General features: G+C 43.1%; 8 protein-coding genes across 8 annotated transcripts; 5 read left to right on the forward strand and 3 right to left on the reverse strand.

The window, feature by feature from the left end:
* The first annotated feature begins 19762 nt into the window (after positions 1-19762).
* On the forward strand, positions 19763-22840 carry LOC144583416 (vomeronasal type-2 receptor 26-like). Its single transcript, XM_078377137.1, has one exon. The coding sequence runs from the start codon at positions 20189-20191 to the stop codon at positions 21269-21271; it is 1083 nt and encodes a 360-aa protein (XP_078233263.1). The 5' UTR covers positions 19763-20188; the 3' UTR covers positions 21272-22840.
* A 1299-nt stretch (positions 22841-24139) lies between these two features.
* On the forward strand, positions 24140-31849 carry LOC144583420 (vomeronasal type-2 receptor 26-like). Its single transcript, XM_078377144.1, has one exon. It carries the CDS (start codon positions 30762-30764, stop codon positions 31713-31715), a length of 954 nt encoding a protein of 317 aa, XP_078233270.1. The 5' UTR covers positions 24140-30761; the 3' UTR covers positions 31716-31849.
* Positions 31850-32730: 881 nt separating this feature from the next.
* LOC140708302 (vomeronasal type-2 receptor 26-like) lies at positions 32731-50832 on the forward strand. The gene is made up of 6 exons (XM_078378244.1): positions 32731-32786; positions 38663-38954; positions 39238-39369; positions 41248-41343; positions 45819-45945; positions 46039-50832. Exons 1-6 carry the CDS (start codon positions 32731-32733, stop codon positions 47061-47063), a joined length of 1728 nt encoding a protein of 575 aa, XP_078234370.1. The 3' UTR covers positions 47064-50832.
* Positions 50661-57021, forward strand: LOC144583039 (vomeronasal type-2 receptor 26-like). Its single transcript, XM_078378245.1, has 4 exons — positions 50661-50981; positions 53542-53742; positions 54536-54662; positions 55758-57021. Exons 1-4 carry the CDS (start codon positions 50661-50663, stop codon positions 56690-56692), a joined length of 1584 nt encoding a protein of 527 aa, XP_078234371.1. The 3' UTR covers positions 56693-57021.
* A 10466-nt stretch (positions 57022-67487) lies between these two features.
* LOC110070081 (vomeronasal type-2 receptor 26-like) lies at positions 67488-68690 on the forward strand. Its single transcript, XM_078378246.1, has 2 exons — positions 67488-67563; positions 67780-68690. The coding sequence occupies exons 1-2, from the start codon at positions 67488-67490 to the stop codon at positions 68688-68690; spliced, it is 987 nt and encodes a 328-aa protein (XP_078234372.1).
* Positions 68691-71891: 3201 nt separating this feature from the next.
* Positions 71892-83104, reverse strand: LOC110070082 (vomeronasal type-2 receptor 26-like). The gene is made up of 3 exons (XM_078378247.1): positions 82817-83104; positions 77957-78017; positions 71892-75002 (listed from the first exon to the last, which is right to left on the reverse strand). Exons 1-3 carry the CDS (start codon positions 83102-83104, stop codon positions 74104-74106), a joined length of 1248 nt encoding a protein of 415 aa, XP_078234373.1. The 3' UTR covers positions 71892-74103.
* Positions 83105-85897: 2793 nt separating this feature from the next.
* Positions 85898-100527, reverse strand: SLC39A2 (solute carrier family 39 member 2). The gene is made up of 4 exons (XM_020777694.3): positions 97460-100527; positions 93664-93794; positions 92579-92632; positions 85898-90078 (listed from the first exon to the last, which is right to left on the reverse strand). Exons 1-4 carry the CDS (start codon positions 97572-97574, stop codon positions 89482-89484), a joined length of 897 nt encoding a protein of 298 aa, XP_020633353.2. The 5' UTR covers positions 97575-100527; the 3' UTR covers positions 85898-89481.
* Positions 100528-103896: 3369 nt separating this feature from the next.
* METTL17 (methyltransferase like 17) lies at positions 103897-128493 on the reverse strand. The gene is made up of 14 exons (XM_020777701.3): positions 128335-128493; positions 126030-126189; positions 125541-125693; positions 123883-123979; positions 123232-123313; positions 122229-122302; positions 121833-121927; positions 112296-112366; positions 110989-111096; positions 110275-110343; positions 109675-109725; positions 109004-109096; positions 107490-107674; positions 103897-107239 (listed from the first exon to the last, which is right to left on the reverse strand). The coding sequence occupies exons 1-14, from the start codon at positions 128401-128403 to the stop codon at positions 107104-107106; spliced, it is 1443 nt and encodes a 480-aa protein (XP_020633360.3). The 5' UTR covers positions 128404-128493; the 3' UTR covers positions 103897-107103.
* Positions 128494-139118: the final 10625 nt, after the last annotated feature.

Raw genomic sequence — 139118 nt, forward strand, 5'->3', positions numbered from 1 at the left:
TTTTAATGGATACTTTTCAGTTGGTGCAGCCTGATGATGTGGACAGGATCCTTGGAGGAGGTAAGTGCCACCACATGTGTGCTGGACCCTTGGCCTTCTTCGCTCATAAAAGCTGCCAGAGGAGGAATGGCTGATTGGGTACGGGGAGTGGTCAATACCTTCTTGCAGCAGGGTAGGATCCCTGCTTGCTTAAAGGAGGCAGTAATAAGACCACTACTGAAGAAGCCCTCGTTGGATCCCAGTGAATTGGAGAAATACTGGCAGGTCTCAAACATCTCAGGGACAAGGTACTGAACTGTGTGGTGGTTTCTATGCTCCAGGGATTCCCGGAGGAAGAAGATTATTTAGACCCATTTCAATCTAGGTTCAGGCCTGGCTATGGGACACAGACAGATTTGGTCACATTGGTGGATGACCTACACAGGGAACTGGACAGGGGGAGTGTGTCCCTCTTGGTTCTGCTGGACCTCTCAGCGGCTATCAGTACCATCAACCATGGTGTCCTTCTGGGCCATCACTCTGTGATGGGAACTGGAAGCACAATTTTACAGTGGCTCCAGTCCTTCCTTGAGGGGAGATCTCAGAAGGTTGTGCTGGGTGACTCCTGCTCAACGCCCTGGCCATTGGCCTGCAGTGTTCCTCAGGGTTCTGTTTTGTCACCCACGCTTTTTAACATCTACATGAAACCGCTGGGAGAGGTTGTCTGGAGTTTTGCAGTTGGGTGTCTCCTGTATGCGGATGACACCCAACTCTATATTTCCTTTCCACCTAACTCCAGGGAAGCTGTCTTGAGTCTCGACTCTTTACTCTTGGCATCAGTAATGGGCTGGATGAGGGCAAACAAACTGGAACTTAATCCAGACAAGACAGAGGTGCTACTGGTTAGTCGGAAGGCAGATGAAGCAGTACTGATACTATCTGTGCTGAATAGGGTTACACCAACCCCCAATGAAAACACAGGTCTGCAGGTTGGGTGTACTCCTTGGATTCGTCCCTAACCTTCGATGCCCAGGTCTCGGCGATGATCATGAGTGCAACTGCACAGCTAAATCTTTTGCGCTAGTGTGGGAAACGTCCGCCTAAAGGTCCTAGATGCATTCTGTTCCAGTGATGTGCACACATTCCTGGGAGGAACTGGCAGCTGCCAGCGGGCTGGGCAACTCCTCATTCTAACATTTCGGTTAGAGGAACAGCATTAGATCAAAGAGTTTCTTCAACCAATCCTGGTTACGATTAAGTATCCTATCTGAATTCTCACAAAATACTATTTAACTCACTCTTAGTCAATAAAGGGAGCTTTCAGGGCGTTGCCTTTAGGATCCGCTGGCTCGGACATTTGCTTCCCGACTCCTTTGAACTTTCTCTAAACAATTAGCCTTCCTCTGTTCTGTGATCACCCACACACCAGCTGTGCCTGTTCCTTGAGATGTCGGATCTGGCTACAGTGACACATGCCTTAGTTACATCCCATTTGGATTACTGTAACACGCACTATGTGGGGGTTCCTTTGAAGACAGTTCAGCTGGTGCAAAAGTCTGCAGGCAGTCTACTGACTGCGGCCAGCAACAGGGAGCATATAATACACCTGTTACAAGAACTGCACTGGATACCAGTCCATTTCCGGGCCTAATTCAAAGTGCTGGTCATTATACACTGATACAACTTGGGTCTGGGCTCCCTGAAGGACTGTATCTCCTGATATGCGCCTTCTCAGTGATTAACATCAGCAGAGGGTACCCTCCTCTCAGTTCCCTTGCCAGCGCAAGCACAGCTGATGGGGACACGGGAGAGGGCCTTCTCTGTGGCAGCTCCCAGGCTATGGAACGTTCTCCCCTTCCCTTTTATCCTTTCGACAAAAGCTAAAGACCCATCTCTTCAGACAGGCTTTTAACAATAATAACTGAATTCCTGAACCTGTTTCAGCAGAAATTTTACTCTCTTTTATGTTTTAATGTTTTGATGATTCAATTGTATTTTAAATCATATATTGTTTTATTTAACTTTAATGTTGTGAGCCACACACATAGCTATGCATGTATATATGTATATATATGTCTTTCTCTTCATTAGGGGTCTGCAAACTGCAGCCCACAGGCCACATCCTGCCTACTTTACCATTTTTCCAAGACTGTTCCTTTAAGCCCATGGCCTCCAGCTCATATGGGAGAGGGCTGGCGGGCTCCGGGGGTCTGTGCTTGTGTGTGCATGTGTGTGGGGGGACCTCCATACGGGTGGACGGACGTCTGTGCTCACTGTGTTGCATGTGGTTGCATCTATGAGCATGATACTTTAGCCTTCAAAAATGTGGAAAATATACGATACCAAGATCCAGTTCTATAGAGCCTGTGTCCTGAGCACACTCCTGTACTGCAGTGAGTCCTAGACACTTTGTGCCCGGCAGGAGAGGAAGTTGAACACCTTCCATATGCATTGCCTCCGACGGATTTTTGGTATCAACTGGCAGGACAGAGTTCCAAATAGAGTAGTCCTAGAACGAGCTGGAATTTTCAGCATGCATACATTACTGAAACAGCGACGTCTACGCTGGCTTGGGCACGTTGTGAGAATGGCTGATGGTCGGATTCCAAAGGATCTCCTATATAGAGAATTAGTGCAGGGAAATTGCCCCAGAGGGAGACCACAGCTGCGATACAAGGATATCTGCAAGTGGGATCTGAAGGCCTTAGGAATAGACCTCAACAGATGGGAAACTCTGACATCTGATTGTTCAGCCTGGAGGCAGGCGGTACATCACGGCCTCTCCCAATTTGAAGAGACCCTTGTCCAGCAGGCCGAGGCAAAGAGGAAGTCACAAAGGAAGCAAAACCAGGGAGCTGGACAGGTGACAGATTGGATTTGTCTTCAGTGTGGAAGAGATTGTAACTCTAGAATTGGCCTCCTCAGCCACACTAGACGCTGTTCCAAGTCCTCCATACAGAGCACGCTACCATAGTCTTTCGAGACTGAAGGATGCCTACGATGTCCCATGTTCAAAAGTTTGGAGACTCCTGTTCCTCATGATCATTTAACTTTTAAATAACCTTCCTTCTAATTATCATTTAACTTCTTCCTCACTTTCCTTCTGATGATCATTAGAATACACCCAAGTCCACCTGTGTGGAGAGCTGCCACCCTGGAGAGAGCATGTCTGTCCAACTGGGGAAGCAGGCGTGCTGCTATGATTGTGTTACGTGCCCTTACGGGAGGATTTCGATCCAGATGGGTAAGTGACAGAATTGAAAAGCACCTCTGTATATATACAGTACAGTGGTGCCTCGCACAACGATGTTAATTGGTTCCAAAAAATTCATCATTGTGTGAATCATCGTTCTGCGAAACACCATTTCCCATAGGAATGCATTGAAAACCGGTTAATCCATTCCAATTGGAACGGATTGCCGTCCTTAAGCGAAAATCCCCATAGGAAACATCGTTGTGTGAAACAATGTTTCCTCCATTCAAATGCATTGCAGCCTTTCCAATGCATTTTAATGGTTTAGCGAAGTCAATTTTTGCAAATTTAAGTGTGTCATAAAAGGGTCAAAAATGGTTTTAAATGCTTGGATTAGCTTCTGCACCCTCTAAAACGGATGCAAAAGTTAATTTGGCTTTGATCTGACTTTTTGTTAATTAATGGTGAATTATCCCCCCCCCCACCTTTTGACAGCTGTCAAAATCTGAGAGCTCCATTGTTTCCTATGGGGGAAGAAAAAATTCACAAAAAATTAACGAAAAGTCAGATCAACGCCAAATTAAGTATGCACCCATTTTAGAAGGTGCACTAATGATTCCAAGCATTTAAAACTGTTAACAGCTACCTTTCCTGCTCTTTTTTGCAAACATCGTTCAGTGAAACAGGGGACCCAAAACGCAATCGTTGTGTGAAGCATGGTCCCCAAATCGTTCTGTGAAAATTCCCCATAGGAAACATTGTTGTGTGAGGCAGCAAATTTTTCAGAAAAAGCCATCGTTGTGTGAATTCATTGTTGTGTGAGGCATTCGTTGTGCGAGGCACCACTGTACTTTTAATTGCCTCTCTAGTGGTGTTCCTGCCTCATTTTGTTAATTTGAAGAAAAAGAAAGAGTATCAACTTTGAATAATAATGCCAGACTCATTCTAAGGATTATGTTCTCTAATGGATAAAAGTTGTGTGACTGCAAAACTAAGACCAGGTTGTTTTCTTTCAGATGCAAGAGAATGCCAGGAATGCCCCAAGGACAAGTAACCAAACAAGAATCAAGACAGTTGTATTCCCAAAGCTCTAAGCTACCTGTCTTATGAGGAACCCTTGGGCTCACTTCTGACTTGCTTGGCCCTCTTCCTTTCCATGATCACTGTGGTGGTGATGGGGACTTTCATTCAGTATCGCCACACTCCCATGGTCAAAGCCAACAATTGGAGCATCACCTGCGCCCTACTCTCTTCTCTTCTCCTCTGCTTCCTCTGTTCCTTCTTCTTCATAGGACAGCCTGAAACTCTCACCTGTCTTCTGAGACAAATGGTGTTTGGCATCGTCTTCTGCGTATCTGTTGCTTGTGTCTTAGCCAAAACCCTCACTGTCATTGTGGCCTTCATGGCTACAAGGCCTGGACTTGGGATGAGGAGATGGGTTGGGAAGCGGCTGGCAGGGTCAGTCATCATGGTGTCTTCTCTTATTCAGGCTGGTATCTGTGTGGTCTGGTTGATTACCTCTCCCCCGTTCCCAGAGTTTGACATGCATTCTGAGACTGACAAAATCTTAATTCAATGTAATGAAGGTTCAGACCTCATGTTCTATCTTGTCCTGGGCTACATGGGGCTGTTAGCCATCATAAGTTTCACAGTGGCTTTCTTTGCCCGCAAGTTGCCAGATACGTTTAATGAAGCGAAATTAATCACTTTCAGTATGTTGATGTTTTGCAGTGTCTGGGTGTCTTTTCTGCCAGCCTACTTGAGTACTAAAGGGAAATACATGGTAGCCGTGGAGGTCTTCTCCATCTTGGCTTCCAGCGGTGGGTTGCTGGGTTGTATCTTCCTTCCCAAATGTTATATTGTTATTCTCAGGCCTGACCTGAACAACAAGAAGCAAATAGTAGGGAAAAAGATGAGATACAGATGAGAGAGAAATCATATCATCTTCAGTGAATTCCTCTGGGGAAAGTCTACACAATCAAAGAAATAAGCTATCTTAGAGGCCTTGATAATGATCCTGGTTCTGAATTGTTTTCATGTTATGTGAGGTAGAAAAAAGATCTGTTTCCTTTCTGAGGTCATACCTATAGAATTAAATTCAAACTGTGCGGTGCATTTTTCTTAAATTATATTTCAGGACTTGTTGACTAGCCAAAGTGTATGCAGATTGGGTGGTACGTTTTTAGAATTATTTCTCATCAAGAAATATGATCAACCCTCTGAATTGCAAAGTGTGTCAGTTTACTATGATCATTGCACCCCAACCCCAGAATGAAAATATGTGACAAATAATATGGGTTAAAAAATGGGCCACACTTTATTGACTGAAAATTCAAATTAGCCATCCTTTGGCAAAGGGGAGCCTGCTGTACAGCGGAAACAGGTAAATCTCAGAGGTATACAAATACCCCTTAATCAACAAATAGGGGCGGAGCCCCGGGCCCCAGGTTCTCACAATCATGAAGACAGGAGGAACCTGACCGGCCACTAATAAACACCCCCCAGACCTCAAGCCATCTTTAGTTGATGACTGTTGGTCTGGAACTGGCCCAGCGCATCGTTCCCCCAATCACTGTAATCGCATAGTCCGCAGTGCTGGGAGGTCTCATGTGCTGTTAGTTTACCTGATCTTACAATGAGACTCACCGGAAAATACCTGTTTTTTTTCACACTACCTGCCACAGCATAGGGACTAGCATAGTTAATCCCATGGCCGCCAATGAGCCGCTCAAACTCCACAAGGAAGCCCCCCTTGATGTCTTCCAAGAAGACATCCAAACCCAAATCAGAAAGATGTAGTCCATCTTTCTAAAAAATTCAGGGCTATCCATTTGGATCCTCTGGTGACCATCACTGATCCATGGCCTCTGCAGCCCTTGCTGTTTACACCCCTGTGTGCCATGTTAACTTTAAGAAACACAAAGGTCTATCCAGCTGGATTCTCTGGTGACCAATAACCGATTGAAGGCCGCTATAGACTGCACTGCAGCCATTGTGTGCTGTATTAACATTGAGGAACAAACCTACACTCTCTCCACGACAAATGAGGTACGATTGTGGACCACAGGATACGCACGGCCGTGTTCGTGGCCTTCAACCATTTCAGGTCATGTATGATGTTCAGGATCGGCACCTGGCCAAATCAATGCCGCCAAGGTGTACCCAACATATCTGTTGGAAACTGGCCAAAGGCCTCCACCCTGCAAAGCTGGCTCTAAAGTATGCCAAGCAGCCTTTCCAATGCGATGTGTGCTCTGGCCCCGAGACCCAGGTTGCTCCCCCATGGGGATGCAGCTGCATAACGCGCAGCCCAGTATACCTAGCTGTGGCCGATACTCACAATATGCCTCCATCTCTCCAACCCAATGAGACCTGTGGAGATTTAATCAGACTAAGCTCCTGCCTACACATTAGGTAGTGTTCCTCTAGATCTCTTCTTGGTTTAAGACCCAGGGTTGCAACAGTGCAGCCTGCACCTATTCTGAATGAATGTGCGCCAAAACCATGACTTCGATATCCACTCTGTCTAATGCTAAGATGGTTAATTTCCAGCACTGATATTTCATGAAAGGTGACTTATCAGTATGTTGACATAAAAATCGGGGACCTGTTTTCTAACCTTTAGCTATGGCTGTGATACTTTCACCGGGCAGATGCTGCTTATGCTTCAATGCCCCAAGGTGATTTGTGGTCCCTTGCCTAGCTGATCAGCCTTGGAGTGCCAAAGAAGAATTTGCACCTTTTCTACTTTAGCCTTAACATCCTGCCATTGCAGGGCTAGACTAGACTTATCTTTTTTCCCCATGTAATCACTTTTGCTAATTCTAAGTGACCCAGCGAACGTCATTAATGATGTCATCTAGAATAGGAACCCTTTCGTATTCATCCCTGCATAAGAGCGCCCAGTGTTTACAGATGCACCATATCGGAGGCGATATGGAGCTTTAATATCTTGTATTCTACCCCTCTCTTTGGACTGTCCCATTATCATTTTCCTTATGCAGTAATCCCCTGAGTGAACTCTAAGCCCATTAATTTTCTTCCAAAAAAGGCCAGTGCTGACCACCTTCCCCAAATAGTTCACGTGCCAGTCCCTTTCCATTTCAATGTACCATAAATCATTATAAATGTTCAACAGGTGTCGGCCAAACTGGCTCCAGGTTGACCATTTTCCTATATTCCTGTAACTATCCTCTCGTCCGAATAACCCTTCCTCATCCTCGGTGTCAGGTCCAAACCTATTGCTCCTGATGCATCTTCTCACCACTTCACCAAACCTCCAGAGGCAGAAGGTCCGGAAACTCCCAGGCTCTGGTATCCGGCTCCATGAACAGCTCAATCTCTTGGTGTGACAATGCATTGATGATCTAACTTTCTGGACCTGGTACATGTCATGCATGCTACAGTATGTTAACTTGCAGCGCATAAATATAAATGCCCTAACCAATGTCATGATCCATTCTAAATGAGACGTAAATTTGTTTATGATGTAAACAGCCACTTGATTGTCAGGCCAAATCATACTACTGAGTTTCAGTGATGCAACCCTCCCCTCCTCCCCTCTAGTCAGTTGCCAATGTGATGCCACAATCCCCTTCTTTTTCTTTCGTCTGCCAAGCTCTGCCCTTGCCGCTGCCTGAAAAGGTAGAGGGCGGCTTAAGGGGGAATGCCCTTAAATAATCTGGTGTTCCTCCCCAGGTCTTAGTTCTGTTGGGAGACTTGAAGGTCTCACCGTTATCCAGGGTGGGAGGTAAGAGCCAGCCACGCTGCCCAAAGTCATTTGATTCATCAGTGGCTGCAGCAATTGATGAAGTCAATTGAAATGGCAGGAGAAATATCCTCTTCATCTCAGTTTACAAGGTCTTTTAATGGAGCAGCATCTTTTAGAAGATTCAGGGCCTTGTGATGGAGTGCAATAAGTCTCCTGCCTGTAAGGGAACAGATCAGATGCTGATGTAAACAATTTGTCTGTACTCTTCAAACAATGCCAGCAAAACAAGGGAGGTGGCTCATTATAATTTTTCATTTGTAATTTCCTCTTTTCCAAGAAGATACAGATGCAAACCCCTTCAAGCTTGGGACACAACCCTGACATGTGGGAATGGGAGCCATGACCCTGATATCCCATCATCTTGGTCATTCTTAGTGTGTGATTTTCACTCAGGTCCTGAAGAAAGAAATATGAACTTATTGATATCACCCGTGACACTGCTCTCATTCTAGTGCCTTTTCGTAGAGAGTGACAAATCTTTAATCTCCTTGGGAAAAAGTCAGTTAGGAGATGCAAGAGCCTCATTCATTAACTTACTACAATTTGACAGCACAGAACAAGAAAAAATTGACTCATGTTATTAGAAACTTTGGAAAAAGTCCAGATCCGTGGACAGTTCTGTTTACATTTTTATTCCTTTAGAATAGAGAAGGGCATCAAACAACACAAATCCAACCAGCCTTGATTACCTTCCCTATAATTATTGGAATTACTACTTTTAGCATTTCTGTCTCCTCAATCCCTCTGAGAAATGTGGGGCTTTTGTCTCAAAATCAGGAGGAAAAACAGCCCTTGTCAGTTAGGATTTCTGCACTTAGTGTATAAAGTCTCCTGTCCAAGGAAATGAACAACATCTCAGTTTGAGAGAGGAAGTGGACAGCTCTGCCAGTCCAAGCTCCTCTATGTATTTATCCTAGAGTGACTGTATTGGTGGTGCCTTTGGCTCAGCATGAAGAGGTCTGAAGCGGAACATTCCCAACATTTACCAGGCTTCTGTATGGCTTTCTTCATGCTCCTGGTGCTTCATTCTTCCAGCTGGAATATGATCCCTTCCATCTGCAACTGGAGGACAAGAGTTCAAACTTCTTTCCATGAAGCTTCAGATGAGATGATTCTTGGGGACTTTGTATCCATTACTCTTGTTGGCTTTCCTCTGAAAACCTTTGTCACCCACCCAGATTCTATTGCAGTAAATGCTGTGTAAGTAGATATTTGTCAATGCATTGTAGATGAAAATCCAGATTGAAACCAATGAGGGTTTCTTATCTTCACAAGATAAAGCACTTATTGAAAGTAGGCAGTTGCCTTTTTATGATGTCAACATGGAGGAGACTATGCATTCAGATGTATATGTCCGTTGACCTCCGTGTGCAGCTTTGTTTTTTTAAAACATTTTAACCTTTTTGACAGGTGGACCATTGAATATTAGATGTTTCATTCGGTTTTCTGCATTTCCTCTTGACAGATATTCCACTCCTGCTTCTATATTTCTGAGATCAAAAACAGTATGTGGTTGACTTCTAAGACAGATATATTTTGGAATAGGTCTCCTGTTAATTAACACTTACTAACCTTATTCTGGGTTATTTGATGGAGGGTTGCTGGCTCTACTTCAACAGAATACAGTGTTTTTCCTTGTGCTGTATCAAGAAAGAAAGAACTTCTCAGATTGCACAGGAAAGGGAGACCGGTAGACTGCTGGGAGGCAAGCATGTTTGAGAGGCATTGTAACGGTGGCCGTACCGAACTTGCTCTGAGGACCAAAATAAGTGCCCAATTAATCATACATAATTGATCCTCAGAAACACCCCAGATACTGATTAATTTTGTGGGATTTCATTGCAGTCTGATTCCAAAAAACTACCAGCACATCCTGGCCTTTGCTTTTGCCATCCGCCAGATCAACCAGAATGCTCAACTGTTACCCAATATCACTTTGGGTTACAAGATTTATGAGAATTCTTTTAATCCCTGGCGAGCCTGCTGGACCACCCTGGATCTTCTCTTCATGAGCCAAGGGCATCCCCCCAATTACAACTGTGGCAAGAAGGAGAAAGTGATGTCTGCCATTGGTGGGCTCACTTCTGAAAACTCTATGCAGATGGCCAAAATATTGAGTATCTACAATATACCTCAGGTACGTCCATAGAGTTAAATAAATTTAACTTCATTGAGAGATCTTTCTTGCATCCCTTGTATCTAACTTGCATACAGTACTTTGACTTCCACCTGTAGAATTCATAATACCAATTGAATGTACAAGAAAGTATTCCTATGGAGATTAAGAATCAAATATTTTGCTCCCTGATTTTGATCTTTAGTATACGTTTAGAGTGAGTTTATATTTGGGAACAAAGGGGAGTATTTTCCATTTTTTTCATTGTGAAAGATGTGATGCTTTCTCTCATAGCTCAGCTACGGCTCCTTCAATCCTATAATAAGTGACAAAAGTCAATTCCTTCCTTTCTACCGGATAGTGCCCAGTGAAGATGCTCAGTATGATGGGATTGTTCGGCTATTCATGTCAGTTGGATGGAACTGGATTGGTGTCATTGTTTCCAAGGATGACAGTGGGGAAACCTTCCTTCGAACCTTGAGACCAAGGCTTGAGCAGAATCATATTTGCATTGCTTGGACAGAAGAAATCCCAATCGTGACCGTGTTTTCACCAAAAGAAGTGGTTGGGGTAATCCTGGGGCCAATCTATTGGACTCTTTCTCTGAGTGAAATTAATGTGATTCTTGTGTATGGAGACAGGCAGTCTCTGGAGGGGCTACGATTAGTGTTAGACACCTTCGAATTTCACAAAATGCAGCCTCAAAGGAGGGTGTGGGTGACCACGGCTCAGTGGGATTTCACAGCTTTGCCTGCTGGGCTGAAATTGGCCACAAAATCTTTCCATGGATCCTTGTCCTTCAAACTCCACACAAACGTGGTGCCAGGATTTGAGAACTTTCTGGAGAATATGAACCCATATCAGGATAAGATTTATTTTATCCATCAGTTTTGGTGTGCTGCATTTATCTGTTCATTCCCACTTAATGACCTCAATGTCCCAAATCGTGAGGTTTGTAGTGGGGGGGAGAAGCTGAGAAGCCTTCCTGGAAGTGTGTTTGAAATGGGCATGTCTGGCCAGAGCTACAGTACCTACAATGCTGTTTATGCTGTAGCTCAGGCGCTCCATGCAGCATTTTCATCAAGAGGTACACAGAAGAGAAAGGGGCCTGGAGAAAAATGGAACCTCCAGCACATTCAGCCATGGCAGGTAATCGAAATTAGAAAAGGAAATAAATTGTGCAATGTGAGGAACAGGGCATTATTAGGGCTTATTTCTTGTTCAGTGAATCAATCTCATTCATAAATAAATAAATAAATAAATAAATAAATAAAACTAAACTAAGCCAATAGCAACACGAAGCAGAGTAGAGCAAAGTGTGTTTGTAGCCCGAACTTCAAAATCATATCAGAAAACAGACATTTCACTTTTCTTCTGGAAGAGTGACAGAGAAGGAGCTTTCAATGAATGTGTCTTTCACAAGTGCATTGAATACCTTTCCAGAGTTCCCCAATTTTCTTTTAAATTACTGGTTTTTTTTAAATCCATGGTTTTTGAAGAAAATTAGTTGCCTCTTAAATGAGATAAATTTTTGACCTAATATCACATTACTCTTCTGACAACATCTGTTACTTGGAAAAAATCTAAAATTATGTTTGTGTCGCAGAGAGAGAGAGAGATAGGAGAGAGTGACTGAGATTGCTGGGTGGGGAGTTTCCCTTTGGTAGCTTCAGAAAATTGGAATCTGTAAAATGCCCAAAGTGGCGTTAGTAGCCAGATGGACATTATAAGTATCCAATTTATAAATAAGAAATAAAGTAAATAAACATGGGATATAGTCTTTAATGTCTGGAAATAGCTGCCACTGATGCCCACCAACTTGAGGTTCCCCCCCCCACAAACATTCCAGAATGAAAGAGATCCATAGAGAATATGAAAGTTTGACAGAAAGGGTGAGAATTGGAAGCTTTTCAGTTCCAATAAAGGGCCAGAGCCTAATCCATCATTTACCTTGTGCACAACAGGCTGCAATAATATTGCTGAGTCAGAGGAGATTTGCATGGATCAAGAAACACATAACTTGATACTAGTGGTGGGGAAAAATGCTTCATCGGTTCGTTGGAAAGTCCTGGAAACATCCCACCAGTTGTTATTTTAACTCTTCCATTGTATTTTGCATGGACAATTTTTAGATGCTGGAAAACACAGAGTATTTATCCATTTCTTCAACTCTGCCTAAAGAAATTATTTTTTCTCCTCCAATTTAGCTTCACTTGTTTTTAAGAAACATTCGGTTTAACAACAGTGCTGGGGAAGAAATATTTTTCAACAAGAATGGAGACTTAGAAGCAGGATATGATATCATCAATTTTGTCAGGTTCCCCAACAAATCCTTCCAGACAATCCGGGTTGGAAGTGTGAACCCTGCAGCTCCTGTGGGCCAGAGATTCATGTTGAATGGAAGTGCCATCAAGTGGAATGAGAAGTTTGATCAGGTAGATATGCTTTTCCTTCATCATCCATCTCATTTGTGAGTGTACTTTTGGTATTGCTATGTGTTTGTGCTGATATTTTTCCAGAAGAGGCTAAGAACACAACATAGAGAAATGTGCAGAGCGCTTTTCAAGCCTGAGACACTTAAAGAACCTTGCAAGAGTCCAAATGGAAGGTAATTAGAGGATAAATAATACTTGGTATCATAGCAGGTATATTGTCACAGAAGGATATAAAGGTCTTTTGAATTACATATTCTAGCTTTGCTTTCCATTAATTAATTAATTAATTAATTTTACTAAGTTTCAAATACCATAAAGTCATACTGAGCAAAAGAAAGAGGAACAAACAGTAATACAAAAATTTTTGAAAAGCGGGGATCCAGGGTGGGGAACGGATCTCCGCATGCATTTCTCAATTTTTCTCAGAATCACTTCTTTCCCAATTACTAATATTTATCATTGAGTTTGTTACACAACTAATAAAGCATAAAGAAAACAGAAACCTAAACTATACATATTGTGAACTGAAATTCTATGATTCAAAATTACATATTCCTAGTTTAGTGGGGTTTTTTTATCCAACAGAAAGTCCCATACGGCTTTCGCTGTAATTTTAAATTCTGCTGAAATTTTGCCTTTTACAAACTCTGAGAATTTACCCCTTTAAGCCATTTCAAGGGCTTTGTGTAGCCGTTATACCCACTCTACCATGCAGTCTCTAACTTGTTCATCCTCTGTATCATATTTCAGCAGTACTTTATATATTCTGAAAACCCGACAATCCTATTTGTCAGATAATTCTTCTACAAAGATAGACTTCTCTTCTTCATATTCCATATTTTTCTTATCTTCTTTAAATTTTTCTGTTTACTGTACATATGCAAACCACAGAAATTCATAACCATCTTCCATTAATTCTTCTCTTGCCTTCATCTTAAATTCTCTCCCTTCCATTTTATAATACAGTGGTGCCTTCCATAGCGATTGCTCCATTTAACGAAGAAATCGCTTTGCGACGATGTTTTTGCGATTGCAAAAGAGTTCGCTTTGCGATGTTCCCTATGGGGAAAATTCGCTTTGCGATGATCTCAGGGAAGCTATCATCGCAAAGCCCCCATTTTCGGCCAGCTGATCAGCGTTTCCAAAATGGCCACCCACTGTGTTGCCTCACTTTAGAGGCACCGAAAATGGCGGCCCCTATGGAGGATTTTCGCTTAAGGTTTGTTTTTAAGCCCATAGGAATGCATTAATGGCGTTTTAATGCATTTCTATGGGCTTTTTAATATCGCTTAGCGATGAAATCGCTTAGCAGCAACTTTTGCTGAACGGATTAACATCGCTAAGCGAGGCGCCACTGTATTTTCATACGTTCCCATTTCCCTTTATACATAATCTCTCCCTTTTGAACTATGCCTCCTGTGAGGATACCCGTAATGGCTCTTTAGGTAAAAGTCTTAACTTATAGTAATCCCAAATCTTCAGTATACCTTGGCATATATGGTGGTTATTAAACTGGATTCCCCTTTATTTTGCCAAAAGTAATCGTGTCCTCCATATCAGGAAGGAGAGATAGAGTTGGGTGTCATCTACATACTGGGGAGATTGATCACCAAAACCTTGAGAAACTCTCCCAGCAGTTCCATGGAGATGATGTTAAATTTAATTGCTTCAAGCAAATAAAAAGTAATTTTCAATTTTCAAAATTACTTTCACTCAAGCAAATGAAAGTAATTTTGCTTCAAGCTTCAGATTGGTTCTCAAACAGAAAGGAAGCTTGTAGAGACCGGGAGGATCCTTAAATCCTCCTTTGAGTCATTTGGTTATAATTATTTATTTATTTATTTATTTATTCAATTTATATGCCGCCCACACTACCCAGAGGTCTCTGGGCGTCATATAATTATGCATGGATCCACCATCAAGTAACTGATCCAATTTGTCTACACTAGATGAGAACAGTAGTTAGACTCAGCCCAGAGTCTCTTTTGTAACCGGTGATGACACCATGTCTATTGTCTCCAAAGAAGCACAGCAAATTATGCATAATTTATTGAAACTCATCAGTATTCCTGCAAAAAAAAAAAACCTTGCATTGTATTTTAAAAGAAATTTAACTTCTAAAGAACAAAGTTTTCCAGCCGAGGTGTTTTGAGTGGTACATGCTTAGTATATGTCCCACTAAAAGAACAAAATATCGACTACTCCACAACCTGCTGTGAGGAATTTGCACAAAATTTTGCAGATAAAGTTGCTCACTATCACTCTGACCTGGATGCTGTCATTGATACAGACCCAATGGATGTATCTTTGGCTCCGGTTTGTCCTCTTTTAATGGATACTTTTCAGTTGGTGCAGCCTGTTGATGTGGACAGGATTCTTGGAGAGGTGAATGCCACCACATGTGTGCTGGACCCTTGCACTTCCTGGCTCATAAAATCTGCCAGAGGAGGAATGGCCAATTCGGTACGGGGAGTGGTCAATGCCTCCTTGCAGCAGGGTAAGATACTGCTTAGAGGAGACAGTAATAAGACCACTACTGAAGAAGCACTCCCTGGATCCCAGTGGTTTGGATAACTCTGGCCGGTCTCAAACGTCTCATTCCGGGCCAGGTACTGAATTGTGTGGTGGTTTTTCGGATCCAGGGATTCCCAGAGGAAGCAGATTATCTAGACCCATTTCAATCTGGTTTTAGGCCTGGCTATGGGACACAGACAGATTTGGTCACATTGGTGGATGACCTACACCGGGACCTGGACAGGGGGAGTGTGTCCCTATTGGTTCTGCTGGACCTCTCAGCGGCTTTCAATACCATCGACCATATTATCCTTCTTGGCCGTCTCTCTCTGGGATGGGACTTGGAGGCACTATTTTACAATATATATGCATGCTTCATCAGGGGTCTCAAAACTGCGGCCATTTTCTCCAGACTGTTCCCTTCAACCCATGGCCTTCAGCTCATATGGGAGAGGGGTGGCTGGCTTCCGGGGGTCTGTGCTTTTGTGTGCAAGTGTGGGGGGCTCCATACAGGTGGGCGGACATCTGTGGTCACTGGGGTGCATGTGTGCATGCGGCTGCGTGTACGAGCACCTTCCTTTAGCCTTCGAGAATGTGGAAAATATACGATGCGGCCCTCATCTTCAAAAGTTTAGAGACCCCTGTTCCTCATGATCATTTAACTTCTAAATAACCTTCCTTCTAATTATCATGGTGGCGATCGACCTTGTTGCCCCTGTTTATTGGGCCCTCACAAAGGATCACACCCTTTCTCTCTTCTAGCTGCCACCAGGTATTCTCCTAATACCAATTACGTTGTACACATGTGCTGCCAAAACTACGGGTTATTGAACTTAGGAATCAGAGGTTTAATTAACAAATATTCATTTATTGTCAAGTAAACCATAAAGGCAAATCACGTATGAACTGTATCAGGTATTAACAAGGATTGAATCATGTATACAATCACTTTTAGTCCAAACTACTATATACTTATAATCAATATCTTTCTTATACTGTGGGGTCTTGACTTGTGAACTTAATCCGTATTGGAAGGCATCATAGGCATCCTTCAGTCTCAAGAGACTATGGTAACATGCTCTGAATCAAGGAGTGTCCTCTCCAGAACATGAAGCCCGGGTAAGGTAATGTGGAGGATAGGCTGTTACCCAAGCAGCAGATCCCCCCTCTCCACATTGCTGAAATAATCCAATGGAAAGGCAAGAGCCAATACAACTGGTTCCAGCAACGTCGCAGGAGTTGGCAGAACGACACATGGTGCCTTCGGGAGTCCAACTCGGGATTTTGCCTCGAGGTTAACTCCTGAAGCCTTTTCCATGAGTGGATATAGCCACAAGGCAGTGGAGGTTTGAAATTGGAGTTTTCCTTCTCCTAGACGGGCTGCCTTCCATGGCTAACGAGCCCCACCTACCCAGCCTGCTCTTTAATAGTGCAAAAGTACGATCTGATCCTTAAAACTTTCCAGACTTCCAGGCTTATGCAAATCTAATTGGCTTTCCTATTTACCATATTAAGGCCAGATACAAAATTTGAGAACGGCGCACGGTCCTGGGACACGCTCTTTGAAAGCAGGAAGTCCCACCCCTAGGCCCCACCCCCACGCCATGTGGTCAGGAGACAAAAAAAGCCCAGGGAAAAAAAACTCAGCAAGGCATCCATGCAAACAGACCTGGACTTCGCCCTCAGCCCAGCTTCCTAGGGAAAAGGGTCCTGGGTCCTGGGACACGCTCTTTGAAAGCAGGAAGTCCCACCCCTAGGCCCCACCCTCAGGCCATGTGGTCAGGAGACAAAAAGAAAGCCCAGGGAAAAAACTCAGCAAGGCATCCATGCAAACAGACCTGGCCTTCGCCCTCAGCCCAGCTTCCTAGGGAAAAGGTTCCTGGGTCCTGGGACACGCTTTTGAAAGCAGGAAGTCCCACCCTTAGGCCCCACCCCCAGGCCATGTGGTCAGGAGACAAAAAGAAAGCCCAGGGAAAAAAACTCAGCGAGGCATCCATGCAAAAAGACCTGGCCTTCGCCCTCAGCCCAGCTTCCTAGGGAAAAGGGTCCTGGGTCCTGGGACACGCTATTTGAAAGCAGGAAGTCCCACCCCTAGGCCATGTGGTCAGGAGACAAAAAGAAAGCCCCGGGAAAAAAAACTCAGCGAGGCATCCATGCAAACAGACCTGGCCTTCGCCCTCAGCCCAGCTTCCTAGGGAAAAGGGTCCTGGGTCCTGGGACACGCTCTTTGAAAGCAGGAAGTCCCACCCCTAGGCCCCACCCCCACGCCATGTGGTCAGGAGACAAAAAAAAGCCCAGGGAAAAAAACTCAGCAAGGCATCCATGCAAACAGACCTGGACTTCGCCCTCAGCCCAGCTTCCTAGGGAAAAGGGTCCTGGGTCCTGGGACACGCTCTTTGAAAGCAGGAAGTCCCACCCCTAGGCCCCACCCTCAGGCCATGTGGTCAGGAGACAAAAAGAAAGCCCAGGGAAAAAAACTCAGCAAGGCATCCATGCAAACAGACCTGGCCTTCGCCCTCAGCCCAGCTTCCTAGGGAAAAGGTTCCTGGGTCCTGGGACACGCTCTTTAAAAGCAGGAAGTCCCACCCCTAGGCCCCACCCCCAGGCCATGTGGTCAGGAGACAAAAAGAAACCCCGGGGAAAAAAACTCAGCGAGGCATCCATGCAAACAGACCTGGCATTCGCCCTCAGCCCAGCTTCCTAGGGAAAAGGGTCCTGGGTCCTGGGACATGCTCTTTGAAAGCAGGAAGTCCCACCCCTAGGCCCCACCCCCAGGCCATGTGGTCAGGAGACAAAAAGAAAGCCCAGGGGAAAAAAACTCAGCAAGGCATCCATGCAAACAAACCTGGCCTTCGCCCTCAGCCCAGCTTCCTAGGGAAAAGGGTCCTGGGTCCTGGGACATGCTCTTTGAAAGCAGGAAGTCCCATCCTTAGGCCCCACCCCCAGGCCATGTGGTCAGGAGACAAAAAGAAAGCCCAGGGGGAAAAAAACTCAGCAAGGCATCCATGCAAACAGACCTGGCCTTCGCCCTCAGCCCAGCTTCCTAGGGAAAAGGGTCCTGGGTCCTGGGACACGCTCTTTGAAAGCTTGAAGGCTGTTCTCAAGTCAAAAAGTTCTCAGGTCAAATCTGCATTTCCCATAGGAATGCATTGAAAACCATTTGATCTCCTCTTTTCCATCCATAGAAACTAATGGGAAGCTGATATTCCGCCTTCGGCCACTATTTTGTTTCTTTTTTTCTTAGGTCAAGAAAGGTTCAGGGAAGGCAGGGAAAATACAGTCCAGGCAGTACCAGGCATTCCGAAGTCTGTCTCCCAATCCACTCTCTAAACGCTGGGAGGAGTGACGAAGCAGACAGGCACCCTTTTCACTGGCCAACAGTTAGCTGAAAGTTCACATTTTGCACTTTCCCTGCCTCCCACGTGGGTTTTTTTGAGTTCGTAACTCAAATCTAAGTACTTAAGTCAAGTCAATTTTTTCCTATGAGAGCAGTTCTTAAGTCAAAATGTTCTTAACTCGGGCCGTTCTTAAGTCAAGACCCCACTGTACTGCTTATAGTTTCATTCCTGCTTGTTAAGTATTGTTTAACCTTCTCAATTCCCTCTCATAACACTCTCAGCTCAATTCTCTAACCCTCTTCTTCTCTCTTCTCAACCCTAACTGCCATTTCACATTTCCAACTGTCTCTCTAACTCCGCCCCTCCTGCCCTATCCTTGGCTCCTCCCTCTTGAGCTTCTGTGATGGACAGGCAGGAATGACATCACCCGTTGGCATTTCGCTACATACCTTCCCCCTTAGAAAGTTTGTTCCATGGAGTAAAATCTACAGTGGTTTGCTCCATGAACAACGTAGAAACAGTTTAGTAATATTTCACACAACCTATAATAATAACACTACGCCTTTTAAATCACATTAATACTCTTCACTATAATACTTTATCATTGCTTATCATTAATTCATCTAAAGGAAAGTTACATTTGTAATTACATTTTTTATTTATACACAACTGGAAAATATTATTACATTTTACATTGACTTTCAGTAGTATATTTATTCCTTATTCCTATTTATTCTCCCTCCTCCTGGGTTATATAATTTATTTTGTTCAGTTTGGAAATTGTTCTGTACAGATCTGCCCAATATACCATATTTGCTGGCGCACAAGGCGACTGGCCGTATAAGACGACCCCCCCCAACAGGAGGAGGAGGAAAAAGGAAAGGGGCGGGTGGCGGGCGGGCGAGCGCACAGCTGGCTCAGCAATGCGGGGCGGTGGGCAGCCTGGCCGCAGGCTCTAGCTACTCAGGCATGGTAGGCTGTGCTTCCCTCCCAACATCCAGACCGACTGCCTGCCTGCCTGCCTGCCTGCCTGCCCACCTGCCTTCCTCACTGGCCAGCGTGGCCCCGTGTCATTCAGTGCACCCGGTGTACACGATGACCCCCCCCCCCCACTTGGAGGCATGTTTTTTGGGCCCAAAAAGCCATTTTGTACGCCAGCAAATACGATAAGTGCAACTTATTCCCTTTGATGGGTCTTAGCATCAGATCCTCATCTCCAGGGTTGAATGTTCTCTCTCTGGCTTTTCTGTCATACCCTAATTTTTGTTTCTGATTCTGGCCCTGTACATTTTCTGCTGCAATCTCCAGAGATGTCTGCAAAGTGTTAAGTTATCTACGTATTGAATTACTGTTTCAGGATCTTGCTCGCCCAACTTTGTCAGAGTAAATCTAGGGGTCCCCACACCTTCCGCCCAAACAACAGTTCAAAATGGTTGAACCTGGTGCTTTCAAGGGGTACAGATCTATAAGCATACAGTAATTGCTATAATTTGTGTTCCCAATCATTGGGATTCTCTGCAGTGTGTGCCCTAATCATATGCATGAGTGTTCCATTACATTTCACATTTCCAACTGTCTCTCTAACGCTGCCCCTCCTGCCCTATCCTTGGCTCCTCCCTCTTCAGCTTCTGTTGGCATTTTGTTACAATCATTTAAGTTCTTCATGACTTTCCTTCTGATTATCATTAGAATACACCGAAGTCCACCTGTGTGGAGAGCTGCCACCCTGGAGAGAGCATGTCTGTCCAACCGGGGAAGCAGGTGTGCTGCTATGACTGTGTTGCATGCCCCAACAGGAGGATTTCGATCCAGACGGGTAAGTGAAGGAATCCAAAAGCACCTATGGAGAAATACAGGATTTTTTATTGTCTCTCTAGTGGTGTTCCTGCCTCAAAACTAAGAAAAAAGGATGTCCCAAGAATCAACTTTGGGGGAAAAAAGCAGGACTCAGTTGGAGTATTATTTTCTATAATGGATAAAAGTTGTGTGACTCCAGAACTAAGACCAGGTTGTTTTCTTTCAGATGCAAAACAATGCCAGGAATGCCCCGAGGACCAATATCCAAACAAGAATCAAGACAGTTGTATTCCCAAAGCCCTAAGCTACCTCTCTTATGAGGAACCCTTGGGCTCAGTACTGACTGGCTTGGCCCTCTTCCTTTCCACGATCACTGCGGTGGTGATGGGGACTTTCATTCAGTACCGACACACTCCCATGGTCAAAGCCAACAACTGGAGCATCACCTGTGCCCTTCTTTCCTTTCTCCTCCTCTGCTTCCTCTGTTCCTTCTTCTTCATTGGACAGCCCGGAACTCTCACCTGCCTTCTGAGACAAATGGTGTTTGGCATCGTCTTCTGTGTGTCTGTTGCTTGTGTCTTAGCCAAAACCATCACTGTGATTGTTGCCTTCATGGCCACAAAACCTGGACTTGGGATGAGGAGATGGATTGGGAAGTGGCTGGCAGGGTCAGTCATCACGGTGTCTTCTCTTATCCAGGCTGGTATCTGTGCAGTCTGGTTGATTACCTCTCCCCCCTTCCCAGAGTTTGACATGCATTCTGAGACTGACAAAATCTTAGTTCAATGTAACGAAGGTTCAGACCTCATGTTCTATCTTGTCCTGGGCTACATGGGGCTGTTAGCCATCATAAGTTTCACAGTGGCTTTCTTTGCCCGCAAGTTGCCAGATACTTTTAATGAAGCCAAATTAATCACTTTCAGCATGTTGATGTTTTGCAGTGTTTGGGTGTCTTTTCTGCCAACATACCTGAGTACTAAAGGGAAATACATGGTAGCCGTGGAGGTCTTCTCCATCTTGGCTTCCAGTGGTGGCTTGCTAGGTTGTATCTTCCTTCCCAAATGTTATCTTCTTATTCTCAGGCCTGACTTGAACAACAAGAAGCAAATAGTAGGGAAAAAGGTTTGATACAGTTGATAGAGAAATCACATCATCTTTAGTGAATTCCTGTGGGGAAAGTCTACACAATCTAATGAAATAAGCTGTCTTAGAGGCCTTGATAATGGTCCTGGTTTTGCAATTTTTTTTAATATTTTATGTGAGGTAGAAAAAAGGTCTGTTGCGTTTTTGAGATCATACCTACAGAATTAAATTTGTAGTGGGTCGTGTCTTTTTCTTAAATTATATTTGTGGGCATGTTGACTAGTCAAAGTGTATTCAATTGGGTAGTACGTTTTTAGAATTATTTCTCATCAAGGATTATGATAAACCCTCTGGATTGCAAAGTGTGTCTGTTTCCTATGATCAACTAAGTAGTGCCTGTCAACACTCACGGCTCCCTAGAGAATGCGTGAATGTTCGGACAGAGAGTAATCAGTAGATTGTACACCCTAAAATGTGCTGAGAGAGTCCCATAGCTCAGCTAGGCGTGTCAATCCTCCCTTTAACAAGTCTGCCCTAATAAGAACACCCTTGTCCCTTTGAATATTACTGATAGAAAATCATGTGGGCTTTGTAGTCCTTAGACTTCTTAAGCACCACAGGCAGGACTCATTAAGTATGCAAGGTGGAAGCATGTACCATCAGATGACCTAAGACAAGTTTACTGTTCAAGAAACCAATTGATTATTATAATCATTATTTTATTAAAGAAAAAGTAAGTTCCTTAAAGTGAAAATCAAGTTATGCAAAAGCAAGCAAATAAACATTATGCTGATTAATCACAAAACTGTAGTGAAGTAAACAAACCATGAAAAATACACAAGTGTCCAAAAACAGTAAAAGAATTCAAAAAGCCAAGAAAATGAATAACAACAGTTACAATCAGGTAATCCAACAGGAAAAACAAAATAGTCCAATTAGGTAAAAAAAAGTCCAAAGTCCCTCAATATCCTGTAAAAAGAAAAATCCTGTACAAAAGGAAAAATCCTGTAAAAGAAAATATCCCATTCAGGTAATCCATAAATGTCCTAAGAATAATCCACGAGTGTTCAAAGGATAATCCACAAGAGTTCTCAATATAGTCCATGAGGGTGTCATGAGTATTTCCTGAATGTGTGTGAGAGAAATCCATGCATGTCTATGAGATAGTCCATGCGTGTCATAAGAGTAGGCCATAAAAGACCTAAGAGTAGGTCCTGAAAGACTTAAAGGTAGGTCATGAAAGACATTGTCCATAGGCAAAAGTTCCTTTTTCAAGAGTAACTGGCAAATCCTTATCTGCTCCTTCCCACGATGTCATCCAATCCCAGTCCGTCGTTAGCCAAACAATCCTGCTGTACCACCTGACCTTCCTTCTCACGGCTAACTGATGTTCTTTGGGTTTCTGTGGTTTTGCACCGAATCACAACAAAACCTATCTATCTTATCACAGTATTTCTTCTCATGCTCTCAGAAAAGCATTTTCCCAGTGCTCACTAGCAAACACCCTGTCAGCATAGCAAAGATAATGTATGCAGAGAAACAAGATGGAAACTCTCTTGCATTTTTCATTACCACATAAACCATATTCAACACAAGATTTTTAACCACATATCCTATCTCATCACAGTGCCTCCAGGAACTACTTAATTTATTTTTCTTCCCATCTTGAACTATTGTTATCATTGTATAATGCTGTAAAACTGTTATTATATATTAACTGTTTTTATCTTGTCTGCTGTCAGCCACCCAGAGTAGACTATGTCTAGATGGGCGGTATATATGTGCAATACATAATAATATAAATTGATGAACTCATACTATGATATGGGAGGAGAAGTGTCTTCTTCATTTGAGATTACAAAGTCTATAAATGAGCAGCATATTTTATAACATTCAGGACCTTGTGATGGAGTGCAATAAGTCGCCTGCCTGTAAGGGAAAAGATCAGATGCTGATGTAATCAATATGTCTGTACTCTTCAAACAATACCAGCAAAACAAGGGTGGTGGCTCATTGGAATTTTTCATTTGTAATTCCCCCATTTCTAAGAAGATTCAATTGTAAAGCCCTTCAAAGTTGGGACACAACCCTGACAGGTCGGAATGAGAGCCATGAACATGATATCCCCTCATCTTGGTTATTCTTAGTGTGTGATTTTCACTCAAGTCCTGAAGAAAGAAATGTGAACTTATTGATATCACCCGGGACAATGCTCCCATTCTAGTATGTGGTTGTCTCTTTGGCCCTCCAGCTGTTTTAGACTTCTCCTCCCATCATCTTACTCCTGACAAGGTTAGTTAGGTCTTCTTGGAGTTTCCCTCCAAAACGTCTCCATAGCCAAGTGCTGGCAATGACAACATCATCCCTCTACAATGACAATATGGAACACAGACTTCAGTTGGCTCCAGAATTTTCAGGAGTGACAGTGTCAGTCCTTAAGTGTCCTCCCTTGCCCATTGATTTCTTTTTTGTGAGGGGACTAGGATTTCTATATTTTTCAGGACCAATGTGGAAGTATTGAAAGTAGTCCTCTAGAGATCTGGACTGCAAGGAGAACAAACCTATCAGTTCTAAAGGAAATCAACCCTGAATGCTCACTTGAAGGACAGATCCTGAAGCTGAGGCTCCAGTACTTTGGCCATCTCATGAGAAGAAAAGAGTCCTTGGAAAAAACCTTGATGTTAGGAAGGTGTGATGGCAAGAGGAGAAGGGGACGACCGAGGATGAGATGGCTGGACAGTGTCTGCGAAGCAACCAACATGAACCTGACACAACTCCGGGAGGCAGTAGAAGACAGGAGGGCCTGGCGTGCTCTGGTCCATGGGGTCACGAAGAGTCGGACACGACTAAACGACTAAACACAACACAGAGATCTCGCCTAAAATGGCATTAACCTGCTTAGAAGTCAAAGGTGGACCCTCAATCTTCCCTCAGTTAGAAGCACACAAAGGCCACAAAACGCCTAGAGAATTTTTTTAAAAAAATTTAATCAATTAACTTCTTATTTGGATTAGGTAGCCTCAGCTGGGTAACCTTTCAGTTGAGCCCTGGACACCATTTGGCCTGTGCCTTACGGAACAGTCAATTTTAAAAAAAATATTTCCAGGGAGAAGAAGATGAGGTTGCAAGAGGAAACATCAGAGCCTTTTTGTAGAGAGTGATAGATGGAGGTCACCGTCCTTGAGAAAAAGTTAGTAAGGAGGTGCTTCATTCATTACTTTGCTACAATTTGGCAGAATGAGGACAAATTGACTCAAGATATTAGAAACTTTGGAAAAAGTCCAGATCTGTGGACAATTCTGTTTACATTTTTATTCCTTTAGCACAGACCAGGGCTTCAAAAATAACAAATCCAATCAGTCTTGATTACCTTTCCTATGATTATCGGAATTACAGCTTTTAGCATTCCTGTTTCTTGAATCCCTCCGAGAAATGTGGGTCTTTTGTGTCAAAATCAGGAGGAAAAACAGCCCATTTGGATCTGCATCTCTGCACTTAGTGTATAAAGTCTCCTGTCCAAGGAAATGACAACATCTCAGTTTGAGAGAGGAAGTGGACGGCTCTGCCAGTCCATGCTCCTCTGTCTCTTCAGCAAAGAGTGACTGTATTGGTGGTACCTTTGGCTCAGCATGAAGAGGTCTGAAGTGGACCAGTCCCAAAGTTTGCCAACCTTCTGCCTGGCTTTGTTGATGCTCCCGGTGCTTCATTCTTCCAGCTGGAATATGAGCCCTTCCATCTGTGACCGGATGACAAGAGTTCAAACTTCTTTCCATGAAGCTTCAGATGAGATTATTCTTGGGGACTTTGTATCCATTACTCTTGTTGGCTTCACTCTGGAAACCTTTCTCATACACCCTGATTCTACTGCACTAAATGCTGTGTAAGTAGTTCTTTCTCAATGCTTTGTAAATGAAAATTCAGATTGAAACCAATTAAGGTTTCTTATCTTCACAAAATAAAGTATTATTGAAAGTAGGCAGTTGCCTTTTCATGCTCTCAACATGGAGGAGACTATAGATTCATATGTATATGTCCATTGACCTCCATGACAGCTTCGTTTTTTAAAACGTTTTAACCTTTTTGGCAGGTGGACCATTGAATATCAGATTTTTCATTTGGTTTTATGCATTTCCTCTTGACAGGTTTTCCACTCCTGCTTTTATATTTCTGAGATCATAAACAGTATGTGGTTCACTTCTATGAAATATATTTTTGGCATAGGTCTCCTGTTAGTTAACACTTACTCTCCCCATCTGGGTTATTTTGATGGAGGGTTGCAGGCTCTACTTCAAGAGAATCCAGTGTTTTTCCTTGTGCTGTATCAAGAAAGCAAGGACTTGACAGGGTGCACCGGAAGGGGAGACAGGCAGACTGCTGGGTGGGAAGCAGGTTTGAGAGGCATTGGTAGTGGTGGCCATATCCAAATTGCTCTGAGGACCAAATTAAGTGCCCAATTAATCATATCATAATTGATTCTGAAAAAAAATGATAATGATTAATTTTGTGGTATTTCATTGCAGTGTGATTCCGAAGAACTACCAGCACATCCTGGCCTTTGCTTTTGCCATCCGCCAGATCAACCAGAATGCTCAGCTGTTACCCAATATCACATTGGGTTACAAGATTTATGACAATTGTTTTAATCCCTGGCGAGCCTGCAGGAACACCCTGGATCTTCTCTTCATGAGGGAAGGGCATCCCCCCAATTACAACTGTGGCAAGAAGGAGAAAGTGGTGGCTGCCATTGGTGGGCTCACTTCCGAAAACTCCATGCAGATGGCCAACATTTTCAGTATCTACAATATACCACAGGTATGTCCATAGGTTTAAATAAATGTAACTTCATTGAGGGCTCTTACTTGCATCCCTCTTAAACTGGGCCCCATCTCTTGGCTCACATTGACTCCCACATGTAGAATTTATAATATCAAGTGAATGTACAAGAAAGTATTCCTCTGGAGATTAAGAATCAAACATTTTGCTCCCTGACTTTCATCCTTAGTATACATTTAGAATGAGTTTATTTTGGGGACAAAGGCGAGTATTTTCCATTTTTTAATGTATAAGATGTGATGCTTTTTCTCTTAGCTCAGCTATGGCTCCTTCAGTCTTATATTAAGAGACAAAAGTCAGTTCCCTTCCTTCTACCGGATGGTGCCCAGCGAAAATGTTCAGTATGATGGAATTGTTCAGCTGTTCAAGTCATTTGGATGGAACTGGATTGGTGTCATTGTTTCCAAGGATGACAGTGGGGAAACCTTCCTTCGAACCTTGAGACCAAGGCTTGAGCAGAGTCAGATCTGCATTGCTTGGACAGAGGAAATCCCAATCGTGACCGAGTTTTCACCAAAAGAAATGATTGGGATATTCCTGGGGCCAATCTATTGGACTCTTTCTCTGAGTGAAATCAATGTTATTCTTGTGTATGGGGACAGGCAGTCTCTGGAGGGGCTACGATTAGTTTTAGATATCTTTGAATTTCACAAAATGCAGCCTCAAAGGAGGGTGTGGGTGACCACGGCTCAGTGGGATTTCACAGCTTTACCTACTGGGATAAAACTGGCCACAAATTCTTTCCATGGAACTTTGTCCTTCAAACTCCACACAAACGTGGTGCCAGGATTTGAAAACTTTCTGGAGAATATGAACCCATATCAGGATCAGATTTACTTCATCCATCAGTTTTGGTATACTGCATTTCTCTGTTCATTCCCACTTTATAACCTAAGTGGTCCAAATTGGAAGACTTGTAGTGGGGGGGAGAAGCTGAGGAGCCTTCCTGGAAGTGTGTTTGAAATGGGCATGTCTGGCCAGAGCTACAGTACCTACAATGCTGTTTATGCTGTAGCTCATGCGCTCCATGCAGCCTTTTCATCAAGAGCTACGCAGAAGCGGAAGGGGCCTGGAGAGAAATGGAGCCTCCAGCACATTCAGCCATGGCAGGTAATCAGAAGCACAAAATAAAGGAAAATCAAAATACAACATGAAATAAGATAAATAATTATCTAATTTCTATCTGAAGTCGCCAAAACAAATGAACATGAAACTGCAACATGTGTTGCATGAAACATGAGTGCTTCTTTGCTCCCACTCCTGTTTCATCCAATCTATATGTTGCTAAAATGAGCAGCGAGCTAATGAGATAGAGTGATGGATAGAGTGTGATGGATAGAGGAGACTTGGATGGCAATTCTCACGATGAAAAGTCTGACGGTAGGAGTGGTCCTGGTACAACCACTGATCAAATTTCTTATCTAATTATAATAGCATGGTGAGTTGTACGGAACACAGGATCTCACAAAAAAAATGTGATAAATTTTTGAAGAATTACTTTTTGATTTTTTAGAAGTTTTTGGTGCCAACATGTAAGAGAGTTATTAGTTTTAATGACTGAAATTTCATTTAGTATCATTACAGGAACTAATGCTGGTTAATGTTAGACTCTTATTGAAAGAGGGGATGTTGTTTAATAATATTCCATACAGTTATTCAACCTTTGAAAATGAAGTTTTCATAGCTGATGAGTTGCAGATGCTTTTAGCAGCCCTGTCATGTGGTGTTTTGTTAAAAAAAAAAGAAAAAGAAAAATAGGGATTCCAGTAAGCCAGAAAGATGTTGATATTGTTATTTGCCATTTAAAATATTTATCAATTTTTGCCCATGCAGATGTTATTATTTTACAACTCACTTTCATTTATTGGATAGAATTTAAAGTACTAACATTTAATTTGCCATCATTCTTTTCAAGTCCTAGTTGATGGTAGATTTATATGTGTATGTTACTGGCTTTCAGCTGCAATTTTTTTAAAATATTAGATTTCAAGTCATAATTTCTTCCAGAAAACCCCCTCTCTGTGCTTTAGCATCACAGAATGATGCAAAATTAGTGACACCTACAGGCCTCTTTTGGTCATTACTGGTCATTTGCAGATCATGAAATGCAAATGTTCAAGAGATTTGGATGGATAGCAAAAGTGGCAACAAAAAAACAAGGTTGGCATACACTCGGTAGTATAGTGTTCTGCCATGAGGGAGCTCTGTACTTCCCTAGTTCCTGGATTATCCAGTTAAAAGAGCAGAGTTCAGGAAGCAAGGCAGGATACATGCTCTCCTTCAGCATCCTAGTGACTTCCTGTTTCTTGACAGAGAAATACAAGAATAGACAAATATGTCGCCTGATTCAGTGTAGGGAACAAATTCTATGGGTTCGGTGAGATGTCCTGGTTATGCAGAGGAATACCAATTCCCCTTGACATCTTCCATCTCATTATGGAAGGAACATTTCTGAATGCTTGGCATATGAGGAGCAGGATCTCATTTCCTGCTCTCTGCCTGGAATTGTACATTTCTGCAATCTAGCTTCACTCCTTTTTGAGGAATATCCAGTTCAACAACAGTGCTGGGGAAGAAATCATCTTTGATGAGAATGGGCAACTGGCTGCAGGATATGATATCATGAATTTTGTCACATTTCCCAACGAATCTTCCAGTGAAATCCAAGTTGGAAGGATGGATCCTTGGGCTTCTTTAGGCAAAAGGTTCACCATTGATAGAAGCGCCGTTGTGTGGAATCACAAGTTTAATCAGGTGGGGATGATTATTCTTAATTTTATCATAATGTGTTACCACCACTATTTCCTAGAGTTAATGGAGCCATTTTTTTTAAAGGTGGGGGATTCATTGCCATTAAAAACTGCCATATTTCCATCATCACCCTGGTTTTGCTCAGGAGTGCATTCCATCAATGGGGCATCCCCAAGAAGATTATCTACCCTATAGCTCCTTCCTCATTTCTTAAGTCAAGGACACCTGGAGGAGGGCTGCTGGGTTTAGTCATGGAGTCCATGTAAGTTTTAGATAGACAGGGAGCGTGGTAGTAGTAGATAATCAGATTTGGGCTGAGAAAGCCTTTCTACTTGGTTTGAGAAGCTTACTGCAGATGGCTTATTTTGAAATCTATTTCCTTAAACAACAATTTTATATCATCAATGCCTGAGGTAAAGTTCTGGAGAAAATCTGAAAAGCTCAGCATATTTGCAACTTATTAGTGATCCAATAAAAATATTGGTCAATTGAGAACTTTGAGACAAAACACGTTTGGTATATTTCATATCATTAAGTGTTCGATTAAGGGCTGGGGTACCTACTAGACTGGGAAAATGGTAATGAAAGAGGTGAAGTGGAGAGAGACAACTTCTTGTTACAACACGGTGCTAGTTGGGATTGGTGTCCGTTGGGGTTTAGGCTTCCAAGGCATGGTGGACAGAAAAAGAAGCCTGTTTGCTATTGTTTGTGGGCATAGCATTTGGGTCTGAAAGTGAAAGGAGATCTTTCATCATAAAGATGTCCATTCTAAACACACTTCCTTGTGTTGGCAAACAGAAGCCTCCCAGCTCCATTTGTGTCGAGAGCTGCCACCCAGGACAGAGCATGTTCATCCAGGAGGGTAAAGAGGTGTGCTGCTATGATTGTGTGAAGTGTCCCAAGGGGAGGATTTCTATCCACATAGGTATGTGAAGGATTTCCAAGTTTACTAGAGGAATATTCCAAAGTTCAGATTTTAGGCTTCAAGAAATGTCTTTCCCTTTTCTCTTAAAATAAAAGTATGCATGGATTTTGTAGAACCAATGATATTCGGACATAGGGCAGTGAATTGTAGGGCCTAAGGAAACATCTGCCACCATGTTCCTCCACTTTCCTTGCAGAACTTTGGCCTCAACCCCCCCCCCTTGTCGGCTCTTCAGCTGTTTTACCAGCGTGCGCTGCTCCTTCCCTCCCTGTTGCATGATCTTCCCTTCCGGCAGGAGTAAGGGCTTCCCTTCTCCGCCTCCTCCAGCAGCTGCCCACTCACAGGCTGTGCTGCAGGAATCCCTGCTCTGCCTCCTTGTCTGAGAAAGCAGCTACTGAAGGAGGTGGAGAAGTCCATGCACCAGCCAGAAGGGAAGCTCAAATGATGGGGAGGGAAGGTGCAGTGCACACCAGCAGGTGAGTAGGAGGAGCCAGCCAGGAGGGTGGGGAAAGTGAATGTGCAGAGCCTGTGGTTAGATTATTAGATAAATTCTAAGCTTGAGTACATGTAATTGAGAATGGGTTTGTACCACCCACCCTGCAGCATAACCGCCTCCCTGTCTGAGATCTGCTGTGAATGTGGTGCATCATTTGCCTCGGCTTATTGTGCTGGGGGACTTCAACATCCATGCCGAGTCCAGTTTGTCAGGAACAGCCAGGACTTCTTGATTACTATGATTACCTTGAGACTTTCCAAAGTGGTATCTGGCCTCAAGTATATTGCCAGGCACAGTTTTGACCTAGTTTTTCTGTACCAGATGATGTGAGTTTTAAAGGAATTCTCAGTAGTTCTATTGTGAAGGACAAATCACTTATTGGAACTCTGAGCCTCTAATTGCCAGCACCGGGATCATCACATACTCCCCCATATTCCTCAACCAGAATTTCATGTGCCTAGTCCTCTTGTCGAAGGTTGTAATTTGTTTGGTGCCATTTTATCAATTGATAAAACCTGAATTTGGAAAATATGTGGTTTCTAGAAATATCAAGACTTTGTTCTTCTTTTTCAGATGCAGACTTGTGTGAACCATGTCCTGAAGAATGGTATCCAAACAAGAATCAAGACAGTTGCATTCCCAAAGCCCTAAGCTACCTCTCTTATGAGGAACCCTTGGGCTCAGTACTGACTAGCTTGGCCCTCTTCCTTTCTATCACCACCGTAGTGGTGATGAGGACTTTCATTCAGTACCGCCACACTCCCATGGTCAAAGCCAACAACTGGAGCATCACCTGTGCCCTCCTTTCCTCTCTCCTCCTCTGCTTCCTCTGTTCCTTCTTCTTCATTGGACAGCCTGGAACTCTCACCTGCCTTCTGAGACAAATGGTGTTTGGCATCGTCTTCTGTGTATCTGTTGCTTGTGTCTTAGCCAAAACCCTCACTGTGATTGTGGCCTTCATGGCTACAAGGCCTGGACTTGGGATGAGGAGATGGGTTGGGAAGCGGTTGGCATGGTCAGTCATCATGGTGTCTTCTCTTATTCAGGCTGGCATCTGTGTGGTCTGGTTGATTACCTCTCCCCCCTTCCCAGAGTTTGACATGCATTCTGACACTGACAAAATCTTAGTTCAATGTAACGAAGGTTCAGACCTCATGTTCTATCTTGTCCTGGGCTACATGGGGCTGTTAGCCATCATAAGTTTCACAGTGGCTTTCTTTGCCCGCAAGTTGCCAGATACTTTTAATGAAGCCAAATTAATCACTTTCAGCATGTTGATGTTTTGCAGTGTTTGGGTGTCTTTTCTGCCAGCCTACCTGAGTACTAAAGGGAAATACATGGTAGCCGTGGAGGTCTTCTCCATCTTGGCTTCCAGTGGTGGCTTGCTGGGTTGTATCTTTCTTCCCAAATGTTATGTTGTTATTCTCAGGCCTGACCTGAACAACAAAAAGCAAATAGTAGGGGAAAAGATGAGATACAGGTGAGAGAGAAATCACATCATCTTCAATGACTTCTTCTTTGGAAAATCTCAAGAAATATGATATACCCTCTGAATTGCAAAGTGTGTCAGTTTACTATGATCATTGCCCCCCAATCCTAGAATAAAGTCATGAGATAAATAACATGCGTTAAAAATGGGCCACACTTTATTGATTGAAAGTTCAAATTAGCTATCGTTTGGCAAATGGGAGCCTGCTGTACTGCGGAAACAGGTAAATCTCAGATGCATACAAATACCCCTTAATCAACAGATGGGTGAGTCGGTCCCAGGTTCTCACAATCTTGAAGAAAGCAGGAACCTGGCCAGCCGCTAATAAACACCCCCAGACCTCAAGCCCTCATTAGGTGATGACTGTTGGTCTGGAACTGGCCCAGCGCATCTTTCCCTCAGTCACTGTGATCGCACAGCCCGCAGTGCTGGGAGGTCTGATGTGCTGCTAGCTTACCTGATTTTACAGTGGGACTCACCAGAAAATACCTGTTTTTTCCACACTGTCCGCCACAGCATAGAGGCTAGCATAGCTAAGTCTCATGCCTGCCAATGAGTCGCTCGAACTCCACAAAGGAGGCCCCCCTTGATGTCTTCCAAGAAGACCTCCAAACCCAATAAGAAAGATGTAGTCCATCTTTCTGAAAAATTCAGGCCTATCCAATCAGATCCTCTGGTGATCAATCACCGATTCAAGGCCTCTGCAGATCGCACTGCACCCATTGCGGTTAACAGCCCTGTGTGGTGTGTTAACATCGACGAACATTCGGCCTATCCAGTGATCCTTTGGTGACCAATCACTGATCCAAGGCCGCTGCTGACTGCACTGTGTTTACACCCCTGTGTGCCATGTTTACTTTGAGAAACACAAAGGTCTATCCAGTTGGATCCTCTGGTGACCAATCACCGATTGAAGGCCGCTATAGACCGCACTGCAGCCCTCACAGTTAACACCCCTGAATGCCGTGTTAACATTGAGGAAAAAACCTACACTCCACGGCAAACAAGGTATGACTGTGGACCATAGGATATGCACGGCCGTGTTTGTGGCCTTCAACCATTTCAGGTCAGGTATGAAGTTCAGGATCAGCACCTGGTCAAATCAATGCCGCCAAGGTGTACCCAACACTTCTTTTGGAAACTGACCAGGCCTCCACCCTGCAAAGCTGGCTCTACAGTATGCCAAGCAGCCTTTTCCACATGATGTGTGCTCTGGCCCCAAGACCCAGGTTGCTCCCCCATGGGGATGCAGCTGCATAACGCTCTGCCCAGTATACCTACCATTGTGGCTGATACTCACAATATGCCTCCGTCTCTCCGACTCAATGAGACCTGTGGAGACTTAACCAGACTAAGCCCCTGTCTACACATTAGGTAGTGTTTTTATACATATGCAATAATTGGCTGATGGACACCAGCCTAGACACTTGATCTCTTCTTGGTTTAAGACCCAGAGTTGCAACAGTGGAGCCTGCACCCATTATGAATGAATGTGCGCCGAAACTCCTGACTTGGATATCCACTGTGTCTAATGCTAAGTCGGTTAATTTCCAGCACTGATATTTCATGAATATCCTGTCATTGCAGGGCTAGACTAGACTTATCATTTTCCCCCTTGTAATCACTTTTGCTAATTCTAAGAGCCCCAGCAAATGTCATTAATGACGCCGTCTAGAATAGGAACCCTTTTGTATTCATCCCTGCTTAAGAGCGCCCAGTGTTTACAGATGCACTCTAATAATGGAGGTGATATGGAGCCCTAGTATCTTTTACTCTACCCCTCTCTTTGGATCGTCCCATTATCGTTTTCCTTATGCGGTAATCCCCTGAGTGATCTCTAAGGCCATTAATTTTTTTCCAAAAAAGGCCAGTGCTGACCACCTTCCCTAAATAGTTCAGGTACCAGTCCCTTTCCATTTTAATGTACCACAAATCATTATAAATGTTCAACCGGTGTCGGCCAAACTGGCTCCAGGTCGACCATTTTCCTAAATTCCTGTAACTCTATCCTCGCAGCTGAATAACCCTTCTGCATCCTTGGTGTCGCTCCTGATGCATCTTCACGCCAATTCACCAAACGTCCAGAGACAGAAGTTCCGGGAACTCCCAGGTCCTGGTTTCTGGCTCCATGAACAGCTCGATCTCTTGGCGTGACAATGCATTGATGGTCTAACTTTCTGGACCTGGTACATGTCATGCATGCTCTAGTATGTTTAGTCCAGTGCATAAATGTAAATGCCCTAACCAATGTCATAATGCATTCTAAATGTGACGTAAGTTTGTTCATGATGTAAACAGCTGCTTGACTGTCATGCCAAATCGTACTACTGAGTTTCACCGATGCTGCCCTCCCCTCCTCAACAGTCAGCTGCCGATGTGACGCCATAATTCCCTTCTTTTTCTTTCAACTGCTGAGCTCTCTCCTTGCCGCTGCCTGAAAAAGAAGAGGGCGGCTCAAGGGGGAATGCCCCTTAAATAATCTGGTGTTCCTTTCCGGGTCTTTGTATTCTCAGGAGACCTGAAGGTGTTGCCGTTATCCAGAGTGGGAGGCAAGAGCCAGCCACGCTGCCCAAAGTCATTTGTATGGCCGAAAGAAACACCTGCTGCCATGTTCCTCCACTTTCCTTGCAGAACTTTGGCCTCAACCCCCCCCCTTGTTTGCTCCTCAGCTGACTTACAAGAGTGTGCTGCTCCTTCCCTCCCTGTTGCATGATCTTCCCTTCCGGCAAGAGTAAGGACTTCCCTTCTCCGCCTCCTCGAGCAGCTGCCCACTCACAGGCTGTGCTGCAGGAATTCCTGCCCTGCCTCCTTGTCTGAGAAAGCAGCTACTGGAGGAGATGGAGAAGTCCATGCTCCTCCCAGAAGGGAAACTCAGATGATGGGGAGGGAAGGTGCAGTGCACACCAGCAGGTGAGTAGGAGGAGCCAGCTAGGAGGGTGGGGAATGTGAATGTGCAGAACCTGTGCTTAGGTGATTGGATGAATTCTGAGCTTGAGTACAGGTACATGTAATTGAGAATGGGTTTGTACCACCCACCCTGCTGCATAACCGTCTCCCTGTCTGAGATCTGCTGTGAATGTGGTGCATCATTTGCCTCGGCTTATTGTGCTGGGGGACTTCAACATCCATGCCGAGTCCAGTTTTTCAGGAACAGCCAGGACTTCATGTTTACTATGATTACCGTGAGACTTTCCAAAGTGGTATCTGGCCTCACTTATATTGCCAGGCACAGTTTTGAACTAGTTTTTCTGTACCAGATGATGTGAGTTTTCAAGGAACTCTCAGTAGTTCTATTGTGAAGGACAAATCACTTATTGGAAGTCTGAGCCACTGATTGCCATCATCTGGATCATCACATAATCCCCCCTTATTCCTCAACCAGAATTTCATGTGCCTAGTCCTCTTGTAGAAGGTTGTAATTTTTTGGTGCCATTTTATCAACGGATAAGACTTGAATTTCAAAAATATGTGGATTCTAGAAATATCAAGACTTTGTTCTTTTTTTTCAGATGCAGACTTGTGTGAACCATGTCCTGAAGAATGGTATCCAAACAAGAATCAAGATAGTTGCATTCCCAAAGCCCTAAGCTACCTCTCTTATGAGGAACCCTTGGGCTCAGTACTAACTAGTTTGGCCCTCTTCCTTTCTATCACCACCGTAGTGGTGATGAGGACTTTCATTCAGTACCGACACACTCCCATGGTCAAAGCCAACAATTGGAGCATCACCTGTGCCTTCCTCTCCTCTCTCCTCCTCTGCTTCCTCTGTTCCTTCTTCTTCATTGGACAGCCTGGAACTCTCACCTGCCTTCTGAGACAAATGGTGTTTGGCATCGTCTTCTGTGTATCTGTTGCTTGTGTCTTAGCCAAAACCCTCACTGTGATTGTGGCCTTCATGGCTACAAGGCCTGGACTTGGGATGAGGAGATGGGTTGGGACGCGGCTGGCAGGGTCAGTCATCATGGTGTCTTCTCTTATCCAGGCTGGTATCTGTGTGATCTGGTTGATTACCTCTCCCCCCCTTCCCAGAGTTTGACATGCATTCTAAGACTGACAAAATCTTAGTTCAGTGTAACGAAGGTTCAGACCTCATGTTCTATCTTGTCCTGGGCAACATGGGGATGTTAGCCATCATAAGTTTCACAGTGGCTTTCTTTGCCCGCAAGTTGCCAGATACGTTTAATGAAGCCAAATTAATCACTTTCAGCATGTTGATGTTTTGCAGTGTTTGGGTGTCTTTTCTGCCAGCCTACCTGAGTACTAAAGGGAAATACATGGTAGCCGTGGAGGTCTTCTCCATCTTGGCTTCCAGTGGTGGCTTGCTGGGTTGTATCTTTCTTCCCAAATGTTATGTTCTTATTCTCAGGCCTGACATGAACAACAAGAAACAAATGGTAGGGAAAAATTTGAGATACAGATGAGAGAGAAATCACATCATCTTCAATGACTTCTTTAGAAAATCTACACAGACAGAAGAAAGAAGTTAAAAGTTAGACTTGATAAATTGCCTAGTTTTGTGTTGTTTTCAGGATATGTTAGGTAGAAAAAAATGTCTGTTGCATTTATGAGATCATACCTACACAATTAAAATCAAAGTGGATGGTGTATTTTTCTTTCATTTTAACAGAGGATATATTGACCAGTCAAAGTGTATTCAGAATGGTTGGCATGTTTCAAGAATTATTTCTCATCAAGAATCACTGTCATTTTCTCCAGTTCTCGAATAATTAAGACACTGCATGCCTTGCTGATAGGAGCTGAACCCCAATCCCTAAATATGATTCAGCTTGAGGTTCCCAATGTGCTTGAAGAAAAGCTCAAAAATGGACGTCAGCAGTGTATTTCAGTTGCAATTGTGGTTATCCAGATGCATTCTGAGCTAGTTTTTAGCTTGAGTTTGGGATAGAATCTGTCTTGGTTACTATTTTTAAAATCCTTTTTTAATTTTTATCAAAATACTTATACAAAATGTCTGTGACATTCAAGTCATAAAATAACAAACCCTCTGCATTGCAAAGAGTGTCTATTTACTATAATCAGTAGATAAACTCATATGACATGGCAGGAGAAGTGTCCAACTGAGTTTACAAAGTCTATTAACAAGTGCTAACAATGACAACATCATCCCTCTATGATGAGAACATGAAACACAGACTTCTGTTGGCTCCAGAAATTTCAGGGGTAACAGATATTTATTCCCTCCTTTGCCCATTGATATTTTTTTTGCGAGGGGGACCAGTGTTTCTATATTTTTGTGGACCAATGTGGATCCATTGCAAACAGTACTCTAGAGGTGTGGCCTAAAACGGTATTAACCTGCTTAGGAGTCAAAGGTGGACCCTCAGTCTTCCCTCAATTAGAAGCTCACATAGGACTCAAAACTCCTACAGAATTTTAAAGAAAGATTAATCAATTAACTGCTTATTTGGAATAGGTAGCCTCAGCTGGGTAACCTTGCTCTTGACCCCTGGACACCATTTGGCCTGTTCCTTACAGAACAGTCCATTTCTAAAAAGATTTCCAGGGAGAACAAAATGAGGTTGGAAGTGGAAACATCAGAGCCTTTTCGTAGAGAGTGATAGAAGGGAGTCACCCTCCTTGGGAAAATGGCAGTAAGGAGATGCATGAACCTCATTCATTACCTTGCTACAATTTGACAGCACAGAACAAGAACAAATTTACTCAAGATATTAGAAACTTTTTAAAAAGTCCAGATCTGTAGACAGTTCTGTTTATATATTTTTTTCTTTAGAATAGAGCAGGGCTTCAAACATAACAAATCCAGTCAGCCTTGATTACCTTTCCTATAATTATCGGAATTACTGCTTTTAGCATTTCTGTTTTCCCAATCCCTCTGAGAAATGTGGGGCTATTGTGTCAAAATCAGGAGGAAAAACAGCCCATTTCAATTAGCATCTCTGCACTCAGTTTATAAAGTCTCCTGTCCAAGCAAATAACAACATCTCAGTTTGAGAGAGGGACAGCTCTGTCAGTCCATGCTCATCTATGTCTTCAGCCAAGAGTGATTGTATTGGTGGTGCCTTTTGCTCAGCATGAAGAGGTCTGAAGCGGACCAGTCCCAACATTTGCCAGCCTTCTGTCTGGCTTTGTTGATGCTCCTGGTGCTTCATTCTTCCAGCTGGAATATGAGCCCTTCCATCTGCAACTGGAGGACAAGAGTTCAAACTTCTTTCCATGAAGGTTCAGATGAATTGATTCTTGGGGACTTTGTATCCATTACTCTTGTTGGCTTCACTCTGAAAACCTTTGTGACGCATCCTTATAATACTCCAGTAAGGGGTGTGTAAGTAGTTCTTTGTCAATGCTTTGTAGATGAAAATCAAGATTGAAACCAATGAATGTTTCTTATCCTTACAAAATAAAGTACTTATTGAAAGTAGGCAGTTGCATTTTCATGCTGTCAACATGGAGGAGACTATAGATTCAGATATATATGTCCATTGACCTCCATGACAGCTTTGTTTTTTAAAACGTTATAACCATTTTGACAGGTGGACTGTTGAATATCAGGTTTTTCATTCGGATTCATCCATTTCGTCTTGACAGATCTTCCACTCCTGCTTCTATATTTCTGAGATCAGAAAAAGTATGTGGTTGACGTCTATGAAATATATTTTTGGCATAGGTCTCCTGGTAGTTAACACTTACAATCCCCATCTGGGTTATTTTGATGGAGGGTTGCAGGCTCTACTTCAACAGAATCCAGTGTTTTTCCTTGTACTGTATCAAGAAAGCAAGGACTTGTCAGAGTGCACCGGAAGGGGAGACAGGCAGACTGCTGGGTGGTAAGATTGTTTGACAGGCATTGTAACGGTGGCCATATCCAAATTTCTCTGATGACCAAATTAAGTGCCCAATCATAGCATAATTGAATCTCAAACCCCCCCCCTTAATGATTAATTTTGAGGGATTTCATTGCAGTTTGATTCCAAAGAACTACCAGCACATCCTGGCCTTTGCTTTTGCCATCCGCCAGATCAGCCAGAATGCTCAACTGTTTCCCAATATCACATTGGGTTACAAGATTTATGACAATTCTTTTAATCCCCGGAAAACCTGCCAGACCACCCTGGATCTTCTCTTCATGAGCAAAGGGCATCCCCCGAATTACAACTGTGGCAAGAAGGAGAAAGTGGTGGCTGCCATTGGTGGGCTCACTTCCGAAAACTCAATACAGATGGCCAACATTTTCAGTATCTACAATATACCTCAGGTACGTCCATAGGGTTAAATAAATGTAACCTCATTGAGGGATTTTACTTGCGCCCCTCTTAAACTGGGCCCTATCTCTTGGCTAGCATTGACTACCACTTGTAGAATTCATAATATGAAGTGAATGTACAAGAAAGCATTCCTCTGGAGATTAAGAATTAAACATTTTGCTCTCTGACTTTCATCCTTAGTATACATTTAGATTGAGTTTATATTTGGGGACAAAGGAGAGTATTTTCCTTTTTTTTTTTCCAATGTAAAAATTGTGATGCTTTCTCTCTTAGCTCAGCTATGGCTCCTTCAATCCTATATTAAGTGACAAAAGTCAGTTCCCTTCCTTCTACCGGATGGTGCCCAGCGAAGATGCTCAGTACGATGGGATTGTTCAGGTGTTCAAGTCTTTTGGATGGAACTGGGTTGGTGTCATTGTTTCCAAGGATGATAGTGGGGAAAGCTTCCTTCGAACCCTGAGACCAAGGCTTCTGCAGAGTCAGATCTGCATTGCTTGGACAGAGATCATCCCATCAGCGACCATGTTTTCACCAAAAGAAGTAACTGCCGCATTCCTGGTGCCAATCTATAGGACTCTTACTATAAGTGAAATTAATGTGATTCTTGTGTATGGAGACAGGCAGTCTCTGGAGGGGCTACAAATAATTTTAGGCGTCTTTGAATTTCACAAAATGCAGCCTCAAAGGAGGGTGTGGGTGACCACAGCTCAGTGGGATTTCACAGCTTTACCTGCTGGGATAAAACTGACGGCAAAATCTTTCCATGGAACCTTGTCCTTCAAACTCCACACAAACGTGGTGCCAGGATTTGGGAACTTTCTGGAGAATATGAACCCATATCAGGATCAGATTTATTTCCTCCATGAGTTTTGGTGTACTGCATTTCTCTGTTCCTTCCCACTTTGCAACCTCTATGTTCCAAGTCAAGGGGCTTGTAGTGGGGGGGAGAAGCTGAGGAGCCTTCCTGGAAGTGTGTTTGAAATGGGCATGTCTGGCCAGAGCTACAGTACCTACAATGCCGTTCATGCTGTAGCTCAGGCGCTCCATGCAGCCTTTTCATCAACAGCTACGCAGAAGCGGAAGGGGCCTGGAGAAAAACAGAGCCTCCAGGACATTCAGCCATGGCAGGTAATCAGAACTAGGAAATGAATGAGATTCTGTATTGTATGAAACAGGACCTTATTAGGGCTTATTTCTCCTGTTGAGTGAATCAATCTCAATTAAAAAGAGAGATAAATGAAACTAAACTAATCCAAAACCAACACCAAGTAGAATAGAGGAAAGTGTCTCACAGCAGGAAAAGAAGCTTCACTTTTCTCCTGGAGGAGTGACAGAGAAGGAGGTCCAGATGAGCGTGTCTTGCACAAGTGCATTGAATACCTTTCCAAAGTTTTGTTTTAAATGGTTTGTTTTTTAAATTCCATGTATTTTGAAAAAAATTAATTGCCTCTTAAATGAGAGAAATGTTTGATCTAATATCACATTACTCTTTTCACAATATCTGTGACTTGGGAAAAATCTAAAAATTTTTTTGTGTGGCAGAGAAAGAAAGAGAGGGAGAAACTGAGATTGATGGGGTTGGGAGGGGATCCCTTTGGGAGCCTCAGAAAATTGGAATCTGTAAACTCCCCAAACTGGTGTTAGTAGCCAGATGGACGATACAAGTATACAATTTATAATTAAAAAATTAAGTAAATAAGGATGGGATATAGTCTTTTATGTCTGGAAATAGCTGCCACTTTTGCCCACCAACCTGAGGTTCCCTCAAAACGTTCCAGAATGAAAGAGATCCATAGAGAACTTGGAAGTTTGAGAGAAAGGTTGAGAACTGGAAGCTTTTGATTTGCAATAAGAGACAACAGCCTATGCCATCATCAACCTTGTACACAACATGCTGCAACCAGAGGATTTCTGCTTATGATTTAATGTAACTGAGTCAGAGGAGATTTGCATGGATCAAGAAACACATCACTTCATACTACTGGTGGAAAAAAAAAGCTTCATCGGTTCATTGAGAAGTCCTGGAAATATCCCACGAGTTATTTTAACCCTTCCATTGTGTTTTACATTGACAATTTTTAGGTGCTGGAAAGCATAGAGTATTTCCTAAAATCTGACAAAAAAGTTATTTATTTTTCTCCTACAATTCAGCTTCATTCATTTCTAAGAAACATTCAGTTTAACAACAGTGCTGGTGAAGAAATATTTTTCAACGAGAAAGGAGACTTAGAAGCAGGATATGATATCGTCAATTTTGTCAGGTTCCCCAACGAATCTTTCCAGACAATCCGGGTTGGAAGTGTGAACCCTGTGGCTCCTGTGGGCCAGAGATTCGTGTTGAATTCAAGTGCCATCACCTGGAATGAGAAGTTTAATCAGGTAGATATGCTTTTTCTTCATCATCGATCTCAGTTGTGAGTGTGCTTTTGATATTGCTATTTGGTTGTGCTGATATTTTTCCAGAAGAGGCTAATAACACAACATAGAGAAATGTGCAGATTGCTTTTCTAGCCTGAGACACTTAAAGTACCTTGCAAGAGTCCAAATTGAAGGTAATCAGAGGATGAATAACATTTGCTATCATAGCTGGTATATTGTCACAGAAGAATAAATAGGTATTGACCACTCCACAACCTGTTGTGAGGAATTTGCACTACATTTTGCAGATAAAGTTGCACAGATCCACTCTGACGTGGATGCTGTCATTGATACAGACCCAATGGATGTAACTTTGGCTCCAGTTTGATCTCTTTTAATGGATACTTTTCAGTTGGTACAGCCTGTTGATGTGGACAGGATTCTTGGAGAGGTGAATGCCACCACATGTGTGCTGGACCCTTGGCCTTCCTGGCTCATAAAAGCTGCCAGATTAGGAATGGCCGATTGGTTATGGGGAGTGGTCAATACCTCCTTGCAGCAGGGTAAGATCCCTGCTTGCTTAAAAGGGGCACTAATAAGACCACTACTGAAGAAGCCCTTGCTGAACCCCAGTGTATTGGATAACTACTGGCCGGTCTCAAACATCCCATTATAGGGCAAGTTTCTGAATTGTGTGGTGGTTTCTCAGTTCCAGAGATTCCCGAAGGAAGCAGATTATCTAGATCCATTTCAATCTGGTTTCAGGAATGGCTATAGGACACAGACAGCTTTGGTTGCATTGGTGGATGACCTACGCCGGGAACTGGACAGGGGGAGTCTGGCCGTGTTGGTTCTGCTGGGCCTCTCAGCGGCTTTCAATACCATTGACCATGTTATCCTTCTAGGCCATCTCTCTGGGATGGGAATTGGAGGCACTATTTTACAGAGGCTCAATTCCTTCCTGGAGGGGAGAACTCAGAAGGTGATGTTGAGTGACTCCTGCTCAACGCCCTGGCCATTGACCTGTGGTGTTCCTCAGGGTTCTGCTTTGCCACCCATGCTTTCTAACATCTACATGAAATGGCTGTGAGAGGTTGTCTGGAGTTTTGGGGTTGGGTGTCTCCAGTATGCGGATGACACCCAACTTTATCTCTCCTTTTGTCACGTTCCCAGGGGTTACAACAGCCAAAGTCCGATAAACCAGGAATACCAAGAATGTAAAGCCGATATCCATTTACCAAATCAACTCATAGAACGTAGTCCAAGGTCAGAGTCCAGAGTCAAATACACAACCTAGTCCAGGGTCAGACTCCAGAGTCAGGAACACAGTTCAAGGTTGTAGGAGTGTGGATGCAAGCCAGAGGTTTTGACTTGTTGTCTCCACAGAAATTCTAGCTGACTAGGAGCTGCTTTTATAGTAAAACAGCCCCTTGAGCTGCTGGAAAACTTTCCATCCTGTCAGTACTCAGGGCTAGTTGAACGGATGTTTCTGTGGACAGCCTTCAAGTGATCCTCTGACCTTTTTGCCATAAGTCTTCCCCGAAGCCTGGCCCGAAGATTGTCTGCTGGGGAAGGAGAATCTGGAGGCGATTCAGGTGTTTCTGTTTGCTCAGCATTCTCCTCACCCTCAGTTAACCCTTTTGGTTCCAGGTCTTCAGCTGCACTCATGGCACCTTTCCACCTAATTACTGGGAAGTTTTCTTGAGTCTTGTCTCTAAACCAGTGCTTGGCATCAGGAATGGGCTGGGTGAGGGCAAACAAACTGGAACTTAATCCAGAAAAGACAGAGGTGCTACTGGTTCGTCGGGAGGCAGATGAGGGGGTAGTGATGCTATCTGTGCTGAATCAGGTTACACGCCCCCCACATGAAAACTCAGGTCTGCAGCTTGATTCATCCCTAACGTTTGATGCTCAGTCTTGGCATTGGCCAGGAGTGCATTTGCACAGCTAAAGCTGGTGCACCAGTGTGGGAAACGTCTGCCTAATTGTAGAGTGCTCGTTCTGAGCAGATAGGCGGGGTAAAAATTAATTAATGAAATAATTAAATAAATAAAATTGTAGCTGCATTCTGTTCCAGTGATGTGCACACACTCCTGGGAGGAACTGGCAGTTGCCAGCAGGGTGGGTAACTCCTCATTCTACCATTTCAGTTAGAGGTACAGCATAGGGTCAAAGAGTTTCTTCAACCAATCCTGGTTATGATTAAGTAACTAGTATCCCATCTGAGGGAAGTCGTGGCGCTGTGGGCTAAACCGCAGAAGCCTGTGCCGCAGGGTCAGAAGACCAAGCAGTCGTAAGATTGAATCCATGCGACGGAGTGAGCGCCCGTCGCTTGTCCCAGCTCCCACCAACCTAGCGGTTCAAAAGCATGCAAATGCAAGTAGATAAATAGGGACCACCTCGGTGGGAAGGTAACAGCGTTCCGTGTCTAAGTCGCACTGGCCATGTGACCACGGAAGATTGTCTTCGGACAAACGCTGGCTCTATGGCTTGGAAACGGGGATGAGCACCGCCCCCTAAAGTTGAACACGACTGGAAAAAATTGTCAAGGGGAACCTTTACCTTTACCTTATTCCATCTGAATTATCACAAAATACTATTTAACTCACTCTTAGTCAATAAAGTGAGCTCTCAGGGCGTTGCCTTTAGGCTCCGCTGTTTTGGACATTTGCTTCCCGACTCCTTTGTATTTTCTCTAAGGCAATTAGCCTTCCTTTGTTCCGTGATCACCCATACACCAGCTGAGCCTGTTCCTTGAGAAGTTGGATCTGGCTACAGTAGCACATGCCTCAGTTACATCCCATCTGGATTACTGTAACACACTCTAAGTGGGGCTGCCTTTGAAGACAGTTTGGACAGGTCAGCTGGTGCAAACTTCTGAAGCCAGACTACTGGCTGGGGCCAACTACATGGAGCATGTAATACACCTGTTACAAGAACTGCACTGGATACCAGTCCATTTCTAGGCCCAGTTCAAAGTGCTGGTCATTATACACCAATACAACTTGGTTCTGGGTTACCTGAAGGACCGTATCTCTTGAAATGCACCTTCTCAATGATTAAGATCAGCAGAGGGGAACTTCCTCTCGGTCCCACTGCCAGCACAAGCACAGCTGATGGGGACACGGGAGAGGGCCTTCTCTCTGGCAGCTCCCAGGCTAAGGAACATTCTCCCTCAGGAGAACAGGATGGCCCCTTCCCTTTTATCCTTTCTAAAAAAGCTAAAGACCCATCTCTTCAGACAGGCTTTTAACAATTATAAGTGAAATCCTGAACCTGTTTCAGAAGAGATTCTACTCTCTTTTATTTTTTAATGTTTTGATATTTCTATTGTATTTTAAATCATATATTGTTTAATTTATCTTTTAATCTTTAACTTACTGTGTTTTTAAATTATGTGAATTTTAATGTTGTGAGCTGTCTACATATATATATATATGTCCGGAGGGAACAGTCTGGAGAAAATGGCAAGATAGGCAGGATGTGGCCTGCGGGCCGCAGTTTGGAGACCCATGATGAAGCATATATATATATATGCTTCATCAGGGGGCTCCAAACTGCGGCCTGCAGGCCACATCCTGCCTATCTTGCCATTTTCTCCGGACTGTTTTCTTCAGCCTATGGCTGTGCTTTTGTGTGCAAGTATGTGTGCAGGGCTACATACAGGTGGGCAAATGTCTGTGCTCACTGGGGTGCATGCATGCATGCGGCTGTGTCTATGAGCACGTTCCTTTAGCCTTCAACAATGTGGAAAATATACGATGTGGACCACATTTTCAAAGGTTTAGAGACCCCTGTTCCTCATGATCACTTAACTTCTAAATAACCTTCCTTCTAATTATCATTGTGGCGATCAACCTTGTTGCCCCTGTTCATTGGAGCACAAAGGATCACACCCTTGTCCCCTTCTAGCTGCTACCAGGTATTCTCCTAATACCAATTATGTTATACACATCTGCTGCCAAAACTACGGGTTATTGAACTTGGGAATCACAGGTTTAATTAATAAATATTCTTCTATTATGAAGTAAATTATAAAGGTAAATCACATATGAATTGTATCAGGTATTTATTTATGTATTTATTTATGTATTTATTTATTTATTTATTAAATTTATACCCCGCCCCTCTAGACCATGTCTACTCGGGGCGGCTTATCAAGGATTGAATCATGTATGCAATCACTTTTAGTCCAAACTACTATATACTTATAATCAATATCTCTCTTATAGTGGTTATAGTTTCATTCCTGCTTCTTCAATATTGTTTAACCTTCTCAATTCCCTCTCCTAACACTCTCAGCTCAATTCTTCTCTCTTCTCAAACCTAACTGCCATTCCATAGTTCCAACAGTCTCTCTAGCTCCGCTCCTCCTGCCCTATCCTAGGCTCCTCCCTCTTGAGCTTCTCTGATGGACAGGCAAGAATGACGCCACCTATTGGCATTTCGCTACAATCATTTAACTTCTTCATGACTTTCCTTCTGATGATCATTAGAATACACCCAAGTCCACCTGTGTGGAGAGCTGCCACCCTGGAGAGAGCATGTCTGTCCAACCGGGGAAGCAGGTGTGCTGCTATGACTGCGTTGCATGTCCCAACGGGAGGATTTCGATCCAGATGGGTAAGTGAAGAAATCCAAAAGAACCTATGGAGAAATGCAGGAATTTTTATTGCCTCTCTAGTGGTGTTCTTGCCTCATTTTGTTAAATTGAAGAAAAAGGATGTCCCAAGAGTATCAAGTTTGGGGAAAAAATGCAGGACACATTTGAAGGATTATTTTCTCTAATGGATAAAAGTTGTGTGACTCCAAAACTAAGACCAGGTTGCTTTCTTTCAGATGCAAAAGAATGCCAGGAATGCCCCGAGGACCAATATCCAAACAAGAATCAAGACAGATGTCTTACCAAAGCCTTAAGCTACCTCTCTTATGAGGAACCCTTGGGCTCAGTATTGACTAGCTTGGCCCTCTTCCTTTCTATCACCACCATCATGGTGATGGGGACTTTCATTCATTACCGCCACACTCCCATGGTCAAAGCCAACAACTGGAGCATCACCTGCGCCCTACTCTCTTCTCTGCTCCTCTGCTTCCTCTGTTCCTTCCTCTTCATTGGACAGCCTGGAACTCTCACCTGCCTTCTGAGACAAATGGTGTTTGGCATCGTCTTCTGTGTATCTGTTGCTTGTGTCTTAGCCAAAACCATCACTGTGATTGTGGCCTTCATGGCTACAAGGCCTGGACTTGGGATGAGGAGATGGGTTGGGACGCGGCTGGCAGGGTCAGTCATCATGGTGTCTTCTCTTACCCAGGCTGGTATCTGTGTGGTCTGGTTGATTACCTCTCCCCCCTTCCCAGAGTTTGACATGCATTCTGAGACTGAGATAATCTTAGTTCAATGTAACGAAGGTTCAGACCTCATGTTCTATCTTGTCCTGGGCTACATGGGGCTGTTAGCCATCATAAGTTTCACAGTGGCTTTCTTTGCCCGCAAGTTGCCAGATACTTTTAATGAAGCCAAATTAATCACTTTCAGCATGTTGATGTTTTGCAGTGTTTGGGTGTCTTTTCTGCCAACTTACCTGAGTACTAAAGGGAAATACATGGTAGCCGTGGAGGTCTTCTCCATCTTGGCTTCCAGTGGTGGCTTGCTGGGTTGTATTTTCCTTCCCAAATGTTATGTTCTTATTCTCAGGCCTGACCTGAACAACAAGAAGCAAATAGTAGGGAGAAAGGTTTGATATAGTTGATAGAGAAATTACATCATCTTTAGTGAATTCTTGTGGGGAAAGTCTACACAAACTAATGAAAGAAGCAATCTTAGAGGCCTTGATAATGGTCCTGGTTTTGCATTGTTTTTATGTTAAGTGAGGTAGAAAAAAGATCTGTTGCCTTTTTGAGGTCATACCTACAGAATTAAATTCAAAGTGGGCGGTGTATTTTTCTTAAATTATATTTGTGGGCATGTTGACTAGTCAAAATATGTTCAAATTTTTAGAATTGATTCTCATCAAGCAAAATGATACCCCCTCTGGATTGCAAAGCATGTCAGTTTCCTTTGAGCCACTAAGTAGTGCGTCCAGGCACTACTTAATTTATTTTTCTTCTTTATCTATCTTTGAGCTATTATTATCATTGTATATTGCTGTAAAACTGTTATTATATATTAACTGTTTTTATCTTGTCTGCTGTCAGCCGCCCTGAGTAGACTATGTATAGATGGGTGGCATATATGTGCAATAAATAATAAAATAAATTGATGAATTCATACTATGATATGGGAGGAGAAGTGTCCTCTTCATCTGACTTTACAAAGTCTATTAATGAGCAGCATATTTTATAACATTCAGGACCTTGCGATGGAGTGCAATAAGTCCCCTGCCTGTGAGGGGAAAATCAGATGATGATGCAATAAATATGTCTCTACTCTTGAAACAATGTCAGCAAAACAAGGGTGGTGGCTCATTGGAATTTTTCTTTTGTAATTTCCCCTTTTCCAAGAAGATACAGTTGCAAACCCCTTCAACCTTGGGACACAACCCTGACATGTGGGAATGGGAGCCATGACCCTGATATCCCCTCATCTTGGTCATTCTTAGTATGCGATTTTCACTCAGGTCCTGAAGAAAGAAATATGAGCTTATTGATATCACCCGAGACAATGCTCTCATTCTAGTGCCTTTTCGTAGAGAGTGATAGATGGTTAACCTCCTTGAGAAAAAGTCAGTTAGGAGATGCATAAGCCTCATTCATTAACTTACTACAATTTGACAGCACAGAACAAGAAGAAATTGACTCAAGATATTAGAAACTTTGGAAAAAGTCCAGATTCATGGACAGTTCTGTTTACATTTTTATTCCTTTAGAATAGAGCAGGGCTTCAAACATAACAAATTCAACCAGCCCTTCCTATAATTATCGTAATTACTGCTTTTAGCATTTCTGTCTCCTCAATCCCTCTGAGAAATGTCTGGCTTTTGTGTCAAAATCAAGAGGAAAAACAGCCCATTTCAATTAGCATCTCTGCACTTAGTGTATAAAATCTCCTGTCCAAGGAAATGACAACATCTCAGTTTGAGAGAGGAAGTGGACAGCTCTGCCAGTCCGTGCTCCTCTGTGTCTTCAGCCAAGAGTGATTGTATTGGTGGTGCCTTTGACTCAGCATGAAGAGGTCTGAAGGGGACCCATCCCAACTTTTGCAAGGCTTCTGTCTAGCTTTGTTGAGGCTCCTGGTGCTTCATTCTTCCAGCTGGAATATGAGCCCTTCCATCGGTGACTGGAGGACAAGTGTTGAAACTTCTTTCCATGAGGCTTCAGATGAGATGATTCTTGGGGACTTTGTATCCATTACTCTTGGTGGCTTCACTCTGAAAACCTTTGTGATGCACCCTGATTCTTTTGCAGTAAATGCTGTGTAAGTAGCTCTTTGTCAATGTTTTGTATATGAAAATCCAGATTGAAACCAATGAATGTTTCTTATCATCACAAAATAAAGTACTTATTGAAAGTAGGCAGTTGCCTTTTTATGTTGTCAACATGGAGGAGACTATGGATTCAGATGTATATGTCCATTGACCTCCATGTCAAGCTTTGTTTTTTTAAACTTTTTTACCTTTTTGACAGGTGGACTGTTGAATATCAGATTTTTCATTCGGATTCATCCATTTCCTCTTGACAGATATTCCACTCCTGCTTCTATATTTCTGATATCAAAAGCAGTATGTGGTTAACTTCTACGAAATATATTACTGGCATAGGTCTCCTGTTAGTTAACACTTACAATCCCCATCGGGGTTTTCTTGATAGAGGGTTGCAGGCTCTACTTCAACAGAATCCAATATTTTTCCTTGTGCTGTATCAAGAAAGCAATGTCTTGTCAGGGTGCACCGGAAGGGGAGACAGGCAGACTGCTGGGTGGTAAGCATGTTTGAGAGGCATTGTAATGGTGGAAAACATCCCTGCTGGTCCTCCTCGACATCTCAGCTGTCTTTGATACCATTGACCATGGTATCCTCCGGAGGAGGCTCTCTGAGTTGGGAATTGGTGGCCTAGCATTTGCCTGGCTCCGATCCTTCTTGGAGGATCATCCTCAGTGAGTTCATCTTGGCAAGGAGGACTCGGCCCCATGGAGCCTCAATTGTGGAGTTCCACAGGACTCGACCCTCTCCCCATTGCTGTTTAATATCTATATGAGGCTGCTGGGTGGGGTTTTCATGGGGTGTGGGGCATTGTTCCATCAGTATGCTGATGATACTCAGCTCTCCATCTCCTTTTCTCCAACCACAGTGGATGCTGTTCTGTCCCTTCAGCGCTGCTTGGAGACTGTACTGCAATGGATGCAGGAAAATGGGCTGAGAATGAACCTGGACAAGATGGAGGTCCTGAGGGTGGGTGCCTGCACCATCGGCAGTTTGGGAAACTCCATCTCTTTTCAGGGGTGACTCTTACTGCAAAGAGTGAGGTTCGCAGCTTGGGGATACATCTGGACCCGGCTCTCACCATAGAAACTCAGGTGGCATCAATGGTCCATTTCACATATTTCCATCTTTGGCAGATTGCCCAGCTGCATCCCTATATTGATGTTGGGGCATTTACCACTCTGGTCCACGCACTTATAATCTTCAGATTAGACCACTGTAATGAACTCTATGTGGGGCTACCTTTGAGATTGATACAGAAGCTCCAAATGGTGCAGAATGCGGCAGCCAGATTTCTCAGTGGAATGAGGAAACACCAACATATCACTCCCAATCTGGCCACCTTGCATTGGTTGCCCGTACACTTCCACATTGATTTCAAAGTTTTAATGTTTACATACAAAGTCCTAAATGGTTTAGGAGCTCAATACTTGGTGGAACGCCTCCTCCCACCTACATCTACCCATACCATTCAATCCAGTCAGGAAGGGTGACTGAGGAGCCTAATGCCGATGGAGGTCCGGAAAGAAAAAACAAGACACTAGGCCTTCTCGGCAGTGGCTCCTTCTCTTTGGAACAAACTCCCCTCCAAGATCCGTTTGGCCCCTTCACTGGGCATTTTTAAAAACCAACTTAAGACCTGGTTATTCAGACAGGCCTTCCATCCAGGTACTACTTTCCTCCCGTCTTGAATTATTGTTCTCATTGTATATAGCTGTAAAATTGTTATTATATATTAACTGTTTTTTATTTTGTCTGTTGTGAGCCGCGCAGAGTAGACAATGTATAGATGGGCAGCATATAAGTGCAATAATAAACAAACAAACAAACAAAATGAATAAATAAATACTTAACATGCTCTGAGGACCAAATTAAGTTCCCAATTAATCATACCATAACTGATTCTCAAAAACCCCGATAATGAGTGATTTTGTGGGATTTCATTGCAGTGTGATTCCGAAGAACTACCAGCACATCCTGGCCTTTGCTTTTGCCATCCGCCAGATCAACCAGAATGCTCAACTGTTACCCAATATCACTTTGGGTTACAAAATTTATGACAATTCTTTTACTCCATGGAGAACCTGCGGGAACACCCTGGATCTTCTCTTCATGAGCGAAGAGCATCCCCCCAATTACAACTGTGGCAAGAAGGAGAAAGTGGTGGCTGCCATTGGTGGGCTCACTTCCGAAAACTCCATGCAGATGGCCAACATTTTCAGTATCTACAATATACCACAGGTACGTCCATAGGGTTAAATAAATGTAACCTCATTGAGGGATCTTACTTGCGTCCATCTTAAACTGGGCCCCATCTCTTGGGTCACATTGACTCCCACATGTAGAATTTATAATACCAAGTGAATGTACAAGAAAATATTCCTCTGGAGATTAAGAATCAAACATTTTGCTCCCTGATTTTCATCCTTAGTATACATTTAGATTGAGTTTATATTTGGGGACAAAGGGGAGTATTTTCCATTTTTTTCATTGTGAAAGATGTGATGCTTTCTCTCTTAGCTCAGCTATGGCTCCTTCAATCCTATATTAAGTGACAAAAGTCAGTTCCCTTCCTTCTACCGGATGGTGCCCAGCGAAGATGCTCAGTATGATGGGATTGTTCGGCTATTCAAGTCATTTGGATGGAACTGGATTGGTGTCATTGTTTCCAAGGATGACAGTGGGGAAACCTTCCTTCGAGCCTTGAGACCAAGGCTTGTGCAGAATCATATTTGCATTGCTTGGACAGAGGTCATCCCAGGAGTGACCATGTTTTCACCAAATGAAGTGATTGCCGTATTCCTGGCACCAATCTATTGGACTCTTTCTCTGAGTGAAATTAATGTGATTCTTGTGTATGGGGACAGGCAGTCTCTGGAGGGGCTACGATTAGTTTTAGACAACTTTGAATTTCACGAAATGCAGCCTCAAAGGAGGGTGTGGGTGACCACGGCTCAGTGGGATTTCACAGCTTTACCTGCTGGGCTGAAACTGGCCACAAAATCTTTCCATGGAACCTTGTCCTTCAAACTCCACACAAACGTGGTGCCAGGATTTGAGAACTTTCTGGAGAATATGAACCCATATCAGGATCAGATTTATTTCCTCCATGAGTTTTGGTGTACTGCATTTCTCTGTTCATTCCCACTTTACAGCCTCAATGATCCAAATCAGAAGATTTGTAGTGGGGGGGAGAAGCTGAGGAGCCTTCCTGGAAGTGTGTTTGATATGGGCATGTCTGGCCAGAGCTACAGTACCTACAATGCTGTTTATGCTGTAGCTCATGCGCTCCGTGCAGCCTTTTCATCAAGAGCTACGCAGAAGCGGAAGGAGCCTGGAGAGAAATGGAGCCTCCAGCACATTCAGCCATGGCAGGTAATCAGAAGTACAAAATAAAGGAAAATCAAAATACAACATGAAATAAGATAAATAATTTATCTAATTTCTATCTGAAGTCGCCAAAACAAATGAACTTGAAACTGCAACATGTGTTGCATGAAACATGAGTGCATCTTTGCTCCCACTCCTGTTTCATCCAATCCATATGTTACTAAAATGAGCAGCGAGCTAATGAGATAGAGTGATGGATAGAGTGTGGTGGATAGAGGAGACTTGGATGGCAATTCTCACGATGAAAAGTCTGACGGTAGGAGTGGTCCTAGTACAACCACTGATCAAATTTCTTATATAATTATAATAGCATGGTGAGTTGTACGGAACACAGGGTCTCCCAAAAAATGCGATAAATTTTTGAAGAATTACTTTTTGAATGTTTAGAAGTTTTTGGTGCCAACATGTAAGAGTTATTAGTTTTAATGACTGAAATTTCATTTAGTATCACTACGGGAACTAATGCTGGTTAATGTTAGACTCTTATTGAAAGAGGTGATGTTAATAATTTTCCAAAGAGTTATTCAACCTTTGAAAATGAGGTTTTCATAGCTGATGAGTTACAGATGCTTTTAGCAGCCCTGTCCTGTGATGTTTTGTTAAAAACAAAAAAGAAAAATAGGGATTCCAGTAAGCCAGTAAGATGTTGATATTGCCATTTAAAAGATTTATCAATTTTTGCCCATGCAGATGTTATTATTTTACAACTCACTTTCTTTTATAGGACAGAACTTGAAGTACTAACATTTAATTTGCCATCATTCTTTTTAAGTCCTAGTTGATGGTAGATTTATATGTGTATGTTATTGGCTTTCAGCTGCAATTTTTTTTAATATTACATCTCAAGTCATAATTTCTTCCATAAAAAAACCCTCTCTCTGCTTTAGCATTACAGAATGATGCAAAATTAGTGCCACCTATAGGCCTCTTTTGGTCATTACTGGTCATTTGCAGAGCAAGAAATGCAAATGTTCAGGAGATTTGGATGGATAACAAAAATGGCGCACTAAAAAACAAGGTTGGCATATACTCAGTAGTATAGTGTTCTGCCATGAGGGAGCTCTGTACTTCCCTAGTTCCTGGATTATCCAGTTAAAAGAGCAGAGGTCAGAAAGCAAGGCAGGATACAAGCTCTGCTTCAACATCCTAGTGACTCACTGTTTCTTGAAATAGATATACTAGAATAGAGAATTATGTAGCCTGATTCAGTGTCGGGAACAAATTCTATGGGTTCAGTGAGATGTCCTGGCTATGCAGAGGAATACCAATTCCCCTTGACATCTTTCATCTCATTATGGAAGGAACATTTCTGAACGCTTGGCATATGAGGAGCAGGATCTCATTTCCTGCTCTCTGCCTGGAATTGTACATTTCTGCACCCTAGCTTCATTCTTTTTTGAGGAATATCCAGTTCAACAACAGTGCTGGGGAAGAAATCATCTTTGATGAGAATGGACAACTGGCTGCAGGATACGATATCATGAATTTTGTCACATTTCCCAACGAAACTTCCAGCGAAATCCAAGTTGGAAGGATGGATCCTTGGGCTTCTTTAGGCAAAAGGTTCACCATTGATAAAAGCGCCGTTGTGTGGAATCACAAGTTTAATCAGGTGGGGATGATTATTGTTAATTTTCTCGTAATGTGTTACCACCACTATTTCCTAGAGTTAATGGAGCCATTTTTTTTAAAGGTGGGGGATTCATTGCCATTAAAAACTGCCATATTTCAATCATCACCCTGGCTTTGATCAGGAGTGCATTCCATCAATGGGGTATCCCCAAAAAGATTCTCTTTCCTATAGCTCCTTCCTCATTTTTTAGACAAGGACACCTGGAGGAGGGCTGCTGGTTTTAGTCATGGAGTCCATGTAAGTTTTAGATAGAAAGGGAGCGTGATAGTAGTAGATAATCAGATTTGGATTGAGAAAGCCTTTCTACTTGGTTTGAGAAACTTACTGCAGATGGCTTATTTTGAAAACTATTTCCTTAAACAACAACGTTATATCATCATTGCCCAGGTTAAAGTTCTGGAGAAAACCTGAAATCTCAGCATATTTGCAACTTCTTAGTGATCCAATAAAAATATTGGTCAACTGAGAACTTTGCGACAAAACACATTTGGTATACTTCATATCATTAGCTCTTCGATTAAGGGCAGGGGTACCTACTAGACTGGGAAAATGGCAGTGAAAGAGGTGAAGTGGAGAGAGACAACTTCTTGTTACAACACGGTGCTAGTTGGGATTGGTGTCCGGTGCGGATTAGGCTTCTAAGGCAAGGTGGACAGAAAACAAAGCCTGTTTGCTATTGTTTGTGGGCATAGCATTTGGGTCTGAAAGTGAAAGGAGATCTTTCATCATAAAGATGTCCATTCTAAACAAACTTCCTTGTGTTGGCAAACAGAAGCGTCCCAGCTCCATTTGTGTCGAGAGCTGCCACCCAGGACAGAGCATGTTCATCCAGGAGGGTAAAGAGGTGTGCTGCTATGATTGTGTGAAGTGTCCCAAGGGGAGGATTTCTATCCACATAGGTATGTGAAGGATTTCCAAGTTTACTAGAGGAATATTCCAAAGTTCAGATTTTAGGCTTCAAGAAATGTCTTTCCCTTTTCTCTTAAAATAAAAGTATGCATGGATTTTGTAGAACCAATGATATTCGGACATAGGGCAGTGAATTGTAGGGCCTAAGGAAACATCTGCCACCATGTTCCTCCACTTTCCTTGTAGAACTTTGGCCTCAACCCCCCCCCCTTGTCGGCTCTTCAGCTGTTTTACCAGCGTGCGCTGCTCCTTCCCTCCCTGTTGCATGATCTTCCCTTCCGGCAGGAGTAAGGGCTTCCCTTCTCCGCCTCCTCCAGCAGCTGCCCACTCACAGGCTGTGCTGCAGGAATCCCTGCTCTGCCTCCTTGTCTGAGAAAGCAGCTACTGAAGGAGGTGGAGAAGTCCATGCACCAGCCAGAAGGGAAGCTCAAATGATGGGGAGGGAAGGTGCAGTGCACACCAGCAGGTCAGGAGGAGGAGCCAGCCAGGAGGGTGGGGAAAGTGAATGTGCAGCACCTGTGGTTAGATGATCAGATGATTTCTAAGTTGAGTACATGTACTTAAGAGTGGGTTTGTACCACCCACCCTGCTGCATAACCGTCTCCCTGTCTCAGATCTTCTGTCAACGTGGTGCATCACATTGCTGCACAACCGTCTCCCTGGCTGAGTTGCTCCAGCTTTTTGTGCTGGGGTACTTCAACATCCATGCAGAGACCAGTTTGTCAGGAACAGCCAGGACTTCATGTTTACTATGATTACCTTGAGACTCTCCAAAGTGGTATCTGGCCTCACTTATGTTGCCAGGCAGTTTTAACCAAGTTTTTCTGTACCAGATGATGTGAGTTTTGAAGGAACTCTCAGTAGTTCTATTGTGAAGGACAAATCACTTATTGGAACTCTGAGCCTCTAATTGCCAGCATCTGGATCATCACATAATCCCCCATATTCCTCAACCAGAATTTCATGTGCCTAGTCCTCTTGTAGAAGGTTGTGATTTGTTTGGTGCCATTTTATCCATTGATGAAACCTGAATTTGGAAAATATGTGGTTTCTAGAAATATCAAGACTTTGTTCTTCTTTTTCAGATGCAGACTTGTGTGAACCATGTCCTGAAGAATGGTATCCAAACAAGAATCAAGACAGTTGCATTCCCAAAGCCCTAAGCTACCTCTCTTATGAGGAACCCTTGGGCTCAGTACTGACTAGCTTGGCCCTCTTCCTTTCTATCACCACCGTAGTGGTGATGAGGACTTTCGTTCAGTACCGCCACACTCCCATGGTCAAAGCCAACAACTGGAGCATCACCTGCACCCTCCTCTCCTCTCTCCTCCTCTGCTTCCTCTGTTCCTTCTTCTTCATTGGACAGCCTGGAACTCTCACCTGCCTCCTGAGACAAATGGTGTTTGGCATCGTCTTCTGTGTATCTGTTGCTTGTGTCTTAGCCAAAACCCTCACTGTCATTGTGGCCTTCATGGCTACAAGGCCTGGACTTGGGATGAGGAAATGGGTTGGGAAGCGACTGGCAGGGTCAGTCATCATGGTGTCTTCTCTTATCCAAGCTGGCATCTGTGCGGTCTGGTTGATTATCTCTCCCCCCTTCCCTGAGTTCGACAAGCACTCCCAGCCTGACACAATCTTAGTTCAATGTAACGAAGGTTCAGATCTCATGTTCTACTTTCTCCTGGGCTACCTGGGGTTGTTGGCCATCCTTAGTTTCTTGGTAGCTTTCTTTGCCCGGAATTTGCCTGATGCTTTTAATGAAGCCAAATTGATCACCTTTAGCATGCTGGTCTTTTGCAGTGTTTGGGTGTCCTTTATGCCAACCTACCTGAGCACCAAAGGGAAATATATGGTAGTTGTGGAGATCTTTTCCATCTTGGCCTCCAGTAGTGGGTTACTGGGTTGTATCTTCCTTCCTAAATGCTACATTATAGTGCTTAGGCCTAAACTAAACACCAGGGAGCACTTAGTAAGGAAAAAGAATAGCTACCATCTGAGAGGCAACCCCCTCAATAAATAAACCCCTTCAAATTGAGGCATGGAAGGCAGGCTGCAAAGTGCAAACAACTTTCTACCAGAAAGCAATTAAAACGATAGGGACAATGTCTATTCATAAACATTTACTGCTTCCTTGCACAAAGATAAACCACAAAGTAGAAATTCAAGCTGCGAATTGCAATATGGGAGGTCTGCAATGCTTCAGATTTGTAATTCCTTCCTTATCCTGTTTCCCAGTCAACCAGAATATTGGTACTATTCAGTGAGTTTACTAGGAACTGCGAGTTGGAATTGTTAGATAAATATACAGAGTTTGTTAATTGCAGAGTGCAGCAAAAACTACTGCTGTAAGAAGAGTTGCAATAAAAATCCAAATACAAAAGAATTGTATGTGTGTTCTTCATAAGAAAGCGGTTTATTCCACTGAACCTGCTCTTCTTAAGTTCCATTTCTTAGGTGTTTGTTAACCTATTTCCTGGTCACCATGTATTCCAAGAAGAAGTACAATAATTAGAGATGGGTATGAACTGCTAAAATGGTGAACCACGAACCACAATTTCATCCCCGGTTAGCTGACGAACCATGGATCATTGCAGGGGGTGGCACAGAAAGATAGGTGAGCCACCAGGCTGGCCGAAGAAAATTCCCCCACCCCTTTGCAAAGACAGCCAGGGTGATTTCCTTTGGGCAGGCTTGCCCCATCTTCCTATGCCCCACAGATCAGCTGATTCATGGGGGCACAGGCAGAGACTGGGAAGCTGACAAATGGATATATATAAAAGGGGTATATTCATCTGTTCATATTTGTTGGGGTCTCCAGAACTCACAAATACAAAAGGATTACTATCCAACTAATCAGTGATATTCAATGAATATCACAATTCGTTTTTATGTTCATCCCTGTGTCTAACAGAAATAGATGAAATCCTTCTTTAAAAAGAAGTTTAGAATATGTTATGGTTTGTCCTTTGGTCCCACTTTTCTTTCAAATAAATCATGATATTTGTGTAACTTTGAAACGGGTGAAATGTATTGCAGTATTTAACAGGTAACCGGTATCAACGAAATTGTCCCATAACTTCTTTCCTGTTGACAACGGGTCAGGCAGGGGTTTCCAAACTTCAACAAAAAAGGGTTCCCTTCTGTCACGTTCCATGGGGCCGGCTAGTCTGTCGATGTGCCTAGTTTCACTATCTGCCCATCTTCTCCCTCCAATAAGGGTATGGTGTTTGTTCCACCTGACACGTCCAGTCGATATAGGGGTCACCCAGGGTCCTCCCTGTATTCTTTCCTCCTCATCTCATTCACCCTGCACTCTAATCTCTCCCTCCTCTCTCTTTCCACTCTCTCCTTTTCTTCTCTTAACTTCCTCCGCCATTCTCGGGCTTCTGCTTCCTCCTAATAAGAGGGTCTTGGGGGAATCTCTCTTCTCCTTCTGTAGTTAGCCTCCTCCTTAGGTACTCTTAGTCTCTCCCAAGTTCCTGTCCATGAATCCTCCATCAAGACCCATTCCCAACCTGTAGGCAACTGTCCTTCTTTCCTTCTTATCTCTGCTGTCCCCACCTCTCTCTCCACCTTCTATCTCCGCTCGGTTCCTGCCAACCTTTCTTGAGTTACCTTGACTGTTAGCCCTTGAATCTCTCTTTCCAAATCCTGAGTGTCTGTCCACCATTGTTCTGTTTTCTTAGGAAGTGAAGTGGGTAGCGTCTGCATCTCTTTCTCAACAGTGTGCGGGAGGGATGGCACTCCAGCCAGAGGGTTACTACTCTCATCCCCTGTCTCACAGAATAATTCTCAAACCAGTTTCCTCTGAAAGATCATCAGGGACAGAGGGAGGAAGTGCTACATCGTAGGTGTTACTAAAGAGAAAGCCCTTTCTCATGCACTTAACAGCCTAGGCCTGTGGGTTGATGAGTCTTTCAACAAGGCTTTTTTTGAAGATCACAGATTCAGAGTAGGTGCATATGGCAAGAGGTGATTTTTCAGATATGTTGACCCTAAGACTTTCAGGACTTTAATGGAGCTCTAGAAGAGTTGGGAAGGAAATGTATTTGAGTCTTAACTGGCAGCAAAGTGCATGCTAGACAGCAGTCTTACTCCCACATTTGGTGCTTCATTTACCTTTCCAACACTGTTTAGGAGTGATCTTGGGTAGGGCACGCTGCATTAGTCTGATGGACAAGTAATTCAAACAGGGGCAAAGTGGCCAAATCTCCCTGGCCTTCTGTTTGCAAGACCTGAACAAGATTGTTAATGAAAGGACCATTTGAGGCTCACTACTAGTCTGTAAAGTAAGTAAGTGGTGCCCCACATAGCGATGTTAATCCGTTCCGGATTAATCGTCACTATCCGGAAACATCGCAATGCGGGGGGGGGGGAACCCCATAGAAATGCATTAAACTTTGTTTAATGCGTTCCTATGGGGTGAAAACTCACTGTTATGCGAAGATCCTCCATAGTGCCGCCATTTTCGCTGCTTCGGTAAGCGAGGGCAGTGTGCAAAAATGCTTGCGGTGGCCATTTTGGGCACCCGGCGGCCATTTTGGAACCGCCGATCAGCTGTTCCGCAAACATCGCAATGCGAAGATCGGTAAGCGAAACATTTACCGATCATCGCAATGCGATGTTTTGCCTATTAAAACATCGCAATGCGATCGCATTAGCGATCTCAAAAAATAGATTGCTATGCAGATTCGTCGTTAAACGGTGCACTCGTTATGTGAGGCACCACTGTATAGGCTGGAACTGACATGATGGCAATGTCACAAGAACCAGCTAATAAGCTCCATTAAGTTCAATGAACCTTCTTGAAATTTGATCCTGTCTCCATCTATCGCTTTGTATGGAAATAATTCACTATATTTTTTTCAACCTTTGAGTTTTTCAAACAACAGCAACAATTATCTACCCTGTAGTTAGCATCATCCTTATCACCAAGCACCTGCAGCCCCAGGAGACAGAACATCACAAAGACAGATGAACCCTCCTCAGAAGCCAGTGCTGTACTCCATCTATAAAGACTTCTTTTAAAAAATTGCTTGTTAAACACGATTTCTGTTTCGATGGAAGATCAATGGAAGACAATCCAGGCATTAGACAACACCTTAAAGACTGGCCAAACTGCACTTACTGAATCGGGAACATTTCTCTTCTCTATGCTAGTCAGTTTACCTTTTCCTCAAGGAGGTCAAGAGCTGATTTGAAGAAAAAGGAACTTGACTGTCTTGCAACTCTGGGTTTCTGCCAAACAGAATGTGTCCATGTGTGGCTTGGAAACATGATGGGGCAGGAGTCCCACAGACATCATTGCTTCTGTTCCTTTTCATGTTTCAGCTCTCTCATATATCCAGAAATGACTCGAACAAGGGAGGCGTTGGGCAAAAAAAGGTTCAGAGGGAATTTCACCGTTTACAAGAGGATGTTCTGATTGGTGCCTCTCTCTCTTTTCATCTGCCTTTCTTGAATCAGCTTTCTTTTAATCAACGTCCTTATGACACATTACGTGGATAGTAAGTACATCTTTCCACATGTACGTATACATACATGTATAGCAAACCAGCAGGACTAAGGGAGAATTCTTATTGGAGGTGCTCATGAAATTATGAGACGTTGCTTTCTCCACTGAGATCCTTTGAATCCTTGATCTATGGAAGCAGAAGGTGGTGGTTGCCTGATAGAGTGATTCATTGACTGATTCTTTTAATGGTCCTCCTTTTCCCTCTGGCTGACTCAAGGCTGATTATGATGTAAATTTAGAAAACAGAGGCTGCTAAAAATTACAATAACTTACCGTGTTTTTCCATGTATAAGACACCCCCATGTATAAGACACCCCCCACTTTTCTCACCCAAAATTAAAAAATCTAAGTGGGGCTTAACAAGTGGAGGGGAAAGCAGGGATCAAATCCCTGCAGGATCACTGTGATCCTTGCTTTCCCCTCCACTTGTCTTTGTTCTCTCCTCATCTTACTTCCATGTATAAGACAACCCTCAACTTTTAGTCTAAGGATTTTAGACAAAAGTATAGTCTTATACACAGAAAAATATGGTACATTATCCAAAGTCTATCAAATAGATTACTAAGACAAAACATATTTTAAATTGATGTTTGTTTAAAACTCATTTGAAAACAAAAAATAACACAACCATGAAGACTCTCTACACCATCAGTTGGTTAATTATTACAGGCAGGCCGTTGTATGACAAAGAAGGGATAGGAAGGAGGGGGGCCAGTCTGGCTTTCCTTGGAAGAAGTTCCATATCCTGGAAGGAGCCAGAGAGAGCACTCCCTCTCTCTTGTGTGTGCCTGTGAACAGATGGCCACCTATGACTGTCCAGATATTGCAGCTCATCTCATGTGCCCGTCATCCAAAAAACATAACCAATGGCCAGGAATAATGGAAGCTGTAGTCCAGAAAATGAAGTAGTGAAAAAGTTTCCTGCTGGCTAGATAGCTCAATGAGTTCAGTATGATTTTGGGAGTATGTTTCCCCACAAAGAGCCAGCCTGTGTAACTTTGGGCTACACAGTCTCAAGTCACTACCAGAAGAAGGGAATGGTAAACCACATTTGAGTTCTATACAGATAGAAAATTCTGGAAAGGGTCTCTATAAGTTACAATTGACTTGACAACATGTAATTTTAAAAATTGCAGCCTTTCCCACCCCTTCCCAAGTCACTGAACTATGGTGAAGTAAAGATTCATCTCCCAGTTTTTGCCTGAGGGAGAAGTCAGGAGGACCAATATTAATCCCATGTGGTCCATAAGCCAAAGCCGTGACAATTTAATCTGTCTCAAAATGGAGACATGGTGTTCTTGGTTCATACTATAATTCTGTTGGGAGGTAGTGATTCACGTAGCAGAACCTTACACAAGTAATAATAAAAAATATCAATATTTCCTGATAGGTAACAAGCCTTTAAGAGAGAAACTCTGACCCTCCTTTACTGTTTGAGAAATTACAGAGGAAAGGTTTTTAGTGTATGGCGTATTATTTCCTGTTTGTTGTACCTTAGCCCAGTTATGGGTTTGTTGCCTCTGTTATCATAAGAGCAACTAAGGAAGTGGATTTGAAATGACATCCCGTATTTTTCTGTGTATAAGACTATACTTTTGTCTAAAATCTTTAGACTAAAAATTGAGGGTTGTCTTATACATGGAAATATGCTGAGGAGAGAACAACAACAAACGGAGGCATCAAAGGGATCCTGCAGCGCTTTGATCCCTTTTCCCATACACTTGCTAAGCCCCACTTTGATTTCTTAATTTTGGATTGGAAAAGCGGGGGGGTGTCTTATACATGGGGGCGTCATACACGGAAAAATACGGTAACTGCTTAGGACTCATAGAAGCAATGGAACATGAGCTAGCCCTAAATTTGATTTTAGTTGTTCAGCTCTAAGGATATACAACATTAAATCTATTTAAAAATCAGTCAGGCACACATTAATTGAAGTGATGTGGTGACAGTGATGAGTCAGTCCCATGACTTTGTGAAAATTTCATTGCAGCCTACTGCTAAAATATTACCACCAGATCCTTACTGTTGCCTTCGCAGTGGAAGAGATCAACAACAATGGCTGCCTCTTACCCAATCACACGCTGAAATATATCCCCACTGACACTGCTTTCAACGAAATGGGGAGATGTTCGGGGACTATGGATCTTCTTTTCGCAACACATGGAAATCCTCTGAACTACATCTGTGGCAGTAGCAATATGTTACTGGGCATCATCGGTGGGCTTTCTTCTCAAAACTCCAAGCAGATGCCTATCATCTTGAATGTCTATAAGATTCCACAGGTATGCTTTGTTCTCTGAAAAAAAAAATAAGGGGTTCATCAAGAAGATGTAATTTGTTCTTGCTACCTATTTGGTGCCTTCAAGTTGGTGAGGCTCAGGTGCTCCTCTGTGACATTTCATTCAACACAAATCCTAATTCAATTCTTCAAAAAAGCCCTCTGTTTATGAATGTGGGACCTTTCCCTTCTGTATCCACAATGCAAAATGTCATCAGGAGGAAAAGGGATAATCAGGAGCAGCAGCAACACTAGTAACAACAGTTTAGCAGAGATAAGAAGCTTTAGATTCTAGGGAAAAATTGTACTAGTGAAAGGGTTAAAGTTAGTACAAATTTACAACAGTGGTCGCTCAAGACCAACACATAGGGAGAAATTTGACTGTGAGTTGCCCTCCCACCTCAATCCACACATCACCCATACTTCATGCCTTACTAACTCTGTGGTCCAAATTTCCTTCTCTCAAAAAAATATGGAGCTGCCTCCTATGGGTTCCTGCTTCTAGAGGGTAGTTAATGTCTTCTTTAACTTGACCAGACAGCATCACCACCAGGAGACCAAGATCCTTGAGAATATTTTGTAGGGAACAAAACCAATTGGTTAAGGTTTCTGTCTTGCCCAGAACTTGGACGGACATCATAAAAAAAATTCAGAAAATGTTAGACCTTAGTAGGAATCCTAAAACTACTTTTGTTCTTCTCTTCAGCTTGTTTATGACTCGTTTGACTCAGCTTTGCAAGATAAAGTTCAGTTCCCTAATGTTTATCGAATGATTCCTAATGAGCATCTCCAATATGCAGGGATCATCCAGCTTCTGAAGCATTTTGGATGGAGTTGGCTTGGCCTGTTTGTTTCTGATGATGAGAGTGGAGAAGCGTTACTGAGGATCCTCCTTCCTTTGCTACTGGAAAGCGGTATTTGTCTTGCTTTTAGGGAAGTCATCCCACAACTGAAGGAGCACTGGGAAGGATACAGAGAAGGAACATTACAGCTTAAGGGTAAATTGGAAAGACTTAACACTCTTCTCTCAACAGCAGAAACCAGGGTGATTCTTGCTCATGGAGACTTACGGTCTATGGAGGCGTTGCGGATGGTTCTGTATGTCAGGGAGTTTGACGAAAAGAAGCCCATAGAGTGTGTTTGGATCATAACAGCTCGGTGGGATTTTACCACAGTATTTTACAGCCAAGTATTTACCCCAAAGTCCTTCAATGGCACCTTGTCCTTTACGCTTCACACAAGTGATGTGGCAGGATATGCGCAGTTCCTGAAAACACTAACTCCAGATCAATCTAAGCTGTATCACATCCATACTTTTTGGGCCACTGCTTTTCTCTGCTCCCTGCCCCAGTTTAATGTCTATCCAGACAACTGTACCGGTGAAGAGGCATTAAGTGACCTCCCTGAACATATGTTTGGAACCAGAATGCCTGGCCAGAGTTACAGTGTCTATAATGCTGTTTATGCCATAGCGTATGCTGTCCATGCAATGCTTTCATCCAGATCCAGGCAGAAGGCTTTGGGAGGTGAAGGCAAGTGGAAGCTTCAGAATGTCAACCCATGGCAGGTAGGAGAGAGAACTCCATGCTCAGTCCCTGCTATAAAGACCTACAGAGGTGTGTATAGGCAAACACAGGAAGAATGCTCTTTCTTAACCCATCTGCCACATGTTCATGGAAGAAGGGTAGCTGTAAATCAGTGGCGTAGGGGTAAATTTGTGAGTGCACATGATGATCTGTGCTATTCAAAAAAAAAACTGGGTCTACACGCTGTGGGGCCTGGCTCTTCCAGAGCTCTGCTTCAAATGAAAGTGTGGCAGAAAAAAAGGGTAAGTCTTTCTCTCTCTCTTGGCTTCATTCCTGTTTTCGCCCTTCTTGCCATATTTACAGTTAGGTGTGCAAATGGGTGGATATGGAATAAACTGAAGAGTTCTCCTCCAGATGCAGTTGGATGTATAAACCAAGATCGCCAACAATGTGCATATCCTCAAATCCCTTTTCTTTGCATTCACTTGGTTGATGGGTCAATGAACAGGGTAAAATTCTCAATATCTGAAGCAATCCCTCATGGTGGATAACAGTGGCCAAAAATCCTTTGCCCAGCAGTAACTCAAAGTTGTGTAAAGGATGATCATTCTGGCTGGATTTGACATGTCAAGGTAAACCGAAGTCATGAATTTGGCTATGAACTCTGTTGTGTGCCCAGAGGCATGACATACACAATGAGAATCCTCTCCTATGGTTCACAATTTGTGGTTGTTTCAAAGCACAGTAGTGCCTCGCTTTATGCTTACCCCGCATTACGACGGATCCGCTTAACGTTGAAGGTTTTGCGATCACAAAAGCGATTGCAAAATGATGGTTTGAATGGGGGATTTTTGCTGTGTGATGATCGGTTCCCTGTTTTGGGAACCGATTTTCTCTTCCCGATGATCAAAACAGCTGATCATCAGGTTTTCATAATGGCTGCCGGATGCTCAAAATGGCTCCCCACTGTGTTTAGGAGCCATTTTTCGCTGCACAGGCACCCGAAAATGGCCGCGCCTATGGAGGATCTTTGCTGGACTGTGAGTTTTTAGCCGATTGGAACGCATTAACCGGGTTTTAATGCGTTTCAATGGCTTTTTTATTTTTGCATTACGACGTTTGTAATTAACGTCGTAATGCGAGGCACCACTGTACTAAAAATTCAAAATTACGAGCTGAAATCATAGCAGCTGTAGTTCATCTTTCTCTTGTTTCCTTAAGATGGTAAGTACTTTGTCCCATATGAAGTTATGCCCATTTGTCAATGATAATGCACACTTAATGCACAGAATTATCCTTCTCTCGCTCCCTTCAACCTTCCCACTTCCAGAGCCTTGATCAGGGTTGTATTTCTCATCTCTGGTTATAATTCACAATTGTTTCTCAACTCTTGGGTTTAGCTTCATCTCTTCCTAAAACGCATCCATTTCAATAATAGTGCTGGAGAAGAAATATACTTTGTTGAAAATGGGGAAGTGGCAATTGGATATGATATTATCAACACAGTCACATTTGCCAATCTGTCAATTCAAAGAGTCCAGGTTGGAAGGATGAACCCCCAGGCTCCTGCTGGAAAAGAGTTCACCATCCATGGAGGTGACATCGTCTGGAACCACAAGTTTAACCAGGTTCAAAAGGGGATTATATTCCTTCACTTCTCACAGGCATAAGTAAAGAAGAGAATTGGGTTGGTTACATTCTGGGAAATTCAGAGATTATCCAGACCATGTTGGTGAATCTAGCTGAGACATTGATAATTTTGTCAGAAAAAAAATGAGTTTCTTTTGATGGAACGTGGCGAATATATAAGCCATTTATTTGGTCTTAATGCAAATCATTAGTTGTCCATCCAATTCTGGAATAAGGACGCAAGACGACAAAGTTGGATTAAATATAGGCCACACTTTATTGATAATAAATGATATCAGCCAATCAATCCAATTATAAGGGGCCTGCTGTAGTGCGGAAAAGGTGATAGGTAGGGGTAACCAAACCCCTAGATCATAAATTGGGTGAGTCCCCGACCCCCAGGTTCCAGCGGTCTACCAGACCTCCAGACATCTTTACTTGATGACTATTGGTCCAGAAGTGGCCCAGCGCATCCTTCCCGAACCGGCCCTGTGAACACACGATCCACAGAACCGGTAGGTTTGATGTTCTGTTGGCTAAGATGAAATTACAATTGGGACACACCAAAAACACCTATTTTTTCTGCACTACACACCAGTGTGACCAAAATGCCACCGAAAAAGGGGGGCCAACAACCCTTCTCCAGTGTGGGATAGGTGAAAAATCCCGCCACCCAACGGCCAATCAGAATGAAGGTCAAAAATTCCTATCCGGCCCCAAAATTGGTGACCAAAAATCACACTAGAAATAGGGAGAGTGGGTGGGTGCCTGAAATGAAAGAAGGCAAACACGTGGAAGCGCGTCCTTAAATCTCTGCGCTTCCACACCCTTTGCTAACATGTGATAGGTTGGTGGGCAAACCCCAGCCACGCCCAATCCTGGCCATTGTAACAGCTGTCAAGCAGCTGGAACCAATGTGAAAGTTCAGGGTCTATTCAGGAGAGAAAGTGTTAAATGAGATAATTCAAGAGGTCAAGGAATAAGATGGACCACCAATCACTACAGACCTTGAAGAAGGCGATCAGTTGTGCTAACAGAGATAAGGCGATACCTGATGCTTTCCACTCTGTAACCTTCATCTTATTGACAGAAACCTCCTCAATCCACATGCGTTGAAGAATGTCATCCTGGACAGAGCAAGATGGCTCGTCAGGGGGCACAGATCTGTTGTTACGATTGCCCACAATGCTCTGAAGGAATGATTTCAAATCAGAAAGGTAAGCTGAAATTGGGCAAGGACAGAGGGAAGGCGATGGCATTCTAAAACAACTCTGTGAGGTAACCATGCAGAATCAGCATGGATCAGACTTCCTGGTTCTTCTTTGCATCCATTCTCTCTGCCTTTTCTCTCGGTGCTCAACCATCCTTCTACTGTTAGGAGAACCATGAAAATCATTTGTATCTGTGCAGAGTGGAAAAGGAGTTTTGCTTTTATGGTTGGTAAGGTTAGTAGGATAAAAAAAAAGAAAGAGAAAGACAATCTCTCCCATCTCTTCAACATTGATAAAGGTGTGACTTTATCAGTGTTTCTCAGCCTTCGGTCCCCATATGTTTTTGAACTACGCTCCCAGAAATCTGGGATAACACAGTTAGTGGCGAAGGCTCCTGATGAACACACCCCAAAAACCCTCATTATATATAATCGGTGTGCACAATTGTGACTTGAAAGCAGTAACAGTAGCGTATATTCTCCTGGATGTGTCTAGTCTGTCTTTTTTTCATCCCACAACATTTACGCCATTTTAGTTAAGGGTCAGGACTGGGAAATTCTCCATCCAGATGCTTTAGATTCAGTTGTCGTGGCCAGTACAGCTGGGCACAAAGTACTGCTTTCGCAGTTTGTCTCGGCTCATTTACCGCCATAATGGGCATTCAGTGGTTTGGCACACTGCCCTCCTCCAGCAGGCACCAATTCAGAGTCAGTGGCCGGAGAATGCATGGTAGGGAAGTCAGGACGCTGTCTCTAAGGGGGCAGCTGCTGGAGAGGGGTGATGTTCTGAACTGCCAAACACCGATCATATCATTAAACAAACTTGCCCATCTCTAGTGGTTAGTAATAAGGTGACTGTGAAATTTAGGGTCCCCAAACTCTGGAGGGATCTGAAGAGGACATATAGGCATTCTGGAAACATAATATCTTTTCTTCTGACTTTCAGATGCAGAATACTGCAACAAATGCCCCGAGGAGCAATATCCAAATCACAATCAAGATCAATGCCTCCCCAAAGTGATCGACTATCTGTCCTTTAAAGAGCTCCTGGGGATCATTTTGACATCTTTTGTTCTTTTCTTTTCTTTGATCACCCTTGTGGTGCTGTGGAGCTTCCTTTGGCATCGGAACACTCCCCTCATCAAAGCCAACAATAGAACCATCACCTACATCCTCCTCTTGTCTCTTTTGCTTTGCTTTCTGTGCTCTCTTCTGTTTCTTGGTCAGCCCGGGATGGTGTCTTGCCTTTTCCGGCAAGCCTTCTTTGCCATCACATTCTCTGTGGCTGTTTCTTCGGTCCTGGCAAAAACCATCACCGTAGTTGTGGCTTTCATGGCTACCAAGCCTGGCAATCGGATGAGGAACTGGGTAGGGAAGAGGCTGGCGGTATCCGTCATCATTCTCTCATCTCTCATCCAAACTGCCCTTTGCATTATGTGGCTGGCCACTTCTCCTCCTTTCCTGGAACTGGACATGCGCTCCCAAGTGGGTCAGATCATAATGCAATGCAATGAAGGCTCTGACATGATGTTCTATGTTGTCTTAGGCTACCTGGGGCTCCTTGCCTTCATCAGCTTCACAGCTGCTTTCTTCGCCAGGAAGTTGCCTGATGCTTTCAACGAAGCCAAGCTGATCACCTTCAGCATGTTGGTGTTTTGCAGCGTTTGGCTGTCCTTCGTCCCCACCTATCTCAGTACCAAGGGGAAATACATGGTGGCCGTGGAGATCTTCTCCATATTGGCTTCTAGTGCTGGATTACTGGGTTGCATTTTTCTCCCTAAATTCTACATTATAGTCCTGAGGCCTGAACTGAACACCAGGAACCAGCTAGTAAGAAAACAACATGTTATTACTTAGGACTTTTAATGTTCGCTTCTTCTTCCTCTTCTGCCTCCTGTTCTAAAGTTTAATAAGAAGGCAAACCTATGGACAAAGTCTTGTTAACCATTATATCAGTAAAGAATTGAGAAGTACTGGAAACAATAAATATGCTTGTACGTGACTTTGTTCTTGAAGCCTGCCTTGTATATTTTTCATAATTGTTTATTTGGCAAATAGAGTATGTTAACTTATATCTTCTTCTATCTCAGCAAAAACCATCACCATGGCTCTAGTGTTTATCTTGCTTTGTTCGTATTCTAACCAAGCCAGCTTACTCTTTTGTAATATAGAAGCAGTACCATTTCACTTTAATGATTGTGTGAACTGTTTTCCTTCCTTGAAAGCTTCTTTTTCTCACCTTGTGGAAGTGTGTGCTTTTGTTCTATGTGCACGGCACCTTTTGGATATGATCCCTTGTTCCTGTGTAGACATTCGAATCTTGGTGCAGGTGCATCAACAGAGATACAGTGGTGCCTCGCATAGCGAGGTTAATCCGTTCCGGATTAACCTTTGCTATAGGGAAACATCGCTAAACGGAATTAAAAAAGCCATAGAAACGCATTGAACTTCGTTCAATGCGTTCCTATGGCTTGAAAACTCACCGTTAAGCGATGTTTCTCCATAACGCCGCCATTTTCGCGCCCTCAGTAAGTGAGGGCAGGGCGCGAAAATGCGGCGCAGACCTTCTGGCGGCCATTTTGGAACCGCCGATCAGCTGTTCTCCCCCACTTCGTTATGCGATATTCGCTAAGCGAATCGCTTAGCGAATATCGCAAAGCGAAAAATCGCCATAGGGGCCATCGCTGAGCGAATGCTCCAGCGATGGCCCATAGTGCCTCGTTAAGCGATTTCATCGCTCAGCGAGGCACTCGTTAAGCAATTTCATCGCTCAGCGAGGCACTCGTTAAGCGAGGCACCACTGTACATGATAAAAAGTTGAATCATCAATGTTTCTTAAATAGCCTCTAGTTTCCTGGTAATTCATTATCTATCTTTTTTTAAAAAAAAAACAGTGAGCTTCAGGTAGCACACACATATCCCCTTCTCCTCAGCTCATCTTCAGAAGAATCCTAAGGGTTAGTGTAACCTCTGCAGGCTTTATGGATCATCCCAGTGGATGGGAAAATCTTTAGAAAAGGTCTATAACTCTCAGTCTAGAAAACAAGAGGGAATGAGTGCTTAAAATGCTCTCCATGGTGTCTCAGTGAAGAGCATCCCATATGTTTTTAGCATGTTTCCTTAATATTGACTTGAAAGCATTCATTCTTAATATACTGCAGACTGTGATATTTACAGTGGTGCCTCGCTAGACAGTTACCCCACATTACAGTTTTTTCGCTAGACATTGACTTTTTGCAATCGCTATAGCGATTCGCAAAACAATGATCCCTATGGGGGAATTTCGCTGGACAATGTTTGGTCCCAGCTTCACAAACCGATTTTCACTAGACAATGATTTTGACAGCTTCCTCCACACTCGCAAAGAAGGTGTTTTCGGGACCTAAGTTTCACAAGACAGTGATTTAAACAGCTGATCGGCAGTTCGCAAAGAGGCTTTCCTATGGCCAATCTTCGCTAGACAACGACGATTCTTCCCCATTGGAATGCATTAAACAGGTTTCAATGCATTCCAATGGAGAAATGCTTTTCGCTAGACAATTATTTCGCTAAACAGCAATTTCAGTGGAATGGATTATCATCGTCTAGCGAGGCACCACTGTACAGGGAACTGCATCTATCTGGACTGTTATTTTCAGATAAAAAATTTTTCCCACTGTACACACCTTGATCTCAACAACATGCCGAGACAGGAATGTGTAGGCCCTCCTGCTTTCTCCTCATGAAGAGTGGTTTGTCTCAAGAGAAATTTGTTGACACTTGAACAAGATCCCTGGAACCTCAAGGTTCTTGCTCCTATACATAGAAAGGTAAAAAAAGGTAAAGGTTCCCCTTGACAATTTTGTCCAGTCATGTCCGACTGTAGGCGGCGATGCTCATCTCCATTTCCAACACATAGAGCTAGCATTTGTCCACAGACAATCCTCCGTGGTCACGTGGACAGCATGACTAGACACGGAATGCCGTTTACCTTCCCACCGAGGTGGTACCTATTTATTTACTCGCATTTTTGCATTTTGCATGCTTTCAAACCACTAAGTTGGTGGGAGCTGGGACAAGCGATGGGGGCTCACTCCGTCGTGTGGATTCAATCTTACAACTGCAGGTCTTCTGACCTTGCAGCACAGAGGCTTCAGTGGTTTAACCCGCAGTGCCACCACATCGCCACTCCTGGTCTCCGTAGTCATCACATTGGTACAGCACGGCTCCTACCCCGGCCTTCGAAGTATCGATGTGGACGATGAATTCTTTATTTAAGTCTGGAGCATGCAACACAGGGCGGTTGGTTGATGCTTCTTTTAGCTTTCCAAAAGCCACCTTGCAGTCATAGGACCATGGAACAAGGTCACTGGTCTTTTTTTTCATCAGCTCTGGATCATTTCGTTGTAACACTCCTTTGGCTACATCAGGTTTGCTGGAGAAAACCGGTCGATACTTATTAACCAATGTTAGATCACTCTGCTGTTCTATGAATAGAGCAGGGCTGATCTGCACCTCCCCTGAGATGAACTTTTGCTGACCCCTCCATTCCCAGAGAGGTATCTCATGTTTTCCTTTATCAGCTGCTTTCAATTCAAACACCACATTTTTTCCCACTACAAGAAGGCTTAAGGGCATTTACATGAACAACCCTTTTGTCTAGGTGTTCATCAAGAATGTCATTGAGGTTACTCATTTCATGAATAACTCTATATGGACCGTACCATCTCAGTTGTAGATTGTTCCCCTTGATGGGCCTCACTAGAAAGACCTCATCTCCAGGAATAAAATGAAGTTCCCTAGCCTTTTTGTCATACCACATTTTTTGTTTGACTTTTTGTGGTTTTAGATTCTCAGCAGCCAAATCTAGATTTCTTTCGAGGCTGTTTACCACAGAGTTTACACATGTAACCAGAAGAACCTTAAGCAGGAACCTCCTCTCTTCTGTTGCTGTCCACACAGAGAAGACAATGAAGGAGAAGGGAGAGTTTACATGTTTCTTTGTAAATGCATGGTCAGGGACCAAATAATTAACTGTAAACAAATAAAGGATGAAGTATATTTTTAATATTTTTATACAGTCTTTTGGCCTAGCTGGAAAAGAAAACGACTGTCTGGGTTTACTTACTACATGTCTTGATTATTATTTTTCTCAGTCTCGTTTTAAAGCTGGTCACCCAAATTGTGTCTTTGCTTACTTATATAATAGCTTTTCATTTAAATGCATATCATTTTTCAGGTGTAATGCAGATGATGTTATGGATGTATATTCATAACACGATCCTGGTCAAAATAACTACGTTGAGCTTAGGCCCCAAAAACACCTGTTTTGCGAGCGCAGAGGGAGCTGTCAAAATCGTCATCTAGTGAAAATCGGTTTGCGAAGCAGGGATCAAACATTGTCCAGCGAAATTCCCCCATAGGAACCACTGTTTTGCGAATCACTATAATGATCGCAAAAAGTCAATGTCTAGCGAAAAAACTGTCATGCGGGGTAACTGTCTAGCGAGGCACCACTGTATAAGTTATTTTTGCACGGATATTTTGTATTTCTGCTTCTCAAACAACTGATATTATCAAATGAGCATTTAAAGGTTGTCTTCTTTTTTTGCTTTATTTAACAGGCAATATATGCATATGCAAACCTATGCAACAAATACAAAAATATACTTCAAGATCAGTACAGAATTAATGTATAATGACATAGGTCTAAACTAAAGCTTCTTGAAACAGAGAGAAAGCTTGTACCTTGTGCAACAAAGCTTATCTTAAACACTTAACTTTAAAGTTCGAATCATACAAAATGGAATAGAAATGAATATGGATCAGAAGATTAATGATATCTCTCCGAGATTAAACTTTTGTTGCAAAATTCCAATTAACAGCATAAACTCTCTACAAGCAACATTAAATAAGCTTCAAAAAGGTTTTAAGATACAGAATTAATAACAAAAAAGAGAGAAAGCATAACATGACTTAGCATAGCAACAAATTAACAAAACAAAATTGTTATCTGTCCCCATCATAGACTGTCTATCAGTCACTCTATTTTTGTGACTCTCACAGCTTAGGCTTGTGAGAATTTGATGGTGTTTCATATTCTAAGCTTTTGATTATTTAACTTGATATAAAGCGATAGCTACCTGCTTATAATCAACAACTATAATTTCTTAGCAATTGTTTTGTTTACTTTTCTCACTTACTAGAGTTAGTGATAGCTAAAAAGCACCAATATAAACATCCATCACCCTTTTTTGCTTTCAACTGATTCATTCATATTTCCACCAATTATTCGTTAGATGGCAGAGGTGTATTTTGCAAAGAGGTGTGTTAACTTTCATAGGTCATCTCTAATTGATGTATTATATTTCTCCCCCCTTAATATTTATAAGCACATTTGACAGTGTAATTCTAGAAGAATCATTGTTGTATGGGCTCAGACAGGACTTACTCTTAGGGTGTTCTATAGCTCCTCTCCCTACCTCCAAGTCTGACCATGGCAGTTTGTATTTCCTGTCCATTGGTAAGATGTATTTTGTTTAAATGGAGATCCAGAAGATGATAATGTCAGAGACTCGGGATAAAGTTGACTGGCACTGGAGTGGGGGCATGATTGGTATGTCATTTATTTGGATTTAGAGCAGATCAGGGCAGATTCTGCACGCCATAACAGCATCATTTTGATTCTGCCTGCCATCCCAGTTCCTCATCAGCATAATTAGGCACAGATACATTAAATGAGTGATGACAAACCTCGACAGCATCTTAAAAAGCAGAGACATCACCTTGCCAACAAAAGTACGCATAGTCAAAGCTATGGTTTTTCCTGTAGTGATGTATGGAAGTGAGAGCTGGACCATAAAGAAAGCTGACTGCTGAAGAATTGATGCTTTTGAATTGTGGTGCTGGAGGAGGCCCTTGAGAGTCCCCTGGACTGCAAGGATAACAAACCTATCAATTCTAAAGGAAATCAACCCCGTGTGCTCACTGGAAGGACAGATCCTAAAGCTGAGGCTCCAATACTTTGGCCATCTCATGAGAAGAGAAGACTCCCTGGAAAAGACCCTGATGTTGGAAAAGGGTGAAGGGAAGAGGAGAAGGAGATGACAGAGGACAAGATGGTGGGACAGTGTCATCAAAGCTACCAAAATGAATTTGACCCAACTCCGGGAGGCAGTAGAAGACAGGAAGGCCTGGTGTGCTCTGGACCACGGGGTCATGAAGAGACAGACATGACTAAACGACTAAACAACAACAACATTAAATGAGATCATGCATAGCCATAGTCTCCCTACTTTTTTCCAATCACCTGCTTCTTAGTATTGAGATCTGGTCTTAATATTATAAGGTAGCATTTGGGAAGAAAGAGACAAAACAGTAAACCAGAACTGGAGGCTAAAATAGAAAAGATCTCCACAGCCACCATGTGTTTCCCTTTTGTAGTCAGGTAGGTGGGAACAAATGATATCCAAACACTGCAAAATACCAACATACTGAAAGTGATGAATTTGGCTTCATTGAAGCTGTCAGGCAGCCGCCTGGCAAAGAAAGCCACTATGAAGCTGGTGACCGCCAGAAGCCACATGTAGCCAAGGACAATGTAGAACATAAGGTCAGATCCCTCATTGCATTTCAATACAATCTGATCCCTCTGGTATTGCATGTCAGACTCTGGGAATGGGGGAGAGATTGCTAGCCACACCCCACAGATGGCAATTTGAATAAGAGAGGAGAGGATCACCACCGTCATGGCCAGCTTCTTCCCCACCCATCTCCCGATCTTGTTTCCTGGTTTCGTGGCCATGAATGCAAAGACCACCGTGATTGTTTTGCCCAACACACAAGAAACTGCAGCGGAGAAGACCGTACCAAATACCGTTTGGCGGAGAAGGCAACAGGTTGTCCCAGGCCTGCCCAAGAAAAGGAAAGAGCACAGAAAACAAAGGAGAAGATCGGTGAGCAGAGTACAGGTGATGCTCCAGTTGTTGGCTTTGACGATGGGAGTATTCTTGTGTTGAATGAAAATGCCCATCACCGCCATGGTAATTAAAGAAAAGAAGAAGGCACCAGAAGACAAAATTATTCCCAGAAGTTCTTCATAGGATAAATAGGTCACCTTTTTGGAGAGACACCGACTCCGATCCTCATTTGGATAATGATCTTCTGGGCACTTCTCACATTCCAGGGCATCTACAATTCACCAAAAAGCCCTCAGTATTCACAAAATAGGTAGATGTCCCCGGCAATTTGGGGAGGATTTTCCAGTTCTGATTGCACACATATACAGCTTCTGTTATATGTGTGCATTCTCAATTCACTTCTTGTTTAATAATATGGCAGATATACTTTTAGTTTCTCTCAAACATATGTTAAATCCGTCATGAGCAGACACATGCAATAAAACATTGAGGAAGTTTGAAAGCATTTAGAAAAGGATTATGAGAGATTAGAGGAGCAAGTTGTGTTACAATGGCTGCTAAAGCTGGGTAATTTGTGCTCTTTTGCAATGTAGCCTGAACTTATAGAGTTACTTTTTTAGTTACAGAATGTATCTACACCAAATGTTGCAGGAAGAATAACATATACATTCAGTGTAGACTCAGTCTGTCTCATGTCTGTGCCTTTGTATATTTTTAAAGTAATTTAAAAGTTACTTTTTAAAATCAGAAACCAGAGAGATACTTTTAAAAACTTGTAACTATAAAAAACTAACTACTTTCTTGTACCTAAAACTACTACTAACTATTTTTAAAAGTAATTCTACCAGTGTATTCGTGAAGGCTTTCATGGCCGGGATCTAATGGTTGTTGTGGGTTTTTTGGGCTCTTTGGCCATGTTCTGAAGGTTGTTCTTCCTAACATTTCACCAGTCTCTGTGGCCGGCATCTTCAGAGGACAGCACTCTGTGCTCTGGTGTAGTTTGCTTGGGAGTGGAGTACTGGCAAGTCAAATATTGCCCAAGTCAACTCATGGGTAGTATGAATACAACTCAACTGGTTGTTCTATGCAATGACCACTACCTACTTGGCTTATCATATGAAGGTCAGCTTCACTGATTGTCTACACCTTCTGTAGCTTTCAGGTAAAAAAGGGCATTTACCAATAGTCAAAGATTTTTCTGACAAAGCATAGAAGTACAGTGGTGCCTCGCATAGCGAGGTTAATCTGTTCCGAATTAACCTTTGCTATGCTGAAGCATTGTTGAACGGGGCAGGGAATTCCATTGGAACGCATTAAACATGTTTTAATGTGTTCCAAATGGGCCGAATACTCACCGTTCAGCGATGCTTCTTAATGGCAGGCAGCCATTTTCGCGCCCTCCCCTCGCTTAATGAGGGCGCAAAAACGCTGCACGCGGCCATTTTGGGCCATTTCTGGGCTTCCGGCGGCCATTTTGGCCGCCGAACAGCTGATCGTCGGGCTTCATTTTGCGAAGATCGGTAAGCGAAATGCTTACCGGTCTTCGCAAAGCGAATTTTGCCCTATTAAAAAACATTGAGCGATCGCATTAGCGATCCAAAAAAACGGATCGCTATGCGATTTTGTCGTTATATGGTGCACTCGTTAAGCGAGGCACCACTGTAGTTTTCTTCGGTGTGGCAGCATCTCATTTCCTCTGTGGGTGGAAAATTGAAATCCTGATTTTTGAAACACAACGTAGTCTACTTAATCATTTTCACATTTGCTAGAACCCCCATTCCTAGCTAACCATTGTATTATGGGATACACACTTCCCTGACATTGTTGAAAATAATTTTAAAATGGCAGGAAAACCAAAGAGCCTATAACAGACATACTATTAAGTAACCATGTGGGAAAAAAACCTATATCCTGTTCTGTGTACGTCTGATTGTTTACCAGAAGCAGTCTGATAACTTATTTTGTTACTGAGAAAACTGATAGACTTCTTCTAGTCCTCAGTGTTAAACATTTGGAAGGTTCACCATGTAATCCTCTATTCTTTTTCTTACCCATGTGGACTGAAATCCTGCCCTCTGCACATTGAACACAATCATAGCAACATACATGTTTCCCTTGCTGAACAATCATGCTGTAACCAGGGTGGCAATTCTCAACACATCTGGAATGGGGTGGCACCTAATGGAGACCAGAGAGATAAATATGCATGATGGAAATAAACTCATTTCTCCTCCTTTCCTTGGTAACAAATTGGAACAAGTTCAGAGGAGGGCAACAAGGATGATCGGGGTTCAAGTTAAAGGAAGCCAGATTTGAATTGAATATCAGGAAAAACTTCCTAACTGTTAGAGCAGTATGACAGCAGAACCAGATACCTCGGGAGTTGGTGAGTGCTCCAACACTGGAGGCATTCAAGAGAAACTTAGACAACCACCTGGCAGATATGCTTTGATTGTATTCCTGCACTGAGCAGGAGGTTGGACTTGATGGCCTTGTAGGCCCTTCCAACTTCACTTTTCTATGGTTCTATAATTCTCAACTTTATCCTTTGAATACAAGAATGTAGCAAGCTATCCCAAGCTATGGTAGGAAAAAAATGTTGCAGGATCTGGTAAAAGTTCACATCATGTGAGACATGTACAAAACCTTGCATAAGCTGAAAAAGAGTTCTTAGGCTTCCAGTGAAATGTGATGGGGAAATAAAGGAAAAGCAGGGGAAATAGCATCAATGCATGGGAAGCTGTGGTCTGCAGGAAGTCTCTGAAAAGCCATCATAACTTTCCTGCATGCAATTTCATTCTTTCTCCTTTTCAGATGGAAAAAACACAGAAATGCTGCTTCAGTAGCCTCTGTAAAGGAACCGATGTCATCTTTCTAGAGCTTAAGAAACACAATTGAATACATTATGGATACCAGGGGAATATCTGAGGACATTTCTCAAGTTCACATCAGGGGATCTTGAAAGACTTTACTCTTCTCATCTTTTGGATGTCCAAAGATTATCAAAATGCCTTCAAAGAAAAGGGAAGGGACCCTTAACCCAAAACTTGCCACTCACCTGTTTAAACCTGTGATTCCATACAATGGCACTTTCATTAATAGTGAACGATTTGTCTGCCAGGGCCTGGGAATACAGCCTTCCAACTCTGACTTTCTGGAAGGATTGGTTAGCAAATGCCACCAAGTTGAGGATGTCATACATAGTTGCCAGATTCCCCTTCTCACCAAAATAGATTTCTTCCCCAGCACTGTTGTTAAAGTAGATGTTTCTCAGAAACATGAGGAGCTAATTAAGAGGAAGAAGAACTGATCAATCATATCCTAAAGGCACTTGTTCGGTTGCCAGCCATTTCCATCTTTCAGACAGAGTTTAGAAATTGTGGACCATTATGAATGGTATGTAACAAAGGTCAGGCCTAACTGAAGCCACCTTCTCTGTACAGTGAATACAGTACACTGTATATTCTGTGTCTTAGAATAACCTTTCATTCACCTGCCAAAATAGATTCTAGTACATGAAATTTTCAGTCCCAATAAACGTGTTAGTTTGAAAACACAGGTGTGCAGCTTGGAGGTGGTCCTGGATTCATCTCTGAGCATGGATATTCAAGTTTCTGTGTCGGCCAGGAGTCCCTTTCCACCAATAAAACTAGTGTGCCAGCTGGACTCAATCCTGCAGAGGTCTAACTTGGCCACGTGACGCATACCTTAGTTACATCTCAGCTGGATGACTGCAATCCACTTTATTTGAGACTGCCTTGGAAAGTGTCTGGAAACTGGAGCAAGTCAAAAACATAGCAGCCAGATTGCTGACTGGGGCTGGTTACAGTACTCACAGACCTCCACCCCGTTACACCAGCTCCACTGGCTGCTGATCTGTTTCTGGATCAGAATGAAATTTAACAGGGATAACTGCAAAGTTTTACACCTGAGGCAGGGGACACCCAATGCACAGTTACAAGATGCAGGACACTTGACTCAGTAATACTATGAGTGAGAAGGATCTTGGAATTGCTGCAGACCAAAAGCTGAATATGAGCTAACAGTGTGAGGTGGCTTCAAAAAAAGTCAAATGCATTAACAGAAATATAGCCTCCAAATCCCATGTATTTGCCAGCGTACAAGATGACCTTTTGGCCCTGAAAAACATGCCTCCAAGTGGGGGTGTCATCTTATATACCGGGTGCACTTACAGCAAACCCTCCCTCTCTCCCAGCAAAGTCACTTACCTGGTAGTAAGACAGAATAGACCGAGCCCGCTCCTCCTTGGTAGCCTGGGAACAGCCTGACTCTAGCACCAAACAGCTGACTGTCGGGAACCAGCAGAGAGGTGGCAGCCATTTTGAGATGCGACCACATGGCTGCTGCCTCTCAAAATGGCTGCCACCTCTCTGCTGGTTCCCGACAGTCAGCTGTTCAGCACCGATGCTGTCCTTCTTCCAGCAAACCCTCGCTCTCTCCCAGCGAAAGGAACCCAAAGCGGCAAAATGAACTCTCCCCATGATGCAGCCAAAGCAGAATCACCCATGCGGAAGAGGGGGTAGTCTTATACAACAAATATATAACAAACTCTACATTTTGAGTGGAAATGTTGGGGGGGTCGTATTATACGCTCAGTCGCCTTATACACTGGCAAATACGGTACTAGTCCCCCTCTATTCAGGACTAGTTAGCCCTCATCTAGAGTACTGTGTACGTCCCACTTTAAGAACGATGCCAACAAGCTGGAACAAATTCAGAGGAGGTCAATAAAAATGATCAGGGAACTGGAAACCAAGCCTTATGAGGAAAGACTAAAAGTACTGGACATGTTTAGCCCTGAGAAAAGAAGACTTGGGGGAGATATGATAATACTTGAAAGGTAGTCATACAGAGGAGGGGCAGGATCTGTTCTCGATCATCCCAGAGTGCAGGACACTCAACAATGGGCCCAAGTTACAGGAAGTGAGATTTTGACTGAAAATTAGGAAGAAAACTTCCTAACTGTTAGAGCAGTGTGACAATGGAACCAAATATTTTGGAAGCATTCAAGAGAAAAATTGTACAACCATATGTGAGATCTGCTTTGATGCGGATTCCCACATTGAGCAGGGGGTGTGTGGACTCGATGGCCTCATAGGCCTCTTCCAACTGAATTATTGTATAATTCTATGAAATAATTGAATTTTGTGCTTGCCTAAGGTTGGTATCAGCAGAAAACAAGAAGTTTATCACAGTTGAACTTCCACTCTCAGGAATACTTACATACCTGCCAGGGCTGAAAGTTTAACCAGTTTTTGATCCGCCTTGCTTTAGCACTTGATGAATGCATAGCATGGAGAGCATGTGCCAGAGCATAGACTGCATTATAAATACTGTAGCTCTGCCCAGACATTCCCATTTCAAACACAGTTCCAGGCAGTCTACTTAGTTTGTCCTCTTCAGAGCAGTTACGTCTGCCTGGCCGATTCAGATTATCTATTGGGAATGAACAGAGAAAGGAACTCCACCAAAACTGATGAAGAAAATAAATCTTAGCCTGGTATGGGCTGATATTCTCCAGGAAGTCCTGAAACCCTGGCACCACATTTGTATGCAGAGCAAATGATAAGGTGCCATTGAAGGATTTTGCTGTGAACTTCCGAGAGGGAAAAACAACTGTAACATCCCACTGGGACGTTATAATCCACACCTTCCCCATGAACTTGTTCTGGCCAAATTCGCACCTTTCTAGAATTAGCCGCAAGCCTTCCATAGAGTAAACATCCCCATGGGCAAGGATCACATTAGAATTTGTTGACCAGAGAACGAGTATTATGCTAGTCAGTTTTTTCTGAAGGGAAGTTGACATGTAATCGGTCACGGTGGGAATCGTTTGCAGGAAAGAAATGCAAATGTCACTCTGGGTGAGGATCGCACTGAGATCTCGGAAAAATCTTTCTCCATTGTCATCATCTGAAACGAGGAGGCCGATCCAATTCCATCTAAAATAATGCATCAGCTGAACAACCCCAGTGTACTGAGAGTTTTCATCAGGAACCATCCAGAAGAAAGAAGGGAACTGAGTTTTATCACTCAAGACTGGGTCGTAATATCCGTAACTGAGCTATCCGGGAAGGAAAACACATTTATTTCACATTCATTTATGGCACAATGTTTAAACTGCAGTACTACAGTCAAGACTCTGCTCTAACAACCTGGGTTCAGTTTCAGGTAGCCAGCTCAAGGCTGACTCAGCCTTCTATCCTTCGAAGGTTAGTAAACTGGGTACCCTCCTTGCTGTAGGGGGGAGCAATGGGTAGCCTGCATAATAAATTGTAAACTGCCCAGAGAGTGCCTGAAGCACTACGGGGCAGTATATAAGCGGCACGTAAAAGGTAAAGGTAAAGGTTCCCCTTGACAATTTTTGTCCAGTCGTGTTCGACTCTAGGGGGCAGTGCTCATCTCCGTTTCCAAGCCATAGAGCCAACATTTTGTCCGGAGACAATCTTCCGTGGTCACATGGCCAGTGCGACTTAGACACGGAACGCCGTTACCTTCCCACCGAGGTAGTTCCTATTGATCTACTTGCATTTGCATGCCTTTGAACCGCTAGGTTGAAGGGAGCTGGGACAAGCGACGGATTCGATCTTACGACTGCTGGTCTCCTGACCCTACAGCACAGGCTTCTGTGGTTTATCCCACAGCACTACCACGTCCCTCATAGCGCCACCATGTCCATCACACTTCTTTTTTATTTTAAGGGGGGATGGAATGGTGGCAAATTCATTTCTTCCTTTTGTCATAATGCAACCTGTTAAACAATGCAACTAGATGGACTCCTTTAAAATGTGACAATTAAATATATTACATCAGAAAAACCTTATGATTAGAGTTGTTACTTGCCATCAAGACACTATTGGATTGCGGTGACCTTGGTATGGTTTATAAGGCATGTATGATGAACAAAGTGTGCCTAACCACTGACATATTCTGTTGAGTTTCCATGACGAAGTGTGAATTTGAACCCAGGTCTCTTGAATTCTAGTCTGATACTGTATCCACTATAACACACAAGCATTGATTAATTCTGAAATATAGGAGCTTATCACTGAAGCACAGCAGGACTTGGGAGAAAATGAAAGATTTGAGCCAGGGCCCTATCACTTCAAGCAAGGTCAAAAGGACGTTAAGGTCACCATAGAGCACTGGCTATGGTAGTGTATTTCAACTTGTCCAGTTCTATAGCAATGATAGCTGGCGATTCACATTTCCCAGGGATGCATCTATTCTGCATTGATTTTACAGGAGTAACTTTACAGGAATGATCCAAGCTGCGGAACCCTACCTTTAAATGCAATCAGCACATTGGATAGCTCCTACAAGATTCAGGGGAAGACTTCTAAGCTGATTCTATATATCAATGAAATCCTGGGTCGCTTGTCTTCACAGTGCTGGGAATAACACAGTTTCAGGTGGACTTGTAGAGTAGCGAAGCAATTTTGGATAGGTGTACATACTTTGTTACAAAAAATATTGCTTTGTAAGGTTCCACTAACCCCAGAACTGTTTCTATTGAGTATTATACCAGACAATATAGATAAGACAAAGAAATACTTATTATATAGATAGTCACTGCAGCCAGAATTCTTTATGTCAAGAACTGGAAGAAATCGGTGATACCGGAACAAGAGGAACTTATTGAGAAGATACAGGAAGCGGCAGAAATGGATATCTTATCAGAGGTGCTGAAGGACCGTCCAATACAAAAGGCAACTGAACGAGGGGGTTTATTATATAAATGGCTTGAATCACCAGATAGTACTTGAATAATATAGATTAAAACTAGGTTGTAAATGTAAGTTATAACCTGGAGGGCATATAGTAGAAAAGCGGAAAGTCGAGTTGATATGGCAATATGAATAGATTGGATGGCAGTACATTTTGTGTTCTCCTCCCCCTACTTTCCCCCCCCCTCATATCCCCCCTTTACCTTCTGTATCCCCTACCTTATCCTAAATTGTTAATAAAGGAAAAAGGAAAAAAAGAAATAACACAGTTTCAGTAAGACTGCACATGGCCTGTTTCTGGAAGCCAACACCAAAGCATGAGTATAAGCATGCATACCTGTGGAATCTTGTAGATGTTCAAAATGTTGGCCATCTGGATAGAGTTCTGGGAGGTGAGCCCACCAATGGCAGCCACTAACTTTTCCTTCCAGGTGCATTTATAATTGGGAGGATTCCCTTGTCCTGTGAAGAGAAGATCTACGGTGGTCTCTGAGGTTCTCAACAAATTGAAAGTGTTGTCATAAATTTTAGATCCCAGGCTGGTGTTGGGCAACAACTTGTCGTTCCTGTTGATCTCATCAAGGGCAAAGACGAAGGCGAGAACAAGCTGGTAGTTTTTAGGCATCGGTCTGCAATGAGAATTTAAGATCATCTAACAACTTTGTATTAAACAAAATATGGGTATTTTGCTTTCGTTAGAGACTTCTGTAAAGAATGGACAGATAGAATTCATGCTACCTGTTTTCTACCAGAAGGTGAGATATATATTTTTCTGTCAGATCTTTTTCTGACAGAACAATTGACATCCCTTTTTTCTGTCTTCTGTCCCTCTTACCTTATTTTGAAGGAGGTTCCACTTCGTTTCCTAAATTCTTGTAGAGGCACTTCAGGAAATGACATAGATACAAATTCCCCAATAACAAGGTCATCTCTGGACTCAAGAAAACTTTGTTGAAATGTGGGGTGCCACTGGCACATGGAGCCTAATATCTTACTGGAAGTATGAAGCAGGAGTAAGAGGAGCAACCAGTACTCTTCTAATGCCATTGTGTGTCCCAGCCAAGCAACTGCTTTTTGGAAGCCCATTCCAAGATTTCAGGTACATTTTTAATCTATGCAAAAGCTCTGTGACTGCAAGTAGTAACCTATGGCAGGAACATCACATCAAGGAGAAAATGCGTAAGAATGCTGAAGTGGGCTTTTGGTCAAAGGGAAATAGTCTTGAAACTCCTGAAGAAAGTGTCCTCTGTTGGACTCAAGTCAACCTTCCGTGCTGGCTTCAAATGAGTATTTATAACCAGACTTGAGCATAACAGACACTCTTGTGCTTAACTGAGATCAACACTGCAAGTTGCCTCTGGCAAGATGATGACCTTCCAGAGGGAACAGAATGATTTGGATAATTAGAGGGGAGATCATCACTTTTCCACAATTGTTCAAGTCACTACACAGTTGGAAGAAAGTCTGTTATCAATATAGCCATTTGTTTGTTTTACCCAAGCGTTGGCAGAGGTTGGATTTGGAGGGGTGACAGATGACAGGTCCCCTTCTTCTTTTCACATAAAGATAAACAAATTCAGTCATACAGGCATGCTATATGCATAGATATACAGTATTTGCATTCTGGTGGAGCACTAGTATAGCAATGCGTAATTTGCTTATGCAATTCGAAAAAGAAGGGGGGGGGGAAATATTAAAGTGATAAAAACAAGCTGCCCTGCCTCCCAAAAACCAAGAAAAGCAAGCAAGCAAATAAAGTAAGAAAAGTAATAGAGTGAAAGCACCCACTGCCAAACAAAACTCCTAGAATGTAGGGAGATTTCCAACTACCATTTGATCAATATTTGGCAGACCGTCTTCTCCCACCCAGATCTACCCGAATCACCCGACATAGCCAGCAGGGGCAGCTGAGGGGTCTGATGCCGAGAGAGGCCCGGAAGGAAAAAACAAGAAACCGGGCCTTCTCGGCAGTGGCTCCTCGGCTGTGGAATGCCCTCCCAACAGAAATTCGGCTGGCACCCTCGCTGGGTGTTTTTAAAAGCCAGTTAAAAACTTGGTTATTCAAGAAGGCCTTCCCTCCAGTCAATTAAGTCTTTCTCTTTTTTTTTCTTTGCTATTCCATCTTGGTAATCCTCTCTTTAAATTAATTGTTTTAAATTGAAATTGTAGTTGTAATTTTATGATTTTATATATTTTTATACTGTTTTGTTTTATTTTGTAAGCCGCCCCAAGTAGACATGGTCTAGAGGGGCGGGGTAAAAATCAAATAAATAAATAAATAAATAAATAAATAAATAAATAAATAAATAAATAAATAAAATACCTTCTCGTCTCAAATTTTGTAGGTCGCAGCAGGCAGGTTATGCAAGCAAAAGGAGCAAAACGACACGGAGAAAAAAATTGTCCCCAAAAATCATAAAATCAAAAAAAGAGGAAAGGATCCAAGATGGAGGCATAGAGATAAGCAGCAAATCAAGTTGCAGCAGGAGCTCAGCAGCACAACAATCCCCCCAAAAATGGCAGAAGCAAAATGCTGCCCTCATTGGTTTGCAGGCCCTTCTGCACATTAAAAAAAAATCCCATCCTAGGGGTTTAGATTGGCTTCTCATAGATAAATTACACTGCTATTTGATGGTACCCAGTGTGGTGTAGTGGATAGAGTGACAGAACAAGACTTAGGAGGCTGGGGTTCAAATTCCTGCTCAGCCATGGAAACCCACGGGGATGAGGAAGTGGTAAAACTGTTTTACTTTTTTATTTTATTTTATTTTATTTGGTGTATGTATATGTTCTCTTTATTGTCTGGAAGCCGCCTAGAGTGGTCGCAATGACCAGATAGGTGGGGTATAAAATAAATAAATAAAATAAAATAAATAAAACTGCTCCTTAAATACCTCACTTATCTTGAAAGCCCTGTTAGGGTAGTTATAAGTTGGCTGCAACTGGATGGCACATAACTAAGTAATGATTTAATGGTATGTTTATCAAGTGGTTTGTCAGAGAAAGGGTAAAAGAAAGGTTACACAAAATTCCAGTGTACTCTGCATTCAGAAAACCTGTAGTAAGAAGGAGCATCCTGCACCAGTTTGGGTTTTGGATGTCCGAGTTATACACCCACAAAGAGGGCCCAAGAAAATTCCTGCCAGGAACCTAGAGACACCAAAATCACAAAGAAGCTTCTCTCCATTCTCCTCTACAACCCTCCAAGTTTGATGAAGATCGGGTTTTGGACTTCTGAGTTATACACCAACAAAGTTGATCCTCCCAGAAAAATGCTTGTTAGCAGCTGGCTTGGGGGGGGGGAAATTCCAGCACTGCCCCAAGCCAGCTACTAAAGGACGCTTTCCTGGGAGGACCCACTTTGCTGGTGTATAACTCAGATTTCCAAAAACCAATTTTCACAAAACTTGGAGAGACCGTAGAGGAGAGGGGAGAGAAGCATCTCTGTGGTTTTAGTTTCTCTAGGTGTCTGAGAGGAAATTTCCTGGGTTGCCCTCTTTGTGGGGGTGTATAACTTGGACATCTGAAACCCAAACTTCACCAAACATGCAGGGCTTCTAGAGGAGAGTGAGAGGTTGTTTCTCTGCAATTTTGGTGTCCCTAACCACCTGGGGAACCATTTTATAGGGTTTTAAAGTCAAGATGAAGCAACCAATTGATTCATCGGGGGGGAGTGTAAATTCATGACACATCGACCTTGATGGATTATTAATCACAGCAAATCACCTTTTAAAGAATTTGTGTCCATTTCTAGGCTACAACTTATGTTTTCCTGCTGCTTCTCATAGTTATAAGATTTTTTTGGATGACAAGCTCATCAGTGACTTCGTAAGTTACAGCAATGTATTTGTAAGCACTTACAATGGTGCCCCACATAGTGACGATAATCCATTCCAAAAAAATCATTGCTATACGGATTCATCACTATGCAGGGCAAAAAAAGCCCATAGGAACGCATTAAAACACGTTTAATGCGTTCCTATGGGCAGAAAACTCACTGTTCTGCGAAAATTCTCCATGCAGCCGCCATTTTCACTGCCCAGTAAGTGAGGAAAGGGCGCAAAAACACTGCAGGCAGCCATTTTATTTACCCGGCGGCCATTTTGGAACTGCCCAACCAGCTGTTTTTAAAACATCGCAATGCGAAAATCAGTAAGCGAAACGCATTGCTATCTAAAACATCGCAATGTGATCGCTTTTGCGATTGCAAAAAACCATCGCTATGCGGATTCGTTGTTAAATGAATCGCTCATTATGCGGGGCACCACTGTACTTGTCCTTACAGTTTTTCTCATAACATTTTGTTTTATGACATCTTGTAATATATCCTGCAATGTATCTGTGTAATATATCTTCAGGCAACTATTGGAATACTACAGGACTCAGTCCTGGGCCCAGTGCTCTTCAACATTTTTATTAATATTTCGGATGAGGGACTGCAGGGGATACGTATCAAACTTGCAGATGACACAAAACTGGATGGAATAGCTAATACCTTGGAAGACAGGAACAAAATTTTAAAAATATTTTGATAGGCTTGAGTGCAGATGGGGGTATTCATATACGAATACCCCTGCACAACTGGATGTGGAGCTCTGGAGCTTGCGGTCAACTATCCACTCCTGGCAGAAGGAGGGAAGACGAGTCTCCCTGCCAGGCTGATGAGTAGATAGCTGACTGTGAGCTCCAGAGAAATTGGAAGGGAGAAGGGAGCCGGCAGCAGCAGCGGATGCATGAGTGGGTGTTCCAGCTGTGCAGGGGTATTCATATATGACTACGAATCTCTAGGCTTGAGTACTGGGCTGAAAAAAACATAATAAAATTGAACAGGGATGAATGCAAAGTTCTACATCTAGGGGGGAAAATCCTTAACTAAAGTTACTAGATGGGGGACCCTTGGCTCAGTAATACTTTGAGTAAGAAGGATCTTCGAATTGTTGTAGATCACAAGCTGAATATGATGCAACACTGTGACGTGGTTGCAGAAAGTGCAGATACTATTTTAGGATGCATCAGCTGAAGAAGATTCTCCAAATCACACGAGGCAATTGCCCCACTCGATGCAGCACTGTTTGGACCTCGTCTTGAGTGCCATGTCCTGTTACAATTTAAGGAGGATGCCAACAAACTATAGCAAGTTTGGAGGAGGCCAATAAGGATGATCAAGGGACTAGAAAGCAATGCAGCGAACTCTGCTAAGGTTAACACACAACAAACCTTACAAAATGATTATGGTTGTAATGACAGTGTAAGCAATGGTAAAAAAGTTTTCTTTTCATTCCCATAATTGCTTTGAACTGGACAGGGCATTTGCAAAATATTACAATCACATTCCTCTGCTAGAATTGGAAAAGCAGAATGGGATAATGCTGGAACTGTTAAGGATGATGGAAGATACAGTGGTGCCTCGCTTAACGGGCACCCCGTTTAATGATGAATCCGCATAGCGATTAAGTTTTTGCAATCGTTTTTTCGATCGCATTGTGATGTTTTTAATGGGAAAATATCGCTTTGCGATGATCGGTAAGCTATTTCACTTATCGATTTTTGCATAGCGATGATTTCCCAACAGCTGATCGGCGGTTCCAAAATGGCTGCTGGGTAAAAAAAATGGCCACCCAGTGTGTTTTTGCCCGGATTTCTCGCTTACCGGGCAGTGAAAATGGCAGCCGTATGGAGGATTTTCGCATTAAGGTGAGTTTTTTGCCTATAGGAACATATTAAACTGGTTTTAAATGCATTCCTATGGGCTTTTTTTCGCATAGTGACGAATCCGCATAGCAACGATTTTTGCTGCACAGATTATCGTCGCTATGCGTGGCACCACTGTAAATAGGAAGAAAGACAAACTGTGTCTGCTAGAGCTGTTGGTCCCCAGATGTTCTTATGCTACAACTCCCAGAAGTCCTTGCCAATGCAGCTAGTGGGGAAGGCTTCTGGGAGTTTCAGTCCAAGAACACCTGGGGACCCAAGTTTGGAACCACTGTGCTAGACATATGTCATTGAAATGGCCTTGACTATTTAGGGAAAGGTTCGATTAGCGAGTGTCCACAGCACAATCCTGTTCTGTACTTACACCAACTTAAGGAAAATGGCAGTTCGGTAGAATGCATAGAATCAGTACTCCAATCTTATCTGAGCCTTTTGCAAATGGGTGTTTCAGAACTACAGCTCTTTGAAAATGCTGGGAATTGTAGTTCAAAACCAATTTATAGTTTACATTAGTCTATATTTTCATGCACACATTCAAAACACATAGGTAGCTTTTATTTCATGTTTTCTCTACTTTCTACTAGATCCAGAGTTCTGTTCAGGAAAATTCACCATTTGGCACATTCACCCATACCTCTAGTGTCGTAACAGACTGAAAAGGCAATGCCTTTGTTCATATAGGTCCATTAGCTTGTAAACAATCATGAGATAAAATGGTGTCTGTTTTAATCATAGTCCATGGTCTGGTTACAGAATCTTTAGCTTTCTCCTGCATTTCCCCCCTCCTTATGTATTGTTCTCATTTAACTTATGTTTATACGCTGCGTTTGTCATCATCCTGTGAGTGTACTCCAGGTGGTTCACAGTTTTGAAAAACGTGGCTTACAATTCAACAGACATGACACAAAAACAAACAAATATTGAAGATGGAAATAAGGAATTTCAAGCAACATTGGTCTAAAGCAGTGGTGTCCAACCTTGGCCCTCCAGATGTTATCGGACTTCAACTCCCAGAAATCCTGCCCAGCAGAGGTGATGGTGAAGGCTTTTGGGAGCTGTAGTCTAAGAACATCTGGAGGGCCAAGGTTGGGGACCACTGGTCTAAAGAAAAGCCAGATGGTTTGGGGGTCTGAATCATGGAAGCAGAGTCAATGTCGGGTCTCATCACACACCCACACCCTTTGATCGACACCTATACATATAACGCTTGCCGACAAGAGACAAATCTTGGAAGGAAGGAGTCTCGAGGTGCAGTTGTGGTGATTTTCATCAGGCCCGTAGAACAGTCTTTCATGCCCAGATAGCAATGATAGCCATGATTGAGAAGCCTAGACCAATGAAGAAGAACTTGGTGAGGAAACTTTCATGTGAACGCAGCTCATAGGGGAGTATCTCCAAGAAGGTGACATAGAGAAAGGTTCCTGCTGCCAACCCTTCTAGCAGAGCCTGCACCAAGCCACTCCCATCACTGTTGGAAAGTGAAACGCCAATCCCAATACTGATGCCAGCAGGAGACATCAGGGCAAAAACCACCAAGTAGAGCAACCTCCATCGCATCTGGGTGCCACTCTGCACCAACTTCAAGGACAAGCTGAAGACGACGATGGCCTTGTGGATGAGCACGGCCAGGCAAAGCTGAATCACAGCCGTTTCCTGCTTCTGGACACCAATGGCTAGGCCCTCAAAGACTGAGTGGAAGGACAGAGAGAGGAAAAGCACAAATGCCCGGAAGGAGCTGTGGGATTCAGGTAGGCTCTTGTGATCTCCTTGACCTTCATGGTCTCCATGAACATGGACAGCCCGGGGGCAACAGTGAAGCACTAGGCTTTCAATAGCGAACACCAGGAAGAAGCCCAATGAGATGATGAGCTCTCCAAAGGGATATGTCTGTTATGGAGAAGAAAGGGAGAAAAAGAAAGAGGGAGAGAAGTTATATATCAAAATGAATAATAAAGAATGGATACGAGGAAGTGGGCTTTCTCAGGTGTGGCTCCATTCTTGTGAAATGGACTTTCCACTGGAGATGTGCCACCCCTCCTGCAAATCTTTAGGAAATTAGTGAAGGCAGAGCTGTTCAGAGAGGCTTTGGGTCATGTTAAGGATGATGAGTTATTCATGACGACTCTTTAATAACAACTTCTATTTTAAAATTCTTAAACTTGTAATTTTTTCTTCAATTCGTTTATATTTTACATCACCACTGTTGGTCGTTCTTGTGCCTGATGTTTTAAGCTGATTTAAATGGATTTGTTTATATTGTTGTTATAATTGCATCATATTTTTCTGAGTCAGCGGCCCAGAGCAGTGGGGTTCACTAAGTCAGGCATTATACAAATCCCATTATGAATGAATGAATGAATGAATGAATGAATGAATGAATGAATGAATGAATGCATGCATGAATGCATGCATGCATGCATACATACATACATACATACATACATATATACATACAATAAAGTAAAATAAAATAGAATAAAATAAATAAGAACAGCTGTATCAGTCCATTGCAATGAAAAGAAAAAATAATATTTCCTTGCAATGCAAAGATTCGAAGGATTAACCAAATTATGAATACATCAGCTGGGCATTTTTGTTGAAGCAGGCAGTGTCCCTAAAAGCTTGTGTTTGCATTGAATGTGTTCATGTTTAAGGTGACATGCCATTGTTACTGTTGTACCGTCACTGGGACGCCCTGCTCTTCCCCTGGCATTAACCTAATGTCTAACTGGCTATAATGTACTACTTCACTTTCCTCCGTTGTTTTGCCCAAATTAAAAAATTCTTTATATCCAGGACGCTTGGGAGATAAAACGGCTACTCTAGAAAAAACATGGGTCTTCTTTAGGTGGCAAACAGCTTTTGAAGCGACCTGCATTCTGCAATCCATTCAGTATGCAGGTCAATGTCTTTGGCAAAACCTCAGAGGAGCCCCTGCCCTAGATCGTTCTTTCAGGAGATGCAACTAAATGGGACAGGTGAGTCTTAAGATTGCAGGGTTAAATTGGCTTATGTATGGAAATTCTAAGATTTCACCAGCAGGTGGAAGTCAAGGCGCATCACAGGAAAGCTCAAGAGATCCACAGCCTTTCCTGCAGTGCTCCACTAGGTCACTGATCAACACTTTCACTTCCTTCTTTTGCACATACTTTCAATCTAAAACACAAGCTGTACATATAAAGCACTGTCTTCATTCTTGGTAGACCAACAATTTCCACTTTCATATGCTTCTTGTTCTCCTTTCCTGGAGGCAACTGCTGATTTGAACGTATCTTTACAGGAAAACAGACTGATTCAATATAGTCTTACTAAACTCGTAGAGTTACATGATTTTTAATATGAATAATGTTGATAATTATTAAAAATTAGGAATCCATGATTTGGATGCATCACTGCTAAAAAATAAACAACCCATGAATTTGAATTGTGGTGCTGGAGGAGGCTCTTGAGAGTCAAACCTATCCATTTTGAAGGAAATCAACCCTGAGTGCTCACTGGAAGGACAGGTCCTGAAGCTTCCAATGCTTTGGCCATCTCATGAGAAGAGAAGACTCCCTGGAAAAGACCCTGATGTTGGGAAAGAGTGAAGGCAAGAGGAGAAGGGGACGACAGAGGACGAGACGGATGGACAGTGTCATTGAAGCTACTAATATGAATTTGACCCAACTCCGGGAGGCAGTGGAAGACAGGAGGGCCTGGCGTGCTCTGGTCCATGGGGTCATGAAGAGTCGGACAGGACTTAATGACTAAACAACAACAACAAGTGCTAAAAAATATTAAATTTTAGATAGTGGTGAAGGCTCTTGGGAGTTTTAGACCAGGGACATAAGAGTGTGGTTTATAACAAGATCTTGGGGTTTGAGAGCTCACCTGGTAAGCTAGAGGAGATTTTGGGCAAGGGTGAGACCAGATTCTGTCATAATTCAAGTGAGTGGGCAACATATAGCATTTTCAGCCTCAACATTTCTAGTATATATACTTCTACGTGCACTTTCTCTTAACATTGCCATTTCTGTGTCAGTCTTTTGACTGGAGAATTCAATCAAAAAAATTCAGAGAAGTGGGAATTTCAGAGGAGAACTGGGGTTCAGTTAACCTATTGGCTCAAAAATGGGAAAAATAGATTAAAATGGTATTAAAATGAAAGACCCCTGTCTTAAATTAAAGACTCTGGAGCATCTTACTCTTTAGTTCAGTCATATTTGCATTTTTACTCCTTCTGGCAAAGAAAAGGCACCTATAACCTTTTTTCTCTGCTAACAACTATGGTACAAAGAAGTCAATAGCTAATCAAAATACAGTATATGGCAGTATCTATCTTATGTTCATCTGATTAGTGACCCTTCAGCCAAGGGAAAGTGCAGTGCTTAGAACATGGGACACTCACCTCAGAATCATCATCACCGTTAGAGGTGCTGTTCAGCTTAGGTACAACACTTCCCTGAATGTAGAAACAACAGCAGAGTTATGCTTGTTTTCTAGTGATAAAAGCAGTACATAGTCAATCAGAGATTTTAAAAAAAAACAAGTATATTGTCAAGGACTGCTGTGGGGGTACAATGGAATTGAACACTAATTCAAAGACATCTGCTTGATACATTTCAAAATCTGAATCCAACTGTTCATTTGATTGAAGTTCCCCAAATTCAAAGCCATTGGATACATCTGCAAAGACCGAATTCAGCTTTTTGAACTATGCACCTTTTTATTTATTACTACTGAAATATTGAAGTTTCATTGAAGCGACCAACATGAATTTGACCAAATTCCGGGAGGCAGTGGAAGACAGGAAGGCCTGGTGTGCTCTGGTCCGACCAGAGTCGGACACGACTTAACAACTAAACAACAACTGAAATACTGTTTTGAACAATGATTAGAGATCGTCAAAACAGGGGACAAAAATTGAGGTGTTTCCCTCTGCCTGCCTACTGCCCAGTTTAGTGTAACAACAACATAACTGATGTGATGTGCAGAACATCAGATCTGGAAAAACTCTTGTCACTCTAGCTCAGTATTGTATACTTTGATGAGTACTGTCTCTCTAGAAAAGTGGTTCCCAACCTTGGGTCCCCAGATGTTCTTGGACTACAACTACCAGAAATCCTGGCCAGCACAGCTGGTGGTGAAGGCTTCCAGGAATGTTAGTCCAAGATGGAATTGTAGATGTTTTTTGCATACTACTCTGAGCAGTTGAAGCTGACATAACCAATGGTGAGAGATTATCGGAACTCCAGTTTGAAAATATCTGAAGGAGTCCAGTTGTCTAACTTGCCCTAAAGATTTAGATAGTGGTACTTCTCATCATATGCTCCTTGTGGTGGTACTTCTCATCGCATGCATCCCTAGCACCTCTTCAACTTGGAAGTGCTAGGGACCACCTATAAAGCAAGTACTCTAGCATTGAATCATTTAATAGCCCATTGAACTTGTTTTAGGAATGCTTAAATAAAGAGGTCCCTTTGATAGACTTACCTGTTGCTGCCTCTTTTTAATTTCCTCTTGGATGTCACCCAGAGCATCAGCTACCATGTGCATAATACAAGCACCAAGGAACACCCCTGCAGCAAAGCAGCCGATGCAACTGAGGATGCGCCGATGTTTCCCTAGAGAGTATTTTAAAAAAGAGAAACATGATGAAGGAAAGGTATTGTTTGAGATTTACATACAGCGACAAGGCCGGGGTGATTGCCTGTGTCCTTAAAGAGGATTTGCTCATGGCCATCACCGAACAGCAAGAATAGAGATGGGGAGTTGCTCAGAGGTTTGTGTTATTTCCCATTTGATGATGATGATGATGATGATGATGATGATGATGATGATGATGATGATGATGATGATGATGATGATGATGATGATGATGATGATGATGATGATGATTATTATTATTATTATTATTATTATTATTATTATTATTATTAGACTGCTGGATAGCCCAATGGTTTAGGCATCAGGCTGCAGAGCCAAAGGTTGGGAGTTCAGTTCCCCACTGTGCCTTCTTGACAGGAACTGAACTCAATGATCCGTAGGGTTCTTTCCTGCCTTGCAGTTCTAAGATGATGATGATTCTTAAAAGAAACCATCTCATTTACAAAATAAAAAGAAAAAGAGAAACACACATTTGTTCATCCAGATCCTTAATAGCATGGGTTTATGCTGTTATGCAGTCAATTATGTTTGTGTTGGAAGAGAGTTGCTATCCTCCTTTTCCTGAAGGTTCCTCATCTTTAACCTTACATGGCAGAGAAAGTACAATATGGTCCAGTCCCTGCCAGGAATAGCTGCACTTATTGGGTTGGAACACTGCAGATGAAAGAAGCTTTTGGTTCTGTTCGCTTTCTCTAATCCCATGACACTAGGGGTGGAAAAATTTTAGGATGATGATGAAGAAGTAGAAGAAGAAGAACATGGAAGCAGTAGAGATTTTGCCATTCATAATATGGACCTTAGTCACAGTACCATGGACAGAGCTTTCAGTCAAGGAGTCTCCCCCACCTACCCATTGCTGAGTAGCCAGAAGAGCAGGAAGGCGGAGCAGTGCCAGCTGGGCTTTGTCCGATATTGGCGTGACGAACAGGATGTCGGCAAGTACACTGTGTGCCAACCCATAAGGGGATCGGTCGTTTTGGGGATGCCACCTGGGTTTGGGGTATTGATATATGAATACAAATACTCCATCTGTATAATTCACATGTTTTCTTGAAAGAAGTGAGATCAATTCACATCTTTGGGTAACTGAAGCCTTTTCATAGGTTCTCAAAGAGAAAAAGAGATGAAAAGCTGGAAAACACAGCGGCTCCATACCGGAACACCCATAATTTGGTGTGTTTGCACTGGGGGGGGGATGCTCCATATTTGTGCCTTCTGGGTCATCATCTTGTATGTGTTCACAGATACTTTTGGAGTTTTAAAATGGTCTGATTCCTTCAGATGCAGCAGTGGATTATGTTCAGTGGAGTAGAGATGGGCATGAACTGCCAGTTGCCGAACTAGAGTTCGATGGTTCCCAGTCCCACCTCCTCCTATGAGCGCCCACTCAGAGGCAGTGCCTGGGCTTCCCTCTCCCACCTCCTCCAAGTGCTGCCTCTGTGTGGGCGCCTGCTGGGGGAGGCAGGGCTGGGAACCACCAAACACCTGTTCATCCAAAGGACGAAGAGGCATGAATCACTGAACGGCTGGTTTGTGCCCATCTCTAGGTAAGGGTCAACTGCTAGTTCATCCAGCTTCTATATATATAGATGTGAGGCACGCTGTCTTTCTCTTTCTCTCATGCAGCCTGTCTCAGGACAACCCTAGAGAGCGGGCAAGATGTCTGATACTAGGGGCTGTGCAGAAAGCACAACCCATCCCTACATCCACACAATGTCCCATAAATATGATTGATGTGTGAAGAAATTTTGAGATGCCATATATTCAAGGCGGGGCATGCTTGTTTCCATCATGCCTGAGTGCAGCATTGGTAAAGGTAAAGGTTCCCATTGACAATTTGTCCAGTCGTGTCTGACTCTAGGAGGCGGTGCTCATCCCCGTTTCCAAGCCACAGAGCCAGCGTTTGTACAAAGACAGTTTCCATGGTCACGTGACCAGCATGACTAGACACGGAATGCTGTGACCTTCCCACCGTGGTGGTACCTATTTATCTACTTTCATTTGCATGCTTTCAAACTGCTAGGTTGGCGAGGAGCCGGGACAAAGCAATGGGAGCTCACTCTGTTGCGTTGATTTGATCTTACGACTGCAGGTCTTCTGACCTTGCAGCACAGAGGCTTCTGTGGTTTGACCTGCAGCGCCACCACGTCCCACCAAGTGCAGCATAAGGAGAGCAATTAAAGGCCTTCCTCTGAGTTTAGGAAAGTTACAGACGAAATGTCCTAACAAGTACAACCAGAGATTCTGGAAAATACAGCCCTCAAAGAAGACTTTTTCAAAATCTTGTCATGTGTTACTAGCCCAATATCAGCCAAAATAAGGGCAAATTCAAGAATGTTCACTTCAGCATGTTTGTTTATTTGTTTTATTTTTATCCCGCCCATTTAGACTGAAGTCTACTCTTGGCAGCTAACAATTTTAAAACATAAAATAAAACAATATTAAAGTTAATAATGTGTGTGTATGTATGTATGTATGTATGTATGTATGTATGTATGTATGTATGTATGTATGTATGTATGTATGTATGTATGTATGTATGTATGTATGTATGTATGTATGTATGTATGTATGTATGTATTTTATTTTATTTTATTTATATCCCATCCATTTAGACCAAAGTCTACTCTGGGCGGCTAACAACAATACTGTATTAAAATAAAACAAAGCAACAACATTAACATTATGTTGTCTTAGCAGGATGGATTCAGAAATGAATGGCAGGGAAACGGAAGCAGCAGCTTGCGCCAAGCCTGTGGAACGGGTTGGCTGTAAATTTAATGTGCCTAAAGCAAGCAGACTAGCAGTAAAGGGTAGATGATATCTCCATTTATTGGACCACTAAAAAAATCACAAATGAATGCTGGCTTTTAGCTTCCTTGTGCGCAACTAGGCAGAGAAGACCAGCATTTAAACAGCAACGTTAAGTTGGAGGGAAGAGTGTACATTCAAGCAGATTACTTTTACTCCGACATCTATTTTGATTTCAAGGGCGAACGTTTTTGCATCAGAAATGCTGACAGCAGGTGAGCTGTGCGATGTGGCTGGCTGGGATGCTGTGAACCACATGGCTGTGCTCTAGCCAAGATTTCGTGTCTAAAATTGAGGAAAGTGCAAGTCTTGCAAATTCCTTTTCTTACAATGTCCTATCATGTATTTTATCCTCTCCCTTCCCATTCCTCTCTCTCTCTGCCTTATTCCACCTCCTTTTTTTCCTTTATTCTAGATTCTGAATTTGTAGCCATTCAGTGTTAGTCTGTAAGCTGCTAAGGATAGAGACCTGTAAAACAGGCCGTAAAACACTGTAGACATCAATAATGTAGCTATAATATCTCACATAGGTTAAATTAAAAGAATGATTCAGCAGGGGATCAAAGCAAAGCAAATCCCTTGAAAGCAAAGTCTCTAAAAGCAAAGCAAAGCTGTTTTTTTTAAAAAGCAAAGCAAAGCAAAGCAGAAGATTCTTGGTAAATGAGGTTTTACATATCATCTAACACAATGAGTAGCCCTCTAGCTGCTGTTGGATTAGAAATCCCATCACTCCTAACCAGCATTGTCAATGATGGGGGATGATGGGAGATGCTGTCAATATCCAGAGAGTCACAAGTTGCCACCTTCTCACCTCTGGCCATGTTGAACTGGAACCATTGGATCTGGGACGGGATGAGGCCACAAAGGAGGGTGATCAGAAGCACTCCTGCCAAGCATCCAAGTTTCACCTCCAGCAACTGGTCCATGTCTGCAGCGTCGGGTGCAAAAGATGACACCAGAAAAAAAATAATAAAGCTACTGAATCGGAATAAGCTACTGTGGGATCTCTTGCCTTGGACTGAAGCGTGTTTGGCTTATTTTAGCCCAGTCTGACTCAAAAGCTTCTCATGATGAGCAGCTGGTCTCAAGCACAGAAATCCACCAAGCTTCTTCACGCTCTTCCAATGCAGCGAGTTATTAGCAGGATAAAACAAAAACCGAGCAAACAGATTTACACCCTTGTGATCTTCACAACCACACTTCAGCCCATGCCAAGATTTTAAAAAACAACAAGATGTCCCAGTTAGGGCTCGAAGTATCAGTTCCTTCTTTAGCTTCTGCTAGCTTTTTACACTTCCTGGTAACCATTAATCTCCTTGTTCTTTCTCTTCAACCACTGTGGTTACCCAAGTATTCTGTCATCCATCCTTCTTCCCTTTCCTCCTGCCTCCTATCTTCCTCTTACAACCTTTCTGCTTCCTTGAGGAGCCCCCATTCCATCTCCTTCCAGTTCTTGCCACCTGCTTGGAAGCCTGTGAGTAATTACCCTGATACTCCCAGCCAGAAAGCCTCCCGCCTCCTTCGGTGTCCCAACCCATTCCAGCACCTTCATTATGCAAATACAAAACTCCATCCATAGTAAAGTCGGCCAGAAAGAGAGAGACTTCTGCTGTTCACTTAAGGTCACTAGGCCCTGGCAGCTGCAATCAAGGGGCCCCGCCTCCTCTTTTTGATAAAAACAGTAATTAAAAATGGGACTTTGTGGAGCTGGCTATTGATTAGTGACTTTGCTGCCAGTCTTCTGCTGTTATGTGGGACCTATGTGTGGATTATATCAAGAAAAAGTTTTACTTCCCCATTTTATTCCCGGTTATTTGCAGTCATCAATGAGAGAAGTTTTTTTTAAAAATAGCAAGCAGCACCCGTGGTATGAAAAACAGAGAAACGCGATAGCTTAAGAATAAGCACATATGGTTTTACATTTGGAAGGATTGTGCTATTTCCTGTTTTATAGGCTTGCATAGCATGTGATGAAAGAGATTAATCGGAATGCACCATATAGGGCTAGATGGGCCATCGTCTGATCAGGTACAAGGCAGTTGCTTAGATTTCTTGCCGGGATCTAAGTTGGGAGCATTCTGATCTGATTTAGCAGGAAATAGCCCTTTGTAGGACATTGGCTAGCTGCAAAATATACTCCAAATTGTTGTTGTTTAGTCGTTACGTCGTGTCCGACTCTTCGTGACCCCCATGGACCAGAGCACACCAGGCCCTCCTGTCTTCCACTGCCTCCCAGAGTTGGGTCAAATTCATGTTGGTAGCTTCAATCACACTGTCCATCCATCTCGTCCTCTGTCGTCCCCTTCTCTTGCCTTCACACTTTCCCAACATCAGGGTCTTTTCCAGGGGTCTTCTCTTCTCATGAAGAATACCCCAAATACTGCATGCTTAATGAGAGTCATCAAAATGTGTGTGCATTAGAAAAGCATACAAACTAATCAACCAAAAAATGGCATCGTATGAATGTTAGGCAGCGAAAAACTTAAATAATCATACAAATAAAAGTTTATCTGGGGGTTCTGCAATTTGCAAAATCTTTACAAATATGGAAATTCAAACATTAGGTCCAGAATTCAAAATGTTTGCTCCCAGTATTGGTTAAATATTGTGTTTCTGGCTATTTACCTATTAATAGTTTCTTAATGATGGTATCTAGTAGGTGTCTTGTTAATGGAGTCATTTAGTTTTTGAAACTGCAGGAGCTGCCTTGTTTCATCATTTTGCTGGATAGCTCAATGGTTTACGTCAGACGTTTGGAGTTCAATTCTCCACTGTGCCTGCTTGAAAAGGGCTGGATTTGATGGTCCATAGGGTCCCTTCTAGCTCTTCAGCTCTAAGATTATTATTATTATGTTCTCTTCTGACCAGCAGAAGATTCCCTAAGGTTGTGCAGAGTTCTAACATCACATACAACATAATTGGTGCTCTGCTGCCTTACATCAGGCGTAAGATACATGATGCTGAATTACACACACACACAAAGCTGTAGTATGTCATTCTTAACTAAGGTCTAATTTTAATGAAAAGAACTACAGTATGTAGTTAAATCAGGTCTAATTTTAACAGATCAAATGGATTAAACAGTTTTTCCCGCTTTTAAAAAAAACTATGTGGAGAGTTTTAAAAAAACTACTATATGTGGATTAAATATTAAACACAACAAAGAGCTATTTCAACACCATAAAGACGAACTGATTTGTTTGTTTTTCTTCTTGGCACAGGGCTTCATGGATCGCCACCCATGGGCTGAAATCCATGAACACTGAAATGCCAAATACAACCTGCTAGTGTTGGCATAGCACGTTAAATACTAGTAATTTTGCCAACGAACATACTACCTCTTAAGAGTACGCTGCTGCAAATCCTGACTGCCTATTATTGTCCTCAGAATTCATGCATGCCTTTAGAGCATCATAATATTAATATCCATAGAAGGACCAGTTCAGAAACTCACAAAACTGGTTCAAAACACATCATATTCATCATAGAATGCATACATGGCAGAGAAGCTAGCTTTTTCACAAGCAGTTCTGTGTGAGTTTAAAAGATATCTGTATAAAGACCTGTGACCATGCTTTTATTAAAAGGGGGAGGACCCTTTTATCTTATAATAATTGGATGCTGTCAATTTTGATTTATGGTGACCCTTTTCGGGATTTTCTAAGTATACTCAGAAGTGTTTTACCACTTCCTTCTTCTGAGGGGTGCTCTGAGGCTATGTTGCTTATCCACAGCTCTATAGGCTGGCTCTCCTATATCTTCCTGGGAAGCACAGTGTGGAATTGAGCTCCCAACCGCTGGCTCTGCGGCCAGGTTCCTTGAGCTCTCCAAACAGATTTATTTCTGTCTAGAAGGGCGGGATAAAAATCCAATAATAAATAAAATAATTTCCTATATTGTCACTTTTATACCACTGGTTCACTCCAAACCCTTTGTAGTGACACCACTTTGGAAAAGGATGTGATGTCTCAACTGCTTGAGCACCCGCTCAGCCTCTACAACAGTGGTGTCGAACTGTGGCCCTCCAGATGTTCTTGGCCTTCAACTCCCAGAAATCCTGGCCAGCAGAGGTGGTTGTGAAGGCTTCTGGGAGTTGAAGTCCAAGAACATCTGGAGGGCCACAGTTTGACACCACTGCTCTACAACAAGAAAAGGGAATCTGTTGCCTTTCTGATACTAGGCAACAACTCCGGAGACAGTTGGACATTAGCTATGGTGGTTGAGGCTGATGGAATTCAGAATCCAACGACAGCTGGGAAGTCTCGCCCTGGCTCCACAGAGCCTATATAATGCTAACCTCTTACTAGCGAGGTCACAGAAGGATGTGTGGATCAGCTTGCAATCTTTCATCACAAAAAAATGCCTAAAGCTGTATCCAGCAGGATCTGTGGAAACATGTAGTATCACATTCCGACTAATATGAATAATTGCAATTAAGGTGCTATGCTGAAACCACTGAAAAACACTTTTGGGCCTTGATTCCTAGCCAAAAACAGTTAACAGGAAGGCTTTTACAAACACGCACGCACATCCCTCAATGAGCTGAAAAGGATATGAATAGAATCAAAATACATGACGCAAGATCACCAACCAAATGAGAGAACAAGCATTAGAAGATCTAATACAGCTGAATTTAGAGCAGCGGTTCCCAACATTGAGTCCGCTGATTTGTTGTTGGACTAAAACTCCCAGAAGCCTTCAATGCTAGCTGTGCTGGCCAGGATTTCTGGGAGTTGTAGTCCAAGAACACCTGGGTTATCCAAGGTTGGGAAGCAGTGGTCTAAGCCACTGGTTCTTAACCTTTGTTACTCAGATGTTTTTGGACTGCAACTCCCAGAAGCCTTCACCATCAGCTCTGCTGGCTGAGGTTTCTGGGAGTTGCAGTTCAAAAACACCTGAGTAACAAAGGTTAAGAACCGCTGGTCTAAGCCAGTGGTTCTTAACCTTTGTTACTCGGATGTTTTTGAACTGCAGCTCCCAGAAACCCCAGCCAGCACACTTGGTGGTGAAGGCTTCTGGGAGTTGCAGTCCAAAACTCCTGAGTAACCCAAGGTTAAGAACCAGTGGTCTAAGCAGTCATTCTCAACCACTTTTTAGGCCACGGGTCTTTGAGGAGCTCTTCCTAGGTTCCAGGAGCCTGTCAAGCAAGACTACAACACAAATAGATGAAAAGAAAAATAGAAAAAAAATCAGTCTGTGGCCCCCTTCAAATGTGCCAAGGTCTTCTAGAAGGTCAAGTGGCCTCCATTGAAAATGGCTAGTCTATTCAAGACAACACAGCTGAAGGCTTAAAGGTGCCACCACCACGAGAATTTCTCTCTTAATCTGTGTGGGCAGCTACCTAGTTTACGATCCCACACATTCCACTTGGCCTCCTTTACCATTTGGGCTAAAGACCTGTTTGACTGGCTAGATGCAATCACACCCCAAAATATTCCTTTTCACAGCCCAAACATTCCAGTTTTATGGAGAGCGGACAAACAAGTTGCCATTCCTACAGGGCAGTTTCCTTGTTGCTACTCCGGTGAAACAGAGCGAGACAAATATCTCCTCTTAATAAATGAAGGTAACAGAAATACAAAACCTTTCCCCCTCTTCCCCCAGCACTCAAGGGAGAAAATCCAGCATCAACTTCACTGTTGGTCTTCTATTCTCCACACCTCTGCTTGCGATTAATTCTGCAATCTTAAAAAATATGTGGCAGGAAGTAAGTTGCATCAGGATCCCCTTCTGAATAGGTACGCAGAGGACCGTGCTGGAAAGCATGCAGTCAGACCAACAAACTGGGCTGTGTAGAAAAATCAGATAAAGCACACATTTCCAACCTCACAATTCTGATTCAAACTGGTTTGGGTTGAGATGCAACGGCCAGATTCAATACCGCATTGAAGCAAAGCCTATTTAGAAACAAGTTTATTTCTTCAGATTATATCTTCTTAAATTGCTTCCATCTACTAAGTTTTGGGGGCTTGTTGAGGGCTGGAATGGCATGAGCCTTTGAAGCTTGCAATCTGAAATTTGTTAGATTTATTTTTCAACAGTTCCATGAACCGAGTAATCCGGCTGCAGAGGTCAGGAGTTTGATTCTTCTCCTGAGAAGAACACCAACCTGTGTTGCCTTGGACAAGCTGCCCAACACAGTCTGGCCCTAGAAGGAAATAGTAAACCACTTCTGAACACTCTATACCTATAAAAGCTTGGAAAGGTTTACAGTAAAGTCTGAAGCAACTTGCTGGAATCACTGTCATCAACGTTAACAACTCCAGATTTTATGCATGGTAGTGCAAATATAGGACATATAAAAAAAGTTATGGCCATTTTAATTTTCAATTGCACTGGACTTACAAATTTGCATATCATTTTGGATCCAGGGCATGAATCACAACGGACAAAATCAGAATACCTTTGGGAGCATTGACTCGGCCTGCAATTCGAATTGGGGGTCTTGTGCATAGCCCTAGACAGGAGCATGATTAGAGAGCATACAAGGATGGGCACTTTGTGTCCCTCCAAACGATCCTGGACTGCAACTCCCATAATTCTTCACCGTTGACTGTTCTGGAAAAGACCAGTGGGAGTTTTAGTCTAGCAACGTCTCAAGACAATGGATCCTTTCTTCACAAGTGTATCCTTCCAGTTCTGCTCCAGTCTTCTCCAGGCAGGATTTGGGAATGTTGTAGTAACCAAACATAAGACAGTATTAAAGGAAGAGAACTTTTGAACTATTTGCCTAAATATGTCATTTTTCTACTTGCAGAACCCCCATAAACTGAGATTTGAAACAGAATCAAGTTTTCATTCTCAGGATATACGGTAATAATTTCGGTTTCTGAAAGATAAGCTTCAGCCCCTTTGTTTTTTCATGTCACCATGTTCTTATTTAATTACAAAAGAAACAGGATTGTGAATTTTAAAAGAAAATCTTTCTGATCCAGGATTACAAGCTGTTAAAAAAAAAAGAACCAAAGTAACAAAACAAACCGGAACCATGAACATATTGGTTTTTGTTTAACCACTGTATGAATTGCTTTTCCTTCTATTGTGAAATGACCCAACAGCCTGAAGAAACAGCTTAAACTTAACTCCCAAAAGTTAGATGGAAAAACGGTGAAGAATGAAAAAAAATCAGGATCGTTTTAAGCTCTACAATACCATATATTTCAAGCAGTGAAAAAGAATCCCCTGAAGAATTATAATTCTTCTACAGACTTCAAAAACATGTAATGGATAATTATCAGGAGACAAATGTTGTTTTTAATTATTTTAATTGAAATTTCTATATGAAGCCAGAATGCACAATTCCAACAGTAAATGTTCCAATTTTTGTTTTTAAAAGAGGAACTTCAACATCCAGAAAAGAATCTAGCCACAGCAGAATCTAAACATAATTGTTGTATTGTGTTGCGAGGTTACATCTGCCTTTCCTTGACTCCAATAGGTTTTTTTTCAAGGTATGCGAGATATTTTACCTCAAATGAGTTTCTATGATCAAACAGGAATTTGAATCCAGGTCTCCTGAGCCCTAATATGTCACTCTATCCACTGCACCACAGGGAGTTTCTTAAACTTACAGTATTGCATTTATGGTCCATGGTTCTGCAATGGAGTTCAAGCTGTCATACCAACGGTTTCCAAGTCTTGCTAAGAGCCATTGCTTTGGGGAATGTGGTGGACCTTAAAGTGAGGGGTTGTGTGCGCCTCCCTTTCAGCTACCTTTTCAAGGATGTTGGAGTTCCCTCAAAGTAGTGTTTTGCTTCAGGAAAGGAATTACCTGCCAGACAACACAAAATTCAACCTCCTCCTCCTACATCCCTTTCCTTCTTTTACTATTGTTTTAACCTCAGTACAGCTGGAGCAAATGTATATTATTTGGAGTGGCTGGCTCACCTCACGGCACAGCTGTACCTTTCACCATCAAACATGGCTACCATTCAGATCCGGAAGGGCTACCATGGTACTCTCCTGATGGCAGAGAAATACAGAAGAGGGAAAGAACAGACAACCCATGATTATTCTAGCTCAGGGTGAGCTGTTTATGGAGGTCAAGGGGTTGCATTGCTACCCTTCAACTCAGAAGGGGCAATGCCATTTCTATACCAGGAAAAAAAAAGGGGGGGGGTTTCCCTTTTAAACAAGGTGCACATTCTCTGTGCATCTTGGAACTGAGCTTCTGGGAGGGTAATTACAAGAGTTACACGGTACAAGTGCACTTTTATGCTTGTAAAAAAAAGGTACATGTTACATTTTAAAGACAAAGCCCTGCTTTTTCTTTTTTCTCTCTCTCTCTCATTGTCACCAAAATGGCAGCTTTGTTTACAAAGTGGAGGTTCTTGGAGAGAGCTCGTGAATAGTCCGGGGTGAAAGTGGTTCATATATTCTATGCTGTCCACCGGTGTCTGTCTCTGATTCTGTTAATGGAGGACAGCAATGTAAACCAGGCAGGGGGGCAAGTCTTTCTTCAAATGTCTTGCATGCTTCTACATCCTTTGCTTAAGGGTGTTTTGGGGAAGGGGCTGGCAAGGACACCTAGAATGTCTTGATGCTGAGAGCTGGGCTGCCAATTTTGGGCACTCTTTCCAAAACCTATTAATCTCGCTCAGTTTCAGGTCAATGGCTGCAGAAATGGGGGGAGGGGAGGGGACTACCTAGAACAGAACCACCTAGTCCATCAAAGATAAGATGCCCAAGAAGGTGGGCTGGAGTAACACCAGCAAAATAGCAACCAATCAAATTGGCTCAAATTTCTCTGGACTTTTGGGGGACTTTTTTTTAAAGAAACCATGGAAATTAATGAATGACCAGTCTTCTTCTTAAGGATTTCAGTACCTTATGCCATGCTCCCAATACTTCCACACCCTATTGGGATCTCAGATCTTATAAAGTTTCCTTTTCTTCTCAGGTTTTGACTGAAACTTGAAAGCCAGCCAATGACCTTTACCCATTTGTGTGGCCCCTTTGTTGGGGATCTTTGAAACAACTAAAAATCTGGTTATTCCAACAGACATTTCAAACTATTCTATCTACGGAGCACACAGAAACCAACTTTGACACCTTATAATGATATTGATTGATTCAAATTGAAATGTCTTAGATATTTTAGCATGTTTTAAAAAACGGTTTTATTATTGGTTATTTGCTATTAGGCTGCATTTCTTGTTTTTTTGTGTGTGTGTGCTGTAAATCACAGTGGCTGTTGGCCAGATGGTCAGTATATAAATTGAACAAGCAAATAAATATTTTAATTCACTCAACCTATTTTTTTTCTGGCCTGGAAGTTAAAACACACATGAGATCACACCCTCGTTTATGGAACCAATACCAGAGACTTCCTATCACCTCCTGGTTTCAGCGTCCTGATGCTAATCCAGTTTAGAAACACCACACCACCCACAAAACTGCATCGTCTGCTGGAAAACGTCTCGGTTTTTCTTCCTCATTCTTTATCCAATCCGATTGCCAAATTCCAAAGGAACTCATCAGCATTACGCAACCTGCAGAGATGCTTTATCCAACTCCTCTGCGCACTTCAAACTCTAGTGGACAGGATTGTGAGTCTTATTAGACTGGAAAGTACTTTCAACCTCTTTGAATAGGGATCTCACAGTTAGTGTATTTATGTTAGCCTTCTTAATCCTGGAGCTCTCAAGGTGTGTTGGGTTACAATTCCCATCATTCCCAGATTAGGGAAGGCTGTTTTACATGATGACATCTTGCTAGTTCCTTCCTTGTTGCTCACATGATATTCCCTAAACAAACACAGAAACTGTGCGGAAAGATTCTGGGCTAACACTTCAACATGCTAGCCTTCCCTGTGCAAATAATGACTTTAGAGATGGTGCAGAGAGGAGGAAATGTAAATCTCCAGTTCCCTACCTTTCAGCTGAAATGGTTGGTACACTTCAGAAATGCAGGCTCTCTGGTTGTGTGTTTATTTCTCAGTGCATTCAGCTCATCCTGGCAGGGAACACAGCCCATCACAGCAGCCACAACAGTGAGGCGGTCTGGAGGATGTGACAGGACTACATGTGCAGCCGCTACAAGTGGCCATATCAGATCAAATGGAAATGTTGGAATTGAAACACAGCACACAAAGAGCAGAGAGGGGATCCAAGAAGGTTTTGCATCCTCTGTGCAAAATGCTTCAGAAAACCTAGACCCAGTCATTCCCAATTTTGGGTCATCTAGATGTTCTTGGACTGCAAATCGCAGAAGCCTTCACCGCTAGCTGTGCTGCCCAAGGTCTCTGGGAATTGCAGTCCAAGAACACTGGGGTGACCCACAGTTGGGAACCACTGCTGTAGACCACATAGATATTTCCCTGTGATCCTGGAAATAGTGCTTGCTGCTTGTTACACTCCAACCAGTCTGCCAGTCCTGTAGTACTGGCTAGTATTTGTTGGCCAATGTGCGTAGGAAGTCCCCAGGAGGCCGTAGAGCACGCTAGGAGCAGTCCTGTCAACTCTGGTCTTTATCTGCAGGACCTTTTTCGTCTTCTGTTTCTTCTTCTGCTTCTGGAGACAGCTCACTAAGTGAGTTGAGAACAGGAAGGCGGTCTCCGCACTTACTACGCCGGGCACATTGGTAAAGATCACTGCAGGAGAGAGTGACAAGATGAAGACCCCTGCATCCCATTCATAGAATGAGTCATCACTCCTGACACACCGCCCACAGATAAGAGCAAGAGTAGAGAACCTTTGGGCTTTCAGCTGTTTCAGACTACAATTCCCACAATTCCTAATGACCAGCCATGGTGGCTGTAATCCTGGGAACACCCGGAGTTACAGCTAAAGGTCCCCCACCCTTCATCCCACCACCAGCTTTTGCACGGAAGAGTTCCATACCTGCCATGTTTCTTAGCGGTGATGATGGCATGCTGGAGGCTGCCATCTGGACAGCAGAGGTGGACATGGGCATGGGAAGACCGCGCAAGGACAGGCTGGGTGATCCGAGGCCACAGTTCTGTGGATTTTCCGGATCCACGGCTGAGGATAAGGAAGGAAAACCTCTCCTCCTTCTGTGGTGGGTTCTAGAAGGCCATGGATGAGGACGAGGAAGAAGAAGGAGAAGGAGAAAAAGGAGAAGGAGAAGGAGAAAAAGGAGGAGAAGAAGAAGCAGGCCTTAGAAAAAGTCTTTCTCTCTCTCTCCTTAAGGGTGAGCTCAGAAATGGGAAACAATTCAATCCTTCCAAGTTGCCCTGAATGAATAAAAGGGGAATTTGCTTTGAATAACCACCCGTTCAGATCAACGTGTCAGCATCTCCCTGTCCATGACAAAGGGAGTTCCCTCCCGTCTCTCCAGATGTTAGAACTTGTCCACACATGATGGCTGGATCATCAAATGGACACATGGTCCACTCGTTCCCCTACTTGTTGCAAGTCCACAATGCATACAAAAACCTGTCAGAAGAGAAAAATGCCATGCTTCCAACCACCCCAAATCGACTATAATGACGATGCCCATTACGAGGGGATTCCAAATCCATTCACCTTACTCCCTCTAGTTTCCCGGCCACTGTTCAATCCACGAAGCTCCTACATGCTATCCATGTTTGTTCACCCAATCTTGGGGTTCCCAAACATGGGTCCCCAGATGTTCCTGGACTGAAACTCCCTGAAATCTTGGTCAGAGCAACAAGTGGTGAAGGCTTCAAGAGGTTTTAGTCCAAGAACATCTGGGGACCCAAGGTTGGGAAACACTGACTTAACCCATCACATTCTTCGTGGCAAGGGCTGTCCAGCAGGGACACCTCCCAACATCTACCTGAGTTTAAGAAATGCAGTGAGTTGAAACTGGGGTCTCCGGTAAGCTGTGCCACTCAATCTACAACGTCCCCAACTTACATTATAACAGAAGAAGTACCACAAGTATCATATCTTTTTTATAAATGCCTAGTGGTCCAAGAGTTTCTTTTGCAAAAATATAACGGCACAGCATGTTGTGAGATGAAGAAACCAACACAAGGAGACAGGACTCACCTCAGATCCTCCTCGACACAACTTTCTATCTCCTTCTCTTAACCATAGCTCTACATCTAAACACACGTATTGGAGCAGGGGTGGGCAAAGTGGGAACACCTATGGGCCCCATCTTTCTCCAGAAAAATAAAGGATCAATTTCTGAATTCCTGGAAGTTTCTTGATGTGGCAGTTATTCTTCTAAATACAAATCCTGCCCTGTTTTAAAACCCCTAAATGCTCTTTAAAAAAATTTTTTTTTTTTACTTTTCAGCCTCTTTATATACATTTTAGTGTGGCTTTCAAAGGGGTAGAAAAACTGCATCTGCACTCCCAAAAATGGCACATTTGACATCAAGAGGTATAGATGTTAACAACACCAGTTGTCAAGGCACACTTACCCATTTGAAAGGCAGGGGCTGATACTTCTGGATGAAGTTACATGGCAGGGGTTGGTCCCGTGACAGGCGAGGGCAGGGCAAATGGTGTGGACACTGAGACAGAAAACACAGTTACTGCAAATTATCTTCCCCAGGTTCATGGCTCTTTCCAGGCAAGGGTGTCATCATTGACAACTTAGCAAAAGAGAAAATCCTGTGCATTGCTTCTGAGTTGAACGGGAGTTAGACCTGGCTACATTCTAACAAGATTGGTCCAACAAAGAGTGGCCCTGACTGCCAGATAGGCAGACAGGCGGGAAATCAATCAATCAATCAAACAAACAATATAACATATAATAAGAATATAATGTTGTGTCCTCCTTCGTCTCCTTCCTCAGCACATTTTGCCTTAGATACCAATCATGGGCTCCTCCTGGTTCACATGGCAGGATTCATCTCGGACATAGGAAAAGCGACTCTGATTTAAGAAATCCCAGAAATGATAAATTTTGGTGAGTAATGAGGTGGAGGAAATCTATGGTCCTGACACCCGTTCTTGGTCTAACATGCCATTGTTTCATTTAACCAAGATGGTTAATTATGAAAGCATCATAGCCTCTCTCATCAACCCTGAATGCCTTGGTACTGCTTTCTTTCACCCAGTTTAGTTCTAGGAAAGTTCTGACACTTACTGGAGCAAAAACGTAGGGTTCCTGAGGATCATGAGCTACTTTCTCTTCGTCCTGCACAAGAGAAGAAATGTTAAGGATTACAAGTTACTGGAATAACCCTCTACATTTTTACGATGTCCTCTCCTGGCCTACGAGAAAGGGAGTAACTTTTGAGACAAATGTTCCATATATAGGGAGCTGATTCGATGTGGCCAAAATGTCTATTAGCATATATATTGAGGCAATTAAATAGATCTGTGGTAGAGAAAACTATCACTTCACTTCAACAAATGCCCATGAACACATTCATTTGGAGACAATTAAACCTCTTCCCCGTTAATTAAATCATATTTAAAAATCCTAATATAAGAAGCAGAACTAGAGATCTGATACATGTTCAATTAGCAGGAGTTAAATGTCTCAAGGAGGGAAAGATATATATAGCTTATCTCAAAGGATCAAACAACTGTTGAATTTCCAACTCCTGTGACGTCTTTAATTGCATCCATGCTTTAAAGAAACATCAGGAAAGGCATAAAGATTTCCCCAGACTAACAGAAGAAGTTGGACGGGATGCATGCTTTTTCTAAATGAGGCTACAAATGCATGAAGCTCCATTACATGCAGTATAAGATCTCGGGCCTCCATGAGCATCTGATGACCTTCCTTAGTACCGTTTTCCACCAGAACCTGGAAAGAAGACAGACAGAAAAAAAATAGAACAGGTGCCAAAAATGTCTTACAAAAGACAGAACTTCTGCTGTGCATGAAATTCAAGCACAATTGATTACTATCGTTTTTGCTTATATAATTGCAACAGCATGTGTGTGTTAGAGAGTATAAGAAGGCCACACATGACTGCATTTCTGCTGGAGGCTTATCTGCCACTGTTTGCTCAGTACCATTTTATTCATTTCTGTCACAAGACACATGGAATCCCTAAGACAGCAGAGACTACTCCCCTTGTGCTGATCTGGCATTAGATACCTTCAAATACAAAGGATTTCCTGGCACTTTCATGAAGCCAAGCCAGAACTACCCGGAAGCTTTCTGACTTCTGACATTTTCTGGGAAGTGGAGGGAGAGAAAAGAACACAGAATTGTGCTGCTTCGCACAGGACAGAGATTGTGAGTCACGATTTAGTGGTGAAGGGGCTACCAAAAGACTGAGCTTTTGCTTCACAACCCATGAATCAAAGATTAAGCAGTGGTTGGTGGGAAATACAAGGACTAAAGACATAAGCTTTGTATCCATATATGAATGCGAAATCCCTATTTCTAACAAGGACCATGTATTCGTTGGCGGGATCAATCCAGAGCAGATGCACCACTTACCAAAAAGCCATCTGTCTTCCTCCAAAGGGTGTGCAGGGTCTCTACTCTTTCCGAATACCCTGGGAGTTCATTAAGAGAATAAGCGGATACCACAAGGTCAAACTTCACCTGCAGCAGAACAGAGAGACAGGACATCTGGCCAAGAAGTCTTCAATCAAAAAGCTCGAGGCCTTTTAAAAATACGAAATGTATATTTTAGTGTAATGAAAATCAGCAGGGATGGAGGATTTTAGAAGTGTCAATGAACCCTACTCAGATCTGCTGTAAACCTGAGGGCTGCACCTCCAAGGGGGTTGGTTGCCTATTGCATTTTAATTCCTTAAAATTCTTTAAATGCAGTGTTTACATAGCCATTGCTTCCTGTTAGCTGAGACATGCATTTAAGAAAAATAAACAAAAAAACTTTTTAAAACTGAAAAAGCCACCTTCTGGCTAAAATGAAGGTGTGCTGGGGAGCCATGACTGGTAGGAGCCTCGTGGTCAAAACTATCCTCACAACCTGGGTTCAATCCCAGGCAGCCTACTCAAGGTTTACTCAACCTTCCATCCTTCCAAGGTGGGTGAACTGAGCACCCAGCTCACTAGGGGTGGGCAACATGTAGCTTGCATAATTAAATTACAAACCGCCTAGAGAGTGCTTTAAGTGCTAAGGGGAGGTATATAATCAGCACGCTTTGCTTTGCACCGTGAGTGCATAGGAGTAAGGAATGGCGCTAGAGGGTTCATACAGCCTGTCGGCTGCATACGGCCCACCTTTGGTGTGAAGGATGGGCTGCTGGGCTGAGACTGTGAGGCCCGACATTCAAATCTGTGTTCTGACCTTGGGAAAGCCATGCTGTTCTGTCCAAGCAAGTGTACATGATGTTTCTGATGGTCCAGTTAGAGGGTGGGAAAATACAGCCCAAGCACATAGCCTTTGGCTCTTTGGAAGAAAGGAAAGGCTTCCTAGAGTCATTCACTTGATATCTTACTGTGCTAGGTCTCCTCATTATCTACACCCCCTGGACTGAAAAATGGGCACTTTCATATTTCAATTTTTTGAAAAAGTACCTTACTTTTAAGAAAACCCTACATATGGACCAGGTTCAACAATGCAGGGGATCTTTTTTAAAAATGCTGACAGCAACTGAATCAAAATGGATGTTCTTATAGCGCTTTGGCTGGTGGGGCAAGGAGAGAGAGTTGGAAAAAGGCTGTGTTTGCTATCTCCTATTGCTAGCTTTGCTCTCTGTATGATGGCTAAAGGGGCGCCTAAGGTCCCGCGCTGTTCTAAACACAGATTCCCACCTAGGAACAATTATTTGTACCTTTGGTGAGACGGGGAGGAACTGCCGGAAATAGACACCGGGAAAACATGGAGTCTGCTCCTCGGATATGCCTGAATAGGAAAAAAAACAACTGATAGGCAGAAGTATGGAGATGGAAGGAGTGCAATGGGTTCTTGTACTGGCAATGGAGTCGTAATTCAAGACTTCTGCATTGATGGGCCGGGTGGGTGGCACAGTCCACAGTTATGCACATGTGAAATATTTCATATCAGTCATGTAGTAAGATGAGCTTTCATTGTCTGAAATCCTGTTGCTTAGTGTGACAAATTCCTCTAAAATGGGCCCACTGAATCAGTGCAGATTTGGTGAGTCTACTCCTCCATAAGTTCCACTGATTCAAACGGGCCTACACTACTTATTCTATTTATTTATTTAAAATATTTCTACCCTGCCTTACTCCTTAAAATGACGCAAGGCAGCTTACATAATTAAAGACAATATCAAAGCTACCAACAGCGAGTATACAAATATTAAGGATTTTTAAAAAATCATACAAAAAACATAAACAGCACCAAAACACATTCAAAGAAGTAAAGTAATAATAGATTTTAAAAACCCCACTCAGGTAGCCAGTCAGCTCAGGGAAAGCTTGCCTGGAGAGAAAGATCTTCACCTGCTTGCAGAAGGTCATCAACGCTAAGCAACAGGATTCCAGCCAATGTTTACAGGGCTCTAGCTCTTAAGCCTAGGAAGAGTTTTGATAATCAGTACATGGGGGATGCTTGGTAAAATCCCAGGAAAGGTCCCGTGACATTTTTAGTGGTAATGGGGTGGGGGCTGAGGAGAGGACATCTGTAGCCTGGCTCAGTTGTGTCCAGTTCTCCAATAACCTGCAAGTACAGAGCTATACAGAATAAGCAAATAAAATGAGCTTTGTGGACAAACACAGTTCACATGTACTGCTGGCTAACACGGTTAGGTACGAAAATCTCGTACAGTGGTGCCTCACATGACGAATGCCTCGCGGGACGAAAAACTCACAAGACGAATGGTTTTGGTGATGTGGTTGATGACTCGCAAGACGAATGTTCCTATGGCTGTGCTTCGCAAGATGAATGTTTTCCGTTTCTTTGTTCCTGCCTCAGGTTTGCTGATTTTTAAATGTTTTTCTATGATGTTTAAAAAGTTAAAGTTTTTTGATTGAAACTTTTGAAATCATCATGTATGGCTTTAAAGAGCACTTAATAAACTCTTTGTAAACCAAATTTGACTTTGTTCTGAATTTTTTTTGCCCATAGGAACGCATTAATTAGATTTCAATGCATTCCTATGGGAAAACACATTTTGCAGACAAATTTTTCGCAAGACATTAACCGCAGAACGAATTAAATTCGTCTTGCGAGGCACCACTGTACAGTATCTCACTGGGGCAGGCCTTAGACTTTCAGATTTGTGTCTTGTCCTTCACACTTTTGACTCATTTTACACACAACATCTCTTCCTCCTCTGGTGCCGGTGAAGTCTCCCTGATCTTGTGCATTAGTTATGATGTGTTCTCTCCATCCCCCCCAAAAAGGTGGCACATCTTTTGCTTCAATTTTCCCATTTGAACCTGAAGGTGGGGAACTCACTGGAGTATAGCTCTCGGCGTGTGTGACCTCGGCTACTTGCTTTGCCCAGGGTTACCTTACCCCTGGAAAAGTACAAATAACTCTCACATTTCTCTGAAGGTGGGGCATGCCCCTACCTGAAATGATTATACCCTTGAGGCTTTTCCTAATAGTTCAGGCAGAAAAAAAACTTTCAATGGGATAATAGGGGTCCTGATTTTCAGACTGACAAAACACGCATAACTTCCTCAAATACACCCGGGGGAGATACATCAAACCAAAGGGGGAAGGGAGACAAAAACATTGTGGCCCCTCAAACACTAACTGGTATAACTTAAGTCCATTTCTATTTCAAGTCCACTTCCTCAGACATCAGAGTGAGACCACATGACTGTCCTATTTATACAGTCCCACAAACCGGCAGGGCTACAGATAATGGACAAAGTGACAAGACTTTCTGAGTAAAGGAACAGGACCTTGAGACTGACAGAAAGAGATTGAAAAGGAGTGAAAATCAACTACCCGCCGCCAAGTCATTGTAAAGTGTGAAATCCTGCATTCATTCCCAGAATTTACCACTTGCTATTATTCCCTTGCTGTTGTTACCTGGTAGATTGATAATTGACATTATTCCCAGCCTGACAGCTTACCGTACTTTTTGCTCTATAAGACACTTTTCCCTTCAAAAAAAGTGAGGTGAAAAGTCTGTGTGTCTTATGAAGAAAATACATTGTGTTTGGTTCCCTCTAGTAGTCAGTCTGATAATTACACCTTTTTTCCTGGAAGAACGCTGCCTTAAGCTTGCTGGGACTAGGCAAAATGGTGGTGGCTTAACAGACCCCCCCAGTACTGTACTCATTAGTAGCACTGATACTACACGGCATCCATAGCAGCCCTGTAGGACCAGCACTGCTTAATGGACAGCTGGACCACGTGACCAGCCAGACCCTGGGGGAAGCAGAGAGAGAAGAGCTCCATGGAGGAAGGGAGAAGACTTGTTCAGGTACCTTACGTAACATAATACAGAGGAATTCCTGGCTAGATTGCTGACTGGTGATATTAAGGGACACATGAGGCATTGTTGATGAAAAGTAGGATTTGTTTCAGTTGCTCACTGAGTGAAAGGATTTTAGTTCTTTTGAGATTTGTCATACTGCTCAAAGCAACCCACTCTAATGGTATCTTAAACCTGAATTTTTGATACTTTACACTGATGTATTGCGCCTTGGGGTGTCTATTTCACTCCCCTAATGGTGAACATACTTCAAAATGTATTATATCACTGGTTCTTAACCTTTGTTACTCAGATGTTTTTGGACTGCAACTCCCAGAAGCCTTCACCATCAGCTCTGCTGGCTGAGGTTTCTGGGAATTGCGGTTCAAAAACATCTGAGTAACAAAGGTTAAGAACCACTGTATTATATAAAGTAATAGACCTCCTCACGTGGGACCACTTTGCCTATAGAGATACCATACAACTTTATTACACTATTTGGTTCAGAATATTTTTCCTGTTTTCCTCCTCTAAAAATTAGCTGCGTCTTATGCTGAGGTGCATCTTATGGAGCGAAAAATACGGTACTTTGTTGCCAACAACAAAAACCACCACCACAAAATTGCAGAGTTGAAAGGGACCCTATGGAGTCCAGCCCCTCTCAAGGAGGCACAGTGGGGAAATCAAACTCCCCAACCTCACTGCCTAAACCACTGAGCCTAAATCCATTGTCTCTCGGTCTGTTTTCGGTATCCTCACTTGGTCATGGAGATATGTGTAAACAGAACAATCCTATAGCCCTACATCTGAGGAAGTGAACTTGATCCACAAAAGCTCTCATTAAATTATATAGCAGTTAGTTTTTCAGGCACCACACTTTCCTCTCTCTTTCTGTTTGGTTTTGTTCCTTGTCTGCTTGCACAGACCAACATGGTCACTCCTTTGGAAGTGATAACTGTGACAAACCCAGACCTACTGGGATCTGCCACACTTAACTAAGCTGCCACCAACCATTCCCTATAAGAAGTCACACAGACCAGGGATGGATTTTTAAACAAATAAAAGAACAAGGTTTATTTAAATACAACACACAGGGAAAATAAAATAATCAGGTGAATAAGATAAAGTAACGTGGCTTATTCTCACTCATACATACACACAGTTTGGTTCACACAGAACCCTTAACTTGAAGCACAGACCCTGAACCTATCAGTTCTGGCTGACCAACAGACACCTGAACCTATCAGGTTGGTACTCTGACACACAGTAGTACCCTGTCTGACACACAGACTCCCACACCAGCTTCTTCTTCCCAGCTGCTGCTTCGTCACATCCCAGCGTCTCCCAAACTTCACCACACAGGCTTCACATTTATATACAGTACAGCCCCTCCTCCTGATGTCCCGCCTTCCACTCCCCATAGGATGGAACTTTCCCTCCAAACCCATGACAGACAGGTAACATCAGTGCTGTATGTAACACCTCCCCTCTTTATAAGTTGTTTTGTAGGGGGAAAGCTAAGGTGCTTTTTCCCAAAAAACAACCTGGATAAAACACACAACAACAGTTATACATACCATATCATACTTACTTACACTTACATTCTAAGTTAACCATAGCAATTAGGCATTTAAACATTTACCATATACATTACATCAATTTACCTTTATTCATACAAACCAAATTCAAAAAACAGGTACATTTAACTTTTTGTCAACATATATACATAGTTCATGTTCTTTCGCCGTCTTCATTCTTCAGGTCTTCTTGATAAGGCGTCAGCAACACAGTTCACTGACCCTCTGACCACCTTCACTTCAAAGTCATAGTCCTGTAGGTTTAAAGCCCACCTCATAAGTTTGCTATTGTGGGTTTTCATTGTCTTTAACCATTGCAATGGTGAATGGTCAGTGCACAGAATAAAATGTCTTCCCCAGATGTAAGCCTTGGCCTTCTGGATCGCGTAGACTATGGCCAAACACTCCTTCTCCACGGTTGCCAAATGTCTCTCACCTTTTTGAAGTTTCCTACTCAGGTAGGACACTGGATGCTGGTCACCATTCTCATCCTCCTGGCACAGAACTGCTCCTACCCCGCTGTTAGACGCATCGGTGTAGATGATGAATTCCCTGTCGAAGTCTGGAGCACACAGGACTGGATAGTTGATGAGCGCCTGCTTCAACCTCTGGAACGCCTCCTCACAGTCGCTGGTCCACGGGATGCGGTCATCAGTCTTCTTCCTCGTCAGATCGGTCAGCGGAGCCGCAATCTCGCTAAACCTCGGGATGAACTTTCTGTAGTAGCCCACCAACCCAAGAAATGATTTGACTTTTTTCTTGGTGTTGGGTCTGGGCCAATCACGAACAGCTTCTATTTTGGCCTCCAGGGGTTTTATCACTCCTCCCCCTACCATGTGACCCAAGTATTTTGTTTCTGGGATACCCAGCTGCAGTTTGTTTTCTTTGCAGAGCCTAGGCCAAAGCACTCCCTCCCCTGGGTTAAAGTGCCTCTCCCCGGCTTTCTGGTCATCCCAAACTTTCTTTCTGACCTTTTGAGCTTGCAGGGTCTCTGCTGCTAGCTCTAGGTTTCTCTTTAGGTCCTTCCTTAAAGAGTCTATATATGTCACAACGTCTTGTGGGTCATCCTGGGTGATCTGCTCCCAATTTTGTTTGATCAAATCAAGGGGCCCTTTCACCCTTCTCTCAAATAAAAGTTCAAATGGACTAAACCCGGTACTGGCTTGTGGCACTGATCGATAAGCAAACAAAAGGGATTGCAGCTTCTGGTCCCAATTGTTTGGATTCTCTGCCAAGTAAGCCCTAATCATGCGCATTAGAGTCCCATTGAACTTCTCAGTTAACCCATTACTTTCAGGATGATAGGCAGTGGTTTCCTTGTGCTTTATTCCACAGATTTGCCATAAGCGTTTCATGAGCTTTGATGTGAACGATGCGCCCAAATCTGTGATTATTTCTGAGGCAAATCCCATCCTGGACATATACCCCACCAAGGCATCTGCCACTGTGTTAGTTTCAATGTTAGTCAAGGGTATGGCTTCAGGGTACCTTGTGGCATGGTCCACAATTGTGAGAATGAACCTGTTCCCTCTCTTTGTGGCCTTGGGCAAAGGTCCCACAATATCCACCCCTATGCATTTGAACGGAGTGTCAATCACAGGCAAAGGGCACAACTTTGCTTTGGTCCTGTCGCGGCTATTCCCCTGCCTTTGACACACATCACATTGTTTACAGAACTCCCTGATCTGTTTTCCTATGTCAGGCCAGTAGAAATTCTGTGTGATTCTCTGCTGTGTTTTGTTCACCCCTAAGTGTGCAGCAAACATGTCAGAGTGCCCCCTTTGTAAGATCATGGGGCGATACTTTTCAGGTACCACCAGCTGACTTCTAATCCCATCTCCCCCTTTTGAGATATTCCTCAGGGTCTCTCTATATAAAATCCCCTTTTCCTCCAGAAATCTCACTGGGGTTTCAGGTGCTAGCTGGGCGTCAGTCACCTGTTCAAAACACTTTTGGAGAGTGGCGTCTGCCTTTTGCTCTTGTCCAAATCGGCTGTCTGTGGTTAAGGTTTCCACCACAGCTTCTGAACTCCCCTCTGCTTCCGTCTCGGGCTCATCATTACCCCCCTGAACTGTCCCCGTGGTGGCTTGTGAACGTGTAATCACTAGCACCCGTTTCACATGTTCAGCCAGGTCATTTCCCACGAGCACGGCTGCTGGCAGAGTCGATGAAATCGCTAGCCGCCAAACTCCCCTCCAGCCTTGAAAGTTGACAGGTACCTCCGCGACTGGGAGTGAGATTATCTGCCCCTCAATCCCTGCTACCTTTATGCTCTCATTCGGGATTATATATTCCCTAGGAATAATATCTGGATGGCACAGGGTCACCTGAGAACAAGTGTCCCGCAGCCCCCGATACTGACGGCCAAGTATTCCTACGTCCACCCCTGCTGTCTCAAACAACTGAGAATCTGTTCTCACGAGCAAGCATCGCTTGACCTCCACAAGAGGACCACCTTCCTCAGCCTGATCAGCAGATGCAGCCGTTCCAGACTGAGCAGCCATGGCAACAGGCTCCCTCAGTGACAATGAGCCTTGCTCTCTCTGGACACAGAACACGGCTTTTGGCTTGGTTCCACTAGAATCCTGAGGCACCATTCCTTTTAGCTGCTTTAATTTCTCACACTCTGAGATTAGATGGCCCTTTCCCTGACAGAAATAACATTTTCTGGTGTATTTTGATTCTCTCTCATCTTGTTTTGGTTTTCCCTCCAAAATCTGAGGTCTTGGTTTCATGTCTGAGGGCTTCCCTTCACCATGGGCCCCTCCCCCTTGCTGGCTTTTCCCTGGTCCCTGAGAGTACTTGCTGTAGGTTTCTTTGGGTTTACCTACAGATTTCCCCTCACCCAAGGGCTTTCTTATTTGCGAAATAAAATCTGCGATCTCGGCAGCTTCCACCACAGATTTTGGTTTCCTTTCCCTCACCTGGAATTTCAATTCCCCATGCAGGACTGAATAGAACTGTTCCAGTGCTATCAAGTCTTTAAGCTGCTCATAGGTCTCTGTCCCCTCCTGAGATAGCCATTTCTCAAGCAGCCTCACCAATTGGGCCCCCACTTGGGTAAAAGTCTGCTCTGGTTTTTTTGTGAGGGACCTGAATCTTTGTCTCAGCTGCTCCGCATTTATCCCATGTCTGGCAAACACCAGTTTTTTAAACTCTGCAAAATCTTTCATCAGTTCCTCAGGCATCTCGGCATAGACCTCAGCCAGGCTACCACTGATTAAAGATCGCATGATGGTCATCTTCTCAGTTTCCCTCACTGAGAAGTCCACAAACGCTCTTTCCACTAAGGAAAAGAATACCTCAGGACAATCTCCCTTGTGGTACACAGGGAATTTCTTCAGGTCAGCCTTAGACAATTGGCCTCCCTCAGAATCCCTATTGTTATTATTATTCTGGTTCATCAGTTCCAATTTTCTTAATTCAAACGCCATTTTCTCTCTCTGCAATTCCAATTCCATTCTCTGTCTCTCTAATCTTTCTTCCTTTTCCATTCTCTCTCTCTCTAATCTTTCCTCCATTTCCCTCACCCTCAGTTCATGCTGTTGGGCTATGAGCAATTTTCTGAGCTCTGGGTTCTGTTCTCCCGTGCTGTCACCCTGCACTGAGCCAAATTCCTCCTCAGAACCTTGGTCAACCTGGGGGTCTTTCACTTCACCCATTTCTGCCATTTGGCTTCGAGTCAAGGGCATAATCCCCCCTCAGAACAGGCTGCTTTAAAAAGTCAAGCCTCAAAATAAAACGAACACTTTTTTTCTCTTTTGCCTCAGAACCAGCTTTCTATAGATTGCTGCTGTTCTTCAGCACTAATCTTGCAACAGTTGCGAGCCAGAGTCTACCCCCCTCTGCTAGGCCTCTCAGCAGGCAGGCTAAATCACTGCTACTTTACACAGTTTTGCCTCAGCTTTTTCCCCGCCAAAACAAGTTGCCTCAGAGCACCCTAATCTAGTCTTCCCACTTGGCACGTTCTTCCACTAGCGCACCTCCCCGTGAGGTACACCTAGAAGATTACCTACGCGCCTCAGATTGTCCCTGACTAGACCCCCCTTGCTCTGGGCACACTTGCCAAGGCTTTGCTGGACCGCTGGACAACTGGACCAGTCGTATCCCACACGCTGGACACCAATCAATGTGACAAACCCAGACCTACTGGGATCTGCCACACTTAACTAAGCTGCCACCAACCATTCCCTATAAGAAGTCACACAGACCAGGGATGGATTTTTAAACAAATAAAAGAACAAGGTTTATTTAAATACAACACACAGGGAAAATAAAATAATCAGGTGAATAAGATAAAGTAACGTGGCTTATTCTCACTCATACATACACACAGTTTGGTTCACACAGAACCCTTAACTTGAAGCACAGACCCTGAACCTATCAGTTCTGGCTGACCAACAGACACCTGAACCTATCAGGTTGGTACTCTGACACACAGTAGTACCCTGTCTGACACACAGACTCCCACACCAGCTTCTTCTTCCCAGCTGCTGCTTCGTCACATCCCAGCGTCTCCCAAACTTCACCACACAGGCTTCACATTTATATACAGTACAGCCCCTCCTCCTGATGTCCCGCCTTCCACTCCCCATAGGATGGAACTTTCCCTCCAAACCCATGACAGACAGGTAACATCACCTTGGGGTGTCTATTTCACTCCCCTAATGGTGAACATACTTCAAAATGTATTATATCACTGGTTCTTAACCTTTGTTACTCAGATGTTTTTGGACTGCAACTCCCAGAAGCCTTCACCATCAGCTCTGCTGGCTGAGGTTTCTGGGAATTGCGGTTCAAAAACATCTGAGTAACAAAGGTTAAGAACCACTGTATTATATAAAGTAATAGACCTCCTCACGTGGGACCACTTTGCCTATAGAGATACCATACAACTTTATTACACTATTTGGTTCAGAATATTTTTCCTGTTTTCCTCCTCTAAAAATTAGCTGCGTCTTATGCTGAGGTGCATCTTATGGAGCGAAAAATACGGTACTTTGTTGCCAACAACAAAAACCACCACCACAAAATTGCAGAGTTGAAAGGGACCCTATGGAGTCCAGCCCCTCTCAAGGAGGCACAGTGGGGAAATCAAACTCCCCAACCTCACTGCCTAAACCACTGAGCCTAAATCCATTGTCTCTCGGTCTGTTTTCGGTATCCTCACTTGGTCATGGAGATATGTGTAAACAGAACAATCCTATAGCCCTACATCTGAGGAAGTGAACTTGATCCACAAAAGCTCTCATTAAATTATATAGCAGTTAGTTTTTCAGGCACCACACTTTCCTCTCTCTTTCTGTTTGGTTTTGTTCCTTGTCTGCTTGCACAGACCAACATGGTCACTCCTTTGGAAGTGATAACCTGCCCGGTTCATCAGAGACAATCTTACCTTTCATCAGTTTTTCAGCCAAAGCCAACATTGAAGCTGAGCAGTCAATGTTCATGTACTCCTTGACTGACTGACCCCAGATACTATGTGCTGCCCTGTGTGGGTAGACAGGGGGAAAGAAGAAACAAGATGACAAACGTACAAATTATCTCCTATACAAAGGAGCTGCCGGAAAGGAAGACCACTTCAGAAAGGAGTCCTGCGGCCAAGGGTCCCCTCCCCACTGCCCCCAGGAAATAGTGACATGGCTATGACACAAATGTGACTTCATTCATTCATCCATCCATCAATCCATTCACTCATGTACTTATATACTGCCCCCATTAGTGCATAGCACTATTCTGGATGTTTTACATAAAATCGATTTTGAACCTTATCCCTCATGTGGCTTCTCACCAGCTGGCAGCACCAGTTCCTGAGCCAAAATCCAATAGAGTACGAGGTTGAAAGTCTGGAACTCTCTTGTGGATCTGAAAGGGGCAAAAGAAAAGAGGCTGGTGGAAGCGACTAGAGGCAATGCCCCCCCAACAGCTAACTTCATATAATTTATGGTCTGCTCATTCCAATTTGGAAACAGCACATAAGAATGAAAAACACAAAGTCATCAGAACGACATAATGAATCAGTTAGCAACAGGGTGTTTGGGTGTGTATAGATACGTGCAAGCATTCATTTAGAAAAACCAGGATGGGGGGGGGGGTCTTCTTTATGCCTACAGGCAGATCATTCCATGAAGAACCATTACAGTAAAAGGCACCTTTCTCATCAATAAGTTCAGTAAAAAGGTAAAGGTTCCCCTTGACAATTTTTGTCCAGTCGTGTTCGACTCTAGGGGGCGGTGCTCATCCCCGTTTCCAAGCCATAGAGCCAGCGTTTTGTCCGAAGACAATTTTCTGTGGTCACATGGCCAGTGCGACTTAGACACGGAACACTGTTACCTTCCCACTGAGGTGGTCCCTATTTATCTACTTGCATTTGCATGCTTTCGAACCGCTAGGTTGGCAGGAGCTGGGACAAGCGACGGGCGCTCACTCCGTCGCGTGGATTCGATCTTACGACTGCTGGTCTTCTGACCCTGCAGCACACCAAGGCTTCTGCGGTTTAGCCCACAGTGCCACGTCCCTCAAAGTGCTAGCAAAAAAGCGAACACACAAGCCCTTCAAATGTTGCTTCACTTCTGCTCCCACAGCTCTAGCCAGCAGAGGTAATGGCGCTTTCTCATCCCTGATGTATAGCACTGAATTTCCCGATTGCAACCGGTGGTGATACATAACAATGGGGGAGAGGCCATCAGATTGGTTTAAGAGTCCAATCCATACAGCTGGCCTACCTTCCAAGACTGTTGTAAGAAAATTGCTAGCAAAGTCGATAGACACAGACGTCTGAAGCAACAACTCACCTCATGGAAAGCTCGGAATACTGCAGCAAACACCCCATCCATCCGGGCAACCATGTATAGAAAGCTGAGCTCATCAGTGTACCTTGGAAAGACCAAACCACGGCGCCAGTCAGTAGAACATGAAGACATAGGTATATGTGCAGAGAATGCAACAAGCCACAAGAGCTGGGCGAGTCTCTCACTAGATGCTGCATGTATGTTACATTATGAGCAGCAGCATCTACCATCTCTGTCCTGATCTGTCTAAGTTTGATTCCACCTTCTGAGAACTTCAATAGAAAAAAGAACAATAATAATCAAGTCCATAGCCCTCCTGGTTGTTAAGAGAACACCTGAAGAGAAGCAGGCAAAAACAGGTGAACTTTCAATTGCCAGACAATAGTTCATCTGGATGTGGGCTTGTATAAGCATAAAAAAGAAGCACCATTTCTGCTACAGCAAACAATTGCCCTGATAAGAACGCATATGCAGGACCACATAATTTTACTGTACATAAATTAAGCTAAGCTATGTCATACACAAAGGGGAGGAACTGTGTGAAAAGAAAGGATTTCCCAGATAAACTGTATGCACTGATCCCATGCTGTTAGGCAAGTTACATTTGAGCCAACCCTCCCAGGGGAATCAATCGAGAAGAACCCAGTAACTTACTTCAATGGCTTCCAGTGGTAAGTTGTTTTACGAATGGCATTCAAAACCTTGCGCTGCAGCTTCTGCTGGTCAATTTGAATTGGAGGGCTCACTGAATCTAATGGAGGAAGAGAGGAAAGGGAGGGAGACTTAACACACTTGGGTGTAAGAAAGATGGGGGACATCTCTCCTCCAACCCCACTTGTCACTTGCTTCTTACAGATTATCATTACAGATGGGCCAAAACCACGTTTCGGCAGTTCACCCTGGTGCCCTCATGTGTTCCACAGGTGTTGGGTGCTTCCCTCCCGTCTCCTTTGGGGGATTGGACACTCAAGAGCCAGCGCCATGGACTTCCACGCCACACCTTCTTGTCTGAATGGGTGATCGCCCAGAGATGGGGGAGGGAAGCACACAGCACCTCTGGAAGACTTGGGCAGGAGCCACGCCAAAATGTCACCCATGTCCTTCTCTAATTATAAATTTGGGTGGGGGCAAAGCCTTACATGATGCCAAGATCCCATTTAATCATCATTCATTTATTTATTCCACTCATTTCTATGCTGCTGACTTACTGCAAAAGACTACTCTGGCGTTCACCCTTATTATGTCATGCATTATTCATGTTTTATGCTGATGTGGTTGAGAGGTGGGGCCACTAGAGATGATAAAAGGCGGAGCCACAGAGGAAGAATTAGTTTACAGTGGATCTGAGTTTGAAGGGAGAGACAGAGAGAGAGAGAGAGATAGTTTTGGGAATCTGAGGAATGAATAGAAACCTGTAAGATAATAAAGATTGTTATTGATGCTTGATGAACCAGAAGATACTTATGAATTATTATAGAAACATCTGTAATCAATAAACCTGTTTCATTCAAAAGACAGTGATAAATGGACCTTTGTCTTTCCTAAGTAAAGTACATTGATAAAGAAATCAACTGGTGGCAGCGAGTGAAACGGTGTGTGTTTTGTTTTTGTTTGTTTGCCTTCGTGTGCTCTCTGTTTTGGGGAGACAAACCGGGGCCACGAGGGGCAAACGTCGCAACTAAGCAATTTACAGTACAATGACAGAATAAACTCTCCACCACACATGCCAACATTAAACCACTTCTAAAGAGTGAACACAATAAATTAAAAAACCCAAATGATGGCGAAATGGGCTACATATACACATTTAACTTAGGTGAAGATGTCTTTAAATGCCTCATGAAGTAAGAGAGTCTTCAACATCCTCTTAAAAGAAAGGAGGGAGGAGGCCTGATGTACTTCTACTGGAAGCCCACTGCATAAGGAAGAGGCCACAACCAAGAACGCCCAATTTCTGGTGACTGTCTTCTTTGCCTTCCAAAATGCAATTGCTCTCTGATTGATGGTGCTTCTCAATCTAACTGGCCCAAGTGAATCCACAAAGACATGGATGGGGGAAAGGCTGGCCCTCCAAATCTTTCAGACATTGCCTCTCAGAAACATGCAGCCACTGTAGATGATGGCAAGGAATGCATAAGTGGCAGTCAACCATTCTGGAGGACCAAACTCCGTTCCCCCCTTTAAAGCATAACAGCTTTAATAAAAAACTTAAAGGCTGAATTAGTAACAAGATGGGGTCCATGCTTTGCTTCCTTGACAATGTGCAGGAAATAAGCCTCTGTCCACAGTTACTCCACAAAAGCAGAACTAACCTTCCTGATGGGCATGAGCTATCTCCTCCTTCAGTTGCTGCTCCACCTTGTGCACCTTCTGGTACAGCTCTGTTATCTCCACAGGTCGCTTGCGGCTCCAGAGGTAGTTGGTGAGGGCTTTGATTTGTTTCTCCATATTGCGCACAGAAGATTCTGGAAAACGGAATGTTAATAACTCTGGAGACACCGCGGCCACCTCCTCTCTGAGACATAAAGTGTCATCCTATTTGGTTAATGCCCATATAGTGTCACTGACATAAGAGGTGTTTCTTCTTGAGAATAGAGAAGACAGACTGGAATATAAAGACACTTCACTAGATGATCTGCAGTAGATCAGCAAAAGTTTTTGACTTCCAATTATACAGCAACAAGATAAAAATCCACTCTATATACTGCTGCACTGTACATAACTCCTGAAATAAGAATTCATTCGATACAAGCTTTCCTGCCCAATCAAAGCCTCCTCCCCTTTTTATCGGTTTTACTCACGGTCCACCAGAAAGCGAGCGGTTTCTACCAATTCAGAAGGAAGGCTGACACTCTTGAGATGGAGGACGCCAGGGTGGTGGCGGCGGCGGCTTGAATGTTTGCCCAAGAAATCTGAAGTATTATCTACTTGGGAGATCCTGGGGATGACAGATGCCAGGCCCTAAGAGGAAACAGACAAAACGAAAAAGGGGGCGATGAGATCAGTAGTATGAGCACAGCCATATGGAATCCAAGAATTTTAGGGAACCCTGATGATCCAGAACATCCATTCACAACCTTTTTGTTTTGGCCGTGGCCATAAACACAATATGAAATATAGGCCGAATCAGGATTGTGTAAGTTGCATAATGGATCTTTTAAGGTGGTGTGAACAATCATAAAAAGCACAAAACTGATACGCTGCAAAGTCTGATATAACACTCAAAACTAGAATCAGAGACCATACGCATATGTCCTTTACAGAAGTTGATTGGCCTTCAAAATGAAATGTGATTAATTGGCATGATTTCTGTGGTTTTGTGACTGTGAACTACCTTGAGCTTCTCCACCAGTGGGAAAAGGAGTACAATTCAAGAGCCAAGCATGGCTGTATAGCTGGATATCAATGTAAATTATGCTTACTATACAAAATGTAAATATGATGGACATGATGCAAGCAGCTATTTTTGTTGCTGTTGTGTGCTGTCTAACTTTTGGTGACCCTATGAATTAGAGACCTCCAAAATGTTCCATCATTAAGCATTAAGCTGTTGCAAACTCAAGGCTGTGGCTTCCTTCATTGAGGCAATCCATCTCATAGTTGGTCTTCTTCTCCTGCTGTCCACAACTCCTCTTAACATTATAGTGTTGTCTTCTCATGAGCTGCCCAAAGTACAACAGTCATGATAGTTTAGTCATTCTTGCTTCTAGGGAGCCTTCAGGCTTGACTTCATCTAGCACTCACTTGTTTAGCTTTCTGAAAGTCCATGCTATCAGTAAAGCACTCATCCAACACTGTATTTCAAATAAACCGATGCCCTTCCTTGCCAGCTTTCTCCACTGTCCAGCTTTCTGATAGTAACCTGAATACCGCACTATGGATGATCCTGGCCTTGGTCTCCTTTCTCTTTAGACTCTCTTCATAGATACCCTTTTGAGTCTCAATCTTTCTCTGACTTCTTCTGCAGTCTCCATTTGGACTGATGATGAAACCCAGATAGAGTAAATATTTAACCATTTTCATTTCTTCCTTGCCAGTAATAAAATTATGCAGTTTTTCTATCATCACATTTTTTTGTCTTTTTAATATTTGGCTTAGTAGGATACCCTAAGCAGTGCCCCCCACACTGTATGCAGTCGCTCAGGGGTTCAGCTAAATAACATTAAAGTATCTCACACCATAAAGAGGTAAAAAAAGGTCTGTCTGCAGGATCTTGGCAAGATCCTACCAAGTAGGAGCCGGACCACTAATCAGAGTCAGTCGAAGACAACATCATATATTAGGTAATCACCATCAAAGCATTTTTTTCCAAAAAAAAAAAAAAATCAAATCTACCAACCATAACTCCAATGCAGCTTGAAGAGCAAAGAAGAGAAACCAGAAATGAGATATTGGTTATGTTTCTTTGTATGGTATTCATTTGATCTTTTTTAGTATTTATATATGCTCACTGTGGCTAGCCTTAATTTTGTCTTTTAACTATGTATGCTACCTTAGGTCCTCCCAAGAAAAAAGATACAGTAAAAATATTTTAAATAAATAAATAAGTCCACTTGTGAAGAACAGAGGCAGGTGACCTGATGCCCCTCCAGATGTTTCAGGCTAGTTTCCATCATCCCCAAATACTAGCCATGCTGTCTGGGGCTTAAGGTAGATATTGTATATCCTCAAAACATTTAGTCTTTATCTGAGGTCAGCTATTGTATTCTGTTCCAAGGAATCCAGATTTCCAACGTGTCCGCTCTGTTAATCTCAGCATACATTACAAAAATCAAAGCAAAACAAGCAACCCTTGAGGCACCGTTAAGAGAACCTGATTTATTTTATTTTATTTAAAATATTTCTAAGCTGCCTTTCTCCTTAAAAATAAACACCCTTTATTGAAGCATGAGCCCCATCATACTCCCATGTGGGGCAACGCGAGGGTCTGAAGAAACGAATCGCAAGCCGCGGAAAGCTGCCCTATAATGAATCCGGATTGCTACTACTTCGGATTGGTTAATCCGAATTAAACCACCGGCGCACCGGGGGAAGGCAATATTAACAGCCGTCTCATGGTCTGGAAAGCAGGGAGAGAGAGAACGAGAGAAAGATGAAAAAAATCACCCTGGAAGAACTAGAAACAGTGGTTCCAACGGATCCCCACGTCCTCCACAAGCGCCTGGCCGCCGCCATCTTCGGAAGCTATTTACTACTCAGTGCGCACGCGCAGTAACAGCCTGGAAGCTTGAGAGCCCTCTTGGGAAGGGAATAGGGGCGAAAGAAAAAAAAAACAGGCAGTGGGCATGCGCAATCCCTCTCTTGCTGGTAGCTGAGGAGGGGGCGGCACCATCGCTTGGAATTCCTCCTTGTGGGCGCGGTCTTCGGCCTCTCTGACGTCATCAGAACCCGCCTCCGAGGGAACTGTCAGTTTTAAGGGCGGCGGGGGGGGGAAGGAGAGTTTACGTTGCAAGGTCGCGTCCTGATTGGCTCATTAAGTGCCGTCTTCTGCACTCCGTCCCGCCCTTTTTTGTAATGAGCGCCTGGGTGGGAAACTGGATATTGGGCGCGAAGCGGGGTGGGGGGAAGGCTTGCTTACGGAAAATAACAATACTGCTAAATGTATTGAGAGTATATATTTATTTGCTTATTTACTCATTGTCTTTATATGCTGCTTTCCCGTCCCAGGACTGGAAAGCAAGGTGGCTTACAAAAAAGTTAAAAAAGTTACACGCTTAAAATACACTAGCATGGCAGCAGCTAAAATCAGATTAAATTCATCATCACATTAAAACTAAACTAAAACATTTCAAAATGCTTGATTAAATATTGTAGCCCCAGTTTGTCATTAAAAAGAACCCAGGGTTGGACTCAATGATCCAAAGGGTCCCTTCATACTCTGTAGTTTCAAGGTGATAATTATGATGATGATTATCATCATTATTATTTATAATTTTGAAAGCCATTTGTTGCATGAATAAGGGGATTTTCTACCAGCTACTGGACTGTAGCTCCAGAGTCGTCCCAGCCTGTATGGATATTTGCTTGGCTGCTGTCGGGATTTTAAGAACTGTAGTATTAAAATAGATTTTTCCCTAACTTAGGCTAGTTTGATGTTTTCAATCCAAGTAAATGAATTGGTCAGATTTATGTTTACAGAAAGCTGCAAGACTGTACAGCCCGTACAAAACGGAAAATCATGACACTGCAAAACCAAAATACAGTATGTACTATGTGAAGTGCTCAGTATTTCTGATGTTCACATTCTGCTGCAACCAAAAAGCATTAAACTTCTCAATGATGCTCCAGCAAATATATATTTTATTATATAAACCAGCATATACTTTATTATTATGAGAAAGGGCTCCAAATGGTGCAGGCAAATTTTGACAAATGGTGCAGGCAAGTACTACGAACCTTCTGCTGCCATTTTTCTGAAGTTAAGATTTACATTTATTCCTATAATAAAACTAGAGCTGTAAGAGTATTGTGTCACTATCTTTGAATGTGTGTCTCACAAGCAAAATTTGTTCAGAAATTGAAAAATTTAGATGGGGACAAATTTCAACAACATCCGTGGTTCTCATTCACTCCAGTCTGAAGCACCAGCAGTTCATTCCTGAATAGCCTTTCCTGTAGGGACAACACCTTATTTTGGGTAGTAAACCTAAAGAAAGTCATTAAACAGTTTAGAGCCAAGTGCTCTGCTGGAGAAAGGTGTCTCAGTATGACCACTGGCATTGGAGATTTGAACTGTCATTTTGAAAAGTAACTTTTCCAACCTTGGTCTCCTCCCATTATAGTATTTTTAGATCTTTGGAGGGGTTGAAATAGTACAGCTTTTTGTTATGTGTCATCAAATAACATCCAATTTATAGTAACGCTAATTGGGTTTTCAAGGGTTGTAAGATATTTATAACTGTGGGACGTGGTGGCACTGCGAGTTAAACCGCAGAAGCCTCTGTGCTGCGAGTTCAGAAGACCAGCAGTCGTAAGATCGAATCCCACGCGACGGAGTGAGCTCCCGTTGCTTGTTCCAGCTCTTGCCAACCTAGCAGTTTGAAAGCATGCAAATGTGAGTAGATAAATAGGTACCACCTCGGTGGGAAGGTAACGGTGTTCCGTGTCTGGTCACACTGGCTACGTGACCACGAAAACTGTCTTCGGACAAACACTGGCTCTATGGCTTGGAAACGCGGATGAGCACCGGCCCCCTAGAGTCGGACATGACTGGACTAAATGTCAAGGGGAACCTTTACCTAAGATATTTATAAAGAGTGGTTTTACCACCTTCCCAATGACTTTCCATACACAGGTCTCTTGAGTCCTAATCCTTCACTCATGAGCATAATCATAAGTAGATAATGTTCACATTGTTAGTATTCCTAGAAAAAAATGCAGCAACCAGCCCTGCAAGCTGGGGCTACATAGACAATGGATTTTTGTCCCATGTTCAAATGGTGTGCTTCAAGAGAGATATCTGAGGATGAGGGAAAGTGACAGACATGTTCTGGTATCTCTCCATGCATATGATTTGAGAGAGTACCAAGATCTGGAAGACATGGAGTCTTTGAATAAGCTAGCACAATGCTGATCTACTGAGCGGAACGTAAACCAGCATCTTCTATGGTCTGACATGTACCCATGAAATCCCTAATCCCAATTTTACTGTCATGGGAAAGCAACGAAACAAGAGAAGTTTCTGGAACTCTTCATGGACTATCATATGTGCCTGGCGGATTGTGTGCAGACCTTTGTTAAAATGGGAGTGCTGCTCATAGGATAATTACTGATGAGCTTGCATAAGGTCATCCATTCCGGGCAGAAGGGAAAGTAAGAACTTTAGATCTGCAAGATTCAATGACTATCTTGTATTGACTCTGTGAATTACATTCTTTCAGGGGTCCGGGAATGCTACATGAAATTACTCTCTTCAAAATGGACAGGCCATCCTGATGGGTCACAACCAATGAGAATATGTCTTTGTCCAGAGTGGGCCCAATACTGGCATTGGCCTCTTGAGGTCCCTTGCAGCTTACAGGTTGTGACGGGCAACTGAAACCTGCTCAGCCGTAAGGCCCGGCGATAGTGGCTTCCAGCCCAGCCACAAATGTCCTTCAGCTGGTTCCTGGGTGCATGGACGAAGCTGTTGGTGTCTTTGCAAGGCCTTGTCAGCCCTCGGCGCAGCATCATGGTCCTGCAATAGTCCTGCTCTGGCAGTTTGGTCTTGGGGAAGTCATTGTGCTGCCTCCAAAACTTCTCTTGCCGAGGATTCTGGGAAAAGACTTGGCTTGCGACCAGGCAAGACACGAAGAAGAGAATCATCAGCATTGCCTTTCCTTTTAAAGGAAGTGTTGTGGCTGAATTTGGATGATTCTGCAACAGAACAAAATGAAAGGATTAGGCTGGATGTCTGCAACTTGTGTCCTGTGAACTGTTGTGGCCCATTGGACATGTCTTACTCATTACTGTATTTTTCCGTGTATAAAACTATACTTTTGTCTAAAATCTTTAGACAAAAAATTGAGGGTCGTCTTATACACTGAAATAAGCTGAGGAGAGAACAAACACAAGTAGAGGGGAAAGCAGGGATCAAAGCGATCCTGCAGCACTTTGATCCCTTTCCCCCTGCACTTGCTAAGCTTAGATTTCTTAATTTTGGATTAGAAAAGGGGGGGGTCTTATACATGGGGGCATCTTCTACATGGAAAAATACGGTACCCAGTCCAATCCTACTTCGCTTTGGCTTCTTTAGACAGAATAAGAATCTCATCCAGCCCCCTAAAGTTCAGTCAGTTCAACGGGATACACAGGTTAACAATGAATACAAATTCTATACTAACAAGCAGGTGAGGATGACATCTGGTCTGTAATCTGAGAAACACATTACAGTAAACAGGGTGAGCCGGCCCTAAGGCCTATTTATGGTGCCAGTCCTGCAATACATTGCATAATGACCTGACCTATGAGGGCAGGAAACATGCAGCGCCCACAGATGTGATTGGATCCCTCATCAGCCATTGCAATAGCTGATAGTTCCCCATGTGCTTTTCAGCCATGATCTGCTCATGCAGCAGAGAGATGGTTAGAAGGAGGTAGGAAATGGTGAAGGAGGCTTTACCCCGCCCCCCAGACTTCAACTGCAGGATGCATTTGTTTCATTTCTTTCCCATATAAACATTTAACTCACTGCAAACAAGAAAAAAAAATACTGCACAAAAGAGAACATTCTGCTGTCTCCATTCCCTGCTGTGTTAGCTTTCTTCATACAGGGAAATTATTATGCAAGATTAAATGGGAAAATGTGGCCATTATGATCGCACTCTCCTTTCTACCAGGGGCATACTTTGCCGTCTGTCCGTGTTCACTAGGAAAGAGGAGAGGATAGCTCTGTTTACATGTCCTATCATCCATCCGTGGACTTGGGAAAAACTTGGGTGACTACATTACCAAGAATCCCCCAGAAAATTATTGCAACAAAAGTGCTTTGCATAGGGACTCTTAGCTGAATTTCTATAATTGACTGAAGGATGAAAGGTGGAGATGCTACCGAGAAGCTGTGCTGTGTTTTTCTTGATGCAAAGTTTAGTTTTTGCATGTCAGCATTTTGTGTTTCTATATGAAAAAATTTTTTTGACTGCACTAGTCCCGGATTGGGAGCCTAGTCCCAACTCACCAATCGGCACACCTCCACTCTCTGCCCTCGGTAATGGCAGCGGTATCTGTGAGATAAGGCTATTTCATCTCCATCATCATTCCATGTCCGCATGCCATGCACAGGGGAGACACATGTCAGCTGCTTGGAATGCAAGGCAACTGCTGCCCATGCTGGGCAGCGGACATTAGGCGGCAGCAGAAGACAAAAAGAGAACGGACACCGAGAGAGAAATTCATGAGGTGAAGTGAGAACTTCAGGCTTGAATCTCTGCCTCAGGGAAGCTGCTGCAGAGATTAAATGCACGAAACTGCAGACAGCAGTTCTGAGGGCTGAAACAGAGCAAAGAGCTTTTGGCAAGCACAAAGAGGAATGGAGAAGCATGCATGTACACACCCATGCACAACTTTCCATCTTCTGTACCACTTTAAAAATGTGTTTCGCCGATCTCTTGCATGGGTCGCTTTTCCTTTAGGCAGCCAGGAAGTCCCTGCTTAGCTGCCTCCTTCCACTATGCTATTTATTTAATTCCTGTACCTCTTTCTCTCCCACAGCGGGCCTCAAAGCTACTAGCAATAACAGGAACCCAGCAAGCGCCAGTTAAAATAATAGAGCTGTTATAAACCATAAACTGTGTAGATTTGTCTTTAAATTCACACAGAGACAACTTTTCTGTGCCCAGAACCGAGCATATATAGGTTAAACATGGAAAACAGGATCTAATTTCAAACCTCAGCCTCGGAACATAGATAATAATAATAATTTGAAAATGGATTCCCTCACCACGTACAAAGAATCCCTCTGATTTTTAGCATCAGTTTAAGGGCTCACCCCCCACCCCATTCAATGCAAGTAGCTCCTCTGACCGACGAAAGGGCAGGCATCTCATTGGAGCCAAGAAATCATCATAGAACTGCAGAGTGGGAAGAGACTCCATAGATCATCTAGACCAGCCCCGGTTCAAGGAGGCATCCCATTGCTTCCCAATGTCTCACCCTCTCCTTGACGTCGCTCAGTGGGAACTCAAGAACAAGGCCATGCTTTGGGGACTATCTTAATGCTTCTAGAATGCCCCCAAAGCTACAAGAGTGGTTCTCAAAATTTGGTCCCCAGTACTTTTGGACTTCTATTCCCAGAAACCAGTATGAAGTACAACCACCTCTGGGGGTTCAAAAACAAACTATGAGGGGGCACCAGGAAATCTTGGTTTCTCTTTTCTATCTCAACCATCCCTACCTTGGATTATTTGACTGTATTTCTTTTTTCACTATTCCTGACCCCCAATGGGGATCCCCCATGCTGCCTTGAGCTGATGGGAGTTGTAGTCCAAGCCACGCCAAGGTCACCATGTTGTTCCCTGCCCCTTGGCTGATTGAAACAGGATTCTAGAGGCAGAAACGATTACAAATCACCCATGAGGAGATAAAGAAAACCCTCCAGGATTGTTGCATGTGGATGTCATTTTCTCTCTCTCTGTCTCTCTCTCGCCAGGAAGTTTGCAAATTGCTTTGTGACTGGCCTTCAGCATGCAATTTCTTTTAACTCTGATTTCTCAAACGCAAAAGACTGCCTTAGCCACAGTCTCTTCAACACATCATTTCTAAGATGGCATCATCTATAATGCCTGTTTCTCTTCTAATGCCTCTTTCTTTCCCTCCTCACTCTGAGCCATCTACTTGATCTTATCCAGAAAATTCTCCAACTCACCCAGACTCTTGACAGAACGAGGAGTTCAATTGTGTGTGACACCAAATGTTTTCCACTTTTCGCTTCATTTCCTGGGGCTCTTTATACACTGTCTCACTAGGTGCCCTGAGGATTAGCAGCAGTGGTCACATGGAACTGGACAGAACCTGCGGACGGTTAGTGGATGAACAACAGAGACCTTTGGGTAGGGTGGGCGGCATATAAGTTAAATAACTAAAATAAATAAACAGAAGGGTCGGGATTAAGAAGAACAAATGTATTGAGGCCCAAGAATCCTCTGACCTTTTGAGCGGAGGTCTCTCTGCGTTAATCAGTAAACATGGTCTAAGTTTCAGCTTTAGGGTATTTCCCTTATGTATGTAGTACTTAGTAAGGGAGTGTGAGTACAATCCGATCTTATTTGTTTGCAAACATTTGCTGTACAGATCAGGACTCTGAGCTGGTTTGGAGGTAGCTTGAACTGATTTGTTCTCAGGCTTGTGCTGGTAACTGTGTTTCTGGATCAGGCCAAGGGACTGTGAAAAGGGAAAAACAAGGGGCGATGACTTGGAATAGAGAATGTTATTTTGGGAATGCTATGAACCAGAGATGGGCACAAACTGGTTGGTCCCAGTTCATCCCAGTTTGTAAAGGTGGTGGCAGAGGTGCTGCTGCTCCCTTCCCCTGACTCCTACAGCTGCCTTTATAAACTGGGATAAACTGGGACAAACTGGTTTGTGCCCATCTCTACTTTAGACATTCAGTGCACAGACAAAGCTCCCACCAGCTTCCTTCTTTCCATCTGTCTTCTCCTCCTGAGAGTCATGTGTTCTATTTTTCCCCACATTCGTGTCCTTCCATATATCCACCTCCCATCTCCACTCTAACCTGTCTGGCACTCATCCTGAGGGGACAGCTGGGGGTGCCAAATTGTTAATGGCAAGGAAAGGTTGTCCTGCATCAAGGCTGGCAGGTATTCCTGTGGAGGTTCAGGCAAGACACTTCCCCCCTGGCACTCTTGCAGGACATCAAACACTAAAAGACAAGTAAGAAAGAGGACGAGAGGAGAATGTATGTTTGCATTGGGGAAGAGATGTCCCTAGCCAGCCTTGGTCAAGCATGCCCACACACCACTTAGCCCAAATCAGAGTGCTGCATGTTTTGTGCTCTGTCTCAGACATGCACTGGCATCCACAGCAAGGAAAGAAGTGGTTCTTCAAATGAAGGCCAGCAACAGGTATTACAAAAAAGGGGGAAATCTCATCAGAATAAACTATAGTCATTCATAGGGCTGCAAGAACCACCTCAGAAGTGCACAAATGTCTTCCAGCCTTCTTGGACACTTGGACACAGAGCTGGTGCATATCCCTAATATTTAGAGTTTGATTGTCCACTTGTACAAAAAAAATACTAGGATGTAGGATGGTTAATGACAACCATTTCTGGTGGTTATTGTGGTGAACTGTGTAATTTATTTATTTATTTATTTATTTATTGGACTTATATACCGCCCCATAGCGCTACAAGCACTCTCCGGGCGGTTTACAATTTTAATTATACAGGCTACACATTGCCCCCCCCAGCAAGCTGGGTACTCATTTTACCGACCTCGGAAGGATGGAAGGCTGAGTCAACCTTGAGCCGGCTACCTGGGATTTGGCTTGTCAGTAATGTTTTGGCTTGTCAGTCATAGGCATTCTTCAGTTTCGAGAGACTATGGTAGCGTGCACTATATGTATGGAGGACTTTGACGCTGTATGCAAAGTTGGAGTGTCCTCTCCAGGGCACGAAGCCTGGGTTAAAATAATATGGAGGATAGGCTGTTACCCAAGCAGCAAATCCCCCCTCTCCACATCGCGGAAATAGTCCAATGGAAAGGCAAGAGCCAATACAACTGCTTCCAGTGACGTCACAGGAGTTGCCAGAACGACATGAACTGCCTTCAGGACTCCAGCTCCGGATTTTGCCTCGAGGTTAACTCCTGAAACCTTTTTCCATGAGTGGATATAGCCACAAGGCAGTGGAGGTTTGAAATCGTAGTTTTCCTTCTCCTAGATGGGCTGCCTTCCGAGGCTAACAAGTCCCACCTACCCGGGTTGTACCTCCTAGCAAACTCAACAAAAAACCCTACGTGACTTTCATTTTGGAATAGGGACGTAACCCAGTGTAAGGATATTGTGGTGTTTCAAAAATCACATGCATAGATTTCCTGAACTTGGAAATGTTACTTTTTGGGACTAAAACTGCCAGAAATCCCCAGCTGCTGGGAAGCAGTTGTGCAAAAAAGCAACTTTTCCAAAGTCTCTGAATCTCACTGTGAATATCTACTTGCTACTGTAGATGTTTCACGCAACCTATGTGATGCAGTGCTTAGAGAGTGTTGTTGCACTAGGATTCAGGGGATCTGGACTCAAATCCCTGTTTAACAGGGACACTTTCCCAGCCTTAGGTACCTCACAGGCTTGTTGAAAGATGAAGAAGGTAGAAGGAGAGCCATGTCAGAAAGATGAGATATGGAGGGAGCAAGCAAGACTATGCCTTCTCCTGGAAAAAAAGCAGTGGTTAAGTTGTGATACTCCACATGTTGCTATATTGCAGTTTTTCTTACCTGTCACAACTAACTGCCTTGACCAGCCGTGTTCCTTGTACACCAGCCAAATTCTAGTAGATGGCTGTTCTTCGTTTTTTAGATGAGGAGCCTGAAGGGAACTGTCTAGGTAGGAAATAGCCCCAAGTGAGAGAAAGGTACTACACAAAGGTACTTGGTCATACTTCACCTGCTTGTACTGCTGACATGCCTGAACCACGAACAGCTTGCCTGGGTTCTGTCACTGTATCATGAACTTCTTGATGTAACCTCAACATTTCAAATGTGAATGGGTAGTTAATAACTGTCTACCAGCAAGACAGGGGAGAAGTTCTCCGGCATTCTTACTAGCTCTGTGTTTGTCTTCTTTATTGTTCAATTTTCTTATTGTTGTTCGCATACCACAACTCTGTAGGGCCTGATTAGCAGCCTGGTTTCACAGAGGATGAGGCTTGGTCAGTGAAAACACAGCCTGCCCTCCGTATGGCTCTTGACATTCTTGTGTGAATGACCTTCACAATGATCCTAGGCCTTGTTCAAAGATGGAAACAGAACATCTTTTTGGATCAGTTTCATTTGAGCTCGACAATGTTTGGCCACCGATAAAAGATGAGCAAACAGGAACAATCCGGCACAGTCAGGACTCTCTGGTTTATTATCGTCTATTGTTCACTGGGCTTTTGACCTTGATTTCTTACCCATTCTTTCCCTGTTTTCAAATCTCTTATCCTTTGACCCAAAGGATGGAGCTGCAGAACCTCTGGCCCTTCATAGGCTGTTTAGCTGCAACTCCTACCATGCTGATGAAACATGCCGTCCAGCCAGACACACCTGGAGAAATACTACAGTGGAGCCTAATGGCATAGTGATTAAACTGCAGTACTGCGGTGAAGACTCTGCTCACAACCTGAGTTTGATCCCCAGCTCAGGGACCTGGCTCAAGACCGACTCTGCTTCCATCCTCCTAAGGTCAATTAATTGAGTACCCAACTCAATTGGGTAATGTGTAGCCTGCATATTTAAATTATAAACTGCCCAGAGAGTGCTTTAAGTGCTTACAGCAACTTTGATGGACATTCTATACAACCCAAAAATATAGGTGCATTTGAATGAAGAGGAAGGATCAGAAATATCCACTTTAGGTTCCTAGGTGGGAAGTGTCATGTCACGTGGATTGTGCCAACTGATAACATTCAATCTGGGTAGTCTCTCTCTTCGGAGAGAATATACATTTAATTCAATGTGTTCCCTGCTTTGAAGATATAATATAAGCTTCATGTCTAAAACCAGTTTGTGACTTTCCTGTTCAAGATGAAAACCAAGCAGGCACTGTTTATCCACTGTTAGGTGTTGTGTTATATCACAAGGCTTACACGTTTCCAGGTTCTGACTTTCTACATCACCTACTTCCCTCTTGAAAAACGTTTGTATATTGGCCCATTTCTAAATGCTCAACCAACATATGTGGTCAAATGGACACAACTTTCACAAGCGGTTGCAGTCAATATATCCCTGTGTTGCCATATTGGCACATTTTGAGGTTTGAGAGGTATTTTGAAAACTTGTAGTGGCTTGTACAACTGGTGGACACTACATTATGCAATTCACTTACACCTTAATATTTGTAGAAATTTGTTGTTTAGTCGTTAAGTCGTGTCCGACTCTTCGTGACTCCATGGACCAGAGCACACCAGGCCCTCCTGTCTTCCACTGCCTCCCGGAGTTGGGTCAAATTCATGTTGGTCGCTTTGATTACACTGTCCATCCATCTCATCCTCTGTTTTCCCCTGATCCTCTTGCCTTCACACTTTCCCAATATCAGGGTCTTTTCCAGGGAGTCTTCTCTTCTCATGAGACAACCAAAGTATTGGAGCCTCAGCTTCAGGTTCAATGCTCAGCTTCAATGTTGTTAGCTATTTGTAGAAATAGTTAACAACAAACTCATTCCTTGACTCTGGACCTTTGAGCAGTCAGCATAATAGT

Source organism: Pogona vitticeps, chromosome 6 (assembly GCF_051106095.1).
Source record: "Pogona vitticeps strain Pit_001003342236 chromosome 6, PviZW2.1, whole genome shotgun sequence".
NCBI lineage: Eukaryota > Metazoa > Chordata > Lepidosauria > Squamata > Agamidae > Pogona > Pogona vitticeps.

Coding starts and splice junctions, on each gene's coding strand:
- LOC144583416 (XM_078377137.1), top strand. CDS start 20,189: ATGGAGAAATACAGGATTTTTTATTGTCTCTCTAGTGGTGTTCCTGCC.
- LOC144583420 (XM_078377144.1), top strand. CDS start 30,762: ATGTGGTTTCTAGAAATATCAAGACTTTGTTCTTCTTTTTCAGATGCA.
- LOC140708302 (XM_078378244.1), top strand. CDS start 32,731: ATGACTGTGGACCATAGGATATGCACGGCCGTGTTTGTGGCCTTCAAC. Junction 39,370..41,247: donor AGTCTTTTGGATGGAACTGG/GTTGGTGTCATT, acceptor GAATCTTTCCAG/ACAATCCGGGTTGGAAGTGT. Junction 41,344..45,818: donor GGAATGAGAAGTTTAATCAG/GTAGATATGCTT, acceptor GATGATCATTAG/AATACACCCAAGTCCACCTG.
- LOC144583039 (XM_078378245.1), top strand. CDS start 50,661: ATGAGTGATTTTGTGGGATTTCATTGCAGTGTGATTCCGAAGAACTAC. Junction 50,982..53,541: donor GTATCTACAATATACCACAG/GTACGTCCATAG, acceptor AGGAATATCCAG/TTCAACAACAGTGCTGGGGA. Junction 54,663..55,757: donor GAGGATTTCTATCCACATAG/GTATGTGAAGGA, acceptor CTTCTTTTTCAG/ATGCAGACTTGTGTGAACCA.
- LOC110070081 (XM_078378246.1), top strand. CDS start 67,488: ATGGGCATTCAGTGGTTTGGCACACTGCCCTCCTCCAGCAGGCACCAA. Junction 67,564..67,779: donor CAGTGGCCGGAGAATGCATG/GTAGGGAAGTCA, acceptor TCTGACTTTCAG/ATGCAGAATACTGCAACAAA.
- LOC110070082 (XM_078378247.1), bottom strand. CDS start 83,104: ATGCCTAAAAACTACCAGCTTGTTCTCGCCTTCGTCTTTGCCCTTGAT. Junction 78,018..82,816: donor ACATCTACAAGATTCCACAG/GTATGCATGCTT, acceptor CCTCTTAATTAG/CTCCTCATGTTTCTGAGAAA. Junction 75,003..77,956: donor TGGGGAAGAAATCTATTTTG/GTGAGAAGGGGA, acceptor GGTGAATTGTAG/ATGCCCTGGAATGTGAGAAG.
- SLC39A2 (XM_020777694.3), bottom strand. CDS start 97,574: ATGGACCAGTTGCTGGAGGTGAAACTTGGATGCTTGGCAGGAGTGCTT. Junction 93,795..97,459: donor CCAGTTCAACATGGCCAGAG/GTGAGAAGGTGG, acceptor AATACTCTCTAG/GGAAACATCGGCGCATCCTC. Junction 90,079..92,578: donor ACGGTGATGATGATTCTGAG/GTGAGTGTCCCA, acceptor TCTCCATAACAG/ACATATCCCTTTGGAGAGCT.
- METTL17 (XM_020777701.3), bottom strand. CDS start 128,403: ATGGCGGCGGCCAGGCGCTTGTGGAGGACGTGGGGATCCGTTGGAACC. Junction 125,694..126,029: donor CGCTCGCTTTCTGGTGGACC/GTGAGTAAAACC, acceptor TCCGTTTTCCAG/AATCTTCTGTGCGCAATATG. Junction 110,344..110,988: donor GGAAGACAGATGGCTTTTTG/GTAAGTGGTGCA, acceptor TCTTCTTTCCAG/GTTCTGGTGGAAAACGGTAC.